At 40.3% G+C, this 144,179-nt stretch overlaps 1 protein-coding gene and 1 pseudogene across 1 annotated transcript; both read right to left on the reverse strand.

Moving 5' to 3' along the window:
* Positions 1-324: 324 nt before the first annotated feature.
* LOC122477562 lies at positions 325-1,142 on the reverse strand (annotated as a pseudogene).
* A 16,825-nt stretch (positions 1,143-17,967) lies between these two features.
* Positions 17,968-117,052, reverse strand: LOC122477048. Its single transcript, XM_043569974.1, is given in 5 exon segments — positions 17,968-18,480; positions 18,482-18,837; positions 26,977-27,167; positions 116,527-116,711; positions 116,874-117,052. Coding segments are annotated over 5 exon segments (1,194 nt in total). The 3' UTR covers positions 17,968-18,197.
* Between the last annotated feature and the right edge of the window lie 27,127 nt (positions 117,053-144,179).

Raw genomic sequence — 144,179 nt, forward strand, 5'->3', positions numbered from 1 at the left:
AGTGCAAAGATTAGAAAGAAAATCATAAAATCATCCAGGCAGGGGGAATAACAAGTTACCTATGATAAAATAATTTTAAAAGATCAGGTTGGAATCAGATCTTTTTTCTGTAATGCTAATTGTTAGAAGACACTGAAGCATCATCAACAAAATTTTGAGAGCCTACTTGAGCTGGAACAGAAAGTCACTTATAGCCATTCAAGAACTTAGAGAGTGTACCATCCACAAATAGCTGTGAGTAATATTTTCTTTTTTTTTCTTTTCTTTTCCTATCTTTTCTTTTCTTTCTTTCTTTCTTTCTTTCTTTCTTTCTTTCTTTCTTTCAGCACTTGTTAGCATTTAATGAACCTCCTTCCACATGGCTTCAGGCTACCAGGACACAGGACCCCCCCCTCTCCCCGCAAATACATCTGTAATATTTCCTCAGCTCTTCTACTGAAGAATTTCACCTTCACAATGCCAGGCTGTTTGGGGGGGCTTTTCCTTTCCCAAAATGTAAAAGAAAATTTTTTTAAATGTTTATTTACTTTTGAGAGAGAGAGAGACAGAGAGACCATGAGCAGGGCAGGGGCAGAGAGACAGGGAGACACAGAATCTGAAGCAAGCTGCAGGCTCTGAGCTGTCAGCACAGAGCCCAACATGGGGCTCAAACTCACGAACCTCGAGATCATGACCTGAGCTCAAGTGGGACGCTTAACCGACTGAACCACCCAGGTGCCCCTCTCAAAACTTTGTAGTAGCCCAATCATGCCACATCAATGATAGGTGCAGCTCCAGTTGTGTTTCTGGCAGCCATCCCCCTTGTCAGCTCACTGACCATGGTCGACAGTTTATCAAGGCTGACAGTTGGACAGAAGCTCTGGTTCCTCTTTAAGTGGTAATGCATCACCCCAACTTTTCCAAAGTAGCCTGGGTGACACTTGTCGAAGTTCATCCTGTGGTGATGCTGCCAGCATTTCCCTCACCTCCCCAGTTCTTCTGGTGTTTGCCAATGCGGCCATGGCCATGGCTCAAGCGAAGTTTCCGGGTCTTCCTCAGTCTGGATTGCATGTTGGCCGTCCAGATAAAAGAGAGTCTGAATTGTATTTTCAAGGAAAGGATAAGTTCCAACAAACCAAAACGTGTCATTGCAATAAATAATTTCAATAGAGAGAAAATAAGATTTAAAAACAATTGTACTGACTGCTTGAGATCACTAATATTTATGTTCAGTGTTGAAATAATTGTTAACATGGTTATAAAATGTGATAAACAACTTTTGAAAGAATAGACATACAATTATAAAATACACTAATCTAAGGGTGCCTCAGTCGGTTAAGTGTCCAACTCTTGATTTTGGCTCAGGGCATGATCTCATGGTTCCTGGATTCAAGCCCCACACTGGCCTCCGTGCTGACGGTGTGGAGCCTGCTTGGGATTCTGTTTCCCTCTCTCTCTCCCCTCCCCTGCTTTCTCTCTCTCTCTCTTTCTGTCTCTCTCTCTCTCAAAATAAATAAATAAACATTAAAAAAAATTTAAAAATTAACTAATCTAGCTTTAACATCCCAGGTTATTCTAACAAAAACTGCAAAGGAAGGGGGAAAGGATAAAAATAAAATATGCCAAAATTTCTTTATCCTTTCTGTTTCAATGGAAAAAAATGATTTTTCAGTCATTTCAAAGGAAAAAACAATTTTAATGTGTAGAGAATTACAAAATAACTTCAGTAATACTTCTAAATCACAAATGAAATGATCAAGTTAGAGTAAAAAGTCAGAAAGAATATGCAGTAAAATATTAATAACATGTTAGAAAACATAATTCAACCAACTAAGTTTGAAGATCTAATTGGCTTTATTAAGTGATTCAGGATTTGGACAGCATCCCACCTCGCAAATAAAGAGAGACGTGAAGAGTTGAACAAAATGGAAGTTTTTAGGGGCACTTGGGTGGCTCAGTCGGCTCAGGTCATGATCTCACAGTTCGTGAGTTCGAGCCCTGTGAGGGGCTCTGTGCTGACAGCTCAGAGCCTGGAGCCTGCTTCACATTGTGTCTTCCTCTCTCTCTGTCCCTCCCCCTCTCACACTCTGTCTCTCTCTCTCAAAAATAAATAAAACATTAAAAATAATTCAAAATGGAAGGTTTTATAGGCAGGAGGGTGGGGCAAGGAAGCTATTAGCAAAAGAAAAGATTGTTTCAGGCCAGGATGGGTGTTTTTGGGGGGGAAAGGGAACAGAAGGTTTTTTATCAAGCAGATTACCTCACTATAGAGCTAATAAGGAAAGTTCAGGTTGACTGTGATAGTCACAATTCTGTCAACAATTGTTTACTACATTTCATAACCATGTTAACAATTATTTCAGCACTTAACACTAAATATTACTGATCTCAAGTAGTCTGCACAATTGTTTTTAAATCATATTTCCTCTCTATTGAAATTATTGCGATAACAAGTTTTGGTTTGTTGGAATTTATCTTTGAAAATACAACTCAGACTCTGAGAGGTTAAATCTAAGTTTGGTTTGCTCTCGTGGGGAGCAAGCGACTCCAGTTTGGGCTTGTTGTTTCTTTTCCAACAAATGCTCACTCCTGAATTGTGAAGTCCTGGAGATTCTTACTTTTCGTTTTTTTGCTCATCTATATTTTGCATTTTTCCATAATGCATACGTATTTACTAATGCAAAATCAAACACATGCGAATTTCCATATCTTGCAAAATGAAATTAAGCTATCATGCTCTTAATTTCTTGAAATTTGCATATCTCCTGGGTTTTTTGTTTTGTTTTGCTTTTTTCAAAAATACTTGAGGCAGTTTAACAGATTTAAAGTGTAAGACACACACTGGGTCTGGATCAAGTTGAGCAAATTTTGTTGTTGGAGATTCCTGGGAACTTAAGAGGAAGGAGGAATCACAAGTAGGAGTAAACATACTGTCAACCTTAAGAATAAAATAGCCAGTTATTTGACTAGCAAAATGAGGTTATCCAGGAAGAGCAGAGGAATTGCAATTCAGGTCAAGGAAACTATGGCAACCATAGGCAAGTCCAAAGAGACGAAGGCAAGGTCAGCTTTCATTAGGTAGTAGGAGGAAATTGGGGAGGGTTCTTTTGAACAAAAGTTCACTAGAGAAGAACAAGGGTTGAAGGTTGTGGTGGTTTCTCATTGGCTGTAAGCAATGGTTAGTGCGATGTTGCTGGGGCAGGGAGGGATCTCCCTTTTTTTTTTTTTTCTTAAAAACAGGAGATGAAATATCTATGTGAAAAATGTCTCCCTGTTGTCGAGATAATTCTTATCTTCCTTCTTACCGCAGGTGATGCTGGCTGCAAGGAGTGGTTCATGCATGAGAGTGCCCCCTTCAGGGCTTCCTGACTGTATCTTATTTTTATTTATTTATTTTTTTAAGTCTATTTATTTATTTTGAGAGAAGAGAGAGAGAGAGAGAGAATCCCAAGCAGGCTCTGCACTGTTTGCACAGAGACCAATGTGGGTCTTGATTCCACAAACCGTGAGATCATGACCTAAGCTGAAATCAAGAGTTGGATACTCCACCAACTGAGCCACCCAAGCATGCTGCCCCACCCCCCGCTCCATTTCAAATGAGATTTCCTTTATTTGCTTTCATAATACTAATTAAGTAATATAATCATTTCAAAACTGTATGAGAACATGCTAGAAATAATTCAAATCAATAAAATGACTTCCAAAAATCAATAATCCCCAGGGTGCATGGGTGGCTCAGATGGTTAAGCCTCTGACTTCGGCTCAGGTCATGATCTTGCAGTTTGTGGGTTCAAGCCCCACGCCAGACTCTGTGCTGACAGCTCGGAGCCTGGAGCCTGCTTCATATTCTGTCTGTCTCTCTCTGTCTCTGCTCCTCCTGCGTTTTCTCTCTTTCTCTCAAAAATAAACATTAGGGGCGCCTGGGTGGCTCAGTCGGTTAAGCGTCCGACTTCAGCTCAGGTCACGATCTCGCAGTCCGCGAGTTCGAGCCCTGCGTCGGGCTCTGCGCTGATGGCTCAGAGCCTGGAGCCTGCTTCCGATTCTGTGTCTCTCTCTCTCTCTGCCCCTCCCCAGTTCATGCTGTGTCTCTCTCTGTCTCAAAAATAAATAAATGTTAAAAAAAAAATTAAAAAAATAAAATAAAATAAATAAACATTAAAAAAATTTAAAAACCAATAATCCCCAATGCTATTAACTTCTGAGAGTCCCATAGTGTATATCTTTTGGGTTTTCCCTAACTCCCCTTTTTCTAAGAAATTCCCTCCCCTCACACACATGGTGGCAGTGGGAGTGGCTATATGTCATGTTGGTACAGTGTGATTGTGCCTTATCACAGTTCACAGGACCACAGGGGACACCTGAACCAAGCGGGGATGCTAGACATGGGCTGAAGAGCACCAGGCCATTCTCTCTCTAGATGCTTTACTTGTTACACACATCCTTGGGACTGTTGCTACCATATTCCTCCTCGTGGACTGGGGAGCTGAGAAGCCAAAAAAGGCTGCCTCAATTTTGACCTCAAACTTTTTAGTTGGGTTCTTCTTTCTAGCTTGTCTCTTGGATTCTGTGGAAGACCTTGCGGGCAAAGCATCGCCTGATGGGAACCAAAACTACCCCTTCAAGCAACAAGGACTGCCCTGAGCCAGCAAGAGCCCATCCGTGATTGACCTCAAGACAGTGATCGATTTGATCACTAGTGATCACCTGCATGTACCCTGCCCACCTGCATGTACCCACCCGCCTTTGCCCCACATTTTCCTTATATAAACCTGCAAATATTTTTGGCATTTGCAGACACTAGTCCGCTGTCTGCCTGGTGTTGGCCTCCCCGAAATAAATTCCTTTCTTGTTTCACCTCCACTCATTTCTCTCTCTACCTTTGGGTTTTGTCAGTGGTGAGTGGCAGAACCTGGTCTGTTTGGGACCCTGGGAGCCAGATGCTCTTTGCACCACTGCAGGCAGCCTACAGAGCTGGTTTGCAGACACAGGGAAGAAGGAAGAGAGACACGGCAGGTGTGACAATGACTTGATCATATACTTGCTTCTTGTTCCAGTTCTTTCCTACACTCCAGCTCTGTTCCTGTCGGGATTCCAAAGCCACCTGAGGCAGTACCCTGCAGTAGTTCAGATCACAGGCTGTGACACTAGATTGCCTGGATTTGAATCTTCATTACTAGCTATGAGACCGTTTGCAAGTCCCATTATCATTTTAAGCCTTGGCTTCTTCATCTCTAAGATGGAAAGAATATTAGGCCCTATTTTATATCATTGGGGTGAATACGAAATGAATTGATACATTTTATTTATTTTGTTCTTTAAACATTTTTTTAAAGGTTAATTTATTTTGAGAGAGAGAGAAAGAAAGAGCTCGAGAAGGGGAGGGGCAGAGAGAGAGAGAGGGAGAGAGAGAATCCCAAGCAGGCTCCACACTGTCAGCACAGAGCCTGACGTGGGGCTCAAACTCATGACCCATGAGATCACAACCTGAGCCAAAATCAAGACTCGGATGCTTGACTGACTGAGCCACCCAGGCACTCTGAATTGATACATTTTAAATATTTGATATTAATTAAGTGCTAGATATTAACTATTAACTATATTAAAGACTGTATATTAACAAATTATGTTAATACTATATAATATTAAGTTATAATATCTATTAATTAACTACTAATACCCTTATAATACATTAAGATTTCTGCTTAAGTATATACTTTCAAGAGGCCATGCAGATCTGTGATTCCTTTCTAGAAGTATACCAGGAATGATTCAAAGGCTGGTGTTGGGGGGGAAGGTGGGGTCACAATCAAGGAAGAAGAAAGGGACATAGGCAAATAGTTAAAAGTGTGAGCTTTTCAGTCACTATGCACATTATGTCCTGTTTTTGCCTTTTACTAGTCATGGGGTCTTAAGAAAACTACCAAGCATGAAATTTCTTATTTGTAAAATGTGTGTAATAATAGATCTGACTCATAGAGAAGTTGTAAAATTTCTTCAATGAGAACATATACCAGTTATCTGTCACCTAGCAATGCTAAATAAATATTTTATTATTTTAATCATTATTACTAACTCCACATTTAGGTGACCAACACATCAAGTGGCCAAGTTGGAGAGGTAAGGGATCTAGACATAGTTTATACTTCTTTGTCAAGAGACATAAGACTCATCAGCATGCCTTTCTCCTAATTCATAATGTCCCAGCTACAGTTCGCTCTTCTTTCTTATTTTATTTAAAAAAATTTTGTTTAAATCTTTATTCACTTTTGAGAGACAGAGACAGAGCATGAGCAGGGGAGGGGCAGAGAGAGAGGGAGACACAAAATCTGAAGCAGGCTCCGGGCTGTCAGCACAGAGCCTGACTCAGGGCTCAAACCCACAAACTGTGAGATCGTGACCTGAGCCGAAGTCAGACGCTCACCCGACTGAGCCACCCAGGCGCCCCTGCAGTTTGCTCTTCTTATAGATGGATTACTTTAATTTCTTGAGATCTTAGATTGTTATTGTGTGTTAGTAATAAGATTTCTGCTTCAATGTCTTAAATCCAGCAGGGACTACTGAAGTTAATTTAGCCAATTGACAGGTGTTATGTATTTAAAGTAAGGACCTAAGATCCACAAGTAAATAAAAACCTAGAAATCTATCTTCTTGTTGAAAGTCCTTATAAGACAGGAGTTGAAGAGCTACTTGAATGTTTAAAAATAAAAGTTATAGGGGTGCCTGGGTGGCTCAGTCAGTTCAGCGTCCAACTCTTGGTTTCAGTTCAGGTCATGATCTCATGGCTTCTCGGGTTTGAGCCCCACATTGGCTCTGTGCTGACAGCACAGAGCCTGCTTGGAATTCTCTCTCTCTCTCTCTCTCTCTCTCTCTCTCTCTCCCTCTCTCTCTCTCTGTCCCTCCCCTACTCACGCTGTCTCTCTCTCGAAATAAATAGACTTAAAATTTTTTAATAAAAAAATAAAAGTTATGAAGCTTTATTTTGTTTTTCCACAAACAAACTTTTCCAGGCCCCTACTAAACCACTACTTTGCATGTTTGCAGAAATGAATGAATGAACATCTTATCAGAGCCAACCAAATCAATGAACGCGAGGTCAGTGAAGAAACCCCCCCAAGCACGGATTCTTAACTTGGGTGGACTACAGAATCACTCGGGAAGCCTTTTCGAAACATACATTTCCAGGCTCCATAGACAGCTCAACTGAACCAGCACTTCTGGGTAGTGCAACCAGGCAAACTGTATTTTCAAAAAGCCCTCCAAAGGATTCCAAGAAGCACCCAGGGCTAGGAATGTAATGATGCCTAGGCTGAAAGGCCTCAGAAATGCAAATTACTCCCAGGAGTTTAAGGTGCCCTGAATGGAACTGACTTGCACCTTTTGTTCTACTCTGAATTTATCTTTAAGGCTCTGTGCTCCTACTGGGGGCCTCTTGGAAGAAGGAATCAGAATGGCCCAAAGAAGCAGAGAAGTCTGTGGGAAGAGCTCCTGGTTGAATTCCCTTTCCGCATAAAATTGGAAAGCTGGCATTATTACAAGGTGTGATGTGGCCTCAATTCTATACCCTCTCTGTATATATGCCCCTTGCCCTGTATCTGTGAAATACCCTTCCACTCTGTGTAGGGTGTTTGCCCCTTCCTTGGCTCTGGGCATATGATTTGCTCAGGTTTGGGATTTTAGAAATGTGAACAGGCAGGGGCATGGAAAATGTCTTCATGTTCCTGCTAGCTCTCTCATGCTTAGGCCTTTGCCATGAGAATGCAGCCTTCTGGAGAATAAGGTATGTAGATCAAAGCTAGGTAGATAAATTGTCCTGACTGGGGCAACTGATCATCAGACAACCTCCGGAGCCTAGCCAAAAGATTTGAGCTCCGTAGCCAACATGCAGTTGACTATAGAGGCACAAGTGAGCCCAACTGAGACCAGAAAAACTGTCTCACCCACCCAAGGTTTCATGAGTTAATAAATCCTTATGGTTTTAAGCCTTTGAAGTGTGGTATGCTTTGCTACACAGCATTATTAGAACAAGAGATAACTGATATACAAGGAAATCTAGGTATTCATGGTTCCAGGAATCATGATCATAAGAATTATCTGAATTTGAAAATATTCTCAAGTATTTTTTGGAATCCAACTTCTTCTCTGTATCTTAATAGGTATTACAAAAAATTGCCTATTAGTGGTAGGGGCCTGGGGCTCCTGGGTGGCTCATTCGGTTAGGCATCCCACTCTTAGTTTTGGCTCAGGTCATGATCTCATGGTATCGTGGGTTTGAGCCCCACATCAGGCTCTGCGCTGGCAGCAGGGAGACTGCTTGGGATTCTCTCTCTTTCCCACTCTCTCTGTCCCTCCCCTGATCATGCCATTTCTGTCTCTCTCAAAATAAATAAATAAATAAATAAATAAAAATTGGTAGAGGCCTATGAGGGATAGAAGTAGGGACAAGTAAATACAAGCAGTGTAGGGGAGAGAAACATGATTCTTTTTCACTCTGTTCATCTTAGGTTCATTGACTGGGGCCCACAGATCTAACTGATAAAAGACAAATTAACAAGAGAACAAAAAAAGTCAGTGCCTTCTCCATTGCTAAGACTTGCTATTTATGGTAAGGAGAGGGAGAGATGTCTACAAATGGAAATTTCCTTTTTAAATGGAAATCTTTTTTATAAATGGAAATTTCATTTTCAAAAGGAAAACGTGTGCCCTGCTTTTAGTGCTTTTTCAGAGTCTGCTGGGTATAAATGGCCTCTAGCTCAAAATAATCTGTATGCCAAAGAGTCATGTTTTGGGGTGGCATATTCTTGTACCCTCCGTTGGAAAAAAGCTCTAAAGAGAAGAGGAAATTTGTGGTTAGAGAAAGGTGTGGGCTCTAGGGCAAGAAGGAAAAAAGAATGTAGACAGCAGAACAGAGCATAAAAAAGTGGTCCTAAAAAAGAACAGTTAAAGAATCTACAATGGAAACTGATTTTTCACTTTGCTTTTTAATCCTGTACTGATTCTTACTAGAAATGGTGCACTCAATCACTGCTATGATTCCACAGATTCTACCATGATCCCAGACTGAGATATTTAGCTGAACCTTTGGTTTGAGTCTGCCAAGAAAGACTATGCACTCTTGTTGGAAACAATAGTTGTGTGGGGATATAGACTGTTTCAGTCCATTTGAGCTAAGTCCCAGCACTTTCTTTTAAGGAATAACAGCAAGTTAAAATGAAGAAATGAAGGCATTTAAAAAAAATTTTTTTTAATGTTTACTTATTTTTGAGAGAGAGAGAGACAGAATGCGAGTGGGTTGGGGCAGAGAGAGAGGGAGGCACAGAATCTGAAGCAGGCTCCAGGCTCCGAGCCGTCAGCACATAGCCTGACGCGGGGCTCGAACTCACAAGCTGTGAGATCATGACTTGAGCTAAAGTCATACGCTCAACTGACTGAGCCACCCAGGCACCCCAGTCATTTTTTTAAAAGTAGGCTTCATGGCAAGCCCAGAGCCCAACATGGGGCTTGAACTCATGACCAAGAGCTGAGCTGAGATCAAGAGTGAGATGCTCAACTGACTGAGCCACTCAAGTGTCCCAAAAGGCATTTGTTTATTTTACTTTTTAAATATTAATTTATTCATTTTGAGAGAGAGAGAGAGAGAGAAGGGGAGGGGCACAGAGAGACAATCCCAAACAGGTTCCATACTCAGCATGGAGCCCAAACTAGGGCTCCATTTGACTACTGTGAGGTCACAACCTGAGCCAAAATTAAGAGTTGGATGCTTAATCAACTGAGTCACCCAGGTGCCCCAAAAGGCATTTGTTTTAAATGCCATAAAAAGTGCACTGGGATATACAGCCTTTCCAGAAACCTGCATTCTGATTCCTTACTTCCTTAGGATTCCTTATGATTTTAGTAAATATCATAAAAATAATTAGAAGATAGTATGGGTACGTGTAATATTGGGACATTATCCAATGGCAGAATCAATAAGGAAGAATATCAAGAGAGTAATAGATCTAATTAAATAAAAACTGAAAGTGATTGCATTAGAAAAATGAAATAAATCAAAATTAAAAGCAAATAACGAATTAAAAATTTATAATACATATGAGAGATAACGGTTTCATATCTTTAATATAGAAGAAACTCTTTTATAATAATGAGAAATGACAAATCGCTGTAGTAGAAAAATGGGCAAAACATATAAACTGTCATTTCACATAATAAGAAATATTATGGCCAACAAGCATATAAGATATTCAAACTCACTAGTAATAAAGAATGCAAATTCAGACTTTTGCTTCTGGCCAAGATGTGGTAACAGGGACTAGAATTACCTTTATACCTGAAACAACTAAATAAAAGAGAAACAAATATAAGAAATGACAGTTTTCAAGACACTGGATACCAAGCGATGAAGGACAATGGTACCTATGGGATGAGAAACAAATGAGGTGAATCCTGTCATTACTCAGGCTACTGACAGAGTTTCCAGGCTGAGGCGCATGGAGGTGCAACCCAGGCAGAAAACAAAAAACTCCCTGAGTTGAAGAGACAGAGCTAAGAGTTCAGGGAGACCAGGATGTCTAGAGTTCACAGGATAGGATACTGAAGAGGAGAGAAATTCAGAGAGAGAGAGAGAGAACTCCAGAGATCCAGAGATCTGTAGAGGGCCCTCCTTGAGTACTTGGCGGAGTACTAATCAGACCGTGGGTGTGACAGGAAACCATGCAAAGGCAGGAAAAGAACCATTTGGAAGGATTAAGGTACTACGCACTACTCATGCATGGCTGGGAGCAGCGCCTACTTCTATTAGCCAGATTGGAACACTCGGAATTCACGGGACATTGGGAAAACAAGTCAGAAAGATTTTGCCTTGGTACAAGGGAATAATTACATTTGATGCGGTTCAGGACACATTACTCCAAAATATGGCACGTTGACATAATGAAATTTTAAGCTGAAGGAATTTGAGGAATGGCAAGTATAGGAAAGACTTTCTAATCTCCTGAAGCAGATCATAACACTCTTGTGTGAAAGGTTGTGAAAGCTCCTTTTCCAGAGGAAAGGAGCTTTCTTATCTCCCACTGAGGGACATTCAGAAGAATCTGAAGGAACAGGTCTTGCTGTTTCTCCCACTTTACTACACTTAGCTCATACCCTTGTTGTCCTATCACATTTTCCCATAACTTTTCACTCCTCATCAACCCTAGCATAAAAAGTGCCCAGACTTGGGGCACCTGGGTGGCTCAGTTGGTTAAGCATTGGCTTCAGCTCAGGTCATGATCTCAGGGTTCATGAGTTTGAGCCCTGAGTCAGGCTCTGTGCTGACATCTCAGAGCCTGGAGCCTGCTTCAGATTCTGTGTCTCCATCTCCCTCTGCCCCTCCCCTGCTCATGCTCTCTCTCTCTCTCTCTCTGTCTCTCAAAAGTAAATAAAAACATTAAAAAAATTTTTTTTAAATGCTCAGACTTAACTGTTTCTTCAGGTCTTCATTTCTTTAGAAAGCTCCTGTGTCACAGAAAACTTATACTAAATAAATAAGTTGTTTTACTTTTTTTTTTTTTATTCATCTGTCTTTTCTTACAGGGGCCCAGCCAGAACTTTGAAAGGTAGAGGGAAAATTATTTTTTCCTCCTCTGCAGCCCTATCGCGCACATTGCTCCAGACCTAACAAATCATAAAATCAAGGAATGCTCCAGACCTAACAAATCATAAAATCAAGGAATGAGGGATTAAGTGTTTCCAAATGATGCAACCATATAGCAGTAAAAGAAGCTTTAAAACATTTATATAAATACAAAAAAATCCAGGAATCAAGTTAAAAGTCACAACGTTTCCATTTAAACAAACATTTCCAAGCATGCAAAGAAGCAGAAGAGTCCAATGAGAATTGACCCATATGAGAATAATCAATGGAAGATAACACAAAATTAACACAGCTGTTTAAAATTCACAGGTAAGAACATTAATGGTTATTATAAGTATATTCTGTGTGCTCAAAAAGTCAAGGAGCGACATGGAAAATATTAAAAAGTCTCCAACTGAATTTATAGAAATGAAAACTATAATATATGAGATGAAAAATAGACTAACTGGGATTAAGAAAATATTAAGTCATTGCAGAGGAAAAGTGAACATGAAGACACAGCAATAGAAACAATCCAAAATGAAATACAGAGAAAGAAACAATTGAAAAACCAAATAGTCTAGGGACACTTGGGTGGCACAGTTGGTTAAGCATCCAACTCTCAATCGGCTCAGGTCATGATCTCACAGTTTGTGAGTTCAAACCCCGCATCGGGCTCTGCTCTGATGGTGCAGAGCCTGCTTGGGATTCTGTCTCTCCTTCTCTCTGCCCCTCCCTTGCTTGTGCTGTCTCTCTCTTTCAAAATAAATAGACTTAGAAAAAAAATTATGCAAAAAAAATATATGCAAAAAAGAACATAGACATATACCTCACATTTCACTCAAAAATTAACTCAAAATGGATCGTAGTCCTAAACAAAACATAAACCTTTAAAAATTCTAGAAGAAAATAAAGCAAAAGTCTGTGTGATGTTAGGTTTAGTTTTGAGGAGCTTTTAGATACAAGACCAAAAGCATGATCCATACAAAAATTGGTAAGTTAGACTTTAGCAACATTAAAAACTTCACTTTGCAAAAGGCATTGCTAAGAATGAAAAAAAGACAAGCCACAGATCAGAAGAACATATCTGCAAATCAAATATTTGATCTAAAGGACTTATATTCAGAATATCTAAAAAACTCAAGAATAAGAAAAAAACCCAATTAAAAATGGGCAAACGATCTGAACAAACACATCAACGAATAGAATAGACACATGACAAATGAGCATATGAAGTGATGCTCAACATCACTGCTATCAGGAAAATGCAAACTGAAACCACAATGATGGGGCGCCTGGGTAGCTCAGTGTCCAACTTCAGCTCAGGTCATGATCTCATGGTTCGTGAGTTTGAGGCAGAGCCTGCTTGGGATTCTCTCTCTCTCTCACTTGCTGCCTCTTCGCACCCTGCTCTCTCTTTCTCTCTCTCAAAGTAAATAAATAAACTTAAAAAAGATAAAAAATAAAGCCGCAATGAGATACCACCATGCAAGTACTAGAAAGGCTAAAAGGAAAGTGGTACCTGACCATACCAAATGCTGATGAATATACAGAACAACTGGAGTTCTCATACATACCTGGTGGGAGGAGAAAATGGTACAGTCCCTCAGAAACATGGCTTGCTATTTTCTCATAACGTTAAATGTATACTTAGCGTATGACCCAGCAGTCCTACTAACTAGGCAGTTACCTGAGGGAAATAAAATCTCCAAATCAAGGAGAAACCTGTTCGTGGATGTTCTAGCCATAATTTCTAAAAAGTGGAAATAACGCAAATGTCCATCAGCAGTTTAAAAGATAACCCGGGGTATAGTCAATAGGACACCAATAGAATGCCACTCAGCTATAAAAAGGAACAAATTGTTGATGTGTGCCATTATGTGGATGAATGTCAAGGGCATTATACTGTGTGAAAAAAAGCCAAGCTCAAAAGATTATAGACTAGATGATTCCATTTACATGGCATCTGGCAAAGGCAAAATTATAGGGATAGAGAAGAGATCAGTGGATACCAGGTTGTAACTACACGGGGGGAGGTTTTTTTTGCGGTGATGAAACAGATCTATACCCTGATTATGGCAGTTGTTATACAAATCTATACACGTGGTTAACTTAAACTCACAGAATTGTATACATACACACATACACAACCCAATGAAATACACTACGAAACACTACACACGGGGCACCTGGGTGGCTCAGTCAGTTGAGTGTCAGACTTCAGCTCAGGTCATGATCTCGCGGTTTGTGGGTTCAAGCCCCGTGTGGGGCTCTGTGCTGACAGCTCCGAGCCTGGAGCCTGCTTCAGATCCTGTCTCCTTCGCTCTCTGCCCCTCCCCCACTCGTGCTCTTTCTCTCTCAAAAATAAACAAACATAAAAAAAAATGGAAACTTCTCAAATGTCCAGCAACAAAAAAACGATAATAATCTATAGTATATACATGTACTGAGATATCATATAGCAAAAAAATTCAGAAACTACCACTACAGGTAACACTATAGATGAAATCTCAGCAACATAATAATATTGAGCCAAACACAAAAAACCCAGACACACACGTATAAATGCCTACCATGTGATTTCTTTTTTAGAATGCTCAAAAAGAGACAGATCTAATGTATTATAGATCAGGATAGTGATTAACTGTGGGGAGGAAGCAGGATTTTTAGAGACTAAGGTGTGGGGACAACGACACAGGATCATCCCTGTGGTGTTGGTAATACTCTCTTTCTTTTTCCATCAGCTGGTGACTGTTAAAATAAAGAGTCACATAGTAGACTGTCAGATCTAAAGGTGCTAATGTTTATTTCTCCATGTTTTGGCCATTTGCTTTTATATTAAAGTCAATAAAATCCAACCATTTTAGTTTACAGGCACCAATAAAATTAAAACATAAATACTGCCTAGGAATAGGAATAATAAATATAGGACATAAGAACTGCTTTCTCCAGAGTAGTGGAACCTCCAGGTTTCAGGAGTCTTCACCCACTGCTGGGTTTCAGACATAGTGGTGGGTGGGCAGGGGGATCTCATGGAAAGAGCCTTCCAGGAATAACTTGCTTGCAGAAGAATTTCAAGCTTGAGCCAATGGGCACGAGTAATTTGAGAACCAAGAACAAGGACCTGTGTTGAGAGTTTCTTTCCATTACTGATCCATTTGTGGACTGGTGTCAAGGGAAAAAGTTTCTAAGTAGAAGCCGAGGGAGATGTTTTCTTGAGCATTCCCTACGTTTTCTCCACCCAAGTGTCCCGAAGCATTTGGTTTAATCGTTTGAAGATCTCTATGCCTTTGGGACAGTACTTCAAGCCTTCGTGTGTACATAGTTGCTTCTCCGGTCCCAATGCCTGTCACTGTCCATAGCATATAAGACAAATCTAATCAATCCAAATTTATTCCATGGAAGAAGGAAACTAAGATGGACAGGAGAAAGAAAGGGAGAGACATGTTTCACGGGAAGCCTAGAAGAATGGACAGAATGGTGGCTACTCCGTACTTGAAATGATAACGATTAAGAGTTTACAAAATAGGGGCACCTGGGTGGCTCAGTCAGTTGAGCTTCCAACTCGTGATTTCAGCTCAGGTCATGATCCCAGGGTCACGGGATCGATCCCTGTGTCAGGCTCCACACTGAGCACAGAGCCTGCTTAAGATTCTCTCCCTCCCTCTGGCCCCTAGCCTGCTCTCACTCTCAAATAAAAAATAAAGTAATTAAAAAAATTTTTTAAAGTTTCCAAAATTGAAAACAGGCATGCATATTCATATCATAAGGCATTCCAAAGAGCACACAAGATGAGTAAAAAGAAATTTCCTACAGGAGCCCCTGGGTGGCTCAGTCGGTGAAGTGTCTGACTCTTGGTTACAGCTCAGGTCATGATCTCATGTTTTGTGAGTTTGAGCCCCACATCAGGCTTTAGGCTGGCAGCATGGAGCCTGCTTGGGATTCTCTCTCTTCCTCTCTCTCTGCACCTACCTCACTCGCGCTGCCTCAGTCTCTCTCAAAATAAATAAATAAACTTAAAAAAAACCCAAATTTCCTAAAAATATCTTAGTGAAACTAGAGAAACCAAGGATAAAAATGAAAATCTTGAAAGCTACAATAGAGAAAAAGAGAAAGAGAAAGAGAAGACGAAAAGGGCACTTCTGTAAAAAAGGAATCCACTTGGGTCAAGATGGTATTGTAAGAACATATTTTTGGTTTTTAATTTTTATTTAAACTCTAGTTAGTTAAAATACAGTGCAATATTGGTTTCAGGATGTGAGAACATGCTTTGACCTTCAAGCACATTGAAGTGATGGATAAAATATTTTAAAAATTTTTTTTAACATTTATTTATTATTGAGAGACAGAGAGACACAGAGCATGAGCAGGGGAGGGGCCGAGAGATGGAGAGACACAGAATCTGAAGCAGGCTCCAGGCTCTGAGCTGTCAGCACAGAGCCCTACGCGGGGCTTGAACTCACAAACCGCGAAATCATGACCTGAGCCAAAGTCGGATGCTTAACCGACTGAGCCACTCAGGCGCCCCTGATGGATAAAATATTAAGAAGGGAAAGTAAAAAGATATAACCGGACTTAGAGGCAAGATAAGCATCTCAAAAACTAAACAATGAACGAAGAACTATGAGCAAAGTTAAAGCCACAAGCTAGCTGGAACTTAGGGTTGAAATCAGAGACGACCTGGTGTTTAGGGCAAAAAAAAACCCAAAAAAACAAAAAAAAGGAATTAAAATTTTCATTCAAGTAGGTGGCCAAAATTGAGGCCTCTCCCTGAAACCATCCTTCCTGAAAGGAGGCTGAAAATCTCTCTTCCCCTGGTTTATAACTAGAGCTTCAGCTCATGAAACACAACGGGCCTGGGGCACTGGAAGACAAAGATACAGGTACCGAATCAGCCATATCCCCAACGCCATCACAGGATAAGTACTGCCGATTGTCAAATGTGACCTAGTTCCAGATGGGGCAATGCGTAGCTTGAGTGGAGGGATAAGAGGAGAGAGACAGCGAGAGAAAAAGGAAAAAAACAAAAAACAAAAAAACAAAAAAAACAACGAAACAAACAAACGAAAAAACACAGCTTAAATAGGCCCATCGTGCTTGCGTGAGCCATGGCCATCATTGCCATTGCTGCCAATGAGCCAAATTACCTGGCTGCTTCCCCGAACATCAGTCCTGGCCAACAGAGGATAGCCTAATGTTGGTATTCTTCCTAACAGAGCACACCTGATGGCTTTAGTGAAATACTGCATTCTCTGTAGTCCTTCCCATGGAAGGAGTGATTTCACTTTTTTTTTTTATATTTATTTAGTTTTGGTGCAAGCAGAGGAGGCGCAGAGAGAGGGGGGACAGAGGATCCGAAGTGGGGTGTGCACTGACAGGCTGGCAACAGCAAGCCTGATGCGGGGCTCGAACTCACCAACCTCGAGATCATGACCTGAGCCGAAGTCGGATGCTCGACCGACTGGGCCACCCAGGTGCCCCAGGAGTGATTTCACTTTCAATCTTTCTGTAGGAAGCACTAGCGTCAAAAAGTGAGTGTTTTCCTATTTCTTGCGTTGTTTGACTTCCTGAGCAAAGAAAATGGCCACGCTAGAGAATGTCTCCTTTACCCCAGACCCGCTGGCTCCTCACATTCCCAGGGTATTAAACTAGGAGCTCCCATTCAGAGTGTAATAAAATTTCTCTTCCTTAGAGTCCTGGAAACATCCCATGCTGAGAGTGAAAAGCCCCCGTGGAAGCTTCCGGATTCTCTTTCACGGACAGGAAGTATGGAGGGCATGTGTTGATAGGACACAATCCCAAGTCAAAGCAGGCTGAATTGCTGAGGTAGTGTGGGGGGCAAAATTTGCCTTGGATGGTCTTCTAACCTACAGTGGACGTTGTGTGAATGAGAGATAAAATTTCTGTGCTAAGCCCCTGGGACTTAGGGGTTGTTTATAACCAAAGTCTAAGCCTAATACAACAATGTTATCCACTTTATTGACTTTTTCAAAGAATAAGCTGTTTGATTTATTTGTTAAATACAGAGGTTTTCTAGATCAACAATTTCTGCTTTTGCCTCATTTCCTTTCTGCTTCCCCTAGGTTTAATTTTGTGTTCGTTTCTAACCTACTGAGTTTGAGTAATTTATTTTTATTTCTTCTTGGCTATTCATGTAAGTATTTAGGGCTAAATTTTTTTTTCTCTGCCTAATGCTTTAATTTTTGTCTGATATACAGCATTTATGTAAGCGTACTTGTTTGTTTATTTATTTATTTTTTATGATTTTTTCCCCTCCTAGCTCAGTTGTTCAGGAAAGAAGTTGCTTTTACTTTAGAGGTGGTAATTTTTTTTCTCCTTTTAATTTTATTTATTTATTTATTTATTTATTTATTTATTTATTTTTTAGCTGATGTGACTTTTTATTGATGAAGATACAGCAGAACGAGTGCATTACATTTTGCTTTCCAAAAAATGCCCCAAATAGAATCCTTTTCTATTTGTCTCCTGGGACCAGCACACTGAGGGGACATCACCTGGACAGGGCCACCCTTCCACGGATTAGGAGTTCTACAAGGAGGAGCGGGGTGGGAGAAGGGGGCCCGAGCAACCCAGCCTGTCACAGGGTCCTCTACGCATCCTGGCAGCCGGACTTCACCAGGGATGTCTTGCCCATCCAGGGTACAGTGTATATCTGGAAAGAGCAGAGCGTTTTCCTCATCAGGTGTGGCCGGTCATGAAAGGGACAGGTGTCCAAGTTGGGTTGGGACTTGGTACATCTGGTTCGTCCAATCTCCACGTCCAGGAAGTAGTTCCACGCAGCCACGGCCTGCTTTCGGGCACACACCACCCGCATCGCGCGGCTGGGGTACGCGTCGTTGCTCCCCTTGCTGTACCCGCTGAGTTCAGCGCCTGCCCTCCTCGTTGACGTAGGCGTCCAACGGGGCGCCCGCCAGTGCAGACTTGTTTCTCCTGCCGGTCCCGGGACTCACGGCCAGGGCCAGAGTCAGGGCCACAGCGGCTAGCAGGCGCAGCGGGGTGCGCAGGGGCCTGGCCACCGTGTGCTCGTGATAGACAGCGCACAGGCTACGGAGGGGAGTGATCCAGCGGAGACGAGCCTCTACTTTTATTGTTAATTTCAACTTTTGTGTTATTGTGATCAGGAATATTTTCTGTTTCTTCTGTGCATGCCAAATTGGGTCAACTTCATGTGTCCTATTATACAAATCTCCTAGGGCTTTATGGTTTTTTTTTTTTTCTTCCTGCTTCTTCTAATTTGACACTTGTAGAATATTGACTCCAACAATTATAGACTGTGCATTCTTCACAAGGGGTCAGAAAACATTTACCAAAATTTAGCGTATGGTGAGCCATAGAACAAATTTCAAAGGAATGAAATCATTCAGAGTATGTGGAAGTAAGCCAGACATCATTAACAAAGAGATAACCAGAAAATCCCCTTTTGTTTGGAAATTTAACAATGTGAATTTCAGTAGACAATGAGTCAAAGAAGCAATTACAATAGAAATTAGAGAACATCCCAAACTACATAATAATTAAAATACGAGCTAACTTTTGAAATGCATCTAAAAGCTATGCATCTAAGGGAATTTATAATCTTAAATGCATATATTTCCTTTATTCCTAAGGATATGTGAGAAGGGGCTCAACCTTATTACTTTTCGAAAAATGCAAATTAAAACCACAATTAGATACCACTATATACCTACTGAATGGCTGAAATGAAGAATAAAAAATAGCAAGTATTGTAAGGATGTAGAGCAACTAGAATCCTTATGTATTGCTGGGACTACAATCAGTGTAAACTGATATCACCATTGTCGAAAACTGGAAGTTTTCACTATGTACCACATATCCCATAATCCAGTAAGTCAATTCCTAGATATATACCCAAAGAAATATATGTATCTGTGCATCAAAATTCATGTACAAGGATGTTCATTGCAGTATTATGGGAATAGCCAAATCCAGGAAACAGCTCAGATAGCCATCAGGAGGGTGGATAAATGAACTGAGCATATTTATACAAACCATAGCAATAAAAATTAATGAGCTACTGCTATGTGCAATGATACTGATGAATCACTCACATAAATACAATGTTGGGCAAAAAAAATCCAGACATAAAAGAGTACATAACGCCTCGTTCAATTTATATAAAATTCAAACACAGGCAAAATTAATCTTTGGGGCTGGATATTCAAACAGAGGTTACCTTTAGGGAGGAGAGTGGGGTTCACATCTGAGAGGGGATACAAAGATCACTTGGGGAGTCCTGAGAATGTTCTAGTTCTTGATCTGGATTGGTAGATATTATTGTGATTATTTCTTGAGCTAAAACCTGTGATTTGGGTTCTTTATTTTATGTATTTCTTATGTATTGTATTTCTTCAAAAGGTTAAACAGCGGAATTGGAAGTTACTGTTTTGTCGTTCACGTAACACAGGAACCGATAAGTACCAATCTGAACCAAATTTGACCTGCAGAGATAGACACAAGAGGACCATTCGGCAGAAAAACAGGAGTGGGTCACGTTTGCAAGCTCCTATTGCCTGTTGGAAACCTGAACCTACGCTCTGAACAAGGAATGACCAATTCGACTTTTCCTCCTGACACCAAATATTACGATGCCTCTTCCAACACCCCTTCTAGAACTCTCTAACACCAACTAGGTGTCCAACAATGGAATTCAATTCTGACACTAACTACCCATAGTTAGGGCAGACCCCCTGCCTTGAGGGCTCAGTCCTGTAAGACTGCCCCCACTTCAGACACCAGTTGCAAATACTGAGTCGCCCAGTTACCCACACTTCTGTCTCACTTGGCGACAAAGTGGGAGTTCCCGGGATCCCCCACCTCTGGTTCAGTAATTTGCCAGAACAACTCACAGAACTCAGGAAAGTGCTTTCTTTACTATTCCCAGTTTATTACAAAGGCTACAACTGGGGAACAGCCAGACAGAAGAGACACATAGAGCAAGGGGTGGCGGAAGGGGTGCGGAAGGATGAGGAACCAGTCATCTCATTAACATACAAAAGACACTTAACGCTCAGGAAATTCCGAGGGTTTTTAGGGAATCCTGTGCCAGGAAACAAGGACGAAAACCAAATAATATATTTTATTGTATTGCAGGCCTGTGAATAATAAGTGCCACCTGATTCTTTCCTGAAATAACTCAATGTTATTCACATTAAACATTTACTTTTTTTTTATTTAACGCCCTTCTCTAGTTTTACTTTTCATGATCCTGCTGATTTTTAGAAATGTCTAACTTCCTTAGCTTCTTTGCTTTCTTCTGCATCCCATAACTTGTTTGCTTTAGCCTCAAAGTGTATTTAGGATCAATCAACCATTTCTCATGCTTTGGTCGCTCTGCCTGGTCAAAGTCACCTCATCGTTCCCATGAAGAATTAAAATATATTCCTAACTGGTCTCTCTGCTTCTAACCCCTCTCCAGTGTCCACAAAGAAACGAGAGGGATCCCATTAAAGGTAAGTTAGATAAAATTACTCCCTTATTCAAAATACTCAATGGCTTCCCATTCACTGAAAGTCAAATTTGAAACCTTTACCCTAACTTACAAGACCCACCCTGCAAGATCTGACCCCTCTCTTACCCCTCTCCCCTACTAACTATTCCAGTCACACTGCTCTCCTATGTACTTCTGTCACGTGGTTAGCACTGTTCTACCTCAGGACCTTTGCACTTGATGTTACTTCAATCTGGAATTCTCTTTCCACAGATCTGAGACAGGAAAGTGCAAAGTGAGCATAAGAACATCTCACGGTACTAGAAAACTAGAAGATGCTCAAAGACTACTTGGCATCATGTCAAAAAGATGCAAGAGCTGGGGCAATTTTAACATCAAAAAAAATTTAAATAACAATGATTTATTTTAGCAAAATGAGTAACTAAAAATACAAGAGTGCATAATAATATGAAGAAAGAGAAAGAAAGGTGCTTCTTTGAAAAGTACCCCGGCTAGTAAATGGAAAAGGAATGAAAAAATTATAAGACCACCATTTTGCAATCTCCGATGTAATATATAATTCAGGAAGGATCATCGGTGGATATGAAGGCTATTAGATGAAAGTTATTAAGGAACAGAATATTTGCATGGTGCTAATCAATGTGTTAGCCCACAGATTACTTACACATTGCAAAGGGGAAAAATGTACTTTCACGATGGAGAAACTGATAATCCCCTACCATAACCAAGGGATCAAATCTGGCATCCACTAATAGTGGGACAACCCAGAATTAAGAGCTTCTCAATAGCACAAAATATGAAGTACACAGCATCATTAGCCAAGTCTCTAAGGGCACCTGGGTGGCTCGGTTGGTTGAGCAGCTGACTCTTAATTTCGGCTCAGGTCATGATCTCAGGGTCCTGAGATCAAGTCCCATGACACATTCTCTCTCTCTCTCCCTTTCTAACCCTTTCCCTGTTTGAGTGCTATCTCTCTCTAAAAAAAATGTTTAAGCAAGCCTCTAGATCAAATGTCTTATTTATATCACAGACTAGGAGAGGACGAGTTAAATTACACCATGAAGAAACAATCAGACAAGTGAAGCATGTGGGACATTCTGTAGGACAGCTGGCCTAGAATCTTTGTTAGAGGAGGTCATCAAGAGGACATGACTGCAGGTTGACTTGTGAGCTAGACCTGCACAATCAGGGGCTCTCACTCCCTCCCATGTCCTTGGAATATACGTTCTACCCACCATCCCCACACAAGGAGTTACTTCAAGAACAAAGCCTTGAGAGAGTAAGGTGTTACTGAGACCATCTGGAATGTATTTCCGACTAAACCCTGGCAAGGCTTCTATATAAAATTTTAAGATTCTGGCAGGCAGGTGCGGGGACCCACTCTTCTTGTAGCTGCCCTGGTAAGTCTCATATGTAAGTTCCCCTGCTTATTAAATTTGCCACCTACCAATCTGGAGTGGGTCGCCTCTTTCTTTAGTCTCTCCCTGCCCTCTTGTTTGCAAACCAACAATCTTCAATAACCAATGTCATAAAAACAAATGTGAGAAGAGGCATAACAGTGAAATTCAATGCATGAATTGTGCTGGGACCCTGGTTTGAAAACAAAACAAAAAAATGACCATAGAAGACATTATTGGGATAGTCGGAACAACCTTTTTAAGTTTATTTACTTATTTTGAGAGAGACAGAGACAGCACGAGTGGGAAAGGGGCAGAGAGATAAAGGGAGAGAGTGAGAATCCCAAGCAGGTTCTGTGCAGGAGCTCTGATGTGGGGCTTGAACTCATGAAACTGTGAGATCATGACCTGAGTCGAAACCAAGAGTCAGACGCTTAACCGACTGAGCCACCCAGGTGTCCCGGGATATTTGGAACTATCTTAATAGGACCTGGATATCAGATGAGATTATGAAATTATTGTTACTATCTGTGGGAAATTATTTAGTCAACACTAATAATCAAAACTCCAAATTTTAAAACTTAGACACAATGTATTCCCTATTTAGTTGGCAGTGATTCAAAAGAATTCTATAAATTCTAAATTCTAAAAAGAAACTTTAATTCTAAATTAAAAAGAATTTTGGTGGTTGGGCAAAATGGAGAGTGTGATGCAATGCGCCAGAGCGCGTGTGACTGATATCTGTCCTCTTACACCATTTCCAAGAAATTTATCTTTGAAAGATAGTCATGGACAGAAATACGGAAATAATCTTACGATAACCATTCCGTATTTACAGAATCATACTTAATGTCCACCAACAGGGTACTGGCTAAATAAGGGACTGTTGTGTCGCCACTAAAAATGATTAATAAAGGCATATAGTGCATAGAGTTTGAGCCCATTTATAAGTCTATGCTCAAGAATGGAGTAATATACAGAGAGTATATATCTGTCCTTGGCAGAACTGCATTTGGCTTATTTTTGCTTATCTGGATCTTTGAAATTTTCTTTTTTTGTTAATTAATTAATTTTGAGAGAGAGAGAGCACACGCAGGCAGGGGAGGGGCAGAGAGAGAGAGAGAGAGAGAGACAGAGAGACAGAGAGAGAATCCCAAGCAGACTCTGCACTGTCAGTATGGAGCCCAAGGAGGGGCTCAAACTCACAAACTGGGAGATCATGACCTGAGCAGAAAGCCAGAGTCAGACGCTCACCAAACCGAGCCACCCAGGCGCCCCTTGAAATTTTCAATGTAGCGAATGTTTTCACATAATGAAATTACTGAAGGCAATTTCTTTTTAAAAGCCATTATTTCGGTTTTTAAGCACATTACAATATTAATTACACTCGACTTCTTGTTCTCTACTAGACACCCATTAAGGTCGTTTTCAGAACTTTCTCCTCCAATATTAAGAATTCTACTGGATTATAAAGACAATGTAGCACTCAGGATATGCGGCAACAACTCTTGAATCCTAGATTCCTCAGAATAAGTTGATATGTGAGATTCCAGTTGCATACGGTGTTTGCCAGTTTGACCTGCTTTCACACTTACAGGCAGGGGCTCAGAACAAGAGATGGGGGGCTAGACTCCCAGAGACCAGCTTGGTCAGGGACGTGATTTGAGTTAAAAACATAGATGAGAATCAGATTCTGGACTCAGACATACTTAAACTGATGTTCTCTCAGGATTTAACATTTGTTTATTAGACGTGAGGGAGAAGTTGCTTTTCTACAGTTGAAATTGTATCCCTTTTTATACTAAAAATAAGGGATTTATTCAAGTTTACCTTATCTTCAACTGTGTTATTCTATACTGTTCTCACCATAAATGAGTATCATAAGCCAATCTCACGAAGGATGTAATAGGTGCACTCAATAATTGGGGCCTTTGTACTGGTTAACCCCTCCATCTGGTACCCTCTTCTCTCAGATACCTGCATCTAAACTTTCCCACTGCCTTCAAGTCTATGCACAAGTGTCACCTCCTCGTGATTTATTTTAAAATGTCTTGTTCGATACTTAAATGGTCTATTTGTCTGACTTCCATGTTGAAAAAAATCCCTCCATTTTTCTTTTAGGTTGTCCTCTCTGTTAGTTTTTCTTTTGTGATTTTTTTTTCCTCAACCAGACATCTTCTTGGGAGGGTTTAAAATTTAGATAATAAAATAAGTAATTTGTCCCCAGTGAACAAACAAAAACTATTCCCACTGTTATGTGTGCAGAATTTCATTTGATTCTGTCCTAGCATCACCATATGACTCAGCTGACCAGGAACAACTTACAACTTTTTGTCTCAAAAGTTTTTTTTACTGGTAAAAAAAAAAACCCCTAAAGATACACTGGCTTTGGCTCTGATAAGCAGTATTTCTGCTTATATCACTTCTCTATTGCTGCACAATGTAGGGGAGGAAAAACCTTTCATTCTACCCTCTTATGTTCAGTACCTGAGACCTGTGAATTAAACTAGCAAAAGACATATTAATAAGAGGGAAGAAAAGTTCATTTACATTTGCAATGCTGCATACCTGCAGGAGTACTCAGTGACGAGTAACTCAGTGACAAGTAACTCAAAGGGGTGGTTAGAATTGGGGCTTATATGCCATCTTAATAGATGATGAGAGGGGTACAAAAGGTACTTACGGTAAAAGGAACAACTTTTGGGGAAGACAAATGGGTCCTTAGGAGAATAGATGGGACACAGGTATGATAGTCTGTTTTTTGTTTTGTTTTGTTTTGTTTTTGCTGTTGTTGTTTTGAGAAACAGAGAGTGCAAGTGGGGAAGGGGCAGAGGAAGAAGGAGAGAGAAAATCTTAAGCACACTCCATGACCTGTGTGGAGCCCAACGCGGGGCTCAATCTCACAACTGTGAGATCATGACCTGGGTCAAAATCAAGAGTAGGATGTTCAACCAATTGAGCCACTCAGGTGCCCCAAGATATGATAGTCTTGTGACAAGGTTTGTTTGGGTGTGGTGCTGACTTCTTGTCTGCAGCTCCTGAGGAGGGAATTATGACAATCAAGTTCTTTGGGGGGGCTCTGCTTTTAGGTACATAAGTTCTGAAAGGCTTCTTTCTGGATCCGTTGATTCCCAATCGCCTTCAGTTCAAAATAATCCTTATTCCAAAGTAGCATATTTTGGGGTGGCATATTCTCATCCCCTTCAATAGCAAACCACCCCCAAATGTAGCGATTCGAAATAACAATAAAATATTATTTCTCACCGTTTTGTGAATTTGCAGAGGAGCCCCTCTGTTGGTTTCACCTGAGCTCACTCATACGCCTGCTGTCAGCTGGGGCACTGGCTGGACGACAAGGATCCCCACTCACATGGCTGGCAGTTGGTTCTGGTTATCGGCCAGGGCACCTTTGTTCTCATCCTCAGGCAGAGTAGATCAGCTTCCTTATGCGATAGCCTCACTGCAGCATTTTGACAGAGTCACCAGGGAAGCCGCAAGGTGCGACTGGCAAAGTGTCACTTCCATTGCATCCTGTTAGTCAAAGCAAGTCACAGGGTCAGTCCTGATTCAAGGGAAAGGGGAAAAGACTCCATCTTTTGATAGGAGAAGTGGAAAATTTACCTTGCAAAAGAGCATAAGAGGACATGTTGTGACCATCTTTGACAAGATACGTGACCACACTGTCTACTTTGGGGGAGACTGGACCATTTTTCATTTTCAGTTTACTGAATTAAATAAGAGTTCTTGGGTGCCTGGGTGGCTCAGTCGGTTAAGCATCTGACTCTTGGTTTCGGCTGAGGTCATGATCTCATGGTTCATGAGTTTGAGACCTGCATCAGGCTCTGTGTTGACAGTGCAAAGCCTATTTAGGATTCTCTCTCTCCCTCTCTCTCTGCCCCTCCCCTGCTTACACACACACTCTCTCTCTCTCTCTCTCTCTCTCAATAAATAAATTTAAAAATAAATAAATAGGGGCACCTGGGTGGCGCAGTCGGTTAAGCGTCCGACTTCAGCCAGGTCACGATCTCGCGGTCCGGGAGTTCGAGCCCCGCGTCAGGCTCTGGGCTGATGGCTCAGAGCCTGGAGTCTGTTTCCGATTCTGTGTCTCCCTCTCTCTCTGCCCTTCCCCCATTCGTGCTCTGTCTCTCTCTGTCCCAAAAATAAATAAACGTTGAAAAAAAATAAATAAATACGAGTTCTTGAGGGAACCTGAATTCAATGACATTTTCATTCTGATTTATTTCAGGTGTGTATTTGTACCCTTTAATACATGGTATAAACTACACCAACAGAGGCACCTGGGTGGCTCAGTTGCTTGAGCACCTGACTCTTGATCATGATCCCAGCGGTCGTGGGATCGAGCCACACATTGGGCTTGGAACTGAGTGTGGAGTCTGCTTAAGACTCTCTCTCCCTCTGTCCCGCTGTCTCTCTCCCTCAAATTAAATAAATAATTAAATAAATAAGCAACCAAACAAACTGCACTAACAAAGTCTGGTTACATTAAGGAATTTAGGGAAAAGGATATTATAAGCTCTCAGGAACTCTTGCTGAGGCTTGGAAACCCCGGCGTCAAGGATGATGCCCCAAATCATGTTCTGTGGGGGCACAGCACTGGCCACAGGGCTAGATGCCGACAGTACAACCGCCTCTGTACAGAGGAAACGGAGGCCACTGCTACTGTCACCATTTGCTGGGAAGGAGTCACACGACCCATCATTCAGCAAATGGGGCCAAAGAGCTTCTCTGGGCCAGACGTGGAGTGATATAGGTCCTGGGTCACAGATGGGACAAAAATAAAACTCCCAGTTCCCATGGACCTCGCACTCTAGTGGCAGGAAATAGATTATAAGCCACACACATAATAATACATGAGTAAATTATATGTTATGTTAGAAAAGGATGAATGGTATGGAGAAATATGAAAAATGTAGGTCAATGCAAGAGAGATTAGAAGTGGTGGGGATGGACCGTACACGGAATGACTTTTGAGCCAACACTTGGAGGGGATGAAGAGGTTCTCTATGCAAATATACACAGGAAGAACATGCCAGGAGTAGAGAACAGCCTAAGGTGTGCATGTACCTGACATAGCTGAGGATCACAGAGGAGGCCAGTGTGGCCCGAGCAGAATGAGTACGGGAGGGAAATAGGAGGGGCGCTCAGACAGGTAAGAGGGGAATAGCAATCACAAAGGACCATTGGTTTAATTTTTTTTGGTAACGTTTATTTATTATTGAACGACAGAGAGAGACAGAGCATGAACATGGGAGGGGCAGAGAGAGGTGGAGACAGAATCTTGAAGCAGGCTCCAGGCTCCTAGCTTTGAGCACAGAGCCTGACACGGGGCTCGAACTCACAAACCACATGATCATGATCTGAACTGAAGTCGGTGCTTAACCAACTGACCCACCCCAGGCGCCCCACAAAGGATCATTGGTTTTAAACCACTGATTGGACTTTGACTCTTACTCTAAAGTGGGGAGCCATTACCAGGTTTTGAACACAGAAATGACATGATCTGACTTACTGTTTCAACAGAATATGCTCTCTTTCTTCAGCACATTAGTTTATGACCAATCTGTGGAGTGACAATGATGTAAGAGTCGAAATAAAACTATCAAGTTAATTAGAAGCAACATAGAAGAATATCTCTGTTGCTTGTGGGAGGGTAGATAGAATAAACAAAACCTCCAAAACACATACCATGAAAGAAAAAACTAATGAATCTGGGGCACCTGGGTGGCTCAGTTGGTTAAATATCCGAGTCTGGCTCAGGTCATGATCTCAGGTTCATGAGTTTGAGCCCCGCTCAGACCCTCTGTCCCCTTCTCTCTCTGCCCCTCCCCCACTTGTGCACCTGTGAGCGTTCTCTGTCTCTGTCTCTGTCTCTCTCTCTCAAAAATAAATATTTTAAAAAACTAATGAATCTGATTACCTCAAAATTAAGTATTTCTCTTCAGTAAGCCACATCATAGTCGAAACCTTCCAGATTGTTTGCACGTAGAGAAATATGGTGGCAATGTCTAAAACCGAAGAGTGCTTCAGAGTGTACAAGGATCTCCCGCTAAACAACCAGAAAATAAACCTCAGTTTTTTAAATGAACAAATGATATGAGCAGACAATATACAGAACAAAGAAGCCTAAAGCCTTACAAATTAATAGATAAGTTCACAATCACAGGTAATCAGAGCAACGCCAATTATAACCACCAGGAGATACTACCTATGCCTTGGAAAGTTAAATGATATTGAATCCTGGCAGGGAGGTGGGAATATAGCACACTTCCTGCACCGCTGGTGGGGGTGTGCACTGCATCAGCAGTCTGGAGAGTGACCTGGCTATATGCAGTCAAATTACATACATACTGAACCTTATAACCCAGAAATTCTGTTCCAGGATATATATTCCAAAATTCTCATGTGGTATACAAGTGGGCATAGAAGAAAATGGAGCTGTTTCTTCAACTGAAAGTTAGCCCGAAATCCAAAATGTACTAGTAAACCCCCAGTGCTCTAGCTGAAGAGAAGAGGAGAGGGCTAGGGGCAAAGCCCCACTCGAGTGTCCTCTTGCCCCTCATCCGGCCCATGATAGATAATCATGAATGGGCTCCTTAGAAATACAACCAGAAAACTACGAGCAGCACATGGGCTTTGACAATCCTAAAGGAGGCTCCAAAACATAAGTAAGTAGATGTGATAAATTACATGTTATAAGACTGACATTAATACGAAGGAGGGGTTAAGTGGATGTTAAGATAAGAAGTGAGTCCTTAGAGTTGCGCCTCCACGGTAGCTGGGAGATGTTGCTCGATCCATCCACCTAACCTCTTGCCAAGAGGGAAATGCTCACGATTTGTCCTGCTTCAGTGATTCGCTCAGCCCTATTCTTCCCTCCTCCACTCCACAGCCTGTGCTTGTCAAGCAGTGCCATTTTCTCTTCCATGATGTAGTATCTCTTCCATGATAGAATTTCATTGTCTTCCTTCCTCAAACGCTACTGGTCTACCTCTGAGGATTGGCAGGAGACAGGGAGGGGAAATGTCATCAAGCCCTGCAACTCTTCCAAATTTTCAGGGCTTTGTTTTAGGCAACAATGCCAGGCAGAGGGATCAGAATTGCTCGTTTTAGTAGACAGCTTGTTTATTGCTGTGAGAGGCTTTCAAGAGGAAAGTGGACCTTGCTAGACTGTGTGAAAATCCAGTTCGCTGAGCTAACCGTGGATGCCCTCACTGGAGTGAAGTGACCTGACATTTACGCTCAACACCATTCCATGTCCTGGTCAGATGTTCCGCCCCTGATGGCCAGGTGTTCTCACTGCTAGCTCTCTTTCATCCTTTCTCCCTCCCTAACCCTCCATTCCTACCTCCTTCCTTCTTTGTTCTTTTCCCTCATCTCACAATGAGTCAACATGGCTTCTCTCAGCGCTTCTACAAGCAAAGGCATTAAGAGCCACTGTTATTAGTATTCACTGCACAGCCTGTGGACTCTAACTGCCGTCTAGCTGGGTCCCAGGTAGGAGAGGCACCGGTGAGAGAACTTTTACTCTAGTTGGCAACTTTGAATTACAGAAGTGGTCCAGAGAGAGCAGAAAATTGTTCCAACTCTTGAGATCTCGTTTGCTTGTTCGCCTGCCTTTGCTACGAGTGGAGACGCCTCTGGTGTTTTGCCATCAAATAAGATACTGGTTTTAAAACGATTTTTTCAATTTTTTAAAATTTTATTTTGAGAGCGAGCACACGAGCAGCGGAAGGGTAGAGAAAGAGGGACAGAGAGAGAATCCCAGGTGGGCTCTGTGCCGCCAGCTCACAGCCTGACTCCGGTCTCTATCCCACGAACCGGGAGATCATGACCTCAGCCGAGATCAAGAGCTGGACTCTCAACCAACTGAGCTACCCAAACATCCCATGGTTTTAGAACCAAAGGACGTATACCTTAGTTAAGAGACTAAGATTCTTTGGTTCTCAGATTCTTATTTTACTGAGAGGCTTTAGCATAAATGGTTGTTAGATTTTGTCAATGGCTTTTTCAGCATCTGTGGAGATGACTGGGTGGGGTTGTTTTTGTCAATATATTAATCTGGTGGAGAACACTAATTGGCTCCTTAATATTGACCCACATTCCTGGAATAAATCCCACTCAGTCATGGTATATTATTTTCTTACTGTAATGTTGGATTTTGTTTGCTAGTATCTTTTTTTTTTTTTCAACGTTTATTTATTTTTGGGACAGAGAGAGACAGAGCATGAATGGGGGAGGGTCAGAGAGAGAGGGAGACACAGAATCGGAAACAGGCTCCAGGCTCTGAGCCATCAGCCCAGAGCCTGACGCGGGGCTCGAACTCATGGACCACGAGATCGTGACCTGGCTGAAGTCGGACGCTTAACCGACTGCGCCACCCAGGCGCCCCTGTTTGCTAGTATCTTATCTATTTGTGTGGGGGTTTTTTTGTATTTGCATTCTTGACTGATATTGGCCTGTAATTTTCATTCTTTTAATGTCTTTATTAGGTTTTGCATCATGAATGGAGTTAGGACATTTCCTTTATTCTCCGTGTTCTGGAACAATACAGAGAGCACTAAAAGTATCATATCTTCAAGGGTTTTATAGAATCTCCCTGGGAAAAACATCTAGGCTTTGCTCTTTATTTGCGGGGTAGTGCCTTAATGATTTTCTCTATTTCTTTAATGGAAATTGGTCTTTCTAACTCAAATGGAGTAAATTTTGGTAATGTATATTTCTCTAGGAAATTATCCATTTGATCTTGATTTTCGAAGTCATTTCTATAGAGGTCTCTGAAGTAGTCTCAGGATATAAAACCTTTTTTCTTCTGTTTCAATGGTTAGTTGCTACCTGTATCATTTCTTATTTTATATATTTGTGCCTTATCTCTTTCTGTTTCTTAACAAGTTAGCTAGTCATGTGTCTGTTTTGTTATTTTTCTTTAAACAATGGGATTTTTGGTTTATTAATGACATCTATTGCTTTCTATTCTGAATCTCTGCTTTTAAGGCCATGTTTCCTGTTTGTAACCTCTACCTTCATCTTTACAGTTTCTTATGTTTTCTTTTGGTTTATTTTATTCCTTTGTTGCTTACTTTATTCTTTTCCTACTTTAAAAAAAATCTATGAATTTTCCTGTGATCGATGCTTTAAATATATCCCATAGATTCTGATGTGTGCTGTTTTCATTACCTCTTTTCTTTCTTTCTTTCTTTCTTTCTTTCTTTCTTTCTTTCTTTCTTTTTTTTTTTAGTGTTTATTTACTTTTGAGAGAGAGACCGAGCATGACCGGAGGAGGGGCAGAGAGGGACGGAGACACAGGATCCGAAGCAGGCTCCAGGCTCCGAGCTGTCAGCACAGAGCCCGACACGGGGCTCGAACTCACGAACCACGAGATCATGACCTGAGCTGAAGTCGGATGCTTAACCGAGTGAGTCGCCCAGGCGCCCCTCATTATCTCTTTTCTTCAAGATTCTGTAATTTCAGTCTGTTTCCCCTTCACCCAGGTGTTGTTTAATAGAAGACCTTTTCGTTTCCAGGTGAAAGAGCCAATTTGTTTTGTTTAGTTGCTTGCTTGTTTTGTTATTAATTTCCAGTTTTATTGAATTGTAATCAGATATGCTTACATACTGTAATATTTCTACTAAATGGAAATTACTGATGTTTTCTTTGTGACCTAAGACAGGATCAAATTTTATCAATGTCTCATGGATGCTTGAACACAATGTACATCAAGATATGCAGCTCTATATACATTCATAACATCTACCTTATTATGTTGTTCAGTTATTCTGTCTCCTTATATTTTTTTTCCGTGTGATCTGTCTTGTACTGAGAGTATCATAGTAGTGTCTTTTACTATCAGTGTGTGTCTACATATGTTTTCTTGCATATATGGTGGTTTTTGTTTCCTAAATGTGGTTTCTGTGTAATTTAGTGCACAAATGTTCATTTCTTTGTATCTTCATTTTGTATGATGGCTTTTAGCACACACACAAAAATGTCCTCAGTCACATCTGATGTTTTGGGGCTTGAGTTAAACTTTGCCTGATATCAGAATCTCTATACTTGCTCTCTTTTTGTTTCCATTTCCTTAGTATACCTTTCTTGTTCCTTCAGTTTGGGGCTTTCTGAATCACGTAGTTATAGGTATGTCTCATGTCCATGGCATATAGTTGGGCTGTGTTTTGTGAGAAATTTTAAAATATTTTCCTTTTGAGGCACCTGGGTGGCTCAGTCAGTTACGCATCTGACTCTTGGTTTCGACTCAGGTCATGCATGATCTTGCTGTTCGTGAATTCAAGCCCCACATCAGGCTCTGCACTGACAGTGCAGAGCTTGCTTGGGATTCTCTTTCTCCCTCGCTCCGTGCCTCCCCGGCTCATACTTTCTCTCTCTCTCAAGAATAAATAAACAGGGGCACCTGGGTGGTTTAGCTGGTTGAGCGTCCAACTTCAGCTCAGGTCATGATCTCGCAGTTGACGAGTTCAAGCCCCGCGTTGGGCTCTGTGCTGACAGCTTGGAGCCTGCTTCTGATTCTGTGTCTCCCTCTCTCTCTCTGCCTCTCCCCTGCTCATGCTCTGTCTCTCTCTGTCTCAAAAATAAAGATACACATTAAAAAAATTTTTTTAAAGAATAAATAAACTTTAAAATATTTTTCTTTTAATACATGAGTGTGTTAGTTACCTGTTGCTCAACAAACAAATAACTTCACAACTCAGGAGCTTAAAACAACCAACACTTATTATGCACAGTTTCTAGAAGCCTGGAATCAGAGGGTTGCTTAGCTGGGATCCTGTGTCTCATGGTTTCTCCCAAGGCTGCAATCAAGTTGCTGGCCAGGACTACAGTCACCTCAAGGTTCCACTGTGGGAAAATTTACTTCCGAGTTCTGGTAGTTGTTGTCAGGCCTCAGCTCCTTGTTGGTTAGAGGTTCCAGTTCCTTACCATGGGAGCCTCATTATAAGGCAGTTCACAGCACAGCGGTTGTCTTCTCTCAGAACAAGGGATAGAGAGTGAGTGAGACAGAGGCCACGATCTTTTTGTAAGTCAATCTTGGAAGTGACATCCCTTTATTTTTGTCGTATACTATTCATTAGAAGCTGGTTATAAGTTTAGCCTACACTCAAGGGGAGGGAATTACACAGGGGCTTGAATACCAGGAGGAAACAGGGATCTTTGGGAACATCTTAGAGGCTGCCTACCACGGTCTGCTCTCTGGCCCTCTATGGTTCATTTCCCTTTCATAGGCAAAAGACACTCCCCCCCTCTCAAGGTCTTCAAAATTTATAAACCTTTACTGTGTCAGCTCAAGTTTGAGAAGCTCATCATCTAAATCCAGTGCAGGTGTAGCTCCTTGGGTGCCGTTCCTCTTGTTCTATAGATTCGTAAATCTAAAAGAGACAGGTGCCTTCCCCCCAACACACCCAATGTATAATTGTGGGACAGGCATAGAATAAACACTGTTCATATTCCTATTTAAAAGGGAGGGATTGGAAACACAAAGGAGTCATATTGGTCTGTAGAATTCTGGAATCCAGCCAGCAAGTGTTTGATGTTTCTTGATTAGGCTTAGGCACTTGACTCCATTTGCCAGCTTTTGGGTTCACCCTCCGAGTCAGCATGTGCAGCTGAGTGATTTTCTCAGCCTGCTAGCTTCAAGTAGAATTTTAGGAATCCAAGAGCCTCTTTTCATTTTCTTTTCTCTCTGTCCTTTATAGTCCAAACTGGCAATGTTTTTGCTGATATAGTTTTCTCATTAACTCTATGGGTCTTCTGTAAATTTCAGTGGAATTCACTCCATTAGAGAAAAGCCACACGTACAGATCTGTTTGAGATAAATCCTTTCCTACCTTGTGCTATGGCAGACGGGGCTGTGGGACAGCACCCTTAAGGCTTTGATTTAAAGGATCTGTGAGGTATACCCTTAATCTCTTTAAAGGGTCTTATGTATGATTGAAATAACTCTAAGGATCTAAATGGAACCTTTGATATTTCTTGAGTATTAACAAGGGATTTTACAGCCATACCCTTGGCTTCATTTTTAGACAATGTTTTCCTGTGCTCTGGATTTGATCTTTGCTCAGAAGCCATTTCCTAATTGTAGCGTTATTTGCAATTGTAGGGGCTGAGGATTTTCCAAATCCTAAGTCCTGGCTGCTTTTCAAAAGCCGTCTTTCTCTCAATGTACTCCTCCACTCACATTTTATTATAAACAGCAAGAAGCACCCAGGTGGCACCTTCAATATTTTGCATAGGAATAGCCTTAGGTAGATGACCCTGATCATTAGGCACAATTTCTACTTTCCACGGAACTGCAAACAACAGCTACAATCTGACACCAAATCACAAGAATATCCTTTTTTCAAGTTGCCAGTAACATCTGCCTCACTTTCTCTTGAGCCCTCACCAGCATCTTCCTCAAAGTCCAAAATTTTACAGCATGTTCAAGGCATCTTAAACATTCACCACCACCCTCCTTAAAATGTGCTGTCCAGTTTCAGTGCCACGTGCATATTTTAGTTATTTGTTATGGCAGTACCAGACATCCAAGTACAAAAATCTGTACTCACTATCTACTGCTATATAGCAAATTACCCCCAAACTTAGTGCCACCTGGGTGCTTCTTGCTGTTTATAATAAAATGTGAGAGGAGGAGTACATTGAGAGAAAGACAGATTTTTTTAAGCCATAAAAAAATGGCTTAAAACCACAGACTTTTTTTTTTTTTTTTTAATCTGACAGTCTCTGTGAGACAGAAATCCTGGCATGAACAAGCTAGGTGCCTCTAGCTCAAAATCTCTCACAAGGCTCTAATCTGGCTGTGGATGGGTTTAACTCACTCTGGTAGGTAGCTTCTGATAATATGAAATTATTCTCACTTTTTCTGTCATTCATTTTCCGCACTTTCTCTCTGATCAGTTTTACTTCTTTCTTGATCTCCTGTTCCTCATCTCAGTTGTTTTCTTGTCTTTCTTCACTGCCCCTTATTGTATTTCACTTGAATCTCTTCTTGCTTGGGTATTACACCTGATTATTTCTGAGATAATTTTGTCTTTTCTTTAATTCTTTCTTGAATTAAGTCAACTCTACTCTCTTTTCTTATCTCTTGGTTTTTTTGACTATTTCCTTTCTTAGTTTTTAAATTTCTTTTTTTAATTTTTTATGTTTATTTTTTTATTTTTGAGAGAGAGAGAGAGAGAGAGAGAGAGAGAGAGAGCATGAGCAGGGGAGGAGCAGAGAGAGAGAGGGAGACACAGAATCCAAAGCAGGCTCCAGGCTCTGAGCTGTCAGCAAACAGCCCAATGCGGGGCTTGAACCCACAAATCGTGAGATCCTGACCTGAGCTGAAGTCGGACGTTTAACCAACTGAGCTGCCCAGGCACCCCTAGTTTTTACATTTCTTACAAGGTAGTTTTTCACATCCTTAATGCATGCTTGATTATATTTAATTCTTACTGTTCTCTTCTGCTGTATGGTTATTTTTCTTATGGGAACTTAACGAAATGTGTGTGAAATTTTGTTTTCTGAGTTTTTAAAACAGCCCTTTGTGGATTTGTTGATTTTCTCTTTGTTCACTTTTTATGGTATTGGAGTATTTCACAAGACTGCCAGCTTAGTGAAATCTTTTCTTTCACCATAACAAAGTCCAGCACTTTAGGCAGATTTGTTTGTTTGTTTGTTTGTGTAGGGGTGAGACATGTCCTCTGGTTTTATGTTTCTCTTCTGTTCTGTAAGACCCTACATATCCCCTTTTAGCTCTTTTCCTTTTCACCACCTAATTGCCAAGTGGAGTTTCTCTTTCTTTTATTGACTTTTTTTTTCACTTCTAGAAGCTCTGTGTTTCAAAGACTGCCCCCCTTAAACCATAAGCACTTTTGGATCCCTTTCTTTGTAATCCATGCTCTGAACTATTGCTTTCTTAGAGCATTCTGACTAAAGTGGACTGAATCTTTCCGAGGCTGATGTTAAATCAGTGCCACTGCCTTAGCCTTTTTCTGTCTTTCCCACAGTTTTTCTCCTGCTTTAGTGGCTGCCACATGGGGATTCGGTGACTTATTTCTTTTAACCTACATTTACTTTGAAGTTTTGGCCTTCTATGTCTTCAAGTTACACTGAAGACTTGGTTCTTGTGTAAGTTTGTATTTCCCCTCTTGTTTAGGGAAGATATCGTGGCAGACTGATAGCTTTGTGGCCACCATTGCCTTCAGCTGCCTAAAAGTTCTTTTATTTTTTTTTTAACACTTCCAATTACTTTTTTGGAGTGTGCCTTCTTTGTTAAATTGGAAGCTTCAAGAAGGCAGGGGCCATATCTATCTTGTTCTGTGTCTCCCTTGTGCCTAGTATGCGTACAATTGCTGTAGAGTCTAAAGAGCACTGGACTTGAGTCTAAAGTAATGAATGCTAGACTAAGAAGATTTGTGTTTGAAGACTTAGCCTATGTAGGCCTTGGATTTTTAATCCATAACCAACAATCTCACAGTGTTGTGGAACAAGTTCAAGTATGAAAGTGCCTGGCAATACTCATTATCTTGTCCATGCTTAGCTAACGTCTAACACACACACACACACACACACACACACACACACACACAAACACATGAAACTCTGCATTAATAACCTACCCAACTTTCTTTCTCATCTCATACAATCCTAAGCATTTGGTAATTACACTAAATGTTTTTATGTATAATTTTTTTCTACTTAATCTATTATCTTTTCCTATAAATAGAAGTGTCTCGTGTCCATTTTCTAAGATCTAGCTTTAGAAAACTCCATTTGTGTCTTATTCCTTTCATAAAAAATGTAGAACACAAATTAAAGTGGTAGTACATATCTTATTTTTCATACAGGTAGGCAGCCTATGTTCATAGCTTTTGTTAATGTCAAAAAAGCTAGTATACTGAAAACCTACTTTTGTCTTGAACTTTAGAAATTATAATCCTATTAGTGATAGTCATAATGACAGTAACAACACATACTGAGAGTTTACTATATGCCCATGACCATTTTGTTTTTATTTTTATTTAAAAAATTTTTAAGTTTATTTATTTTTGAGAGGGAAAGTGACAACATGAGCAGGGGAAGGGTAGAGATAGAGGGAGAGAGACAGAATCGCAAGAGGGCTCCACGCTGTCAGCACAGACCCTGACGTGGGGCCTGAACTCACCAAACTGTGAGGTCGTGACCTGCGCCGAAACCAAGAGTCCGACACTTAACCAAATTGAGGCACCCAGACGCCCTGCCCATTACCATTTTAAATACTTTTAAGCCTATCAACTCATTAAAACTCTATTAGGCAGGTATGATTATTATCCTCATGATATAAATAAGCACAGTAAGTTAAGTAACTTGCTGAAGGTCACCCAGCTGGCAAATAGTGTTACCAGCATTTGAACCCAATGAAAAACATGCCATGAGTTAAGTAAGCAAATGGTAAAATACTACTTGTTTTCGCAGGCTCTTCTTCTTGACTTTGGCTCTTCTTCTTCAGGCTAAAAATGTCTAAGAAAAAGTAAATCCCAAGCAGATAAGACTATTTTAAAGCACTCACAGGAGAGGGGCACCTGGGTGGCTCAGTCGGTTAAGTGTCCAACTCTGGATTTTGGCTCAGGTCATGATCTCACAGTTCGTGGGTTTGAGCCCTGCACTGGGTTCTGAGATGACTGCGCTGAGCCTGCTTGGGATTCTCTCTCTGTCCCTCTCTCTCTGTTCCTCCCTGCTTGTGCTCTTTCTTTCTCAGAATAAACAAATACGCTTAAAAATAAAATAAAATAAAATAAAATACTCAGAAGAGAGGCCTGAAACCTTCAACTCCCAGGAAAAAGTAGGATTCTGAACTGCAAAGATGCAATGCCCAAAGGCAGAAGACTGGAGGAGAGAAGAATAGGGTAGACCTGAGCACAGACTGGGGGAACACCAACCTTAGATAATAGTTGAAATTTCATATCCATCTATCCTCCAGAGAGAGCTCAGTCCCAGTCTGTGATGTCTGAAATGCATAGCTTCAAGGCAGTCAATTTCGATCTCGTATTTTTCACAGCCATTCTCTTTGGGATCCTTTGCCTTGGCAAACAAATGAAGCAAAATGAAGTTAATGACTCTTTCAAGTCCTTCCATCAAAGACTCCCAAATTATATCCATTGTATCAGCGAAACATACCCCAGTAGAAAAATCCATTGCTCTGGGACACAGTGATGGAAGAAGGAAGGAATAAGAACCTCAGTCAAGTGGAATCCTAAAGATGGTACCAAGTTGCTGGCTGCGGCCACAGAGAATGAAGGGGCTGGTGCTGGGAGGTAATATAACCATTTAAATGCCAACCTCCATCTCACACTGCCCTCCTTAGAGGCCAGATGTGAGCGTGCACAGCAGCAAGCACAACACTGATATTAGGAAATCAGTGTTCCATCCTTATTATTGTATTAAGGAAAAAAAAAAAACTATGAGAGTGTTGGGCATCCATTAGAACCCCAGCCATACCCAACTTTTGTGTTATTGGGTACAGTTAGCAGTCAAATCCTTGGCTTTTCCTCTGTTCTTACCCCAAGAGGTTCACCTGATGATTTTCTCAAAAATCATCACTTAGGTCCAACATCCCAGACTGAGCTGAGAACATGGTTACGAAGGAAAAATAAAACTCAAGCAGATTAAGTCACTTCAAAATACACACAAGAGGCTTGAAATCTTTGATTCCGAGGAAGAAAGTAGGACATGCACTGCCTTGGTCAACTAAAGGTTAATCGAGACGTGTAAAATGTATCCTTTGACCTCAGCTAAAGTTACTGTCCTGACTGTGAAATGCGTTGGCTATACTAGAATCATCTCAGCCATTGAAAAATCATAAAGATATGTTATTAAGAAGTTAAACTGAGTATCATCAAAATCTTAGAAAAATGAACAGAACATGAAACACGTTTTATGCATTAGAACAAGAACTTGGAAAATAGATGCCTTTTCCTAGGTATGCTGAACACATTTCAGAGGTGGTCAGGGAGAAGAGGGAGGGAAAGGGTTTGTGGAAATTATTCCAGAAGAGGCAAATAGAGAGGGGAGACATGACCATCTTTTGACATGTCTCAGAATGGTGAAAGGGAAGGCAGTTTTTTTTCCTTTTGTCATTTCCATTCCATAACATTTTTTTCTTAATGGTTATTTAGTTTTGAGAGAGAGAGACTGCGGGGGGCAGAGAGAGAGGATGACACAGAATCTGAAGCAGGCTCCAGGCTCCATGTTGTCAGCAGAGAGCCCAACGCGGGGCTTGAACTGATGAACGTGGAGATCACAAACTGAAGCGAAGTCAGATGCTCAACCAACTAAGCCACCCAGGTGCCCCTCCACCCTGTAACATTAATTGAATTCTGTAATTTTGGAGTTAAAGCCTTTTTTTAAATTTTTTTTTCAACGTTTTTATTTATTTTTGGGACAGAGAGAGACAGAGCATGAACGGGGGAGGGGCAGAGAGAGAGGGAGACACAGAATCGGAAACAGGCTCCAGGCTCCGAGCCATCAGCCCAGAGCCTGACGCGGGGCTCGAACTCACGGACCGCGAGATCGTGACCTGGCTGAAGTCGGACGCTTAACCGACTGCACCACCCAGGCGCCCCAGGAGTTAAAGCCTTTCATTAACTACAGATCAGTCACATCTCACTTCCTATGCACACTTAAAACTACCTGTAAATAACACACCTTCATGATGGCAACAGGGAGCCATAGTAAACACCTCCTACTCCCACTTTATCATCAAAAGTATGGTAATTTGTTAAAGCTTCAGTAGTCATCAGATTTATGAAGGTCTTGCTAACCCAGCATGCCCTCCAGGTGCCCCAAATCTGGAAAAGGCAAGAAGGAAGAAAAGGTTTGAATAGCTCGTAAGATACATCTTTAATCTGGTAAACAAGATTAATTTGATTTAGGGGGTTAAAATCCCCCAAAATGAACAAGAACAAGATTGGAAAACAGTGATCACTTTACAGATGCCATATTGTAGTCCCGTTTGGAATGATTCTTTTTCAGGAGTTCTGGGACAACTGGATATCTGACTTACTACTTCTGTCCTTTTGTTCTGATTTTTAGGAGATTTGTTTATAGCCAAACTCAAAAGAACATAACACAGTACAGACACAAGACCCATTTCTGTGCAACATCTCTGCGTGGAAAACTTAAATCCCCCTGTCATAAAATAAGCATACACCGAGGGATGGATATTGCAAAAAAGAAGTGATGAGAAAGTCCATCCATACTCAGAGTTCAGTGAAGGTCACTCTATGATGATGATGGGGGGAAATGAAGCCATGTATTAGGGAGCCAAGTTAAAAACTTTTTTATGTTTATTTATTTTTGAGAGACAGAGGAGCCAGAATGTGAGTGGTGGAGGAGCAGGGGGAGGAGACACAGAATCCAAAGAAGGCTCCAGGCTCCAAGCTGTCAGCACAGAGCCCAATGTGGAGCACGAACCCACCAACTGCAAGATCATGAAGTCAGCTGCTCAACTGACTGAGCCACCCAGGTGGCCCTATAGGTACATTTAAAAAAATTTTTTTAATGTTTATTTATTTTTGAGAGAGAGAGAGAATGAGCAGGGGAAGGGCAGAGATAGAGGGAGACACAGAATCCGAAGCAGGTTCCAGGCTCTGAGCTGTCAGCACAGAGCCTCATCCTGATGCAGGGCTCGAACTCACGAACTGCGAGATCATGACCTGAGCCAAAGTCGGATGCTTAACTGACTGAGCCACCCAGGCGCCCCTACAGGTACATCTTTTAATTCCCCTTAGGGAACCGAATATGTGAATCTGGAAAGCATGCAGGCTGACCACGAGAGGAAGGCATATCTTTCTTTCAACCAAATAATAGTTTATCACTCCCCTCAGAAGGACTGCATCTCCAAGTGCTGACTCCAAGGAAGCCTGCTCCCGGGTGGCTTGTCCCTGACAGGTATAAATGTTACCTTTTATCATCTATTGTCCACTGATGACAAAAGGAAACCAATTAAGCATAATTTCCAGGCTTTCAGAGTTAAGGTCCCCTCAGTGGCCTGAGAATTACTTGCAAGGTTTGGAACGGTGCCAGCTGTATGCCGGATCTGGGCAATGATCCTGCACTCGTATAAATTCTAGAGTTAATGGTGAAATAATAGAGTCACAATGTGTGGGAAGCATATTTTTCTGTCCAGAAGAATGAAGTCCCTGCAGATGCGTAGTGAATGCATCAGTGTTTACTGCTCTTGTAAATTCTCCTAAAGCCTCCTCCTAAATCCGCAAAGTCTCCCAAAGCGTTTCAAGTTGGTGGCATTTTCTATTATTCTTAAATGCGGTCTTTTCATGGCTTATTTACTGAAAGCCTCATTGTACATTTGTGAAGAAATTTCTTGGCATGGTGTTGCAGTGATATCACAGCAGCCACATGCAAACATCCCCACTGTCCATCACCCTGAATGGAAAAGCGACTTTGTTTATTTTATTTACAGCATTTCTACGCTTACCATTCTGGAGAGGTCTTCCAGCTAAACAACTAGGATTGGACAATAACTTATTTACTCTCATTTGCTTACTGTATAAAGCATACATTGTTGTTTCGCGGCCTGCGCTGGTGGGGCCTTTACTCTTGATCCCATTGGGTGCCCATGAGCAGTACCTGCTACAGAGCAGATGCCCAGTTCAAATGTACTAGAAGAAATTCATGAATGGATTCATGTCATGTATACACAGCTTGTCTTATTGCTTGGATCTCAGTCTTGTGTCTACATGCAGCGGCAGGGCAATTTCCACAATTGTTCCAACGAATACCTTTGGGAAACTTGTCTTGTTCCAACTTTACCAGGGCATAGATGACTTGCCGATTTAGTCACTGGGCATGCAGACGGAGCTGTAGAAACTAAATCTGATACTTGCTGTGTGAGCTCACAGCTGAGATGTGACCCCTGAAATTCCATACTGTACTGATGAACGTAAGCAAGAGCTGTCATCATCGCTTCCCCCAGGACCCTGATACTTTACCTCATTCCTATACGTAAGGAGACTATTAAAAAGTGCATATTTGCCGTGCACATGCTAAAGAGCTCACTTTGGCAGTGCATATACTAAAGAGCGTGAATTTGTAGGACACTTTGCTGTAACTGTGTTCCTTTACAGACAGGTAGTTTCTCTAGAACTACTGCATGTGCGTAATCCTCTTTATGAATTACAAACAATTACTGGTTTCCATGCTTGAACGGTTTTATCTGCTTTGGCCCAATTAACTTTGGCAGGATAAATATTTGAGAGGGAGAGGTGTGTGGTTTTATAGGTAAATCTGTGAACACTGCTTCTTACTGAGCTTCACTGTGTACAAACTGCTTTTCACATTAACAGCACTCAAAATGCTTCCTTGAACCTTCAGCAAATGGGTTCGATGACACTCCTTGTATCAAGACTTGTAGCATCTTTTTTTGGAAGTTTGCTGCCTGATTGTTTCTAAATAATACGTTTAACACAAGAAGATAACTGTGTTGACTTCCTCAAAGACTATCACATATTTAGATACAGTCAACCAAAAAGCCCCGTATTCAGAAGACTATACTTAGATACTAGATGTTTGTTTTGATTTCTGATTCAGAGTTATTCACTGAATAGCTTTTTGCAACAGGAGATGGAAGAGGATTTTGTTCACTTATATATGATCGGTATACTAGGCTTTCTCGTACTTTGCAATGAGAAAGTTAGATTAATTCCTTTTAATGATGATGAGATTTTTTTTTAACTACACTCAGCTGATTTTACCTTTTTTTCTGCTCATAAAATGAGCATTATTTATCAGGTATTACAAAGGCCTAATATTATATTTGAATATCATGAAATGGGATATTTTTGAAACATTTCCATGTGGTTGCACATTCTACAATGAGGCTCTTGAAATTCCCTGCCATTTGGAGCACCGGACATGCAGTGTTTCGGGGGAAGGGTAGATATACCCACCAGGAAAGGTATCATTTCTCAGGATGGTCAGTTAAAAAATTTTTTTTTATTCTAGAGAGCACACACATGCAAGCAGGGGAGGGGGCAAAGGGAAAGGGAGAGAGAGAGAGAGAGAGAGAGAGAGTCTTAAGCAGGCTCTGTGCTCAGCATGGATCCGGATGTGGGGCTTGATCCCATGACCCTGCAATCATGACCTGAACTGAAAGCAAGAGTCGAACACTTAAATGACTGAGCCACCCAGATGTCCCCAAATTAAATTTGTATTTGCATTCCTAGGAAAACAATAAGCTTGAAAATCAGGCTTTGGGGAGAGGAAGACATTTTCATAAATTTCCTTAGCATATCAAAGATCAAACATGAAAAACCCCTGGTCGATATTTCCAGTGTTCACCAATATCCTACTGAGCTCCTTGAAGTTAGTGAGGCCATGCATTTACAATTGGCAAATGGACCATGAGCAGAAGTAATAAGTTGTCTCATAAAACTCAACACCCAGGGGGAGGGGACAAGATGGAAGAAGAGCACGGAATTTTTTTTGTGTCTCTTGTCCCTGAAATGCAGCCCGATCAACACTAAACCATCTTGCACACCTAGAAAACTGATTTGAGGATTAACACGACTATCTGCACAACCTGAACCACAGAACTCAGCAAGTATGTAGTGCGGAGAGGTGAATGCGGGGAGAGAGGAGCCGTGGAGGGCAAGGAGCTGTCTTTGCTTATAGAGAGGGGATGGACATGGGGGAGAATACAGGAAAGCACCTGCCCTCCAAAAGCAGCTGGAGAGTAAAGGAAGAGTACACAAGGGACTGAACAAAAAAGAAAGGAAAGAAAAAAGAGAGGGTTTTAATTCCACTGAGACTCTATAAACAGGGGGAGCACAGGGTCTGAAACTCCGCAGATCAATAACTGGTGGTGCTCTGGTGGGAAGGGCAAATCCCTGGGAGCAGAGAGCGAGGTCCGTGGGGTCCTCGAGCCACATGGGGAGAGGCTGGTCCCCTGCCGGGAGGACACTTGGTAAAGGCTGTGCAACCTCCCCACAGGCAAAGGCCCCAGCGGAACCTGGAGAACAACCACATTCGTTGGTACTGGAACAAGGACATTAAGTGGGAAGTCTGGTGCCAGATGTGTATTGTGATTTTCCATAATCCCTAAAACACTGCTGCTACAAGATCGCGTGAACTTTTTCGAAGGCAGTCTGCTGCCTGGCCGCAGTCTCTGGGCATTGGCAGCAGGAAGTCCTGTGAACGTTCCTGGGGGTGGGCTGGCACCCAGCCATTGCTCGGTGAGATGTACCCCCAGAGGGTCAGAACAGGCCAAAGCCGCAGTCCCTCAGAAGTGAGGGGTTGGGAAACACAGCCGCATCTGAGATAAAACTCAGGAGGGAGGTGTTGCCTGGCAGTCTGATGGCTTGATCACGGACAGTGTAAAAGCCGGGAGTGGATGCAAGCTGAGACAAAGGAGGGGTGCTTGATTGCCTGTCGGGGAGAGCACAGAGTTCTGATACTAGAGACTGGGTAGCTGGGTGATGTCATTTTCATCCCTCTCACGCATGCACATACACTCCTACAAGAGCCACAACAATCCACCCCAGTAAGCTAAGCAGCGCCATCTAATGGAGAACAGAGCCACTACACTAAACCCCGCCCAACTGGGTCAACTGTGCTCTTGACAAACATCAGAAGTCTCTCCACCTGCTTAGTTTATGTACTATAAAGTACTTCATAGTTTGACTTCTAGGGGAAACCAATGTAATTTCAATCGTATTTCAGTCTGTTTACTGGTCCATCTATTCAATTTTTTCTTTTTCTTTTCCTGAATATAGAAAGAAAAAAGTTTTAATTTTCTATTTTTATTAAAAATTTTTTTCTTTCATTTTTACTACTATATTTTTTAATTTTTTGTAAATTTTTTAAGTTCTATTTTACTTCCATCATTTCATTTTATTAAGTTTTATTGTATTCATTTTTTTAAATGTTGAAACTTTTTCCTTTTTTTCTTTTCGTATCTTTCCCTTTTTTCTCTAATCTATCAAGCTCCGTTCAACAATACACCTAGAATCTAGCATCCTTTATTCGATTTTTTATGTTCTTTTAAATTTAAACATTTTTCCCCTATTAATTCCTTTTCTTCCTTCAAAATGATGAAATGAAGGAATTCAGGCCACAAGAAAGAACAGGAAGAAAAGAAAGCCGGGGACTTAATCTACACAGATACAAGTAAGATGTCTGAACCAGAATTTAGAATCACGGTAATAAGAATACAAGCTGGGGTTGAAAATAGATTAGAATCCCTTTCTGCAGAGATAAATGAAGTAAAAAACTAGTCAGGATGGAAAAAAATGCTATAGCTAAGCTGCAATCTTGAATGGATGGCACGGGGGAAAGGCTGCATAAAGCAGAGCAGCGAATCAACAATACAGAGGACAAACTTATGGGGAACTATGAAGCATAAAAAAGGGAGACTAAAGCAAAAGAGCATGATTTAAGATTTAGAGAAATCAGTGACTCATTAAAAAGGAATAACATCAGAATCATAAGACTCCCAGGAGATGAAGAGAGAGAAAAAAGGGGTAGAAGGTTTATGTGAGCAAATCATAGCAGAAAATTTTCCTAACTTGGGGAAAAACACAGACATCAAAATCGAGGAAGCACAGATGACTCCAATTAGATTCAACAAAAACCGACCATCAACAAGGCATATCATAGTCAAATTCACAAAATAGTCAAGCAAGGAAAGAATCATGAAAGAAGCAAGGGGAAAAAAAAGTCCTTAACCTACAAGGGTTGACAGATCAGGTTAGCAGCACACCTATCCACAGAAAGTTGCAGGCCAGAAAGCAGTGGCAGAATATATTCAAGATGCTGAATTGGAAAAATATGCAGCCAAGAATTCTTTATCTGGCAAGGCTGACATTCAAAATAGAAGGAGAGATAAAAATTTTCTCAGACAAAGATTAAAGGAGTTTGAGATCACTAAACCAGGCCTGCAAGAAATTTTAAGGGGGACTCTCTGAGGGAAAAAAAGACAAGAAAAAAAAAAAAGGCCAAAAGCAACAAAGACTAGAAAGCACCAGAGAGCACCACCAGAAACTCCGACTCCGCAGGCAACATAATGGCAATAAATTCATATCTCTCAGTCCTCACTCTAAACATCAATGGACTAAATGCTCCAATCAAAAGACATAGGGTAACAGAACGGATAAAAAAGATCCATCCATACGCTGTTTACAAGAGACCCATTTTAGACCTAAAGATACCTTCAGATTGAAAGTAAGGGGATGCAGAACCATCTATCATGCTAATGGTCACCAAAAGAAAGCCAGAGTAACCATACTTCTATCAGACAATCTAGACTTTAAAATAAAGACTGTAACAAGAGATGAAGAAGGGCATTATATCATAATTAAGGAGTCTATCCACCAAGAAGACCTAACAATTATAAACATTTATGCTCCAAACTTGAAAACACCCAAATACATAAATGAATTTAGCACAAACATAAAGAAACTCATTGATAATAAGACCATAATAGTAGGGGACTTCAACACCACACTCACAGCAATGGACAGATCATCTAATCAAAAAATCAATAAGGAAACAATGGCTTTGAATGACGCACTGGACCAGATGGACTTAACAGTTATATTCAGAACATTTCATCCTAAAGCAGCGGAATACACATTCTTCTCCAGTGCACAAGGAACATTCCCCAGAATAGATCACATACTGGGACATAAATCAGCCCTCAACAAGTACAAAAAGATCAAAATCATAATGTGCATATTGTTAGACCACAACACTATGAAACTCTTAATCAACCATAAGAAAAAACATGGAAAGATAACAAATACTTGGAGACTAAAGCACATCCTACTAAAGAATGAATGGGCTAACCCAGAAGTTAAAGAGGAAATTAAAAAGTACATGGAAGCCAATGAAAATGGCTCCCAACCCCAGCCCCAAACCTCTGGGACACAGCAACGGTGGTCATAAGAGGAAAGTATATAGCAATCCAGGACTTCCAAAAGAAGGAAGAAAGGGTTCAGATATACAACCTAACCTTACACCCTAAAAAGCTGGGAAAAGAACAGCAAATAAAACCCCAAACCAGCAGAAGACAGGAAATAATAAAGATTAGAGAAGAAGTCAATGCTATCAAAACAAAACAAAAAACAGTAGAACAGATCAACGAAACCAGAAGCTGGTTGTTTGAAAGAATTAACAAAATTGATAACCCCCTAGTCAGTTTAATCAGAAAGAAAAAGGAAAGGACCCAAATAAATAAAATCAAAAATTAAAGAGGAGAGATCACCACCAACACAGCAGAAATACAAACAATAATAAGAGAATATTATGAGCAATTATATGTCAATAAAATGGACAATCTGGAAGAAATGGACAAATTCCTAGAAACATATAAACTACCAAAACTGAAAAATGAAGACATAGGAAATTTGACCCATAACCAGTAAAGAAATCGAATTAGTAATCAAAAATCTCCCAAAAAACAAGAGACCAGGGCCGGACAGCTTTCTAGGGGAATTCTACCAAACGTGTAAGGAAGAGTTAACACCTATTTTCTTGAAGCTGCTTCAAAAACTAGAAATGGAAGGAAAACTTCCAAACTCTTTATATGAAGCCAGCATTACCTTGATTCCAAAACCAGACACAGACCCCACTAAAATGGGAATTATAGACCAATTTCCCTGATGAACATGGTTGCAAACATCCTCAACAAGATATTAGCCAACTGGATCCAACAATACATTAAAATTATTATTCACCATGACCAAGTGGGATTTATACTTGGGATGCAGGGCTGGTTCAATATCTGGAAAACAATAAATGTGATTCATCACATAAATAAAAGGAAGTACAAGAACCACATGATCCTCTCAATAGATGCAGAGAAAGCCATTTGACAAAATACAGCTTCCTTTCTTGGTAAAACCCACAAGAAAGTAGGGAAAGAAAGCAGGGATAGAAGGATCATACCTTGAGATCATAAAAGCCTTATATGAAAGACCCAACACTGATATCATCCTCCATGGGGAAAAACTGAGAGCTTCCCCTAAGGTCAGGAACAAGACAGGGATGTCCACTCTCACCATTGTTATTCAACATAGCATTGGAAGTCTTAGCCTCAGCAATCAGACAACACAAAGGAATAAAAGACATCCAAATCGGCCAGAAGGAAGTCAAACTTTCACTCTTTGCAGATGACATGATACTCTGTGGAAAACCCAAAAGATTCCACCAAAAAACTGCCAGAACTGATCCATGAATTCAGCAAAGTCGCAGGATATAAAATCAATGCACAAAAATCGGTTGCATTCCTATACACCAACAATGAAGCAACTAAAAGAGAAATAAAGGAATTGATCCCATTTACAATTGCACCAAAAACCATAAAATACCTAGGAATAAATCCAACCAAAGAGGTAAAAAATCTATACACTGAAAACTATAGACAGCTTATGAAAGAAGTTAAAGACACACAAAAAGGAAAAATATTCCATGCTCTTGGATTAGAAGAACAAATATGGTTAAAATGTCAATACTACCCAAAGCATCTAGATATTCAATGCAATCCCTATCAAAATAACACCAGCATTCTTCACATAGCTAGAAAAAACAATCCTAAAATTTTTATGGAACCAGAAAAGACCCCAAATAGCCAAAGCAATCCTGAAAAAGAAAGCCAAAGCTGGAGGCATCACAATCCCAGACTTCAAGATGTATTACAAAGCTGTAATCATCAAGACAGTATGGTACTGGCACAAAAACAGACACTCAGATCAATGGAATAGAATACAGAACCCAGAAATGGACAGACACACTTTATTCCAACGGAATAAAGACAGTCTCTTCAAACCCATAACCAGTAAATAAAGTGATGCTGGGAAAACTGGACAGCAACATGCAGAAAAATGAACCTGGGCCACTTTCTTATACCATACCCCAAAATAAACTCAAAATGGATGAAAGACCTAAATGTAAGACAGGAAGCCATCAAAATCCTCGAGGAGAAAGCAGGCAAATACCTCTTTGACCTTGGCTGCAACAACTTCTTACTCAACACGTCTCTGGAGGCAAGGGAAACCAAAGCAAAAATAAACTATTGGGACCTCATCAAAATAAAAAGCTTCTTCACAGCAAAGGAAACAATCAGTAAAACTAAAAGGCACCCGACAGAGTGAGAGAAGATTTTGCAAAGGACTTATCAGATAAAGAGTTAGTATCCAAAATCTATAAAGAACTTATCAAATGCAACACCCAAAAAACAAATAATCCAGTGAAGAAACGGGCAAAAGACATGAATAGACACTTCTCCAAAGAAGACATTCAGATGGCCAACCAACATATGAAAAAATGCTCAACATCACTCATCATCAGGGAAATACAAATCAAGACCACATCAAGATACCACCTCCCACCTGTCCGAATGGCTAACATGAACAACCCAGGCAACAACAGATGTTGGGGAGGATGCAGAGAAAGAGGATCTCTTTTGCACTGCTGGTGCATGTGCATTGGGAATGCAAACTGGTGCAGCCACTCTGGAAAACAGTATGGAGGTTCCCCAAAAAAATTAAAAATAGAACTACCTTATGATCCAGCAATTGCACTGCTAGGTATTTATCCAAGGGATACAGGTGTGCCTTTCCAAAGGGGCACATGCACCCCAATGTTTATAGCAGTGCTATTGACAAAAGCCAAATTATGGAAAGAGCTCACATGTCCATCAATGGATGCATGGATAAAGAAGATGTGGTATATATATATATATATATATATATATATATATATATATAATGGAGTATTACTTGGCAATCAAAAAGAATGAAATCTTGCATTTGCAACTATGTGGATGGAACTAGAGGGTATTATGCTAAGCGAAATTTGTGAGCTAGAGAAATACAAATACCATATGACTTCACTCATATGAGGAATTTAAGATACCAAACAGACAACATAGGGAAGGGAAGCAAAAATAATATAAAAACAGGGAAGGAGACAAAACATAAGAGACTCTTAAATATGGAGAACAAACAGGGTTACTAGAGGGGTTGTGGGAGGGGGGATGGGCTAAATGGGGAAGGGGCATTAAGGAATCTACTCCTGAAATCATTGTTGCCCGATATGCTAACTCGGATGTTAAAAAAAAAAAAAAAAGATTAGTATAGTAGGATCTGATGTATGATTGGAAAACAAAGGACAGTTAAAGGCAGGCATTGCAAGCTAAAAGACGAAACAAAGTAGAGTACTATTGTTACTTGATAGAACTCATAAATTCTTACAGGAGACATAGAGATGAAAGTCAGCCTGAAATTGTAATACTCCTCTATCAAATATGCATATACACTCCAGCATTTACCTTGGAATAGTCAGATGTAGGAAAAAGACTGAAAGGCCAAACCTAAAGAGAATGAAGCCACACGTGTTAAAAAGAAAGACAATAAATGCAGTTAACACTATGCTGATATCCAAACACTGGGTTGCAAGAAAGAGAAAAATAATTCCCTGTTACACTCAAAAGTAAACCTGGATAAAGCAAAAGATGCAGAGAAATATATACAAGTATGCTTTATCTCTCATCAAATCCTACAAAGGTCATTTTATCTAAACAAAAGGAACCCAAGATGAATAAAATCTTTGATATATTAAAACAAAATAAAACTCAACACCCAAAAAACAAATAATCCAGTTAAAAAATGGGCAGAAGACATGAATAGACAATTTTCCAAAAAAGACATCCAGATGGCCAACAGACACATGAGAAGATGCTCAACATCACTCATCATCAGGGACATATAAATCAAAACCATAATGAGAGATGACCTCACACCTGTCAGAATGGCTAAAATTAACAACACAAGAAACAACAGGTGTTGGCAAGGATGCAGAGAAAGGGGAACCCTCTTACACTGCTGGTGGGAATGCAAACTGGTGCGGCCACACTGGAAAACAGTATGGAGATTCCTCAAAAAGTTAAAAATAGAACTATCCTACGACCTAGTAAATGCACTACTAGGTATTTATTCAAAAGATACAAAAATACTGATTCGAAGAAGCACATGTACCCCAATGTTTATGAAAGCACTATCAACAACAGCCAAATTATGGAAAGAGTCCAAATATGCATGGACACAAAACTATACACACATATACATACAATGGAATATATACATATGTATACATATATATACAATGGAATATTAGTATGGAGACAGTAAAAAGATCAGCGGGTTGCCTGGGGACAGGAGAGGTTGGGGCGGGTGGGGGGGGGAGGTGAGGTAGTGAGGTAGATAAATAGAACACAGAATTTTTTTAGGGCAGTGAAACTATTCTGTATGATACCACAATACATACAATGGAATATATGCATATGTATACATATATATACAATGGAATATTACTCAGCTATAAAAAAGAATGAAATCTTGCCATTTGCAACAACATGAATGGAGCTAAAGAGTATTATGCTACGGAAAGTAAGTCAGAGAAAGAAAAATACCATATGGTTTCACTCATGTGTGGAATTTAAGAAACAAAACAAACAAATATAGGGGGAAGAAAAAAAGAGGAAACCCAAGAAACAGACTCTTAACTTCAGAGAACAAACTGATGGTTATCAGAGGGGAGGTGGGTGAGAAGAGGGGTTAAATAGGTGATGGGGATTAAGGAGTGCCCTTGCTGTGATGAGCACCAGATGTCATATATAAGTGTGGAATCACTATATTATACACCTGAAACTAACATTACACTGTATGTTAACTAACTGGAATTTATTACTTTAATCTTAAGTCTATTTACTTTCAGAGGGGGAGAAGGGCAGAGAGAGAGAGAGAGAGAGAGAATCCCAGGCAGAATCCACACTGTCAGCATGCAGCCTTATGTGGGGCTTGAATTCATGAACCTTGAGATTACTACCTGAGCCAAAATCAAGAGTCAGACACTTAGCTGACTGAGCCACCCAGGTGCCCCTTTAATTTTTATTATTTTAGAGATAGAGAAAGTGTGAGTGTAGAGGAAGAGAGAGATAATCTTGAGCAGGCTCCATGCCCAGTGCAGAGCCTGACTAGGAGCTTGATCCCATGACTGGGATATCATGACCTGAGCTGAAATCAAGAGTCGGATGCTTAAACTGATGGGGCCACCGAGACACCCCTTAACTAACTGGAATGTAAATGGAAACTTGGAGGAAAAAAGAAGTGATAAGTTGTCTCTTCTGGACTGCAGTGAAATACCTCTGTTCAACCTTCCCTTTCAATGATGAGCCTGGAGTGGTACATGGAAATGGCAGAGCTGGAAGATTGAAGCACCCTGCATTGCTGGGTCATCTCATGAAAGACAGTTGCACTGGTGGGTCGCCTGACCTACAACAGACTTTATGTGTGGAAGAAATAAACTTCATGTGTTAATCTACTGAAACTTGAGGATTGCTTATTACTGCATCATAACTCAATCCTATTTTTTATTACAACAGGCTAGGATGATTGTATTTTCTTCCACGAGGTTGAGAAAATGCTTCTTGTGCTGCATGAAGGCCAGGCTAGGAGTTTCACTGCTCCAGAACAAAAGGAAGGAAAGGCACTGAGCCATCTCTTCTGAATGGACGGATTATAAGACAAAAAAGGGGACAAAGATCAAGAAATGCAGGCACGGATGAAGGCTTTTGCTTCATCATCTCTTAGTGTCGGTGGTTTCAGAGTAGGAGTATGAATGTTTAGATTCTTCCAAAGCCCTCTTTGTCAATTTCACTTCTTTCTCATCATATGTGTAAAATTTGATCATTCATTGATTTGAGTTTACTGCTCCCTGGCTCTGGAGTTTTCACTGTTGCCCTTACAGTCCTGTTTAATCCCCCTTGCAGTCTTTATGGTTGCAAACGCTCATTGGTATTCGTTTTAGATTCAGGATTCAGTGGCATAGAAACACTGCCTTCCCAAACGGGCTTCAAAAGATGGTTTATTTGGATAAAGCACAGTCAGTGTATGTCCAAACTCTCTGATTACTGACATCAGTCATTCTACTTTCTTTGTGAGCTTCAGTGTCTCTGACCAAGAAAACAATTTCTAATTTTCTTGCATCTGAATGCATTTGCAAAATTTTCTACTAACCAGCACATCCCATTGCATTCTTTTTTTTTCATTTTTATTTATTTCTGAGAGACAGAGCATGAGTGGGGGAGGGGCAGAGAGACAGGGAGACACAGAACCTGAAACAGGCTCCAGGCTCTGAGCTGTCAGCACAGATCTCACCACGGGGCTCAAACTCACAAACCATGAGATCATGACCTGAACTGAAGTCGGACACTCAACCGACTGAGCCACCCAGACGCCCCTTGCATTCTTAATGTTCCCCATGTTTCTTGGACAAGATTTGTTCCTCTGTTATTATGACGCTCTCCCCAAATGTCTTCCATGTGTTATTTTCTAAGAAGCATTTGATTTGGCCTTGACTACTTGGCTAATGCATTTACAAGCACATGCTTACAGGTTGCTCGCTGTTGGTATCTAAGCTAAGTTCTGATTAAGCCTGCTGTTCCCATCTACATCTTACAGATGCCAAGCTTTTCTTCTTCCAATTATAGGTTCAGTTGTTTAACCATTTGTCATACATCTTCTTTACTTATCACCAACCAGGCTTGTACTAAATTTGTTGGTAATTACTGTAGCTTGCATTGCCATAACAAACCCTTTGATCTCATTTAATACCTTTTATTTTAGCTATAAATTACATATGGCTTTAATATAATCTTGTACAAATCAGTGCAGAGAAATATTGTTTTGGATTTGTTTCTCCCTGCTCTCATTCTCAGAAGGTAATTTTATTTCTAATAATTAATGAGATTAAACACCTGTTGACATTAATTAAGATATGGTTGATGTGGACGTGGCTGGGAAGATTTGGAAAAACACTCAAGTCCAGATGACCAGGGCATCTCTTCATGGGGGCAAGACTGGAGTGTTTTTTGCAACTCAGAAAGTTGAATTCTAACCAACTACATTGTATCCTATCTGAATAGATGGGGGAAAGTGGACCTAGACAGGAGGCATTAAAGAGAGCGAGAGAGAGAAAGAGAAAGAGAGATGTCCAAAGGGAGAGACACTCTGGACTGGAGGGACATGTTTATATTACAGTCAACAAATTGGGGTGCCTGGGTGGCTCAGTCCATTGAGCATTTGACTTCAGCTCAGGTCACAATCTCATGGTTCGTGGGTTCATGCCACGCTGACAAATAAGAGCCTCTTTGGATTCTGTCTCCCTCTCTCTCTGTCCCTCCCCTGCTTGCACTCTCCCTCCCTCTCTGTCTCTCTCTCAAAAATAAATAAACATGAAAAAAGTAAAATATATTTACATTATAACCAACAAATAGATTCTGATGCACTATGCATGTCTGCCTGCCTCACTACAATAGATTTATCCATGGCTGGAACTATCTAACCCCCTTGGCTCTAAGTTCATGCTGATCACACAACTTTTAAATTATTATTTTGGTTTCCCAGAGACCTTGACACAAAGTAGGAGATGCACTGGACCACGGAGATGAGTGTTTGAGTTATGGATAAAGTGACCATATGTCCTGTTTTGTCCTGAACAGCCACAGTTTATACCTCTTGTCCCAGCCTAATTGTTGAATAGTTCTCCTTTTCGATCTTAAAAGTGTCACAGTTTAGACAATAAACTATGTGGTCACTCTAGTTTATGGGTAATCCTTTAGCAATGAAGTTATTTGAATTCAATTTATACACCAGCTTCTTATAAGTCTGCTTAGTTGTATTGTAGTCTGTCCCTGAGACCCTGATCAGCACAGAGCAGACTGACAAATTAATTTGCTTAGATCTGTAAATACGAGGAGCAGACTCCAGACTTTGGGATTCTGCCAAGATGGTGCCACCCTGTGAAATCTTGTATGATCTCTCCTTGGACATCTCTACGTCTCAGTTTCCTGTGTGTGAGATTATGGTGGCCTTGCTTATAGATTCTTCTGCTAGGTTACACTTGACTTTCTGGGCAATTACCAGCTTTTAAATAGTCATAAGAGATGTTAAGATGCAAAAAAGTTCTTAAAATTAATTGCAGCTCTTGTGAAGGGTCTCAAGGATGTTTGGAGTTGCTCGGCCCAGGATGCCAAGTTAGTGTAAGATGCTTGGGGAATGAAGACCATTGGAATTTCAACTCACAGAAGTGTCACGTAGTGGATGGCAGCAATGAAAATAGAATGTGCAGGTGGCAAAAACTATGTCACAGCCGAGAAAGATGTCAATACCATAAAAATAGTTGTCCCATAATTGTCCCAACTTTGGTTGCCAAAGGTATAGACTGTTGTCCTGACGATACTTAGGAACTATCCTGGTAGAATTCATAATGATTCATGTATCCAGGAATTCCCAAGTGTAAGCAGGACCAAAACCCAAGTGGGAGCTGTGGCCTGATGATCCTGTGGTATATCTGTTATCTGTTTCAGCCGATGGTTGTGATAGTCCTTGCCTCATGGATAGATATGAAGGCCAAACTAATATTTCTGGTTATTAGTGTGTGGAGGTCTTCTTGAGGGGCTTGTCACAATCAGTCATAATACTGAATAACATCAGACTGCTATAAATCTACCCCTGAAGATCTGTAATATTCAAACCACGATCTCGTGGTAGAAGGTATTTTGAAAGTTGTGACTGTCTATTCTCAGGGAATTGAGTAGGGCAAAGGTGACAGAGATATGATTCTGTATATTAGGAATTATTGTCTCAGATGTCTTTCAGTTCATAAAAAGAGTAGCCACTGTCTTTTTCTGTGTGGCTGGAATCTAAAAAAACAAAACACATGAATAAACAAACAACAAAATAGACTCTCAACTACAGAGAACATATTGGTGGTTACCAGAGGGGAGGCAAGTGGGGGGATGGGCAAAATGGATGAAGGGGATTAAGAGATGCAAATTTCAGTTATAAAATAAGTAAGTCATGGAGATGAAAAGCACAGCAAAGGAAATATAGTTAATAATATTGTAATAAAGTTACACTGGTAATAGATACTATACTTATTGTGATGAGCACTGAGTGATATACAGAATTGCCAAATCTCTATGTTGTACACCTGAAACTAATATAACATTGCATGTCAATTATACTTTAAAAATAAAAAAAATAATAGCCAACATTTGTTTATAGGTGAGCTGGAGTTATTCTTTTAATTGTTAACATTTTTTGTTTTGTATGTCTGTTTTCCCCAGAATTACTTAAATAACATAAATATGTATAAAGCTATGAGAGAAAATGTATAAAAATATGTATAAAAATATGAGAGAAAGCTAGAGAGCCCACGTGAGTGGGGAAGAGGGGCCGAGGGAGGGAGAGAGAGAGAATCTCAAGCAAGCTCCATGGTCAGTGCAGAGCCCAACTTGGGGCTCAATCCCACGACCCTGGGATCATGACCTGAGCCGAAAACAAGAGGTGGATGCCCAACCCACCGAGCCACCCAGGTGCCCCGAGACTATATATTTAAAGTAAACCCATTAAATTCAAAGCTACAAAGGCTTTTCTTCATATTATTCTCAAATATAAACTGAATACTTCTTTCCTTCTTTAATTGCAGTGTGAGAAAGCATGATGATCATGATGGCGACCAGTGATTTTAGATAATGGGGGGTGGGGTGGGAAATGGCTTGTTTATCCCAACTGCTCAGTCATTTATGCAGAGATAAAATAAGTCTGAATCTCCTTTTCATTCCTCCAGTAAACCTGCTGACTTGACTCTACTTGATAGTAACAGACTGGACTTCTAATCCCACGCCTACTGTCATACTATTATGACACGCTATTAATCATGAAGAATCAGGCAATGAATGGCAATATAAACTTAGGGTGTTCTCCTGTAGGTGTGATCATTACATCTATTTCATATGACCTAGATTTCATGAATTTGTATCATCTGTTTCCCTTTGTTCTGTTCCTTTTATCTACTTCATTTTTATTTGACCAAAAGCACCATTCCTGAAATCCGGAACACTGACTCTACATAATATAAGCAGAATCAGTACGTTAACTCAATAATGGCACCTGTTGGTGCCAGAGATCCTATTTATTTGGAAGTTCAACTCTTGTGTTAACCCTTGGAGTCATTTTTTTTTTCTGAAAAAGCAAATGATTTTTATTTTAAGCATGAATCAACTTTAAAACTAGCTTTCTTGTGAAATACTTTTTATTTCCGACTAAAAAGTAATACAGTCCTATGGTAAAATATTAAAACATGAAAAAAATCTATGATTAAGAAAGTGAAACTACTTATGCAACAACCATATAGTATTGTAGTTGGTTAGTTCCTATACCCAGAAATCTCAAGAGACTTTAAAATTGCCAAAATGAGGGGCGCCTGGGTGGCACAGTCAGTTAAGCGTCCGACTTCAGTTCAAGTCATGATCTCGAGGTTTGTGAGTTTTAGCCCGGTGTCGGGCTCTGTGTTGACAGCTCAGAGCCTGGAGCCTGCCTCGGATTCTGTGTCTCCCCCTCTCTCTGTCCCTTCCCTGCTCATGTTCTGTCTCTCAATAATAAATAAACGTTAAAATAAATAAATGAAGGAAGGAATGAATAAATAAATAAAATTGCCAAAATGAATTTAAAATAATTGGCAAAAGCCTAGATAAAAAATTATCAATACCTTTTACGTGTTGGCAGTAACCATTTTCATATGGAATTAGTTTAGTAATACATTTAATTAGAAAGATATAGAAACTACATGAAGAAATCTATAAAATCATACTAAAGATGGGGCGCCTGGGTGGCTCAGTCGGTTAAGCGGCCGACTTCGGCTCAGGTCACGATCTCGCGGTCCGTGAGTTCGAGCCCCGCGTCGGGCTCTGTGCTGACAGCTCAGAGCCTGGAGCCTGTTTCAGATTCTGTGTCTCCCTCTCTCTGACCCTCCCCCATTCATGCTCTGTCTCTCTCTGTCTCAAAAATAAATAAATGTTAAAAAAATTTAAAAAAATAAATAAATAAAAAATAAAATAAAATCATACTAAAGAATGTAAAACAACATAGAGAGGGAAGACAAAATGTATTCATATGATATGAAAACGTAAATAATCTCTTAATGATGAGTATTATTGAAATTCTAATTAGCGTCCTTTTTATGTGAACAGGATAAAAAAATATTTTACGGGGCGCCTGGGTGGCTCAGTCAGTTAAGCGTCCGACTTCGGCTCGGGTCATGATCTCGCAGTTCACAAGTTCGAGCCCCGTGTCAGGCTCTGTACAGACAGCTCAGAGCCTGGAGCCTGCTTCAGATTCTGTGTCTTCCTCTCTCTCTGCCCCTCCCCTGCTTGTGCTCTGCCTCTCTGTCTCTCAAAAGTAAATAATTGTTTAAAAAAATATTTTACAAGTTATATGGAAGAATAATAGACAAAGATTGCTCAAGCAAATTATGAGAAGTACAAATAGTGGCTGGGGGGATGGTATATGGCTGGTTCAGCTGATAGAGCATGCGACTCTTGATCTCAGGGTTGTGAGTTTGAGCCCCATGTTGGGTGTAGAGACTGTTTAAAAATAAATCTTTAAAAGATAGTGGATAAGGAAGTCACCTTATCTGATATCTATAAAGCTACTATACTCAAAGTCATGTTGAAATGACACAGGAATAAACAAACAGATCAGTGAAATAGAAAAGTTTAGGGATGGAACCAAATGAATATTAAGGCTTTATATGTGTTCAAGGTTTTATTCCAACTTAGTAGAATACGGAGGATTTATTTTAGTAAAGGTGCTTGCACAACTGACTTTCCATCTGGAGTGAAAAGCCTAGATCTTTACCTCACACCATATATAGAAATTAATTCCAGATGAATTCAGAATTTAAATTTAAAGAATAAAAATGTTAAAATGGGAAGAACCTTTGTATAAACTTATAGTGGAAAAGAATTATCATCCTAAGGAAGACAGGACTTTAGAAATCATAATGGAAAAAAAACCCAGGAATTTAAAAACATAAAACAAAAAGCAAAAAGTATGGCAAAAGACACTATAAATGCAACCTAAAAAATGCAAATGAAACCCAAAATTAAATCTAATTTCACTCATCAGAATGACAAACAACAACGATTTAGGTCTTTAAATATAAAATAGTGTCTTATGGATGTGTGAATTACTACAACAGTTTTGGAAACAATCTGTCAATATCTATTTCAGTTTTTTGTAATGTTCGTATCCCTGACTTAGCAATCCTAAAGTTTTAGAAATTTTTCTATGGAAGTAAAGCAAAAGTTTGCTTTACACACACACACACACACACACACACACACACACATTAATACACACACACATATGTTTATGGTTTCCTGCACTAAACTTGTGGTAGTGAAAAACCTAGGAAGGATTGGAACGTTCATAATATGTGAACAGTTAAATGAATTGTAGTCGTATATCCATGCTGTGATGGTTAATTTTCTGTCAACTTGATTGGGTCATACAGTCCTCAGATATTTGCTCAAATATTCTGGGTATGTCTGTGAGGATGTTTCTGAATGAGATGAACATTAAAGTCAATAAACTGACTAAAGCAGACTGCCCTTCCTAATGTGGATGAACCTCATCCAATTGTTGAAGGCCTGAATAGAAGAAAAAAGCTGAGGAAGAGGGAACTCTTCCTGCCTGACTGGCTTTGAGCTGGGACATAGATTCTTTCCTGTCTTTGAGCCATCCTGAAACATTGGCTCTTCCTGTGTCTCAAGCCTGCCACCACTCACCACTCAGACTGGAACCTGGAGCTCTCCTGGCGCTCAGGCCTCAGGACATAGACCAGAACCACACTATTGGCTCTCCTGGGTCTCCAGCTTGCCAAACGCAGACCCTGGGACATGTCAGCATCCATAAGTGTTTGAGTCAATTCCTCATAATAAAATGTCTTGACACACACACACACATACACACACACACATCCTACTGGGTCTGTTTCTCTGGAGAACCCCGATTAACACACACACTAGGGGATATCATGTAGCTGTCAAAAAAGAATGAGATGGATCCATACTGATCGACTTGAAGGATGTCCATGAGCTACAATATAATGCACATGGTATGATCCCACCAGTTTTACAACAAATAGTATGATTAAAACTATGTGTTTGTGCATATACATGTACACTTGTGCATGCTTATGTTTGCACGAACAGGATGAAAAAGTGTGAGTGGACTCACAACAGGCTGTGTGCATTAGTTTCCAGGCTCAAGAATCCGGAGGATGAGGGGCGCCTGGGTGGCTCAGTCAGTTAGGCGTCTGACTTTGGCCCAGGTCACGATCTCCCGGTTTGTGAGTTCGAGCCCCACATCAGGCTCTGTGCTGACAGCTCAGAGCCTGGAGCCTGCTTTGGATTCTGTGTCTCCCTCTCTCTCTGTCCCTCCCCTGCTCATGCACTCTCGCTCTCTCTCTCAAAAATAAACAAACATTAAAAAAATTAAAAAAAAAAAAGAATCTGGAGGATGAGGTGGAGTGGCCAGATTATTAAATTTTTACTTGAATATTTGTAGTATTTCACTGATGTGGTATGTTATGCTAATTTTGCGATTTTAAAAATTTTTTTTGAGATAAAATTCACTTAACATAAAACTCACCATTTTAACTATTTAAAAATGTACAGTTCAGGGGCACCTGGGTGGCTCAGTTGGTTAAGCGTCTGACTTCAGCTCAGATCATGATGTCAGTTTGTGAGTTTGAGCCCCACATCGGGCTCACTGCTGTCAGCACGGAGCCCACTTCGGATCCTCTGTCCCCCTCTCTCCCTGCCCCTCCCAAGCTCACACTCTCTCTAAAAAAAACTAAACATTAAAAAAAATAATGTATAGGGGCACCTGGGTGGCTCAGTCAGTTGAGCATCCAACTTCAGCTCAGGTCATGATCTCACAGTCCGTGAGTTTGAGCCCCACATCGGGCTCTGTGCTGACAGCTCAGAGCCTGGAGCCTGTTTCAGATTCTGTGTCTCCATCTCTCTGCCCCTTCCCCGCTCATGCTCTGTCTCTGTCTCTCAAAAATGAATAAACGTTTAAAAAAATGTATAAAAATGTACAATTCGGTGATTTTTAGCATATTCACAATTTTGTGCAACTATCACCAGTATCTAATTCCAAAACATTTATAGCACCACCAAATAAAATAAGATGCCTGCCAATTCCACACACCCCCCCCCATCCCCTGGAAACCACTGATCTACTTTCTCTCTCAATGGATTTGCCTATTCCAGACATTTAATGTGAATGGACTACAATATTTGGCTTTTTGTGCCTGGCTTTTTTCACTTAGCCTAATGTTTCAAGGTCTATCCACATCGGAACATGTTTCAGTGCATCATTTTTACTTATGATCAAGTAATATTCCATTGTATGGAGTTATCAGATTTTGTTCATGTAGTCATCAGCTGATGGGCACTTTGGTTGTTTTCTCTTTTTGGCTTAAAACAATTTTTTTAATGTTTATTTTGAGAGAAAGAGAGAGACAGAGTGTGAGTGGGGGAGGGACAAAGAGAGAGAGAGACACAGAATACGAAGCAGGCTCCAGGCTCTGAGCTGTGAGCACAGAGCCCAACACGGGGCTTGAACCCACGAACCATGAGATTGTGACCTGAGCTGAAGTCGGATGCTTAACCGACTGAGCCATCCAGGCGCCCCTTCTTTTTGGCTTTTATGAATATTACTGCTATGAACATTCTTGTACATGTGTGTTTATATACCTATACACACATGTGCGTATACATATATGACTACATACTCACATATGTGTATATGCATGCACAAATATTTTTACAAGTGTGAAGATAAAGAATGCTTTAGACATTTAAGGAGTTAGAAAGTTTGCAGTTCACAGAAACTTTGTTAAAGAGATATACTCTATCTCTACCTTTTCTTGAGATCAATATGTTCCTTGGCTGAGATTTATTTTTCATTTTGCCAAGCACAGTAGCAAAACTTTTACTCCTGCTTAAATATTTGCTGATGCATTATGTCACAAAATTTAATATTAGTCTAGATTGAAAAGTCCAAAGAATCTCAAATGAATATGAGAAGTGTGTGTGTGTGTGTGTGTGTGTGTGTGTGTTGGAGGGGTATATGGAGTGGAAAAAGTGAAAGCATGCTAAGATTTTTCCATACATAGATAGATGTCATAGTTAATGATTAACTCTGAATTTTTACATTTAACTATACAGCAATATGTGTAAAATTAAATTTATATATATTTATGTTCATTAACATTTCACTTGATCTATAGAAACTGGATGCATTGGTGGGGGAACAATGAACAGAGAAATTAACAATTCAACAAAATGCAGGTAAGACAATCAATTAAAAGCCAAAATATGCTAAATACAAATTAACACAAACGTTGGGAAATGGAGAATATAAACAGATTGCAAAAACACGTGCAAACATATAAATCCTCATACCCAATGTGGACAGACTTATTTCCCCAATAAATGAACAGAGGCTCTCTGACTGTGGACAATGAAAAAGTTTTTTTTTTTATTTTTATGTTTTGGCAATTGAGTTCTTGTTTTCTGAATGCTTATTACTTTGTAACACAATTCTACAACTTTATTAACTAAACCACATAATCCTCCACATTTATATATGCCAAGAATAAATTCAATAAACATAGGGGTACATATATCTTTTTGAATTCCTGTTTTCATTTTTTGGGGAGGGGGTTAAAATACCCGGTAGCAGAATTCTATGTTTACTTTTCTGAGGAACCTGCATACTGTTTTCCACAGTGGCTGCGCCAGTTTGCGTTACGACCAACAATGTATGAAGGTTTCTTTTTTTCCACACTATCCTCACCAACACTTGATACTTGTGTTTTTGATTTTGGCCATTCTGACAGGCGTAAAGTGATATCTCATTGTGGTTTTAATTTGCATTTCCCTGATGATTCGTGATGTCGAGCATCATATCATGTGTCTGTTGTCCATCTGCATGTCTTCTTTGGAAAAAAGTCTATTCACATCCTCTGCCCATTGTTAATTGGATTATTTGCGGTTTTTGGTGTTGTATAGGTTGTATAGTTGTATAGGTTCTTTCTGTGCCTTGGATATCAACCCCATATTGGATATAACAATTGCAGATATCTTCTGTCATTCAGTAGGTTGCCTTTTTGTTTTGTTGATGATTTCCTTTGCTGTGCAAACACTTTTTATTTTGGTGTAGCCCTAATAGTTTAATTTAGCTTCTGTTTCCCTTGCCTGAGGAGACATATCTACAAAAATGTTTCTATGGCCAATGTCAGAGAAATTACTGCCTCTGATTTCTTCCAGGAATTTTATAGTTTCAGGTCTCATATTTAGGTCCTCTGTGTTTATTTATTTTTATTTTTATTTTTTAAAAATTTTTTAGAACTAGAAATGTGTTTTATTTTGGAAATTTCAGATTGGACTGTCTGGGTATTTTTCTGATTTGAAACTTATTCTTTGTTTAATTATGTTCATTTAATTTTTTTTTAACTTTTAAAATTTTATTTTTTTAATTAATTATTTTTAAATATGAAATTTATTGTCAAATTGGTTTCCATACAACTCGGTCCTCTGTGTTTAAACTGCAGCATAATTTACAATAGCCAGGATATGGAAGCAACCTCAGGGTCCATCAACTGATGAATGGACAAGGAAGAGGTGGTGTATATATACAATGGAATATTACTCAGCCATTAAAAAGAATGAAATCTTGCCATTTGCAACGACATGGATGGAGGTATAGGGTATTACGCGAAGGGAAGTCAGTCAGAGAAAGACAAATACCATATGAGTTCACTCATATATGGACTCTAAGAAACAAAACAAATGAACAAAGATAAAAGAAACCAACAAGAAAGCGGGCTCTTAAACACAGAGAACAAACTGGTGGTTGCCAGAAGGGAGGTGGGTGGGGGGATGGGTAAAAACATCACGATAGCACTAAGAAATGGACAGAATTGTCAAATCACTGTACGCTTGAAACTAACATAACACTGCATGCTAATTATCCTTAAATTTAAAAAGATTGGAAAACAATAAATTTGAGATGGATAAAGAAAGCTAAACCTAAGAAACCAAGGTCTAAAGGTAAATGTGTGTTTCTATAGTTTTTAAGTGGGAAAGGTATAGATGTAAAAAACCAAAAGAATACTGTTTTTATCACAGGAAAATTAAAGTTCCATATTCCCCTCCAAAACAAATACTTGGAAGAAAATAGCTGTTACATATAATGGATTAATATCAAGAAAAATAAAGATACTGTATAAAATAACATGAAAAGCACAATATGCAAAAGTAAAAGATAAAGAAATAGAAATATTGTACTAGCATACTAGGAATTCCATACACTCAAATGAATAGAAGCTAGAAATATGATTTAGCCATCAGGTAAAAGCTAAGGATGACTCATGTCAAGAGTTAGCACACATTTGGGAAGTCAGACTTTCTCATATACTACTGACAGTTGTGTGGATTGGCGAAACAATCTTGGTGGATAATTCAGCAGTACGTAAACACATTTAGATGCTTCAAAGAAGCATTTAGACAGAGATTAATCGCAGCAGTTTTGGTGAACAATAATTGTGAAAAATTAGAAACAACCCAAATGATCATCAATAAGGGAATGATCAAATAGATTTTGGAATAGTCATGCCATTGTCTACATGTAGCAGTTAAAAAGAATGAAATACATCTGTTTGTATTGGCACAGAGCTTTCACCATGACAGACTGCTTTGGCCAAAACAAGTAGAAATGATTCAGATAGCTAACATCCCAAATTAAATATCGAAATCTCATGTGTGTGAATTAATGGACTACAAAAATGGAAAAATATCCACCCAACTGTTCTAAGTGGTTATTGTTGAGGAGTAGAGTAGGAATTCGGGAAGGCTTTGCTCTGTTTCCTTCTGCATTGTTTTAATTTTTTTGCAATGATATTTACTAAATACTCGTATATATTAAAAATACAAACTACAATCTAAGTAACCTTGAAAAACTATATTCTCAATATTCTTTTTTTTTAATTTTAACGTTTTTATTTTTTTTATTTTTGAGACAGAGAGAGTCAGCATGAACGGGGGAGGGTCAGAGAGAGAGGGAGACACAGAATCTGAAACAGGCTCCAGGCTCCGAGCTGTCAGCACAGAGCCCGACGCGGGGCTCGAACTCACGGACCGTGACATCGTGACCTGAGCTGAAGTCGGACGCTTAACCGACTGAGCCACCCAGGCGCCCCTATTCTCAATATTCTTTATTGTCTCATTTATTTGCATCGATAGTGACTTTGCAAGTTAAATCATGTCTATATCAAAGACATATGAGGGCACCCGGGTGGCTCAGTCAGTTGAGCTTCTGGCTTCAGCTCAGGCCATGATCTCAGAGTTTGTGAGTTCGAGCCCCGTGGGCTCACTGCTGCCAGCGTAGAGCCCACTTCAGATCCTCTGTCCCCCCCCTCTCTCTGTCCCTCCCCCACTCACGCTCTCTTTCAAAAATAAATAAATGTTAAAAAAGACACATGAAAAGAAATAACAAACAGAAAATAATTCAAAATCTAAATAATTTTTAAATGCAATAAAGTGCATAATTATTCCTAATTTTACTTAAGATTTATGTTTTTTATACATAGCTTGGCACAATTCACATGTTCTGTCCATAATATTCATTCAAAGTACCAGACTGGCCTAGGAATCAAGAGGCCTGGATTCTAGTCTACATCCACCAGTGTGCTTAACTCTGGCAAGATGTCTACTCACCTGCTCAGATGTCATCATTCTATCATTTAAAGGGGATGGACTAGGTCATCTAAAGGCCTAACAACCTATCATTCTGTAACAATCTGGAAATTGAACAAATGTGGTTGGAGGCATCTGTTATGAGTTTCATGCCCAGAGATTCCACATTTTTAGGAACCTTTCAAATTCAAGTGGTTTGCCCCATTGTTTTCCAAGAGAATATGGTCACACTATCCATATTTGGGGGGAAACTATTACCTTGATATGATCATCTTCAACAAAAACAGCTTGAGAAATGGCTTCCCCAGCATAAGATACTGGTAGATAATGCAGGCAGCAAAGTATAGTGGGAAATAGTATAATTTAGGAATCAAGGAGGTGTATGTTGTCTGGAACACCTCGAAAAAGCTATACAAGGGGCCTGAGCCTCGTTATCCACATTTATAAAGTGAAGCTAATACTATCTACCATTATATGCCACTATTTATAGTAATAGCCACCATTTGCTAAGCCCACACTATATTTCTGGCAATGTATCAAGCATTTTCCACAATACCTAATTGAATTTTCCCAATAAATCTTAGCTGCCGAGCAAAGCTGAGTTACTCCGGGACTCACTGCCGGAGAATTGCTCATCAACTGCAAAGAAGAACACGTCTCTTATGGATAATGCAAGACTTCACTTTTGTTACCATGCACTTCCCTGTGATGTCTGAATACAGAGTTTATTGAAGCAGATCAGTGCTAGTAGCATAATAATGTTCCCGTAGTGCCAAATAATGTTCCTTCAGGGCTCTAGCTCATTACTCCCATTTTTATTTTGGAAACTCCCAATTAAGGAATCACTACAAATAGTGGGAAATTTAATGCCACGTCATCTCCTGGCTCTATACTTTTGCTGATATATATGTATTATAATTCCATTCTTCTTGACATTCCCACTGATTTTAAATGCTACAACCACTTGATCCTTGTCATTCCCCCTCACCCCGCCCCCCCACAGGTTCTTACTTTACAGGTAGATTCATCAATCTGCAGAGGAAATGCTTTTACCTAGTGCTTCCAAAACTATATGCAATTTCCAATTCTTCCAGCATTAATTTGTAAGTGCAATGCCATTCCTATCAAGATACTTACAGGAATTTAAGAAAACAGAATGAGGCAAGCTAATTCTCAAGTTATCCAGAAGACAAACGCATAAGTTCAGCCAAGCGGTTTTTGGAAAAAGATTGGCGAGGAGAAAAAACAAACAGGAAGTAGCATATGAGTTGTGATTTGGACTGAAATTTCATGAGGGAGCCTTCATGGGTTAGAAGCATACCGGCAACTATGCTCGCTGTAATTATAATTATAGCAGTGTTCACTGGATTAGCTACAATGAGGTCATGGTTGACAACATTTTCCTTTTGCATATGGTAGACGGGGATGGCTTATATTTTCTTCAAATACGGCATTACAATTAAGGCATATGCCAATGGCTGCTCACCCACAAAGCAATTTCACCTTTCTCGCTAAGGAAGCCCTGCTTCAGGTAACAATATGGCCCACTCCAGAAGAAACAGCAAGCTTGAGGATGAAAGCCACCATCCTGTTAACAACAGAAAGGTGGAAAGAACTTGGGTCCCCAGAACATCCTCCGAGTCTACTCACCTCAAGACTTTTAATTAAATAAACAAAACTTTGCAAGTGTTTTAAGCCGTTTTAGTCAAGTTATCTATTATCTGCAGCTAAAAAACACTTGGGGGTGGGGATAAAAATAAGCATTCGAAAATACTCTTTACTTATGAGTGAATAAGCAAATATACAAAAATCTGTTGGTCCACATGAAGTAAACAATGTCTTTATTTAAAAACCACTGAAATTCCAAATGCACATGTGGAGATAAAATGGAGAGAGCCAAGAGGTTGAGAACAGGAATTAGAAGCAGAAAATTACTCAACGAGGGGCACCTGGGTGGCTCAGTTGTTTAAGCATCTGACTTCGGCTCAGGTCATGATCTCACGGTTCATGGTTTGAGCCGCGCATCGGGCTCTGTGCTGAGAGCTCAGAGCTTGGAGCCTGCTTTGGATTCTGTGTCTCCCTCTCTCTCTCTCTGTCTGTTCCTCCCCAACTCATGCTCTGCCTCTTTCTGTCTTTCAAAAAAAAAAAATAAATGTCAAAAAAATTTTTTTTCATTATTCAATGATACATTGATTTTCCTGTTTTTTTCATCAAGGTGGATTTAATGCTGTGAAATGACTGAAAGCTTCTTCTGAATATTTGCATGGCTCTATTCAATCGTTTGTAATATATATATTTAAAACACACACACACATTTGCACACACTGCACAGATCTCTGGTGTTTAATGAGTTTTGACAATTGTATATATCTGTATAATTAAAACTCCAAACTAGATACAGAACATTTTTATCACCTGTGAAAGTTCTCCCACTAGACAACCATTAATCTGGTTTATATCACCATAGATTAGTTTTAACTGTTCTAGAACTTCACAGAAGAGGAATAATATAATGTGCACTCTTTGTGGTCTAGATTCTTTTGCTCGCCATATACATAAGATCCATTCATGTTGTTGTGTTTATTAGCAGTTTCTTCATTTTCACTGCTGAGTAGTATTTCATCAGATGAATACACCAGTGTGCTTGTCCATTCTTCTGTTGATGGATTTTGGGTTGCTTCCAGTTGCTGGCTACTAATAATATTTTTTCTCAGCTAGTGGTGTAAAACCTGAATCTTGAGGACTAAAAATAAATGTCCCTTTTGTCTTGCTAATAGCATGAGGGCAGCAATAAAGTAAAAACTTTTCCAGTCTTTCCAAACTTTTCTGAAACAGTAACTTTTGAGGTAGGGAACAGTAATGAGTTCCAAGATACACAAGGATTGCCATGAGTTGCTGGAAGCAAAATATATTTAGAAAAGTAATTCAACTTCTCTAAGCCTCAGTTTCTCATCTGTAAAACATCTTTAAGGATCTTTTTAATTTTAACATCCTATTCCATTACTTTTATTTCAAAGAGTAACTGGGATGTTTTGGGACAGGGGTTCGTTATATTGGTATTGGCTTTGGATGTCATAGACCACACGTGGGTATGGTATGATGTTTCCATTCAAGTTTACTACCCAAGAATAATTACTTATTTTGTTTGTTGTTGTTGTTGTTTGCTCGTTTTACCAGAGGCTCTTTATTTAATTTTTGCAAAGGTGACTGGGATATTATGATTTATAAGGAATATATATTTGGTTATTTCATGACCAAATTATGTCTCTCAGATGTATTTGGTCTTCCTCCATGGTTCTTGGCTTACAGTTCAAGAATATTTACTTTTACTTTAGTTTTATAGATTCGAGATGAGGATTCCTTATACAATTTTACTTTTCTGAGCATGTCCATCGAGAATTCTTTGTTAAAAGAACTCTGGAAACTGTTAAACCTAACCATTGTCAAATATTCTAACTTAGCCTTTGATTTTGCCCTGGGGGAGAGCAGTTATATGGAGTTAATGGAGGTTTTCACCTCCACTGGGTCCAGACGCTACTTGTCCCTGGGACTATAAAGGTTGGCCCTCAGTCACTAAGGGCTTCCCAAGGGAACCCAGTCACTGAAAGTTCCCAATAGCATGTACTTCTGCCTCTACTTCAGTAAGGACAGAAAGTATGACTCTGCTACCACTCCTGAATTGCTTTCTGTGCTTGACATTGGCCCTCAAGGGAAATGCTTGTGACAGAGTACCTATCCAGAAAGAAAGAATGCGGGGGGGGGAGGGGGCTGGAGGTTCAGCCGGTTAAGCATCTGACTTCAGGTCAAGTCATGATCTCACTGTTCGTGAGTTCGAGCCCCGCTTCGGGTTCTGTGCTGACATCTCAGACCCTGGAGCCTGCTTTGGATTCTGTGTCTCCCTCTCTCTCTGCCCCTCCCCTCCTTGTGCTCTGCCTCTCTCTCAAAAATAAATAAACATTAAAAATTTTTTTTAAAAAGAGAGAGAAACAAAGAATGTAATTAGAGTTCTGGAGAAGAAGGTGTAGGATCTGAGGTCCACTTTTTCTTTCTTTTTTACTACATGTAGTAACTCAGCTAAAGATGTTGGGATTCACAGTTACAGTCAGAGGCAGAAAATAAGCAGATTTCAGAAGATGGTACAGAGACCTGAAAATTACTAAAAACTAGTGTGGCAGGACGGTCTATGAGATTTCAATGTCTGCCTTGCTCTTGCTGCAGTGGGAGACAGGAATGATAGTAAAGTACGTTTTAGCTCTATGTCCCCTTATGGGAACAACAGCCAAAACTGTTTGAAGACCCAGGATCTTCCAAGCCCCACCTCTGGGGCAGGAAATAGCTAGCCTGTGCTTTAGATGGCCCTGAGAGACACTTTTGGCCAGGCCCGTGCAGGGAATGTTAATTCCTGTAGAGGAATTCAACGTGAGCTTTGCTGTAGGGGAGGAGATGTAGAGAGGCTGAAGCTCAGACAGGAAGTGGTAAGTAGTCCCTTACCCACATCTTCTGAAGTTCATAACTAAATCTCTTATCCAAGGTCATACCTGTCAGCGTATGCTAGAGCCTGCACATACTGTTAGGGACCATCGTATACACATACTCCCCATACCATGTACAGTGACATCAGGTTGAGAGCTTGAAATAGGCATGGATGGGAACATTTACATTATGTAAATCAGCCAACACTACAGATCAGTCATTTGTTCCCCTGAGAGAGCTAGCTATTAAATATTTACCCACTTCCGAAGACTATGTGGAAAGGCCTGATATTTGACCCAACTTGAGTCAACTCTGTGGGACCATCCTACTGCTAGAGCCCCTCAAGAGAATGGTGGAACCTGCTGTTGGGTTTGCATTGCGAGTAGACCTCTTTTTGTTCATTCCTGCCTCTGTTGCTTTCCTTCTACAGATGTTGATCTCAAGCTCCTCCTAAATAAACATCCTATACCCTAAATTCCATCTCTTTCCAGGGAATCTAATCTTCCAGAGAGGTCAAATAACTTAATCAAGGTCACTCAGACAGTAAGGGACAGAACCAGAACTCAATCATCTGCCTAATCCTAAAGTTCTTGTTCTTAATGATCAGGCAGCCTGTTTCTAGATGTCAATAAGAAATTCCTGGATAGCAATCACTTTCTACTTTCCAACTACTTCTGGTTCTACACAGCCATTTTAAGAACAGGAACCATTCAGGGTGGCTACCTCCAAAAGACTAATCTAATGTGCCCTGCACCCAACAAATTATTAACATTGAGGCAGTAATAAGATATCTGTACAAAGACAGAAAAAGACAAAATACAATTTCCTACCGGGAGTCACTCACATAGGATCAACATGGGAAGTGGGCCTGGAAAAATTAGGGAGGTAAGCAAAATATGCCTTGGTTTTCTCCTCTTTTCTATGCAATGCAATCGACCCAATTTAACACATTTATCATTACCTACAGCGTATAAAACGCTATGATGGGTACTGTGGGGAATACAAGATAAGAAGTGTTTTCTACACGCTCTGTCTTTCTCTCTCTCTCACAAATAAACATTAAAAAAAGTGTTTTCTAAACATTCTCCACATAATAGGCAGGCGAATTACGAAAGGCAGAAATGTAAAACAAAGCAGAGTGGCACATCGGTGCCAATGAAATGCCAAGGGACTGTTAAGACTGACAATGCTAATTTTGCTGATGATCTTGGAATAGGTGGAATTGGAACTTGGTCTTGAAGAATGAGACTTTGACAGAAAGTTATTAAGTGTGGGGAGGAAAACTTGGCGGGAGAGAACAGCTGGAGCAATTCTTTTGAGGCAAGCAAGTTCAGAGTGTGAAAGGGAAAAAAAAAACCTGGTGTATCTTGAATGCTTATGCCATTTACCTGGAATAACCTGATGTCCTTATTTTATTAAAGTTCTTTATAAATCTTAGTCTTCTAGAAGGATCCAGAAAGAACGAGGTTTGGGATATTCTTTTGACCTTAACTCCGCTCAGGAGGTTGAAGCTTTTTATTTTTCTTTTTTTTAAGTGTTTATTTATTTTTGAGAGAGAGAGAGAGAGAGAGAGAGAGAGAGAGAGAGAGAGCAAGCAGGGGAGGGGCATAGAGAGAGGGAGACACAGAATCCGAAGCAGGCTCCAGGCTCTGAGCTGACAGTACAGAGCCCGACACAGGACTCGCACTCACAAACAGTGAGATCATGATCTGAGCTGAAGTTGGATGCTCAACCGACTGAGCCACCCAGGCGCCCCTCTAAGAGACTGAAGTTTTAATTTTGCCCTGAGGGTGCACAGTTAGAGTGAAATGTGAAATGCTCTGGTCTTTTCTTATACTTATTTAGGCAGTAATAGTCATCAGTGGTAAGAAATATTTCCAGGGAAATCCTGGTTGGAGATGAAAGACGGGGTGTGGGGTTGGGAGGGGGAGGGTATGGCAGGAAATAGAGCTGGGAAAGTTAGGAATTTAAATTGTGGGGAGGCATTTTAATCCTAGATTTCAGCATTTGAACCATACTAATTTGGCATTGGAGTAAGAGAAAGACATGAGCAGATTCGTTTTTCAAGAAGACAAAGGGAAGACTGTGGAGAGGGGTTAAAATGGAAGGAATGTAAGAGGCTGGGATCCGGAAGCTATAGGAAAAAGCCTGGTGAATGATAAGGATTTTCTGGAGAGTAGGATCAGCAATGGGGAAAATGATACAGTAGAAAAATACTTATAAGGTAGAATTAATAGAAGGTTGATTATATGGGGAGTAAAATATAGGGTAAAGTTTAAAGTAATCAAAGATTTATTAGGATGGGGGGAACATTGCCAGTTTATAGTTCTACCAAAGAAAGAGGTTTATTCCCAGTTTAGTCTAGTTCTCTCCACACCCCTCAGCAGGGTATTTTCTGTGTTCCCTGGTAGAAAGCATTTTGTTATCACAAAAGCCTCTTCTGCTTATTCATTCTCATGTCCAGAGAATGTTTCCCACTCCCAGTGTAGAAAACACCAGCTGGCAAGAATGGATAAGGGCTTCAGATAACCTTACCCATTTTTTCTGTATCTGTCTGCTGACTGGAGTGGCCTAGGAGAAATTCAGGATTAATCCCTATGTTTTTTGTTTCACTTGGTTGTCAGATCACAAAGGCTAGGAATCCAGTACGATAGCAACATCCACACACGTTTCTAATATTTGTATCTGTATTTTCAATTGAAGCCAGACTTACCAGAGGCAAACAATTATTCAGTTCCCTTTGAAGGACTCGATAGTATCTTAGAAGGATCTGTTAAATTCCTCTTACAGTAATTACTAGAATCACAAATAGCTTCCTGGTGTCCTGAGGCATTTGGCAGTCATTTGTGATAATGATCCGCATCCAGTTTTATTTTAGTTTTTCCCCAAACTAAAGGACCTTTGTCTCTTTATATGGATAACTCCAAAGTTAAACACATCCATAGTCATATAGACATGTTCCTACTTTGAAAAGAAAGGTAAATTACAACCTTCTCTAACCCATTAACCTTCTCTGGAGTGAAGTGTTAAATGTTCTGAAAGAAAGTTCATCAATGAAATGTCATTCACCAATCCTCTAGAGAAAGGTAAGCTCTCCTAGAAAATGAGAAAGAGAAAATCACCAACAAAGGCTATTATTGATTAGCTAGGTCAAGTCAAATCCCCCAACTGCCATAGTCCTAAGAATGTGAAGAAGAAACGCTCTTGACTTCATGTGCGTGCAAGAGTCATCAAAATATGCAAAAATAATCATGACTCCTTTAACCTAATAGCCTTGGTCAACATCCTTGCTTTATGGTATGGCAAGATATTTCAAGCTTAATCTCACATTTTTTTTGCCCCAGAGCTAAAATTAGACATTTTCCCAAAGAACCCTTATTCCTTTGACTGAGAAATGATATTTAGAGGCCACAATTCCACTAGCAGAAACACTCACTGCTATTATATTGGACATTCTTTCTGTCCTTTTTGGACAAAGGAGGGGGAACCATATGAACCATGTGGTTTTGGACCCTAAGAAAGTGCATTTTCTATAAATCCAAAATGATAGAATATCAGCAGTTTCATGTAGGTCGACCTAACATTTTAAAGATAAAATGGATTTTAAGTTCATCGCATTCAAATTGGATTTTATGGGGCTTTTATTTCAGGGAAGGGAAACGGATAGAAATATAGATGAAATAAGGTTGTCCATATATTGATAATTGTTGGAGCCAGGTAATAGGTACATGAAAGGTTACAAGCTTCTTTTTTGAATATGTTGGAAAACTTCCATAATGTGGTTTCTGTGTGTGTGTGTGTGTGTATGTATTTTCTTTGTTTTTATTTTATTTTTTTTATAATATAATTTATGGTAAATAGGTTTCCATACAATACCCAGTGCTCCATAATGCAGTTTCAAAGAAGATTTAATGATAAGAAGAGTAATGTTAGTGATGTCGAAGATGCATAGAAAGGGTTTGAATAAAAGTGTCTCACGAAATGGGAGGACAAAATTGTAAAGAAAGCGTTATATTTATATATAATGTTAGTTAATATGTGCATATGTATCAAAATTAATACATTGAGTATTATAGAATTTTGAAAATTACCTCTACATGATAGATGATAGATACAAAGATAGATAGATAGATAGATACATATAATGACCACAAATCTTTTAAGTAGAACCTTTCACTTAAGGCTCCCAAAGTCTTCTATTAGGTAGTCACTGCTTACGGCATTCAGAAGACTATTTGTGACTTTAAGTGGAACAAGATTCAACAGGTATTTATGGAGCAGTTTTGAGGCATACAACTGTGTGCTGAGCTCATTGGACGCGATATTAATTCATTGATTTATATTTATTTAAAAGGTTTATAAAATCAGGTAAGATTACATAAGATGGACAGAGGTGAGAAGGAGAAGGGAGAAAAAAGGGCAAAAATAATTTTGGAAAATGGATCCAGGACGAGCCTAATGGAAAATTACATATTACAAATTCCTAAGCTGCTGCTCTATGTGGCTTTCAATTAAAAAACAATGACATATCGGACAAAGGGCTAGTATCCAAAATCTATAAAGAGCTCACCAAACTCCACACCCGAGAAACAAATAATCCAGTGAAGAAATGGGCAGAGAACATGAATAGACACTTCTCTAAAGAAGACATCCGGATGGCCACCAGGCACATGAAAAGATGCTCAACGTCGCTCCTCATCATGGAAATACAAATCAAAACCACACTCAGATATCACCTCACGCCAGTCAGAGTGGCTAAAATGAACAAATCAACAGACTATAGATGCTGGCGAGGATGTGGAGAAACGGGAACTCTCTTGCACTGTTGGTGGGAATGCAAACTGGTGCAGCTGCTCTGGAAAACAGTGAGGAGGTTCCTCAAAAAATTAAAAATAGACCTACCCTATGACCCAGCAATAGCACTGCTAGGAATTTACCCAAGGGATACAAGAGAGCTGATGCATAGGGGCACTTGTACCCCAATGTTCATAGCAGCACTCTCAACAATAGCCAAATTATGGAAAGAGCCTAAATGTCCATCAACTGATGAATGGATCAAGAAATTGTGGTTTATATATACAATGGAATACTACGTGGCAATGAGACAGAATGAAATCTGGCCTTTTGTAGCAACGTGGATGAAACTGGGGAGTGTGATGCTAAGTGAAGTAAGTCATACAAAGGAAGACAGATACCATATGGTTTCACTCTCATGCGGATCCTGAGAAACTTAATAGAAGACCATGGGTGAGGGGAAGAAAAAAAAAGTTAGAAAGGGAGGGAGCCAAACCATAAGAGACTCTTAAAAACTGAGAACAAACTGAGGGTTGATGGGGGGTGGGAGGGAGAGGAAAGTGGCTGATGGGCATCGAGGAGGGCACCTGTTGGGATGAGCACTGGGTGTTGTATGGAAACCAATTTGACAATAAATTTCATATTAAAAAAACACAACTTTTTATTTGAATACAGTCGACCCATAATGTTACATTTGTTTCAGGTGCACAACATAATGATTCAACTTCTCTATGTGGGTTTCAAATTTATTTTTAAGCTTTCTAGTCATGAAAATGAAAAAGTCAAGCTTGATCAGTTTCACAGCTCAAGGTCGACCACAAAATAAAGCTAAGCCAAATTCCATAGAGAAGTACAGCAATTTCTGGCATTAAAAAAAGATTCTGGGGTGCCTCAGTGGCTCAGTTGGCTGAGTGTCTGACTCTCGATTTTGGCTCAGGTCATGATCTCATGGTTCATAGGTTCGAGCTCCACCTCAGGCTCCAAGCTATCAGCACTGAGCCTACTTGGGATTCTCTCTCTCCCCACCCACCCCCACCCCTCCTCTGCCACTCCCCTGCTTGTGCTCTCTCTCTCTCTCTCTCAAAATAAACAAATAAACTTAAAAAAAAGATTCTGAAGATACAATTCTTCTTATGCAAAGCTAAAAATTTTCAGGCTTATCAAAGGAGGTCTGCAAAGAGTAAGAAGGTGGTATTTTCATTTGTCGTCATATTCTAGATTAGAAAACCAAGAGGCGAAGGGCACCTTGGTGGCTCAGTTTGCTGAGTGTTGAACTCCCAGTTTCGGTTCTAGTCATGATCCCAGAGTCATGGGATTGAGCCCTCATCGGGCTCTATGCTGAGTGTCGAGCCTGCTTAAGATTCTCTCTTTCTCCCTCTGCCCGTCCCCCACTCACACTCTCTCTCTAAAATGAAAACAAACAAAAATAAATAAATGAATAAATAAATAAATAAAAAGAAAACCAAGAGGTGATATCTACCTATACTACGTTGCAAGCCTCTTTGGTTGGAAGCAAAAGAAAACAATTTGCCATTGGTAAAGTTAAACCTGAGGGGATGGAACATTATAACTATATAGAAATACTAAGGAGGGAAAAGACTGCCACATCTCAGGGGAACCGCTGCAAGGAACTGAGAATCTGAGAGAATGACTCTTTTCCATGTCATTGGGAAACAAGATTGTTTTGTCCCTGAAAAACTGAATTGGTTCTGTCTCTTAGGCCCCCTTGGTGAATCTGCAGTTCTCTCCTTTCTGAAACCAGAAGTTTCTGCTTCAGGTTTCTCCTTCCTTCAGGGCTTTGGCTTTACCGGGGGTTCTAGCAAGCTGGTTCACTCTAGGTGGATCAAATAAGTGGGGGAGGGAGAGGGGCGTGGGAGTGGAGGTGTGGCTTCTAGAGACGCTGGCACGTGCTCCAGAACTTTCCAATGATGCCTCACCATTCCAAAATTATATATGTTTAAAATTCTGACTCCCAGGGATGCGTGGGTGGCTCAGTCGGTTGAGCATCCAACTCTTGATTTCAGCTCAGGTCACAATCTCATGGTTCGTCGGTGCAAAGCCTACCTGGGATTCTCTCTCTCTCTCTCTCTCTCTCTCTCCCCACCTCCTCTGCTTGCACACTCTCTCTCTCTTTCTCAAAATAAATAAAATTAAAAAAAAAATCTGACCTCCAACTGAAATCCAACTCCAGAGTTTGTGTGTAATCCAGGGACACCAGAAACTAATTTAGAGGGCCAGAATAAACTGGGGAGTATGAGCAGAAGGAAGAACAATATTTCTTCTGAGTTTTGGCTTGCTGGCATAGCAAACACATTTGTTGGTAAAAGACATTTTTCAATAAAATGCCAAAAGTAATAAATGGAAAACTCTTCCCAGTGAATCTATTAAGTAACTTTAGCAGTCAAGGGCAGGCAATTTAAGGAATATTTCTCATGAGACCTAAACCTCAAAAAAACAAAACCCCCTGCTTTATATAAGGTCAGTATATAAAAGCAGAGCGAGGCAGCTGGTGGGGGCAGGGGGAAGCCATGTCCTTTAATGAATATGCTGATCGTGTTATAGAAGGAATTTCCTTCTATGAAAGCTTCACCTTTAATTATTCCCCCAACAATTACATTTTATTTGAATTGAGAAATGCTTCCTTGTATAAGACCATGTGAAAGGTGCATTTGTTCCAAAACGGAGGCCAATATGTAGCACTATGGTTATATGATATGGTTAATATCCACTAACTGGTTAGTTCAGTTAATGACAAGAACAATTTGAGCCCAATCAAAACAATGATCTATTTCACCGATGGCCATTTTCTTCAGCCTGGGACCAAAGCACATGAAATGAATATCTCAACAACCAACAATTAACTTTGGGAAAACGGGAAACATAAAGGTTAGAAGCAGACCTATGCACCTCCTGATGTTATACAATAAAAAGTTTATAGCACACATATGGTGAATTCTTGCAACAAAATATTCAACTTGAAAATAATCAGACCTATAGATCTTATTTCCAGTTTGCATGAAATACAGAGGATAGGAAAACAAATTAATCAAACCACCATGACAAAACAGATACTTCCAGAAGGTGGGACATTCTAACGATAAGTGGCTTGGTATTTTTTTTTTACGTTGTCACGGAAAAAAAAGAGTGTGACAGCTGTTGTAGATTAAAAGACTTCAGCGATCTCACAAATAAATAGAATGTGTAATCCTTGTTGAAACAAACCAGCTGTAGGAGACATTTTGGGGACAACTGGAAAAAAAATGTGACCAGAGACCAGGTATTAGTTGATATTAGGAAATAATAGTTAATTTGGTTAAGCGTGATAATGATATTGTGGTTATGGAGGAGTATGTCATCTTTAGAGATGTAAACAAGCTTTTTGGAATGAAATATCATGAAGTCTCTAATTTGTTTTTAAATGTTTCAGTCAAAAGGAGGTGAAGAAATATGGCAAAGTATTCATTATTAACTAGATTTTGGATATATGTGTTCATTATACCATTTTCTCGAAGTTGGAAAGTTTTCATAATAAACGACTTTTTAAAAAAACATCCAGAATTTCATCAGCTATTAAATCCTAGGGAGAAAATCAGGATCAGATAAACAAGAAAAAATGGAGACTCTCAGGCTGCATTTTGACTCTCTCTAACAACAAACCCATAAGCTTCCACATTGTTGAGCAAGCTCAAAAGAACATAACGTGTAGCTCTGGGATTGTATTCTTTCTTCATCAACTTTTGTTACCTTCTTACTCAAGAGGGAAAACATTCTGTTGGCTTCCATTTCCATTACCTTCAACCTCACAAAAATGGAAGGTGAAACATGACAGATAGCCTAAAATTCTTTGCAAAAGTTAATGTGCTGTAAACATAAAAATGTTATTCTTCTGTTTACCGAAACATCTGAGCATGCCATGGGTGGTTTTACAATCTGGAAACAAGTGAGCATTTTTGAGAGAAATTCTGGTTGAATTAATGAGGCAAGAAGTTTCCCGACACTTGAGTTCAAGGTTTTTATATCCTGTTATGGTCCTGGATTTCAGGTCAGGGGCTTTGTTCACCTGATGGCAGTTTGACTGAATTGCTCACTTTGTGACACTGGTACCATTTGGTCCATGTAATTTAAAAGGAGGTCATTTGGATACTGTCTTGTGGGATATGACCTTGATTCAACAGCATCCTCCATGTAGGCTCCTCCGGAGGCCACAGAACAGAAGGGCTCATGGACCAAAATCTGAAAGAGCACAATGAGAAGCAAGGGGAAAGAGGTGGGGTAGGGTCACATACTTAGAACAGGGGATCTGTGGCAGAAGGATCACACTGCCTGAATCTTGGGGTAGGCAATGGTCCTGTCTCTGTCTCTGTCTCTCTCTCTCTACTGTACCTGTGTTCCCCACCGATAGTGTGGTTATGAGCCCAGAGTCGAAGTCCAAGCAAGGAAGACCATAGACAGAAGGGGACAGCCCAGGTTAAAGGCATATACTTATTCTGTCAGAGAGACATGGGGTAAAGTCTGCCTGGCCGCAGCTGTAGTTATCCAGTAAGTCTGCTGAAGAGTCATGAGTTTTACCTGCATTTGCTGGATTATCTCCATTTTCTGGCAGGGCCAGAATGGAACTATACTCACTAATGGATGGTTGACTGAGGAAAATGACAGAGCTGTCAGCTATTTGTAATGATTATGACTTGGTCTTTCCATCCCTTTCTATCTCACAGTAGACTTTTATTTTTTAAGAGAGAGAGCACACCAGCGGGGTAGAAGGGGAGAAAGAGAGAGTGAGAGAATCTTAAGCAGGCTCCATGGTCAGTGCGGAGTCTGACACGGGGCTCAGTCCCACAACCCTGGGATCAGGAGCTGAGCCAAAATCAAGAGGTGGACGCTCAACCGACCGAGCCACCAGGCACCCCATCTCTCAGTAGACTCTTAATGTTTTCCATCATACACTGAATTTATTCTATCTTTAACATATATTACTGGTTACTAAATTACTATATATTTAACACATCTTCAGAATTCTTTCAAGCTATTTACTTTTTCATTATCTGTACGTAACCATAAGCATAGCCATGAGTTTTGCTGCCATCTTGAAGCTGCTAGCTTTATTTGAACAAAGTAATCGTGAGGAAAATGCAAATTAAAACCACAATGAGATAGCACTTGACACATGTCAGAATGGCTAAAATCAGAACCACAAGAAACAAGTGTTGGCGAGGATGTGGAGAAAAAGAAACCCTTGTGCACTGTTGGTGGAAATGCACATTGGTGCAGCTACTGCGGAAAATAGCATGGAGGGTCCTCAAAACACTTTTAAAAGAATTACCGTACGATGCAGTAATTCCACTACAGGGCATTTACCGAAGAATACAGAACCACAAACTTGAAAAGACATATGCATCCCTATGTGTATTGCATCATTGTTTAAACAGGCAAGATATGGAAGCAACCCCCGTGTCCATCGATAGATGAGTGGAAAAAGAAGATGTGGTGTATATATACAATGGAATATTACTCAGCCATAAAAAAATGAAATCTTGCCATTGCAACAGCACAGATCTATCTAAAGAGTATAAGGCTAAGTGACATAAGTCACTCAGAGAAAGACAAATACCATATTTCACTCATATGTGAAATTTAAGAAACAAAACAAATGAACAAAGAAAAAGGAGACCAAAAATCTGGAGTCTTAAATACAGGGAACAAACTGGTGTTGCCAGAGGGGAGGTGGGTTGGGGGAGGGGTAAGATAGAGAAAGGCTATTAAGAGTACACTTATCTTGATGAGCAGTGAGAAACATGTAGAGTTGTTGAATCATTATATTGTGTGCCTGAAACTAATATAATAATGTATGTTAATTATACTTGAATAACAATAGTTAAAAAAATTCATGCTTGACACTTCTAATCAATTTCAGCTCTCTTATATGTTGTACTGTGGACGCCTAGTGGACGACTGAACCCATCTAGACTTAATTTGACACATCTATAAAACGAAATGGAAGAAGGAGATCCCGGAGATTCGAACCTCTGTCAACTATCCACCTTGTGTGATTCTCAGGAGGTTTAATAGTCTAGAGTGTATAAAAACGAAACAACTTAAAAAAGTAAGCGGCTGGAGGCACCTGGCGGCGCAGTCGGTTAACGGTCCAACTCTTCACCTAAGCTCAGGTCATGATCTCACAGTATGAGTTCAAGCCCCGCATCGGGCTCTGCGCGGACAGCGCGGAGCCTGCTTGGGATTGTCTCTCCTTCTCTCTGCTCCTCCCCTGCTTGCTCTCTGTCTCTCTCTCTCTCTCAAAATAAATCAACAAACTTAAAAAAAAGTAAGCTTCTGTTTACCATATTGGTGAACGGGTTGTGTGTGTTGAGGGTGTTACATTTATCGTTTTGTTGAGTAATATTTGTTATCTTACACTGATGACAATGATGGCAATGATATCCTACCTTGAACCGAACTGTACTGTTAAGGTGCTTTGAGTTAATTACATCTGCTGATGCTCAAAGTAACCACGTAAGGTAAACTGCATAAGTTACTGATGCCATTTTACACAAGGACATAATCAGGGGAAGCGAAATAATATGTGCTCATTTCACGACCCTGAATGGACCACATCCTTACAAATAATTTTCTTTATTACAAAGGGAGCTAACTCACAGCTGTCTCTGTTTTCCTTTAACACATTCATTTTCTGGCTCCGATTCCACATTTACCAAACAAAGGTCCAATCTAGAACATTATTTTCCGTTTGAGTGCTCAGTGTAGGCAGATCATTACTACACAGATGCCTGATAAACTATAAGTTCAATGGATACAGGAATCATATCTGTTGGATTAATATTTTATTCTCAGTGCCTCACACATGCTTGGTACATAGTATTAAAAGGGCACTTTGTTGAATGAATGAATGAATGAATGGATGATCTAATGAGCAAAAAAGATGAAACCTGAGGTGGAAGGTTGGATTTCCTACTTTTAAATGTTATCTAGCAAACCAACATAGAAACTAATTTAGAAATTAAGCTATTCCATAGTGAGATGTCTAATATTTTTTTTCTCCTTGTGCTCTGGCTCCCTTTTCACTACCTGCTGGATTGGGGAGCATCACTTGTAGCTGTCCTGGTACCCAGAGGTGGCTATTTCTGTCCAGGACTGACATGTCCTGCCATGACCCGGTGGGCCAAGGGATGAAGTGATACCTGGTGTCATAAATATAAAGAAGGTCCTGAGACTAAGTGCACCAAAGACCCAAAGTGCTCCATGCCAAAGGAAAGAAAACATCTTGGTCTCTCTTTGGAATCCTAACCTTTCTGCGTAGCTACCAAAGCCGTCTGAATATACCCCAATGACATAAAAAATTCAGAGATAATGCTTATTCGCTTTTCCACAATCCCCAGGACACACGCCATGGCTGGACCAGGATACAAACTTGCTTTTTAAAAAATGCCATGCTGTCCTCAAAATCCCTGCACAGACAAAGCTTGTCAGAGATCTGACTCTTCTCTTTGGAAAAAAATTCTCTCCCAAGAGTCTCCAAATTTTCTCATATAAATGGATTTCAGGCACGTGTTCCTACAGTTCTTTTACTCCTTCCTCTCCTCTCTCCCACCCCCAAACACCTCACTCAGAACAATGATTTGGGAACTTCGTTCATGCTTTTGATTAGTGATCGATAGCAAAAGACTGCAGGCCCTCCCCTCCACCCCCGCCAAACTGTTGGCAGGACTGTAAATTATTACAACTGCTTTGGAAAACTGTCTGGCAGGTGTCTCTTAAAGAGCAACATTGGTAGGGCGCCTGGGTGGCGCAGTCGGTTAAGCGTCCGACCACAGCTCAGGTCACCATCTCAGGGTCCGTTGAGTTTGAGCCCTGCGTCGGACTCTGGGCTGACAGCTCGGGGCCTGGACCCTGCTTCCGGTTCTGTGTCTCCCTCTCTCTCTGCCCCTCCCCCGTTCATGCTCTGTCTCTCTCTGTCTCAAAAATAAATACACGTTAAAAAAAATTAAGAAAAAAAAAAAAAGAGCAACATTGGCATGCTCTATGACCCAGCAACTCCACTCAGAGGTATATGCAGAAAAGAAATGCATATACATTTTTATTAGAAGACATATGTGCGAATATTATAGTGCTGTTTGTAATCTCTCCAAAGAGGAAACTACCCAAATGTCCTTCAACCGTAAAATAGAAAACTAAACTGTGGTATGTTCAAATGACAGAATGCCATGTAGCAATGAGAAGGAATAATTTACAACGAGGCACAAAAATAGGGATGATTCTCACAAAATGTTGAGCGACAAAAGCCAGACACAAAAAGGGTACACAGTGTATTATTCCATTTATACAATAATCAAAAAGAGACAAAACTAATCAATGTGGTTAGAAGTTAGGATAGTGGGTACCCTCGTGGGGAGGGTAGTGACTGATGGCAATACTTGCAGTCCCTTGGAGGCTTTTGGAATTCTGGTAATATTCTATGTCTTCATCTAGGCACTTTTATGCGGGTGTGTTTAGTTTGCACAAATATTCGATGTACATTACAATTTATGTACTTCTTGTGTATATAATGTACTTCAAAAAGTTTGAAAAGTTAGAAGGAAGCCAAAACAAAAAGAAAATTTATTCTTAAAAAAAATTTTTTTTTTTGTTTATTTTTTAGACAGAGAGAGACAGAGCGCGAGTGGGGGAGAAACAGAGAGAGACCGAGACACAGAATCGGAAGCAAGCTCCAGGCTCCGAGCTTGTCTCCATGGCACAGAACCTGATGCGGGGCTCGAACTCAAGAAATGCGAGATCATGACCTGAGCCGAAGTCGGACGCTTAACCGGCTGAGCCACCCAGGCGCCCCGAAAGGAAATTTCATTATGAATGAGAAAATATGGCAGTGGCTACACCATAGGGTCAACAATAAATAACACTGAAATGGATGGAAGTGAAAACAGTGACAGCCATAACTTTTTATATTTAAATATGAGGTGCAATATCTTCTACATTGATAAACAACAAAAGACCTTGCCCACCCCTCCTTATTCTTATCCCCCTCTCGATTTATATTGGGTGGGCATTTTGTATCAATCATATGAGAATTTATGTATTTTCATCAACATTGCTCTGAACAAGAGATGCTAATGGTTGGTTTTCAAATACTCATACACATAAAGCACAAAGCAAAGGAAAATAGACAAAATCAAGGTTCTACTGTAACTGCCTGTGTGTTAATTACTAGATTTTTTTTTTCCAATAGAAAAAGAAATGGCAACTGTCAAGCCTCCTTGAGCATCTATCTGTCCCCTTTCTAGAAGGGAAGAATTGAAATGCTAAATCACTCTATGGATAAGACATCAGTGTTCTCATAAGGGGAGGAAATCCTACATGAAGTGGGATGACATTTTCTTTCTTGGTGTTTACTTTGCTGCTTTGCCTGATTAATTTCCTAATAAGAAGAGGAAGGGGAAGCAAGGGGCACGGCTAACGGAGAAAGGATTAATGAGCCCCAGAATGCTCAAGATTCCAGTGTGCTCAAGCTTAGTATACCATCTTACGAAGGATAAGTCAATTCTGCCAAGATCCCTGCATGGAAGATTAGAATACCCAAGTGTAACCCAAAGAAGTCAAAGATATGGCTGATGCAGCTGAAAGGATTTTCTTAGAGTCTCCCAGTATTGACAAAACTGCAAACACTTAATCTTGAAAGGACCTTAGAAGAAACTGTCCAGTGGCCACATTATACTGTACAAGAAACCAAAGTTTTCTTCAGTGCTGAAATCTGCTTTCGGGAGAAGGGGCCACCTATAAAATACCATGTCAAAATCTTTGTGCAAACTTTACCTATGTGGCATATAGATCCCTGCAAACTTTCCAAAATCAATGATATATTATTACTCTATTTGTCTTAAGCAAATATCAGCACTTACAGCCCACAGACTAAAATAGACTACTTTATTAGCCTGACCCAAACCAAAAATAAAGTCAGCTGCCTAGAGATAAAATGTAGACACAACGAAGCATGGTACAGCGTCCTAACCCCTATCTTGTGGAGGTTTCCAGATGACTGAAGGAAGAAAGATGGTAAATGTACGTTTGCTTCCAGGGAACATGGCCAGCTGCTAGGATTTCGTTGGTCTTGTTGAATGGGTTAGCTGAATGACACAGTATTTCTCCTCAAAAGACTTTCCCCCCCAAAAGCATTTCTTTCCTTTTAGAAAAGTTGGGAGATTTCAGTATGCCTCACTGGACAAACCACTCTGGTGGATCTATCGAATGCAATTCTTTCCAGCTGGAGCTGTGCCTTTGGCAGTTGACTCTTCCGATGGGCCTCATTTTTAGTCTCAACCTTAAATGTGGGCCACTGTTCTCTGCCTTTGTTGACAAAGGCAGAAGCCACCATCAAAATCAATTACGGGTTTGGCACATCACGTACTGACTACTGTTTATTTAGAAGCCAGCCAACTTATCTTTTGTGAGGTGAAACAACATGGGGCAGAATGTGTGGGACTTGAAGTCAGAGGATGGAGTTTGAAGAATGTTAGAACTACCAACAGCAGAAAGAGTGTAAGAATTCAGTTACAACCGTACAGAGAACTTGGTAAATATGAAATAGAAGATACAGATAGAGTGGGGCACCTGGGTGGTTCAGTCAGTTGAGCGTTGGACTTCGGCTCAGGTCATGATCTCGGGGATCGTGAGTTCGAGCCCAGCATCGGGACCGCTGCTGTCAGTGCAGAGCCCACTTTGGATCCTCCGTACCCCCTCCCACCTCTCTGCCCCTCCCCCACTCGTGCTGTCTGTCTCTTTCTCTCTCAAAAATAAACATGCTTTTTAAAGATATAGATAAAGTGGTTGAGTAGATGCTTTCGTTTCCCTGCCCTATAGATCCCTTCAACTCACACCTCACAGTGCTCCTGAGCACGGCCCCATCTCAAGCACCTGAGGCTCCCTGCTTCTGTGCCTCAGAGCACCATGGGAGTCTGTGCAGGTAGATATGGATACAACTGGGAGTTGCAGGAAATTAACGATGCTCAGGGAAACCCTCAACCAACCTACTGGTAGTAGGAGTCAGTAGAGAAATGCCCCAGCCTCTGCCTCCCTCTGTGGGAACATTCTAGAGTGTGTTTTCTTTGGTTTCCCAGAGGGTTCCAAATAGGATTGAGCCCCAGTTGCCCACTGCGGTAACCTGCTCTTGAACAACCCCTTCTACTGGCCTTTCTCCTGCCTTGTCTCAAGTTTTCCACTTTCTCACTTATGTGACCTTGGATCACCTCCCAGTTAAATACACAAACCAGGCCTTTAGCTCAGGATCTGTTTTTGGTGTGGGATAAGGCAAATTAAGAGAGTGGTGGTGGTTCTTGAGTGTGCCTGAGTGAATTAACTCCTCCATACCCCCGCTCACAACCTCTCCCAGACAAAAGGAATATCGTTTCCAGGGAGCCTCAGGTGCTTGTGATGGACCCATGCTTTTCTCTTATGGGGGTGAAGGGTACACTGCTGCTCGGGATACTTTGAAGGCTCAAAGGGTATAGTTTGAGGGATCAAGGCCCTGCTTCGGCACAGGAGGTGATGACAGTATCCGTCTTTTGGCCACAGCAAGTCTTTTTTTAATTAATTTAATTAATTTATTTTTTATAAAGTAGTTTTTTAAAGTTCATTTATTTTGAGAGAAAGAGAGAGAGAGTGAGCACACAAGCAGGGGAGGGGCAGAGAGAGAAAGGGAGAGGGAGAATCCCAAACTGGCTCCACACCGTCTGCCCAGAGCCTGATGTGGGGCTTCAACTCACAAACGGTGAGATCACGACCCAAGGCTGAAATCAAGAGTCAGACGCTCAACCGACTGAGCCACCCAGGTGTCCCCTGAAACAAGTCTTGAGACCAACTGCAAAAATTCACAACTGAAGGATGAGATTTACTGGTGATCCTTATTCCATATGTTTTAAATGTGCTTTTTTTGGGCAGATTATTCATAAATTGTCCTAATTTTATATTTGTGCTAATTAATGACTCATGCATTCAATTGTTATAGAAGGTTGCCTAAGCATCAGACACAACGCCAGGCACTGATGATACACTGATACGCACAGCACACATGGACCATGCTCTCATACTCTCATGGAACGTAGATTCTCTTAGGGCAGATGGACAATAAGCTACCAGTCAGATAATCTACTTCGTAACTGTAATCGCGGTAAGTGCCATGAAAGAGAATATATACATTTGACTGGGCTTCTGAACTTCTAGACACCAAACACTAAGCAAACCAACAAAATACAGAATTACTGCTACATTCATAGCCTTCTTGAAGTGGTTACCGTACCCTTTTCCTATATAGTTTTATTTCCCACTTTGTGTCACAGCGGAAGAATACAGCACTGCGTGTTTCTGGTTTGTTACTCTCAACAGCACAATGACCGTCAATGCTATTAACTGGCTCCACAGAAGCTTTTACTGCTGCCTATGGTGGCGGAATGAATTATTGACAGGGTTAATCTTCCCCCAAATAATTTAGCCCTTTTGCAATTTACAGCAGTAAGTTTCACCAGTGTGTATTTACTACAAAAACCTCCCCTTTCAGCTTTCATAAAAGCTGTAGGAGACATTCGTTACCTTGCCCTGTCACCCTATGTAGTGTTAAATATAATAGCAGTGGTTTAATGTCATAAAACACAGTGAGGAAGACTGCTGAGACTTGAATATAATCAATTTACTGCAATTCTAGTTTAGGAGAAAATTTATTGCTAAATCGCCTTTTTGAGAGCGGCTTTGGTTATTTAATATTGATCTCAAAATGATTAAGAAGTGGAACGCTATTGATCTTTAAAAGAAAAAAAAAGTCCTCATTATGAGAGTAAGAACCGGACTGCAAAAATTTTAGGTTATAGAAGTAGATTTTAATGGTCTCCATTAGCTCCCGGAGTTGAATTTGCAAGCTTTATCGTTCTTTTGCTTAGGTTGGAAATTCTAACAAGGTGAAAAGTCCAGTGTGCTAACTGTGCAATGAAAGACATGCATACAGATGGTGATATCTTTAAAAAAGCATGTAATAGGACCACCAACAACCGAGATCGAAAATTACTAACTCATCACTAAATCTTAGAAAACTACTTGGGTGGGGCGAGGGTAGGGGAGGTATAACATACAATGACTCTTCTTAGTTCATGCTTCCTGAATTATTTTCTGGTCCTGTCTGTGCCCTGTTATTCCTTGAGCTAGAGTCAACCATGACTAGTCCTTCTTGATGCTTTAAAGCCATTTCATATTACTTGGGGGGAAATATCAAAGAAGAATTCATGGTGTTTTGTTGATTCATGTCAAAAAAAATAAATTTTCTAGGGGCGCCTGGATGGCTCAGTCAGTTAAGCGTCCTACTCTTGGTTGTGGCTCAAGTCACGATCTCGCAGCTTCTTGGGATAGAGCCCCACGGCAGTGCGGAGCCTGCTTGGGATTGTCTTTTGCCCTCTCTCTCTCTGCCCCCTCCCACATGAGCTCACTCTCTCTCTCTCCCTCTCCCTCTCTCAGAAATAAATAAATAAACATTAAAAAAATAAAATTGTTAGATAACTGAAATGTATTCCATTAATAAAGCAGTTAATCTGTTTTAGATGAAAACCTTTCGAAAAATGATTTTGCCTTTCTCTCCCCAAAGTCGTAGGTCTTTCAGGACCATTTCTGGCTCTTCTACTGTTTTTCAAATAAAGGTCCTGTTTATAAAGAGCATGTTAGTACAACAGGTACAAACACCTATACTTGTCCATTTCCCCTATAAAAGCCTCTTCATTCCATGACTAAGGATTTTTGAATGGGCTATTGTGTTTTATTTTTATTTTTATCTTGTATAAATGTTGGGTTCACTCTTTGGGAACTAGCATGTGAATTTTCTTTCTTCTTCATTCTTACCCACAATCATCCATTCTTCTAGCTGTCGTTCAGGGTCTTTTTTTTTTTCTTTTTTTTTTTTAACATCCCAGTGCTAGCCAAGTACACAAATTCTTATCCTTGACTGGACCTTTAACTCATAACAAATTCCACACTGCCCTGGCAGTGAAAATAAAGAAACTTAACACAAAAACCAGTTGCGTCATTTTATAATTCAATTCCCATTCCTTCGCATGATCTCTGTACCACCTTCTGAATTCCAGAAATAATGTTTTGCAAAACAGCCATTGATTTATTTATATTTTAAATGTTTATTTATTTGGGGGGCGGGGAGAAGAGTGCACGCAGGGGAAGGGCAGAGAGAGAAAGAGAGAGGGAGACAGAGAATTCCAAGCAGGGTCACGCTGTCAGTGCGGAGCCCGTGGCGGGGCTCAAATCCATGAACCGTACGATCATGACCTGCGCCGAAATCAAGAGTCGGATGTTTAACCAACTGAGCCACCCAGGTGCCGCAAAGCAGTCACTGACTTAAAACAATCTGTAATTAAAGTTGTTCTATGCCTAGTTTAACAGAAACCCCTGAAAGAAATACTTGCTTATAGGAAAAGTGGGTATAAAAACATTTTCTAAATATTATATAATACCTTTCCATTGGCTATGCATACATTATATTTTTTATTTTTATTTTTTTAAAAAAAATTTTTTTAATGTTTATTTATTTTTGAGACAGAGAGAGACAGAGCATGAACGGGTGAGGGTCAGAGAGAGGGAGACACAGAATCTGAAACAGGCTCCAAGCTCTGAGCTGTCAGCCCAGAGCCCGACGCGGGGCTCGAACTCACGGACCGCGAGATCATGACCTGAGCCGAAGTCGGCCGCCCAACCGATTGAGCCACCCAGGCACCCCTACATTATATTTTTTAAAAAAGTATCATCTTATGTTGGGGCCCCTGGGTGGCTCAGTCAGTTAAACGTCTGACTTAGCTCAGGTTATGATCTTACAGTTTGTGGGTTTGAGCCCCGTGTTGGGCTCTGTGCTGACAGCTCAGAGCCTGGAGCCTGCTTCGGAGTCAGTGTCTCCCTCTCTTTCTGCCCCTCCCCTGCTCACGCTCTATCTTTCTCTCTCTCAAAAATAAATAAACATTAAAATTTTTTTAAAAAAAAGAGTTTAGAGCAGGCAGGGAAGGTTAGTGTACAAGAGACTTTGTTTCCTCTCTGCAGAGGACTTGGTAATAAAATTGGCCATACTCAGTGTTCTAGTTTCAAAGGACATCTGCACTTGCTAATTAACATTTCATCACTAGGTGCTAACATCCTGGCCATCCATCCTTTACCAATTCAAAAGGTGTGCTTTCTAAAGGACTGGATTCTTAAATTAGAAAGCAAAGTACATTTGGCTTTATTCAAAAATATTTGAAGCGTACTTTATTATTTGAGGACGCATACCTTATTGTTATCTCTCTTTCTGTTATTTATACTTATTAGCAAATTCCTGCCGCTCTAAATCCCAACTGTATTTATATGCTTAATATAATTTCGTTCACATTATGCTCAATAAATATCAGTTTAAAATGACAACAACAATAACGATGAAGACAATTGACTGCCAATCTGATGGCAAGCATGTGACGTCTTTAATATTCCCTTCTTCAGATCTCTTTTTTCAGTACCATATGCTACAGTATGGACTCTCTCAAACCTTTCCAAGTTAGCATGGCATTACACATTTTATTAAGTGGATTCTGATTTAAAGGACATCCTGATAAAGATTGCAGATGAGAGGAATCATTCACAAAAACAGGAGATTATTTAAATGAATGTTATGATTAGAAAGTACATTGATAAGGACATCAGAATTTGGGAGAGAGGAGAATTAACAAAATGTACTGAATAAATGTCATCCATTTACAGAGCAGGAAGTTTTGTTTTGATTTTAGTGATTTCTATAGGGTAAGAATCTAAAAGAGTTGGAAGAGAATAAACCTAAGAAATCTTCATCCTACTGCTTCTCAGGGGCAGGAGAAATCAGTGGTAGCTGAGGCCTGGGGCGGGAGGAGGCAACGTTCATCATTGTTGAATCTGCCGTTCCCAAGACCAGTTAACCAGCGGGCCTGCGAGTCAGCCGACCTCTCTGAGGTGGGCATCACTAAAACCCTCACCAGAAGGTTTTGCTCCAGATCACGCTCACTCTTGCTGACGGTGCCCACCTCTTTCCTGTGGAACCATTCTCTTTTGCTTAAATAAAATGGTTTCCTCCACAGGAAGACATACTGCCCAGGACTCATCATCCATGGGAATGGCAGTGATGTCCTTGCCTTGGAAACTCAGGTAGATGGTCTGAATTCCTGAGAATAATATCCCCCTCTTCGTGTGTGGGTGTGTGTGTGTGCGTGCACGTGTGTGAAACCACAAAGACCTCAGGACAGATGGGAGGTGGGCTGCTAGAATGTGGGAGAGGAGAGGAGAGGAGTGAGGCAACAAAGTTCCTCAAGTAGATGCTGCTGATGCCCCCACTTATATTTAGTGCTGAGTTTCCAATCGTCAGCCCCTGAATTCCTTTGCCTGAGAAAGTTCTCGGGTCTTCATGGCCTGCTTTGTCCACCTTTGGGACAAGCGTGAAGTGCCCTGGAGTACCCCGCCCATCATCATCACATGCTACATGGGATACCTCTGGGCTATCTAGTTTACACTGTCTCCTGGAGTTTCCTAGTGGGCTTATGCTCCAGTTTTATGAAAGTGTTGGTCAATAAGCACAATAAGTTATACCACCAAAATGGGGTGCCTGGGTGGTTCATTCAGTCAAGCACCTGACTTCAGCTAAGGTCATGATCTCACAGTTCGAGACTTCGAGCCCCGCGTTGGGCTCTGTGCTCTCAGCACAGAGCCTTCTTTGGATACCCTGGCCCCCTCTCTGTCTGCTCCTCTCCTGTACTCTCTCTCTTATGATAAAATAAAAACTTAAAAATAAAAGATATACCACCAAAATAACAGGCAAAACTTTCAGAAAGGAAGGGAAAAACTATTATCTGCAGATACAGGCCTTAGCTAAGAAAGTCGACTGAAAACCTTTTGAATTAAAGAGTTCCAGAAAATGTCAGGATAAAGATAAATACACAGAAATAAATCGCTTGCATACATGCCAAAAAATACTTTTGAAGTTAAAAAATTAAATCAATAACAGTATCAAATATCATAAAATCCAAAAGGCACAGCTCTAAAATGAAAATGCATCTCTATGAATAAGACTGAACAAGAGAAAATATTTGAATAAAAAAGAGCAACACACCATACTGCTGAATGAGAAAACAAAATGCTTTAGAGATTGCATTTCTTACCAAATTCACTTAAAGGTTTAACTTAGTCTCAATCAAATTTCACATATTTGTAAACTGATACAGTTGTTTTAAATGTTTATTTTTATTTTCATTTTCGACAGAGAGAGAATCCCAAGCAGGCTCTTGGCTAACAACACAAACACGGGGCTCGATCTCACGAACTATGAGATCATGACCCAAGCCAAAATCAAGAGTAGGACGCTTAACTGACTGAGCCACCCAGGCGCCCTGACACAGTTGTTTTAAAATGTGACCGGAAGAATAAATAGTCAGGAAGAAATGAAAAATATAAGAAAATCTAAAAATTTCAAAACTTACCCTAAAGCTGCCATAACGGAGACGATATGATATTGGCAAAAGGTTAGACACATACATCAGTGGAATAGAATGGGAAGCCCAGAAGAAGACCACAGAGATATAGTCAACTGATTGTTCAACTGAAAGTTTTATGGAAGTAATTGTAGATCCACGTGCAGTTATAGGAAATAATACAAAGAGATCCCAGTTTCTCCCAATGGGAACATTTTACAAAATTATAACAAAATATCACAAGACTGTCGATATTAATATGATCTATCAATCTTATTCAGATTTCCCCAGTTTTACTTGTATTCATGTGTGTGTGTGTGTGTGTGTGTGTGAGATGTGTATTTAGTTCTACACAATTTAATCACTTCTGTACGTTCATATATCCTCTATCAGTCAAGATATAGAATAGTTCAGGGATGCCTGGCTGTCTCAGTTGGTACAGCATGTGATTCTTGGTCATGAGTTCATGCCCCCATCAGGTGTACAGATACTTAAAAAAAAGATATAGTTCAATCACCAAAGAATCCACAAAAGTTGCCCTTCTATAACCACAGCAGCCTCTCTGTTGTTGCCACTCTTTATCTTATTCCTAAATCCTGGCAGCCATCTGTCACCATACAACGTTATTACAGTATTGTTGACTGTATCCCTATGTTGTACTTTTCATCTCTGTGACTTACTTATTTTATAACTGGAAGCTTGTACCTCTTAATCCCCTTCATCTATTTCCCCTATGCCCCATCTGCCTACTGGCAATCAGGAAGCTGGTGCCCTAGCCTGGGTGTGACCATTAGTTATGACTCTTCAGTTGATATACCAGATTGGGTGCATAGAAAAAGTGGCCATTCTAGTGCATGGGAGGGAATGGGAGGGAAGACATATTGCCAAGGATGCCAGATTGCCCTTGAAATACAGTGACTTAGTGAATGCAGTAACAGCATGCTCTGTGTTCTAAACAATGCCCAACGCAACTGCCAAAGTGGTCTGGGGCCATCCACTGGAATTTCCAACCAGTCAGGGATTGGCAAATTATTTATACTTGCCCTCTCCTTCTGCATGAGGGTTCCCAACATGTCTTGGTTTGTGTGGACACTGCGTGTCTGGCCTAACCCAATTATTTCCCCTATTGCTGCACAAACCAGGCCACCACCATCAGGGGATTAGAGAAGCTGAGTACCATGTACAGATACTCCCACCAAATAGACAGTGACCAAGGGTCATATTTTAAAGGTCATAATATGCAAGCCTGGGCAAAAGAATGTGACAATGAGCGGAGATTCCATCTCCCTTATAAGCAGCAAGTTTAATAGAAAGCAGCAGCAGATTAAACTACTAATAAGTAAAATCACTTTGGCCTGGTGGACTAAAGTACTGTCCCAGGCTTTAATAATAACTTTGAATGATCAGTAAGTAAAGCCTATTGTCACATGTGCCAGACTGGGGACCCTGCCAAGATATCCAGTGCTGTAAAGGTATGACAGTCTCAGAAATAGCCATTGCCCAGTCAACATGGATCAATATGCTATGTTGCTAAAAACAGCAAGCCCCACCATGCCTAGGAAAGGCGTTATCTACTGGAATTTGCAATGGATGTCCTGCTGGGATGGCCAGATAGCTGCCAAACGAGCCACTTTTATGCTGGTGAAAGTCCTTGCTGACCACTCAGAACACATGTAGAAGAGGGGAAAATATAAGATTTAAGAGCTGGTCATGAGGGATGGAGTGTTGGAGGTAATTGAGAAGACTTGACTGCCAGTTGACTCTCAAGTTGGACCTGGACAATCAAAGGCTCCTTACCTCCTCCCCTGTCTTTGGAATATATAGTTCGTCTACCATTCCCACCACGGGAGTTATTCCAAGGACACAGCCTTGAGAGAATCAGGTGTTGGGCCGATCACCTGGATGGTGTACATGACCAAGCTCAGTTAAGGCCTCTATAAACTTTAAGATTCTGGACAACAGGTGCAGAGATCCACTTGCTCCCTAAGACAAGCCACATAAGTAAGTTCCCCTGCTCAATAAAATTTCCACCTACCAATCTGAACTGGCTTGCTGCTTCCTTCAGTCTCTTCCTGCCCTAGGTGTACAGGGGGCAGTTTGTGAACCAAAAACAACACAGAGAATGAGCTTCAATGTTGGAAGGCAGGCGGTGATAAATTAATATAACAATACTACAAACATACGGCATAATCTCACTAAAGGGGCTAGGAAAAAAGGAACCGACCTAAATAACTTTGGAAAAAAGGAACCGACCTAAATAACTTTGGAAAACAATATTCTGGCTGGAAACTGTAAGGTTAAAGACAAAAGGAACTTTATGGAACCACTGTACTGTCGTTGGTTAATTTGTTTCTCACAAGGGTATGGGTTTACAATTCTCAAAGCACTTCACATGCATATTGGAGTTGAACAAGTAAAGAAATGGATAGTGGATGGTGGGAGTCAAGTTCTTCACTGCTGGCAGGAGAAGTGACTGATAGGCAACAGCAGAAAGCCAGAATAATTCCTAGAGTAGTGGAATAAAGTTGGAGACAGATATGCATTCTTGTTTAGCTTAATACAGATACAGGTGGATAGAGACAAACATTTATAGTTGTGTGTATACACATAGGTGAGCATGTATGCATATCTTTTCTAGCTCTGTCTGCTGAGAGGGCCTAGAAGCAATGGTTACCCAGTAGCAACAAGCAAATCGAGAGCCCCTATTTTTGTTTCTAAAGACCATTTTCCAATAAAAGGAACCAGGACTACTTGTAAAAATAGCTGATACTACCAGAGCTATGGAAGGGAAGTACAAAATCAACTTGGAGCATTTTACAGTACCAGAAAGTAAGGAAGCATTCAAAAAGCAGAAGAATGAAAGCATGCCAACGGGATACAGGAATCAATCTGAAAGAGCTTCCAATGGCCACAGCTGGAACAATTAAGCAACAATATCAATAACCTAGTATAACTACAAAATAAATATATGGGTCTGTGCTGATATAAATAAGCAATTGAATAAACACATAAGTGGCAAAACAAAACAAAACAAAACAAAACAAAGAATCTTCCTTACAGAAGAACTCCAGATATTATTATATAGATACTCTCCACTCTCGGAGGTGATTAATGCTTACTACCTCCCTCTCCCCTCACCACTGAGTGTGGCCTGGTCTTACTGACTCGCTTCTAAAAAACAGCATGGAAAAGGGAAAAACAGTAATTCTATGGCAACACTACCTTAAACAAGTGAACTAAAGTAACATGATTGGTTATTAGTCATATTGTCATATCAGAGAGCACATAATATTAACATGATGGGAACAGCACTTCATGTCTGAGATTTTTTTTTTCTCCAAACCTAGAACCTCAGTCTCATCAAGGGGCAGAACATGGGGAAAACCCAAATTCAGAGACGGTCTGCAAAATAGCTGACCACTACTCCTTAAAACTCTCAAGGTCATAGGGGCGCCTGGGTGGCTCAGTCGGTTAAGCATCCGACTTCAGCTCAGGTCATGATCTTACAGCTTGTGAGTTCGAGCCCTGTGTCAGGCTCTGTGCTGATAGCTCAGAGCCCGGAGCCTGCTTCTGACTCTGTCTCCCTCTCTCTCTGCTCCTCCCCTGTTCACTCTCTCTCTCTCAAAAATGAATAAACATTAAAAAAAAAATTTTTTAACTCTCAAGGTCATAACAAATGAGAAAAGACTAAAACCATCATAGATGAGAGGAAACTAAGGAGACATGACAATTATATAAAACATAGTATCCTGGATTGGATTCCATGACAGAGATAGAACATTCATGAAAAAACTGATGAGATCTGGGTAAAATCTAGAAAAAAATCATGAAAGTACTAGGTCATAAAATATGCCCTTTATCAGCAATAAGAACTACCAGTAACTTAGCCTCAGTGGATTTTAATTTAATGTTATGAGCTCTATTATCGAATATTTACCAATGAAAACTTCGTAATTAGTGTTCTTAAAGGACTTCATATATCAAAATTATTAACCCAAAATACTACAATTTATATTGCTTGCACTAAATGGAATATTTCCACTGATTCCAAAGGAAAATATTCACCTTGCTCTCAAATTGGTATCTCAGCTCTATTTCTCATTTTCTCTCTCTCTGGGGGTGTTTCTTATTTTCTTTTCATATACCTCTTGTTTTCTCCTTTTCCTGTTGTGTTTGCTCCCTTGGACACTCTCTTCTGCCTTGTAACCTCATTTTATTTATTATATGGGTGACTGCCTCTAGAATTATATAAATAGCATAATCACCAAAGATTTTTCAGCCTCTCGTTTGTTGCTGTGAATCCAGAATCACATTATTGAGGACTGCTGAGCACAACGGATGTTATTATCTGCAGGGAAAGCAAAGAGAACCTTTGAAATCACACAGTCGTGTATATATATATATATATATATATATATATATATTTGTTGGGTTTGTTTTTTTTTTTTTTGCATTCCAGGCACTTACAAGGAATGCAAATGGCTGTCTGAAAAATGGAAAAATAGATTCGCCATATGTTTAAATTTATTTGTTAGCCGCCTGGTCAAGGGAGTAGATGAAACCTTTTCCTACTTGCTTATTGTCTGCTGTGATCATCTCTGTTCTATTTTTTTTTTCTTCTGTGAAATAAGCAGTGAGGTGATTTTGACAAAGCACCTCTGTTTCTCATCGACACCTGGTAAGGATGTTTCATACAGTGGTTTCCAGACTCCTGTCTATTGTTCCTTAGACATATTCTTAGGGGGACAGAGAGTAAGAATTGTTTTTCAACCAATTGAAAATTTCAATCCAATTGCAGTCAAAAAATATATAAAGAAAGTTAATCTTGATCATCTGGATGACTACTTCATCACCCAGTATAGCCAAAGAGTTCCAGGAACCAAAATTGTTTATCATTATGTTCACAGGGACAACTATATTAGTACCTGCTGCATGGAGGGCTTTTTACAGGGGTTCAATGGAGAACGGAGTCGTCAAATAGCTCTCAGGGTAGAAGTCGCATCAAACAAAAGAAATAAGAGCCATTGCAAGCAGGATTATTTCACCATGTCAGTGAATTCATTGTGCAATCCTTTCTTTCTTTCTTTCTTCTTCTTTTTTTAATAGAAGAAAAAGACAAAAATAGTAAGTAGTAAACCTGCAGTAACTGGTTTTAATTTTTCAGTTTTGGATTTTGGAGTGCAGTATTAAATTGATTATACCCTCAAAGTAAAGGATGGGTGATTTAAAATTAGATCAGCGTTAAAACTGAAAAATCGCATTAGTAAAAATAGCAATGAGACACACGATGGTCCATCATTCTCCATATAGAAAGAATCAATTAAACAAAAATAATGAAACATGCAAATATATCTGCCTACTTTTATCAAAACCAACACGATCAATTTAGTTTTAGGGAAACGTCCTTGATCATCCTAAGTTAATATTTTGAGTTTTATTTATTTTACTTTGTGGTTTTGTTTGCGTTGGTAATTCATTATCAATTAACAAGCCAAAGGGTTTCTATGTAGCTTTATGGCTACACAAATTGTAGAAGCATTTCCAGTAATGTGAGGATGAGTATATTTTAGGACCCCAGGGAAATTAAGGAGCAAGATTGGCATGAGCAGTGATTTCAGGTGAGAGAGAGCATTCAAGACTAGATAGAGGAGACTGAATTTCACAGAGTAAGAAATAAGAAACCAGTGACAGAAAATTAATCCATCGTCATTATACAGAGAGGGGTGATTGGAGAGAGCACAGAACCAGGGAAGAATGATGTTACAGAAATTTGGACACAAGGTGATAAACATCTGACCTAGGATAATGACAAAAATAATAGAGAGAAAGACATTTTGAAATAAAATAGAATATAACAGAGTGATTGCACCACGATGCTACCTGGAATATAAACAGAATTACTCTGGATCTTTGGGTTTTTTTCTTTTCCGAAGGGTAATGGGTAGTCATCCTGGAGCCAAAGCAAGACCGTAGTAGTAAAAGCCCAGGGATTTGGTGGTGGGTCTGATACATACTTACAGGCATTCATATACTCTTTGTGATCTCAATTATCTTTTCTTTTAACGTTTACTTATTTTTGAGAGAGAGAAAGAGCGTGAGCAGGGGAGGGGCAGAGAGAGAGACACACACAGAATGGGAAGCAGGCTCCAGGCTCTGAGCTGTCAGCACAGAGCCGGACCCAGGGCTCAAACTCATGAACCGTGAGATCATGACCTGAGCCAAAGTCAGAAACTTAACCGACTGAGCCACCCAGGAGCCCCTCAATTATCTTATCTATAAACAAAATGGATTAGCTGGAAGGGTGGATTTCAAATACCATCCCACTTACCACTCTTCCCCCACCCCCGCTGAAAACTTTTATTCTAAGATACCTGGCATCTTACATAAAACTCAAAAACTTAAGAAAGATAAAAGCAGCCCAGAAGTTCATAAAAACATCCACATACATCTACCATATGATCCAGCCATTTCACTGTTAGATATTTGTCCAAGAAAAATGAAAGCAGATGTTAGTACAAAGACTCGTGTAAGAATTTTACAGCAGTTTCATTTGTAAGATCCAAAAACTAGAGACAATGAAAATGTCCACCAACAAATGAATAGATTAATAAATTGTGATCTGCCCATACAATGGGATACTATTCAGCAATAAAAATGAATTTTCTGGGGCACCTGAGTGGCTCAGTCGGTTGAGCGTCTGACTTTGGCTCAGGTCATGATCTCACAGTTCATGAGTTCAAGCCCCACATCAGGCTCACTGCTGTCAGCCTGTCAGTGCAGAGCCCACTTTGGATCCTGTTCCTCTCTCTCTGCCCCTCCCCCGATTATGCTCTCCCCAAAATAAATAAATATTAAAAAGTAAATAAATAAATAAATAAATAAATAAATAGGAATTTTCTATCGATGCACATAACAACATGAGTGAATCGCAAATAACTATTCTTAGTGAACACAAGAGAGTACATATTATATAATTTGGGAAACTGCAGAAAATGCAAAATCTTCGACAGTGACAAAAATTAGAACAGTGGTTGCTTTAGGATGGATGGAGAGATAAGGGAGGGAGAATTATAAAGGGGCACCAAGAAACTTTTGGGGATAATAGATGTACTCAATCTCTTGATTGTGGTGATGGTTTCAAGGATGTATCTATGTCAAAATATATCAAATTTTACACTTTCAATATATGTAGTTTGTTAATTACATCTCAATAAAGCTGTTCTTTTTTTATAAAAACAATTTTTTTAATGTTTATTTATTTTTGAAAGAGAGAGATAGAGCATGAGTGGGGGTGGGGCAGAGGGAGAGGGAGACACAGAATCCGAAGCAGGCTCCAGGGTCTGAACTGTCAGCACAGAGCCCAACTTGGGGCTCAAACTCATGAACAGTGAGATCATGACCTGAGCCAAACTCGGACGCTTAACCAACTGAGCCACCCAGGTGTCCCTCAATAAAGCTGCTCTAAAAAAATATAAGGAAATCCTGACCGTCAACATCTGGTAGCTGGTTTCATTACTTCCAGTTAAGGCAAGGCATTCTTTTGCTGGAAAAAAACAATATCACAGGATATCGACCTCAGACAAGGACTCCCCACAACTCTGATGGGACAAAATAATTGAAACACCACTTCATACTTCATAATGATGCCTGAACGGACATATTAACAGAGACATTAGGCAATCACAGAATGACCAAACACTACCACACCACCTTCTTGGTCACCATGAGTGACAGCTGCTTCTTTAGTGAATATTCTAGCCCCATTCCTTTCCTCCCACCTCTTAGACAAAAAAGAAGATACCCAATCATCTAATTGCCCCAGATTCTGGACAGCAGTCAATTCAAAAACAGACCCTTGCTTCCTGAACCTTCCCACCAACCCCCCCCCCAAACAAAAACAAATAAACAAACAAACAAACAACGTAACACAAACCTCAATGCTGTGGTAAGCAACCCCCTTCCCCTTGCCCATTTCTTCTTTCAGAGAATCTCCAATGTTTCTCCACAGTGTGCAGCACCTCTCCCACCCCAACCTTGCTGCAATGATAACAAACCCACGTTTATTAACTAAATAATAATGGCTGGTGAGCATAACAAAGAAACACTTGACAGTCGAATTCTCTCAACCGTGGGATGTGGGAAACCTCTCTCTTATGTCTACCATTCTCCCTGCCTGTGAGGAGCACTTTGGAAGCCCCTGAGGCAGAAAATCCTAAAGGCTACTAAAATCCCTATTTTTGTGGTGTTGATGATGATAATCTCAGTCCCTAGAGATAACGACGGTCTTCACTCAACTTTTTAATTGAGACAGTCTCTTGAGAAGACCTGGAATGTCCGTTTTGACATCAGTATTGTGTCTGAGGATGGTGACCAGCACAGTTAACACAGAGGCTGTTATTTATATAGAGAAATCATTCTGACGTCTCTTTAAAAGTTTAAACTATGCTTGGTCTGTGGCAGTGGGGAGAGAAATTCCATTTCTGCTGACTTAAAAGAGATTGATCCATGAATGTACTTTCCTTCGTTTCCTGCTGATAAATGCTTTTCCTCTGCTATTTTCCTGAGTTATTTCTGTCCCTGGATTCTCATCTTGAATAAGCAGACAGGGAATTGAGATGAAGAACAGACTTGAATATTTGGGATGTTTTCCAGAATGCACTGGCCAATGATGGAAAACTGTGATAGGGCAAAGAAAATTTGCTTCATGCGAGGTATTTTTAGACCTTTAAATATACCCAAATGCCAAACTTACTTTTTTTCAAAGGCGAGAGTATGTATGTAGAAACTTCTTTTTCTGTTCTACTAAAATCCTAAAAGAAATTTACTATCTGCCGTCTAACCTATGCGGTCACTTTAAAGAGTTCTAGAAGGGGGTGCCTGGGGTGGATCAGTCAGTTAAACATCCGACTTCAACTCAGGTCATGGTCTTGTGGTTTGTGAGTTCAAGAGTCAGGTCAGGCTCTGTCCTGACAGCTTGAAGCCTGGAGCCTGCTTCAGATTCTGTGTCTCCCACTTCCTCTGCCCCTCCCCAGCTCGCACTTGCATTCTCTCTCTCTCTCTCTCTCTCTCTCTCTCAAATAAATAAATGTTAAAAAAAATGTTTAACAATAAAAAAATAAAAAGGTCTAGCAGGGAAATTTTACATCGCTTTTTGTTGTTCAAATATGTGTAACAGGTAGCACAGTGATAGATGCCAAAACTGACAGAATATTAAAGCTGAGAAAGTAGCTTTTGATTTGTGGTTACAATTCTTTGCTTTTAGGATAAAGGGGGAGGGAAACACAGAAATGCTGAGAACAAAATAGAAAAACCATCTTCTCACATTATATTCATAGGTCCAAGCATGGCAATTTGATGCCACCACCTATATTTTGGGACTGAGGCTCAGTTGGGGATAGACGCTACATAAGGCTGGAAAAACCATAAAATGCCAATGGAGTTAGAAACCAAGGCCCTGGAGACAGGAAGCTAAGATTCTCATCTTAGCAAAGGCACTTGCCAACTACACCAACTTTGGATAATTTACAAAACCTCTCTAACCCTTAATGTCATTTTCTGAAAAGTGGTACCTGCTTCAAATGGGGCCTATCAGGAGTACACAAAATAATGGATAAAAAACTCTTAGCATAGACCCTGCCACACTGTAGGCCCTATATAAAGATTAGCTACTACAATTACTACAACTACTATTTGCTAGAAAGAACTGTAATTATATTCTAGCACTTTTTTTAATTTATATCACGGTAATGTGCATATCTGCAAACATAAAATATTACCAAGAGTTTCTAATTAAACAGCCCAACCGTTTCTTTCCACATGTGATTCTCCCTCCTTAGATGGAACAACTCAATTCTTCTAGCCGCGATTTTTTTAGATATATTTTCATATTTCAAAACAACATACAACATTGCTATTTGTTAATTTTTCCATTTCAAACACTGTGTATTAATTCTGGTGATAAAACCTTAGAACTTTGTATTCTTACACAACCCCACACCAACTTTCCCTTCTGTGCCTCTCCCTATTCTAACAGAGCAATATCCCATTTTTGACAAATTGAATAATCAGAGTTTATATTATCACAAGTAAATATGTGTGATTCAAAGTTAAACCACTTGTATATGAAAATTACATTTCCTTTCTTTTACACCTTTTTGTTTTCTTGGAAATTAGTGTAATTGCCACATTTATTCCTTTGTTTAGCTTCTTTTTAAAAAATTTTTTAGTGTTTATTTTTGAGAGAGAGAGGGAGCAGGGTAAGGGCAGAGAGAGAGGAGACACAGAATGCAAAGCAGGCTCCAGGTTGTCAGCACAAAGCCCGACACAGGGCTAGAACCCAAGAACTGTGGGATCATGACCTGCGCCGAAGTAGGACACTTAACCAACTGAGCCACCCAGGTGCCCCTGTTTAGCTTTTTTTTCTTCCTCTTACCTTTCTACTTACTCCTCAATAATTCTTGGCACACTCACCAATGAAAACAAAATTCCTCCCAATTCAATGAAGTGAATCAGTTCATTTCTCAGACAAGGTAGTGGAAGGGGCATTACTTGAAGACCTTGACCTTTTCATTTGTGGGGAATAAGCTTAAGAATTCCTCAGGCTTATACCAATGGGTTAACAAGGCATAAAGAAGTACAAAGCCATAGGATGCTCATAGCTGAGTTTGGGTAAACAAGATTCGCACCCCAAGAATAAGGAGGTGCAAAGACACCAAGAATAGAGAGGTGCAAAGGCACCAAGAGAGGGGGTGCAAAGGCACCCAGAATAGAGAGGGAGGGGCAAAGGTCCCAGAATATAGAGGGGAGCAAAGGCACCAATACAAAAGTATATGAGGTAAGCAAGAGTAGGCGTTCAGGGCAGAAGCACCCCTCAATTTAGTACTATAGCAGACACCTGCTTTCATAGGAGGGAAGGACCAAGTTAGGTAAATAGGTAAATTGAGCTATAGACTGCTGCAATGCAGGTGAAGCAGCCCAGAGTGGAGACGGTTAACAAAAGAAAAGGTGCCTTGTTAACCCTGAGGTTATTCCCCCTATCTGTCTCATCCCTTAGGCTGGCTAAAATAAACAGGCACGGTGCCACCTGTCTGCTGTTAGCAACCATCTGCCCATCTGCTCAGTGCCAGGATTTTGTTTTATATTGACCCAAAGCCCAAACACTGTATATCTTCAAAACCCCCTTTTCCCTACTGTTCCCAAGTTAATGTTACCAGTTTCTTTGTCTCCTTGTGCACGCCCATTATGTTTGTAAGCCTTATGATCTTAATAAATATGGGGCAAGGACCCTTATTTGGGGCTCTTGTCTTTTCCCGGACATTAGCCATCTCTCACTTTTCATCATGCATCCCACTCTTTTGCTGGCCAAGAGCGAACTTCAGACTTAGAGTCTACAACATTCATTAAATCCTCTGTTGTGTGCTACATTGCTGACATCATTAATACGCCCTCTTTCCATATTCCTGAGAAGTTCTTTTGTCTCTGCTATGCTAACTCCTCTGCTACAGAGACCCCAATTTTTTTCTCTTCTTGCCTTATTTCTTCATTTGGTTTAGGCATACTTTCTAAGAGCTTTCTTAGAAAGAGGCACAGGAACAATCCTGGAGACCTTCGGTGTCCAAAATAGTATGCATTTTATCATTCATTTTGATTGATAATTTGGCTGAAACTCCAAGAACCAAGGACCCAACTTGGAAATCATTGTTTCTCAGAATTTCAAGCAAATTGCTTAATGGCTTTGAGTTTCCATTTTTACCCTCCAGAAATCTAATGCTGTTTGCATCCCAGTCCTTTAGGTTAGCATACAACCTATTTTTTTCCCCTCTGGAAGTTTTAAAGGTAGTCTTTGTGCCCATAACGTTGTGATAATTATGACAGGTATGACAGGTATTTTTCTACTATAAGCATTTTTTGAGAGAGAGAGAGAGAGAGAGAGAGAGAGAGAGAGAGAGAGAGATAGCACAAGCAGAGAAGGGGCAGAAGTAGAGGGAGAAAGAGAATCTTAAGCAGGCTCCAGCCCAGCGTGGAGCCTGACACACAGCTAGATCTCACGACCATGAGATCATGATCTGAGCCTAAATCTAGAGTCAGAAGCACTACCGACTGAGCCACCCGGGTGCTCCTCTAATATAAGCATTTAATGGCAAAAATTTTCCTGTAAGCACAGCTTTAGCCATGTCCCATAAATTCTGTTACATTGTATTTTCATATTCATTCAAGTCAAAATATTTTTAAATTTCCCTGAGACTTACTCTTGGATTCCTGGATTATTTAGAAGTGTGTTGTTGAATTTCTGTTAACTTTCTATTATTAATTTTTAATTTAATTCCATTGTGGACAAAGATCATACCTGGAAGGATTTCCATTCTTTGATATTTGTTAAGGTTGGTTTTATGCCCAGGACATGATCTAACTTCATGAATATTCCATGTGCAAATGCGTATTACGTTGTCGTCAAGTGGCGGGTTCTCCAAATGCCAGTTAGATCCAGTTTGTGGACTGTATTGTCCAATATCTTTGCTGATTTTCTGTTGACTACTTCCATAGAATACTGAGGAATGTTGACTTTTTCTCTCAGTTCTATAGATTTTCACTTCATGTATTTTTCAGTTTTGTTTTTTAAATAAATACATGATTAGAATGGTGTCTTCCTTGCCAATCTATGCTTTCATCAATATATAATCTTTATTTATTTCTGGAATCTTCTTTGTGCTAAACTCTGCTTTATTTGATATTCATATAGTCACTCCAGGGTTTTCTTTCAACTAATGTCTGCATGATATATTTTTGTCCAGCCCTTAACTTTTAATCTATTATATTATTATATTTGAACTGACTTTCTTCTGGACAGCATATGGGTCATTTCTTTAAAAATCCATTTCTAAAACCTCTTTTAATGAACATGTTTAGATCTTTTACACTTTACCTCATTATCAATGTTTGGATTTAATGCTACCATTTTATAATATTTTTTTTCTGTTTGTTCCCTCTGTTTCCTCTTTATCTGCTTGCCTTTTTAATTGTTTTAATTATTTAACCAATTTTTAGTATTCCATTGCAGTGTATTAATTGTGATTTTGACTACATCTCTCTGTATAGTTTGTTTAGTCACTGCTCTAGGGACTACTATATATATACTTAACTTTTCACAATCTACTTAGAATCAATGTTTTACAACTTTATTTTTTTAATGTTTATTTTTGTTTTTGAGAGAGATATAGAGAGAGAGAGCATAAGGGGAGGAGGGCCAGGGAGAGGGGGACAGAGGATCTGAAGTGGGCTCTGAGCTGACAGCAGCGAGCCCACTGTGGGGCTCGAGCTCATAAGCCATGAGATCATGACCTGAGCCGAAGTTGGATACTCAACAGATTGAGCTACCCAGATGCCTCAATGTTTTACAACTTTAACAGAAATGATAGAGACTTTACTTCCACGTAGGTCTTTTTATCCTTCTCCCTGCATACTACAGTATATATATTACACCTACATACATTGACAACTACATCAGACAATGTTATAGTTTTTGCTAACAACCATTGAACAAGTAAAGAAGTAAAGACAGTACTATATTCACCCAAATATTTACCATTTATGTTGCCCTTCCATCATTCTTGATGTTCCAAGTTTCCTTCAATTCTGTCTGTAGAATTTCCTTTAGAAATGATTTCTGGGTAGATCTGTACACATTCTCTTAATTTTCCTTCATTTGAGAATATTTTCCTTTCACTCTCATTCCTATAGAGTATTGTTACTGGATGTAGAATTTTAGGTTGGCAGAGTGCTTGAAAACGACATTGTACCACTTCTTCCTTCTATGGTTTCAGACGAGAAATCCACAGATTTTTTTTTATTATTACTATTTTTTTTCTCCTATAAGTAACATGTCTTTTACTTCTGCCTGTTTTTTTTTTTTTTTTGAAGATTTTCTTAAAGACTTGTCTTTAGCTGTCATCACTTTTATTACACTAATTTTGGACATGGATTTCATTGGGCTTATTCTATTTTAGGTTCTCTCAGCTTCTCGAATGTTCCATCTTTGGAAATTTTCAGTCATCATGTATTTCAAGAATTTTATTTCAGTACCTCACTCTTTTTCTTAATAGCAGTCACATAAAGGTTAGATCTTTTGTTATTGTCCCCACAGTCTCTGTGGCTCTGTTAGTTATTTTCTATCTTTTTTGTCTCTACTGTCTAAATTAGGTCATTTCTACTGATCTACCTTCAAGTTCATGAGTCTTCCCTCTGTCATTTCCATTCTACTATTGAGTCTGCCCAGTGAGGTTTTTTTGCTTCAGTTCTATTTTTCCATCCGAAATTTCCATTTTGTTATTTGTATCTTCTTTTTCTTGGCTGATACTTCACATTTTAACTTTTGTTTCAAGAGGATCCATGATTACTCATTCAAACATTTTTAGAATAGATTCTTTCAAGTCTTTGTCAGATCATACCAATATCTATGTCACCTTGGTATTGGCATCTGTTGACCATATTTTCTCATGTGAGTTGAGATTTTAGTGATTCTTTTTATGTCACATAAGTTTGGAATGTACCCTGGCCATTTTGAATATTAGGTCATGAGCCTCTGGTTTTGTTTATAGTCTATGGAGAATATATATATTTGTTTTAGGAGGCACTTTGTCCTGCTTAGATTTAAGCTGCAATTTCTAATCCATCTTCCATTGACTCTGGTTTCAGATCAGTTCAGTTTTCAAAGACTTTGTAGTGCTATTTAGAAGTGTCCTGTATGTGCACCACTCGGTGGTCGGTCTGGGAACCAGGCAGAAGTCTGTCTGTTAGCTCACTTCTCATGTTTTTGGTGTATGAAATGTAATGAGATCTATTCATGCACAGGTGAGTGGTGGATAAGCAAGAAGTTTAGAAACAGTTTTATGGGGTTGATTCAATATCGTGGGAGACAGAAGCTTGATCTGGAAGTTGAGTGACAGAGGGGCTGAGGAAGACACGTTTTATATTTATTAACAAACACATCAATAGAGAAAACAATAATGGGCGAATTACATGAACAGAAAACTTACTGAAGAGTAAAAAAGATGACAAAAATTAAGAGATGCTCAACTTCACGTCACAGAATGTGCATATTAACATCATAATGAGATACCATTCACTCCAGTACGATTGAAAAGAAATTAAAAGTCCGATAATATCAAAGGTTAATATTAATGGAAAACAACAGAGACTGGTGAAAGTGTCATGATACCACCACCTGTGGAAAATAACTTGGTAATAACCAGTAAGGTTGAAAACAAATACACACGATGATGCAACATATACACCCTTAGTTATTTGCCCTGGAAGAGCCTAGTTCATTTGTAAAAGGAGAAGTGTACAAAATGTTCTTAGCAGAAATATTTGTAATTACTGAAAAGTGGGAAACAACCTAAATGCTGACTGAATACACAAAATATGTTCTATTTATATAATAGAATATTATACAACAATGAGAATAATGAATTGGATCTACAAATATGAACATGGAAGAATAAAACAAAATACAAATGAGAAAAGGAAATTTCAGAATTATAAATACAACATATAGCCATCCCATGAAATCATTTTCATCAAGTTTAAAAATATGTAAGTAATATCATATATTACTTATATACGTATAAACAATTAATATAGAGCTATAATTACTTATATATGTATATAAAGAAGAAAGAGTTTATATATGTGTACGTGTGTGTGTGTATACACTTCAGTTGTATCATATAATATCATATATTACTTATATACGTATAAACAATTAATATAGAGCTATAATTACTTATATATGTATATAAAGAAGAAAGAGTTTATATATGTGTACGTGTGTGTGTGTGTATACACTTCAGTTGTATCATATAATATCATATATTACTTATATACGTATAAACAATTAATATAGAGCTATAATTACTTATATATGTATATAAAGAAGAAAGAGTTTATATATGTGTACGTGTGTGTGTGTGTGTATACACTTCAGTTGTATTAATAATGTATAATTTTTTTGAGAGAGAGAGCGAGAGACTGAGCATGAGCTGGGGAGGGGCAGAGGGAAAGGGAGAGAGAGAATCTTAATCAAGCTCCATGCCCAGCCCCAAGCCTGATGCAGGGTTAGATCTCATGACCACGAGATATGACCTGAGCTGAAACCAAGAGTTAGATGCTTAGCTGACTGAGCCACCCAGGCACCCCAATGATGTTTAATTTCTTAGGTTGAATGGTGGGTACACTGTTATTGGTTTCATTACCCTTTATACATTAAAAAAAATGTGGCAAAGGCATAGAGCTTGAAATTTACATGTGTCTTGTCATTTCATTGAATCTGTCTATGATGTAAGGACCAACCAAAGCAGCCCCAGCCATCGTTTACTGTGGCCCCCTCCTACCCTTTCTTTCCACCATGTATACTACAGCCATCCACACTGTCATTCCAGGTATTATTCAAATATATCTTAGATTTTACCACATTTCTACCTTTTCTAGGATTTTCCTTCTGTCTAGAATGCCTCTCTCTATACATATACCAGAATATTATCTTTTCTTCAAGATATACCTCAGTCCAACTACAAAGCTGTCCCCAACACAGTGGTGTTCTGGAGCTACCTTGTACCAGCTTGCAAAAGCCACCTGTTGTATTTTCAGAAATTTTTGAGCCAACTGACATAATGTTGGTGGTTTGAAATTGGCCATGGTGAAAATACTTATACCATGAAAAGTGGCTAATGGTACAAATCAGGGCTTTTATCTCCAGAAGGTCAGTTGTTAAACATTTACCAGTATACCACTGCCAATGCTTCCTGATAGAATTTATCTTTCCTTCCCTTACACTCTCGTGGCATTCTGGGGGCACTCATTACTGTTTATCTTGCATTTTTGTGTTTAATGAATGCATCTATCTTCCCATGTCATTGTTAGCTACTCTAGGGCAGAGAAGAAACCTCACTCATCCTTCCATCTCCCACAACACCTAGCAGAGTCTCTTCAATATGACAGGTACTCAATAATTTGATGAGTTGAATGTTCAAAAACACAAAGAAATGTACAGTGTTCCCACAGGAGATTTAGCAAGTCATATGGCAATGAGTAGAGTTAGATAATACACTTAACAGGGAAGGAAGAAAAACAATTTTTAAAAATAATACAGCATATAATACTCCCACTACTTACACTTTTTCTTAATCTTAATCATTGAATTTCAATTATCAGGGGAACATTTCTTTATTCTTACAAAATGTACTTTTCTACCTGTACAGATCAAATATAAGACTTAGATACTTTTTAAGGCTTTACAGTTTGAAACAACGGAAATTGCTAACCATTTTTACAAAGTTGCTTGAAAGAAATAAAGCTTTAAAAAAAACTAAAAACAAAATAGTTATAATTGAGGTAGTTTGAGGATGAAAACATGTGAAAATCACTTTCCAACACAGCAGTATAGCAGGTTACATACCTTAAAAAAAAAACTATCTCACTAAATATAACTAAAAACCCTGTTTCAAGAAAGATCTAATTATTTTTCATGTATCAACGAGCCTTCAAATTAGTAACCATCGCTCAGAGCTGAAAATTAAATTAAAGCAGAAACTCAGAGAGGTGAAGGAAGCATTAATCTAGCTTTGATCTTGAGAATGTTTGCCAAACCAAGTGAACTTGAGCTTCAGATATCCTGGCCTCATAGGCATGGGGGATAGGTTACAAAGCTCTGAGCCTACCCAGAGGGGAAGAGTCTGACAGAAGATCACTCTTTTTTTATTTTAAGTTTTTATTTATGAATTTGAAAGAGACAGACAGCATGAGTGGGGAGTGGAAGATGGGAGAATCCCAAGCAGATTCTGCACTGCCAACAAAAAGCCTGATGTGGGGTTTGAACTCACGAACCATGAGATCAGGACTGAGCCGAAATCGAGAGTTGGACCCTTAACCGACTGCACCACCCAGGTGCCCCTGACAGAAGATCACTCTTATGCCTGTATACGTGCATAATGCTGGAACTCAGTAGGCTAACCTTCAAAATAAAAGTGAATTGAATACTTCTTCCTACAAAAACACTAAAAGAATGCGCTTATATTAAAATTTGGTAATGAATGGGGGGGGAGGATGAATCTCCCTTGAGAATATATGTAGTAACAGCTTATTTCTCATGTAGATTGCAGCTGCAATTCGCACACTTGGGGTGATCCACTAAAACCTAAGGAGACTTAGTTAAAGCGGTCCTGGGCTAAACATGCCCCATGTACTTGACAGAATGCAAAATCTCCTTTGAACAAACTTGAGTTTCGACCCTTAGATCAAAGAACTCTCTTAGATCAAGTTCTTAAAAATAAGAATCATGGTCAAAAGGAGTACAACAGCAAACATGGTGAGTACAAAGCAGCAAAAACAATACAGCACAGAATCAGACCCAGAATGATGCAGATATTGAATTATTAGAAACACCACTGGTTTTCTAAATCAGCTCAATATGTTTAAAGATACAAAAGAAGGTGATAAAATATGAATAAAGAAGAACACACTCGGCAAACACACAGCAGATTTTTTTTAAAAAATTAAAGCATTTCTAAGTGTCAGAAGTTGAAGTGAAAATTTACAACTCAATGAATGGGCCTAACAGCAGATGAGAAATAACTGAGAAGAAAAATATGAACCAGAATATAGATGTGATGAAATTATTAATATCTCATTAACACTAACCCAGGGAGAAACTGAAAAACTAAACGGTCCTATACTCATTTAACACTTTAAAAAATTTTCTTCAATGTTTATTTTTGAGAGAGAGAGTGACAGAGTGCAAGCAGGAGAGAGGCAGAGAGAGAGGGAGACACAGAATCCGAAGCAGGCTCCAGGCTCTGAGCTGTCAGCACAGAGCCCGACGTGGGGCTCGAACTCACGAGCCGTGAGATCATGACCTGAGCTGAAGCTGGACTCTCAACTGACTGAGCCACCCAGGTGCCCCATTAAATACTTTAATTAAGTAGCAAAAAGTTTTATCACAACTTTTTGGTCAGGGTTAAATTCTTTACAAGGTCAATTTCAAACATATATGTGATATACCCTTTTTTTTTTAACCATGTACTGACACATAAAGCAAGTCTCAATAAATTCCCAAAGATTTCATAGACTATCTTCTCTGACCACAAAACAATTAAGTTAGAAATCAATGTCATAAAGATAGTTTTAAAAATCCCAGTGTTACAGACTTAGGAAATACTAAATATCACACAGGTCAAAGAAGAAATATTAATAGAAATGAGAAAATATTTACCTCGGAATTATAATGACAGACCTTTACATAAAATTATGTGGAATGCAACTACTGCAGAACATACAGGGAGATTTTAAGCTTTAGAAACTGAAATTGATCTACAGACGCAATTAAATTGCAATCAAATGCCAAAATGATTTCTTTATAAACTTGACAAACTTATCCTAAAATATACATGGAATTTTATATTGCCAAGAATACCCAAGACTTAAGAAGCTGAAAGCCTTGCCTTACCTGAAATCAAGAGTTATTGTAAGGCTATATTAATAAGACAACAAAGTATTAGCCTAGAGATAGACAAATTGACCACTGGACTAAAAAGAAGTCCCAGAAAGCATTATATATATATATATATATATATATACACACACACACACACACATATATGTGTGTGTGTGTGTGTGTGTGTGTGTATCTATATATGTATGACAGGTTTTACGGAAAATCTGTGCAGAAGAGAGGAATAGTTCAATAAATAGTGATGTGGCATTTGCCTATCAAAATGGAAAAAAAATTATATAGGGTCTCTGTCTCCTAGAAAGCACAACAATCAATTAAGTGAGACTGAGGACTTTACTTTTGTTTTTTTAATGTTTATTTGTTTTTGAGAGAGAGAGAGAGAGAGAGAGAGGGAGGGAGGGAGAGAGAACACAGCAGAGGAGGGACAGAAAGAGAGGGAGACACAGAATCTGAAGCAGGCTTCAGGCTCCGAGCTGTCAGCACAGAGACCAATGGGGGGCTAGAGCTCACGAACTGTGAGATCATGACCCAATCTGAAGTCGGATACTTAACTGACTAAGCCACTCAAGTGCCCCTGCTTTTTTTGTTTTTAAATTTATTTATTGTTTTGAGAGAAAGCCCCAGTGGGGGAAGAGCAGAGAGAGAGGGAGAGAATCCCAAGCAGGCTCCCGCACTGTCCGCCTTGGGGTTCAAACTCACAAACTATGAGATCATGACCTGAGCTGAAATCAAGAGTCAGATGCTTAACCTGAGCCACCCAGGTGCCCCATAGGACTTAATTTGGAATAATGGCTAATAATACTTTTAGAAGGAAATATAAGAGACTGTACATTTTAGCACTGTTAAGAAATTTCTTAATATAATATATAAATATAAATATATAAATAATATAAATAATAAAGGTAAATATTGATAAATTTGACTATGTTATGTTTGAGACCTTTTAGAGATAGTTCAAAATAATTAAAGTCACAAATGGGGAGACGAGGCTTGAGACAAATATGAGTGACCTAGAATTCATATCCAGACCATATAAAGAACTCTTACAAATCAATAATGAAAAAACAAATCTCCCAATTTTATTTTTTTTTAATTTTTTTTAATGTTTTATTTATTTTTGAGACAGGGAGAGACAGAGCATGAACAGGGGAGGGTCAGAGAGAGGGAGACACAGAATCCAAAACAGGGTCCAGGCTCTGAGCTGTCAGCACAGAGCCCGACGCGGGGCTCAAACTCACGGACCGTGAGATCATGACCTGAGCCGAAGTGGGCCGCCTAACAGACTGAGCCACCCAGGCGCCCCCAAATCTCCCAATTTTAAAAAGAGAGAGGAGAGAGAAATCCTAAAGACGCACTTCATAGAAGAGGACATATAAGGGACAATTAATTACATGAAACAGCAATTAATCTTATTAGTAACCAGGGAAAAACTAATTCAAACTACAAAGAGATGAGTACTATTATATACTGACCACCTGGCAAAAATAAAAAATGTGGACAATATCATGCACTGGCTGGTGCAAAGGCGTGGGGAGGGGAAATGTAATACATTTTTACAATCACTTTAGAAAGAAATTTATCAGTAATTGAAGAAGTAAAATGAGCATACCCCGTGGGCCAGAAATTGATTGCTTTAAGTGTACGTCCTAGAGAAATCAGGCACATACATCTTAGGATGCATTTACAAAAATGCTCATGTTTGTACTGAGCGTGGTTTCTAACATGATAAAACTGGAACCCTCCCACACACGTAGAGATCAGCAGCAGGGTGGAAAAATAACATTGAGGCATACCCGTGCTGTGAAGTAGGGCTCAGCAGAATAAAGGGATGCAATGCAGTTGCACGGAACAGTGTGTGTGAATCTCTGGAACATCATGCTCCTCCCCCACCCCCCAAAAAGCGGAAAAGGACGTGTCCACTTCGTTCAAAGCATAACGTTAAAAAAGGTACGGAAAATGTTACGGTTGTACTTTCAGGACTATAAACGTATGCGATGGAAGATTTAAAAAAGAAAAATCAAGGAGATGGGCAAAACGGGTTGAAGGGGAGAGGGAGGTACAGGCTTCCAGTTGTGGAATGAATAACTCAAGGGGATGAAAGGGTGCGGCAGAGGGAATACAGTCGATGATACTGTAATAGTGATGTATGGTGACAGATGGTGGCTACACTTGTGGTCAGCATAACGTCATGTATAGACTTGTGAATCGCTATGCTGTACACCTGAAACTAATGTAACGTGTGTGTCAACTATATTTCAGTTAAAAAGAGGGGCGCCTGGGTGGCTCAGTCGGTTAAGCGTCCCACTTCGGCTCAGGTCATGATCTCGCAGTCCTTAAGTTGTAAGCACACAGAAGCACTACCATCCAGATAATGGAATTCCAAGAAAATAGGAAAAAAAAAAGGGGAGGAGATATTTGAAGAAATAAGAATAAAAGATGAGGGGCGCCTGGGTGGGGTTCTGTGCGGACAGCTCGGAGCCCGGAGCCTGCTTCGGATTCTGTGTCTCCCTCTCTCTCTGCCCCTGCACTGCTCGTGCTCTGTCTCTCTCTCTTTCTACGATAAATCAACATTAAAATTTTAAAAAACTAAAGAAAAATGAAGAAGTTGCCTTCGAAGAGGGAGGCGATGGAGTTGAGATCACGACGTTTGTCACAGAGGGTCTCATAGATATCAATCACCCTTGTTCTGAAGCTGGTTGAAGCGGGTACATGGGTATTCCTTGTATTACTGTTCGACCTTATACATATTTTATAAACTTTCTTCTACATCCGCTCAATATTTAATAAGAGCGATTTTGCAACACAGAGGGCATGAGCAGGGGTGTGCATTTCTGTTGTTTACCTGAGAAAATGGCTACAGTCAACCTTATAGGTAGAGTGTGGAGTATTATTTGGGTAAATTACAGCAAGTTCTTCTCAGTGGGCTGTGCCAAGATCTCAAACTTAAGAATAATATCTTTACTCAAGCATTACTTTCTCTGTGTTTACTTTAGAAAATGCAAAAGGCCACAGGGTAGGTAAATTCTGGACTCTTATTCACAAAGTCAAAACGACTCAAAGAAATCAGCATGCATTCAACCCTAATTTTTGTTCCTTGAATCATAGATCAGTGGCCAGTAACTAGAAATTGGTATGTTACTAAGGTTCTACAGCCTTGGAAAAGAAAGTGCTGAAGGTCTAAAAATGGAACAGCATGGTTTGTTTTTGCTTTTTTTTTTTTTTGGTTGAAAATGTATGAACTATTGAAATGGTTCTCCTCCTCAAACAGCTACTTTTGTCTCATTTCAGTAGTTTATTCTTATTGTTACTGAATTTCTCATTTTTCTTGTAATCTAACACAATATGCTCCTGAAAAAAAAATGTTGAGAAAGGAACCAATTTGCCTGAATGTTGACAGTATTAAGCTCAGTAAGAAAAATAGGAATGTATGGATTTGGATTTGAATAATTAGTATTTACAAATCCCCTTCTCTATTTTTGTACTATGTCTTGATATGAAATTCAATTCTTTGCTGCCAAAACTGGCTGTAGAGAGGGAAAAAAAAATGTTATGTTAAATTCATTCCAAATATTGAGACAGAATAGTGCTACTTCTGCCAAATTGAGGTATAATCTGAAGGTTTGGGTTCTTAAATATTAACACATTCTTAAAGTACATATTGAAATATAACATATACTCTATTCAGATTCTGAATCAATATTGACAATTTCAAGTATTTATCAGGTTTATGAATACTCAGGAAAATAAAGAAGAGTTACCGTAAATAACAACAAAGCTTAGTTGTTATTCTTTTACATGCCAGTTCCACAAGGGATGGAGAGGGGGGTCGGGGGGGGGCTGTTTACTGGTAGCAAATAGGGGGAAATGCTCCATGGAAGAAGAATCTGCTGGAAATTGAGACTCCACAAATTCAATTCTAGATTTAGTTGGGTTGTGCAGCTACAGCGACAGGCCCTTGCCAGAAACAGTCAATGAGTGGCTCTATAGTCACCCACTTTTGCCCGACAGGAAAAGGGAGGAGAGGAAAATAATTAGTTTTTAAAACTCAAGGCAGAATTCAAGACCCCTGAATGAGCCTCAGGGAAATGATAACTAGACTTACCCGTGACTCCAGTGCTGATAGCCCTCCGCGGAGGCTCAATCCCAGGCTGTAGGTGGCTCCAGCTCTGGGGCCTTGCCATTTCCATGTGGCGACTCTGCCCCATGCTGGCTCTGAACTTGACGGCACATGGCTCTGTGCCACTGCGATGAGCCTGCGTCGTGTCCCATCCACACCACTGGTGAGGACTGGAAGCAAAATAAAAGACACTTGTCACACTTAAAGAAAAAGACTGACTGGGAATTTTGTTCTCCTAATAGCTGTGCTTCCTAGGACTTCCTTAGAAGGTACAAACTAAGAAAAGGCAAATGACACTGTTGGGAAAAGACACAGCTGTCGCTCTTCCTGACGTTGGCGTGGCCTTGGTCCTGTAGAGCCCCATTAAACATTTGCAGTCATCCTGGGCAGTGGCTGTTATCACCCCCATTTTACAGATGGGGAAACACAGCAGGTTGAGGGACTTGTTCAAGTGTACCCAGCTAGCGCTTAGCTGAGCTGTAACCAGGTGTCGCAAACACTGCTGGGTCATCCCCGGATGGGGGCCTGTTAGACTTGTATTATTAACTAACAGTGAAACGGTACTGTTTCCTCACAGTAAGATGCTGCTCTTAAGCGGGGACACCTCGTGTAATATAATTAATTGCCCAGTACTTACTGTATATTTACTGGGTTTTGTTAAGCCTTGGGCTCAGTGGATTACATACACTATCTCACCCGATCCTTAAAAGAATCCAACAAGGTAGGTGAGCTGTCAATATCATGCAGACGACGAGAAAACAATCGGAGGGTATAAGGCAGCCATTTACTTTGGGACGGAAGCGGGAGTGGTGGCAACCTATGTCATGAACATGCATTTGCTCTGTTAGCACATGTTGTTACTTAAGACTGTTGATCACAGATGAATGAAAATATCAAAGTTCCCCAAAGATGCTTCTGTTCATTCATATTTTACAAAAGACCCAGGGAACATACATTTTGCAGTTCCAATATTATTTGCTTTGTGGTGTCACTTTCTGGGATTGCGGGAGAAAAGCTTTCCCTCACTCCTTGGCACTGCTATTGGCTTCAGAACTGGGCTTCAAGGACCAGGCAGTCTGCATCGCTATGCCTTCTGTCCCCTGGCCTGCAAATATCTAGTCTTTCAAATACTATAGCTTAGGGGCACCTGGGTGGCTCAGTGGGTTGAGCAATCCGACTCTTGATTTCGGCTCAGGTCATGATCTCAGGGTCATGGGATCGAGCCCCACATGGGCCTGCTTGAGACTCTCTCTCTCTCCCTCTCTCTGTTTCTCTCTCCCTCCCTTTGCCTCTCTCCCCAGCTGGCATGCTCTCTCTCCAAACTTAAAAAAAATAAAGACAACAATAACAATAAATCCTAAATACTGTAAGCTTAAAGGACCTGCGATGCACAAAGGAAGTCGAGGAAAACGAGAACTGATTTTCCACAGCATTGTCTTATGCTTTAGTTATCTATAGCTGCAAAATAAGTCACCTATACTTAGCTGCATTAAAAACCAACAGCATTTAGGGGTGCCTGGGTGGCTCAGTCGGTTAAGCGTCTGAGTTCGGCTCAGGTCATGATCTCACCGTTCATGAGTTTGAGCCCCGCATCAGGCTCTGTGCTGACAGCTCAGAGCCTGGAGCCTGCTTTGGATTCTGTGTCTCCCTCTCTCTCTGCCCCTCTCCTGCTCATGCTCTGTCTCTCTGTCTCTAAAAAATACATAAACACTGAAAAACAATTTTTTTAACCAGTGTTTATTATTATTATCATTCTTATCTTTCCCAGCCCTGGGGATTGACTGGGCTCAACTAGGTGGCTCTCACTTGGGGTATTTCTTGTGGTTACAATCAGATGGCGGCTGGAGCTGGTGTTATCTGGAAGGCTTCCTTACTCAGCTTTCTGCTTGGTGATTTTTACTGTCAGCCAAGACCTTCATTTGGGGCTGTCGGCCACATGTGTACATGGCGCAAGTCTGTGTGGCCTGAGCTTTCTCAAAGCGAGGCGCTTGGGTTCCAAGAGCAAAGCTCTCAAGAGAAGCAGACAGCCAAGTGAAAGACTTTTATGATTTAGTCTGGGAAGTCCCATACAGCGACACTTTTGTCACATTCTACCCCTTAGCAGCAAGTCACTTCTTAACAGAAAGAGTATCAAAAAATTGGCAAGTAAGATTCCAAACCGCTACTCTGCTCTCACCCGTGAAGACAGGAAATCGTGTGGTGATCTGACCAAAAGGGTTTTTTTTTTTTTTAATTTTTTTTTTCAACGTTTATTTTATTTTTGGGACAGAGAGAGACAGAGCATGAACGGGGGAGGGGCAGAGAGAGAGGGAGACACAGAATCGGAAACAGGCTCCAGGCTCTGAGCCATCAGCCCAGAGCCCGACGCGGGGCTCGAACTCACGGACCGCGAGATCGTGACCTGAGCTGAAGTCGGACGCTTAACCGACTGCGCCACCCAGGCACCCCTGACCAACAGGGTTCTAAGGGATTAAAGAAAATATATACCAACAAAGCAAACGTAAGTCTGTTGTGCAATGATTGTTTCATTCAACTATGCAAAGGTAGTTCACTGGATAATCAAGATGGTTCTCCTAACCTTTGCATGAGAACAACTGTTTCTCCTCTGTCCATGACCCCAGCTACCAAAACCATCAGCTGGCCAATGTTGCCATCTTTCCTGGGGGGCAGCCTTTATTCAACCCCCGCCTTTCTCCCATTGCCATAAAAGTCCCTTGCTGGTAGACATGTCACACGCAGCTGTGGCCTCTGGCTATTCACTGGAGATGGCGCAAGGCACACTCTCCTACCTTCTCCCTGAGATCTTAGAACTCAACAGGACACAAGGTTTGCATGATTCAAAGTTTAGCCCTTTGATGCATACGCTCATCTAATGGGGCTCAGGGTATCTGATGTGCAGGATATTGTGTTTCCTCTGTGCCTTAACTGCCTCTTGATGCTATTCATAATTGTTACACTTTATTTTATTTTATTTATTTGTTTTAGACATGGACAGACAGAGAGCGAGAGCTGGAGAGTGGGGTGGAGGGAGAGAGAGAGAGAGAGAGAGAGAGAGAGAGAGAATCCTAAGCAGGCTCTATGCTCAGCGTGGGGCTCAACAGGAAGCTCGATCCCACCACCCTGGGATCATGACCTGAGCCAAAATCAAGAGTCAGATGCTTACCCGACTGAGCCCTCCAGGTGCCCCTACACACTTATTTTTTTTTTTCAACGTTTATTTATTTTTGGGACAGAGAGAGACAGAGCATGAACGGGGGAGGGACAGAGAGAGAGGGAGACACAGAATCGGAAACAGGCTCCAGGCTCTGAGCCATCAGCCCAGAGCCCGACGCGGGGCTCGAACTCACGGACCGCAAGATCGTGACCTGGCTGAAGTCGGACGCTTAACCGACTGCGCCACCCAGGCGCCCCTTATTTTTTTTTTTAATTAATGTTTTATTTTTATTTTTGAGACAGAGAGAGGGAGAACACGAGACAGAGAGACAGAGAGAGAGACAGAGGATCTGAAGCAGGCTCTGCATAGACAATACAGAGACCAATGCAGGGTTCAAACTCAGAACCATGAGATCAGGACCTGAGCTTCACCGACTGAGCCACCCAGGCGCCCCTACACATTTATTTTTAAATGTTGAGCAATGTACTATAAAAGCACATCGTAAAAATATTCAACAAAATTACCATAAAAATGTCAGTATAGGTCCCCACTTTTCCTGGGGTTTCATGAGCTCCAGAGCAGCCAAATTCTCAAATGTTATAGTGGAAGCTACAATTGTTCAGTGTTAGGGTGACTTTCGTGTCATGTGAACCTTACACTACATTGTTCCCAAGGACAGCAACTAGAACAAACCACTGTGACAGAGCCACTGGCCCAAGTTCATGGCCTCCTACACACATTAAAACACATTTTACAGCCCCTTGAGAGGTTAGGTAGAGTCCACAGGACTGAGTTCTGAGACCAATGGAACATGTACAGAATGGAGCAGGCTACTTCTGGGCTTGGCCATGAAACTCCCTTTCTATCCCACTCTCCTTCCCTTCGCAGGAAGTCTTGGAGGCCAAATACTGAATATGATGGAAACACAAGGAAGCATTAAAAGATGGAGGAAACCTACATTCATGAATTGTCATGTCAAGAAAACTTGTCCCCTTACTGACTGTATTAGACTACGACACAGAGAGATAGGATTTAATTAAGCCTTTGAGATTTGAAAGATTATCTGTGATCACATCACATTTACTGACTACCATCTCTCCTAGTTATTTTGGTACAGTAGGAGTCCAGTAGAATCTGGTGCATGTGGAGTTGAGGTACAGGTATTCTCCCAAAACCCAGGAATAGCCAGCTGGATGAAGTAAAGAGGAGAGAAATAAACACTAACACTTCTAGTGATGATCTTTAAGTAAGAAATATAAAACTGTTTAGGAAAGTGTATTACCATTCTGAAGGTGAAGAAAAGCAAGAGAGGGGTGCCTGGGTGACTGAGTCGGTTAAGCATCCGACCACGGCTCAGGTCATGATCTCGTGGTTCGGGAGTTCGAGCCCTGAGTCAGACTCTGTGCTGATGCCTCGGAGCCTGGAGCCTGCTTCAGATTCTGTGTCTCCCTACCCCTCCGCCCCCTTCTCTCTCTTGCACTCAAAAATAAACATTTAAAAAAATTTTAAAAAAAGAAAAAAAAAGCAAGAGAGAGAAAAGAAAGGCTGTAAGTGTCCTGTTAAGACCCAGAGCAGAGTTTCTATAACTACTCCCCTGCCAGTTTGCTGGGAATAGAGGAGGAAGATGCTCTGTGGATCTGTTGCCAGACCACCACATGTCCAAAGTGGAAGGAGAAAGAGACAGTCCCCTGCAGTCTCCACCTCAGGAAATGTCCTTGACTTCCTTGTCGGTATAGTGAAATGCATGTATATTTCAAAGGTGAAAAATGGAGGAGAAAACTGAGCTCCACGAGAGATCAAAAATTGAAGAAAACTCAGTTTCCTTTGTCCCTTCCCAAATTATACCATGTCAGGGGGCCCCTACTCTGTCATTTTATCATCCTGTGGAAGAGAATACCAAGAGATACCAAGAAACCAAACACAGACCAAGTAGTTCTGTCCATTTGAGTTGTGAACTCCAATCAAATTCTTCATAAAGATTCTGCTCTTCTGAGAACACGCATTTCTTATGTGTTGAACATTTACAGCATTATAATATACATCTTCATAACATACATTATAAAGAGAAATAGAGATAGAGATAGAAAGGAAGAAAGAAAAAGAAAGAAAGAAAGAAAGAAAAAGAAAGAAAGAAAAAAGAAAGGAGGGAAGGAAGGAAGGAAGGAAGGGAAGGAAAGAAAGAAGGGGAGGGGAGAGGATGGGAGGGAAGGGAAGGGAAGGGAAGGGAAGGGAAGGGACAGGAAGGGAAAGGAAGGGAAGGGAAAGAGGAAGGAAAAAAGGAAGGAAAGAAGGAAGGAAGGAAGGAAGGAAGGAAGGAAGGAAGGAAGGAAGGAAATAGATACAGATCTTGAACACCTAATCAAAAGCAAGAATGGCTACTCTGTTCAACCTTGGAAAGTGCTAGTGCATCCCTTGCAGAATGTTTCTGCCAGTTTCTAGTAGCAGCACTTTCCCAACAGGATAAAGGGCCTAGTAAGACGGATAAATTCTAAATTAAGTTGCTTTGCAGTTCTTCTCTGGTTTTCAAGTGAAAGAGTACTTCCTACTACTTTCTGATGATCAGGATAGAATTCCAGTACTCAACAAGCACTTAGTCTACAATGTATTCTTAGAGTAATGTAATATGGGATTAATGGACCAGAGTCCATAGCTCAGTCATCTAATTTATTTCTTTATTTCCAATGTTTATTTTATAAATATCTTTTTTTAATATTTTTTTCATGATTCTGAGAGAGAACAGGCACAAGCGGGGTAGGGGCAGAGAGAGAAGGAGACAGAGGATCTGAAGCAGGCTCTGCACTGCCAGCAGTGAGCCTGGCGCCGGTGGGGTTCAAACTCACAAACCATGAGATCATGACCTGAGCCAAAGTCAGATGCTCAACTGACTGAGCCACCCAGTTGCCCCTTCCAATGTTTAATTTAATTTAATTTAATTTTAAAATTTTGGGGGTGCCTGGGTGGCTCCGTCAGTTAAGTGTCTGACTTTGGCTCAGGTCATGATCTCGCAGTTCGTGGGTTCGAGTCCTGCATCGGGCTCTGTGCTGACGGCTCAGAGCCTGGAGCCTGCTTGGGATTCTGTGTCTCCCTCTCTCTCTGCCCCTCCCCCACTCACACACACTCTCTCTCTCTCTCTCTGTCTCAAAAATAAATAAACATTAAAAAAAATTTTTTTTTAATTTTTAATGTTTATTTATTTTTGAGAGAGAGACAGAGCACGAGCAGGGGAGGGGCAGAGAGAGAGGGAGACACAGAATCCGAAGCAGGCTCCAGGCTCCGAGCTGTCAGCACAGAGCCCGACGCGGGGCTTGAACCCATGAATCATGAGATCATGACCTGAGCCGAAGTCAGATGCTCAACCATCTGAGCCACCCAGGTGCCCCTCCAATGTTTATTTTAATCTTTGGAGAAGAAAAAAATACAAACATTCACAACAAAAGACTGCAATCAGAAAGCACTTAGTCTTTATATTTGATGAGGCACAAAATCATACGGGAAGTTTGGCCTGGCAGCAATGTAGTTGCTTATGTCAACTACAAATCACAGACCATCCACTGGCTTATCCTATATAGTCTACCGGTCCCCTTCCCATTACCTGACTCCTGTAACTCAGTAAGCTTAAATTCCATCATTCCTATAAAATTTTTGAACAGTTCATTCAAATTCTAGACTTGGGGTCATGTGAGACCTGTGCTATATGGTTCCAAGAAGAGGAACTAGAAAGGATCATTGTGACAGAGCTACCCGTCTATGTACATGTCCTTCTACACACAGATAAACTACATTTCCCAGGTCCTTTTGAGGTTAGGTAGAACCCACATGACCAAGTTCTGCGACTGATGAAAAACGTGAAGAGGGCAGCAGGCTCTTTCCAGGCTTTCCAGAGAGAAGCAGTCTTCCCTATCTATTCCACCTGAAAGTTCACAACCCTAGCTGAGATCTGGAGATGTGGACACTGTGTAGTAAAAAATTAAGCTTACTCGAAGGGAGGTCTGGCCTTTGCCTCCAGCTCCTGGGAAGGGATCTCTGAGCTCTTGCAATGTCTTGCCTGATAAAGGCGTCTTCGTTTCCCTGGTGGGCCTTATCATCTAACAATATGACTGGCATCTAACAATTACTGGCAAATTCAGCGTGATCACAGCCTCACAGAAACATCATGAAACTACCTTTCAGAAGAAATAATGGCTCAAAGTTTTGTTTCTCAACGGTCTTCACCCTGTAATTCGAGCCGGATTCCTACAAAGAACAATGGCCACGGGATAGAATTAAATTGCCCTTAATGGTGCAGCCAGGGACAAATGCAGTATGACAGCTATTAGCTAATGGCATACTATTTGTCCTCCTATGCTTTTTGTCCATTGAAATACTCATAAAGAAACACTATGGAGAGGTATGTAAGGTTGCAACAGCACTGGACATTCAGAACTCCCAGACTCTAGAAGTGATTTTCAGGAAACGAAAGTAGCAGTTTGGGAAATTGAATGCGTTCACCAGGGGTAAGTCAAGAAAAGAGAAACCTCTCAAGGTTTTCCAAAACGAGAGATTTAATCAAGGGAATTGGTCATGGAGTCGATGGAAAGACAGCAAAACAAAATACAAGAGTGAGGCAACTTAGAAGCTGGCAAGAGCAAGAAGCTGCTTCCATTCTTTGGAAAGGGCCATCGGGGGAGGGCTAGAATCGGAAAGGGATCCGCCAGGTGAAAATGGACGGAGCCGTCTGTTGAAAGCTGGGACTTTGAAGGGGCTGCGGTGCTGAAGGAGCCACAGACCCTGCCAGAGGCAAGGCCTGAGACAGAAAAAGAAATGTGTGGTTTCTCATTTCCTCCCATAATTTCAATCTGCCATTAGTGCGTCTCTTTGGCAAAACCCAGCCAGAAGCCAGCTGACGTGGAAGTGTGGGAAACAACCTGTAAGGGTCTGTCCCCTGTAATAAAGAGCAGGACAAGGGAAAATGAGGAACCAGAGCTTAAAGAGAAGGGTCAAATGACGAACATACTACTGGAGGCCCAGGAACACACTTACTTGTGGATCTAAACGCTAAAAATGTAAAGCAGAAAGAAAAAATGTCTGCCAACTGCGACTAAGTATTCCCCATCGTATCTCAGAGACATGGGACCGACCCCAAACAGGAAACAAGGTAGCAGGCAATATGGATACGGACACAGGGTGCCTACTGCTGTATTTCTACCCCTATGTAGTGCCTCTTTAAAAAAAAATCTTTCTGGGGTAGCTGGGTGACTCGGTCAACTAAGCGGCTGACTTCGGCTCAGGTCATGATCTCGCAGTTCATGGGTTCGGACCCGCGTCGGGCTCTGTGCAGACAGCTCAGAGCCTGGAGCCTGCTTCGGGTTCTGTGTCCCCTCTCTCTGCCCCTCCCCTGCTCGCGCTCTGTCTCTCTCTCTCTGTCTCAAGAATAAACATTAAAAAATTTTAAAACAAAAAAAATCTTGCAAAGAGTTTAAGTCTCTAGAAAGGCAACAGAACCATCGCTCAAATCCCAAGATGGTGAATCGTCTTCTGAACTCTTAAGCTGGAAGAGATGCAACATGGTCATGGATGCTAGAATCTATGGGGTTTTACATGATATTTTAGTGAAATAAATAAATAAAGTAAATAAATACGCGCATTTAAAAAAGAACCACAAAATCCTAGAATGCCTCTACTTATCCAGGAATCAATTCGTCCTTATAACGTAAATTCAAAGGAGCAGGAGAAAATCCCTTCTTGGTTAGGAGCTGTGCATATCAATTGTCATTCAGCCAGATATCACGAAGGGGGATGCTTGTAGCACTCCGCTGGACAGGAGAGCAAATAAGAGGAATCTACATCGAGCCTGGATTGAACCTTACCATTTAGTGATGAATAGAAATTGACCAAACTAAAAAGTAGGTCCTGGGGAGCCTGGATGGTTCAGTGGATCCGATGTCTGACTCCTGACTGCAGCTCAAGTCATGACCTCAAAGCCGTGAGATTGAGCTCCGAGCTGGGTTCCAAACTGAGCATGGAATCTGCCTAAGATTCTCTCTCCCTCTCCCTCTGCTCCTCCCTCACGTGCCCTTGAGTGTGTGTGTATGTGTGTGTGTGTGTGTGTGTGTGTGTGCGCGGTCTCTCTCAAAAAAATTAAATGTTTAAAAAGTGGGTCTTAACAAAAAATTTTGATTATATCAGGTAAAGGAAATACTAGCTTGAAGGTGCAGGAGATAATCATACCACCTTGAATCTGTGCTTGAACATATTATAAAGACAACTTTTATAAAGAAAGCATTGTTGTTCTCAAGGAAAGTAAAGATTGTAACTACAAGGAAAACGGCGAAACGGAAGCACAATCAGCGGAGATGACAAAAAACTGCAAGAGATACAGGCTCCGATGAAGAGGGACATAGCTGAGCAAGACAAAGACATCAGGAGATATAGAAATGTAATAATAAAATTTAAATTCACAGCCCAACGAGGAAAGAACAGATTTAACACTGCAGGAAAGTAAATCAGCGATGAGGAGAACAGATTTGTGAAGCATTCACTGAAGACAGAAAAAATAGACAAAAGATGATATCAAAGAAAAAGAAGGTAGCTATGAGGACAAGAGTACGGAAACTTACTTTCACAAAGAAAATCGGTGTTCCTGAAGAAGAAACAAAAGACATAGTGCAGTAATTGGTCGTACAACAGAAGACAACGGTTTTCAATTGCTGACTACAAAGCATGATTAATGAATAGACACACTCATGTCTGACATATTCCGGCGCACGTTTTGAATGTTGAGGAAAAAGGAAAAGTATGGGTGGATGGACAAAACAAGTTATCTAGAAAAGAATGAGAATCTGACCAGCCTCGTATTTCTTCCTGCACCATGAAATTCCAGAAAGCAAATAATACCATCCATGCAATTTGAGGGGAAAAAAGTTAGGGAATTAAAAATTCTATTTTGAGGGGGGTGAGGATGGGCAAAATGGGTGAAGGGAGTGGGAGGTACAGGCTTCCAGTCGTGGAATGAATAAATCGTGGGAATAAAAGGCACAGCAGAGGGAACATAGCCAATGATAATGTAAAAGCGTTGTACGGTGACAGATGGCAGCTACACTGGTGGCAAGTATGACATAATGTATAAAGAAGTTGAATCGTTATGTGGTACACCTGCACCTAACGTAACATTGTGTGTCAACTGCACTGAAATAAAAGTTAAAAAAAAATAGGCAGTCTTTGGGGTGCCTGGGTGGCTCAGTCGGGTAAGCATCTGACTCTTGATTTTGGCTCTGGTCATGATCTCATGGTTCGTGGGATTGAGCCCGCAATGGAGTCCACCCTGACGGCATTGAGCCTGCTTAGGATTCTTTCTCTCTCTGCCCCTCCCCAGCTTGTGTATGTGTTCTCTCTCTCTCTCTCTCTCTCTCTCTCTCTCTCTCTCTCAAAAATAAATAAACCTAAAAAAATTGACAGTTTTTGGACTCAGAAATTTTTAAAAATTGTATTTCAGGTGAAGTTGCTATTCGTAGTAGAGGCTGTAAATCCCCTACTTTGGGAAAGAGATACTCATTCTCCGAACTTCTAGAAGTGCTGGCTGCTGAGGGCTCATAGCTGAGTCCCTCTCTACAAACTGTCTTCAGTAGATGGGAACCCAAGATTACACCTGTCCATCAGGAAGACCACATACAATCACTGCTCCATTTGAAGTACAAAGGTCCAGCCCCTTTGTTCCAAAATTTGGGGGCAGCTGTGAAGGAGCATCCCGTCTCCACAGCTTTCCGTGGATTTGGCTGAAACCTTATGTTGCAACTACCTGATAGTTCTTCCCCTGCCCATCCTGCTTCCTTCATTCCCCTACAACTGTTATTCCCAAGATCACACTCCCCAGTCAATTTCCAGCATGTATTTCTCTGTCTCAGGCTCTATTTCTAGGGAACCTGCCCTAAGCCAATATTCATTTAGCAAAATGGAAAGACCTATTCGAGTACCAACTGAAGGATGAAAATAAATAGCTTAAGTTAGAAAAATAGTGATATAATACTCTGAATTTCAGCACTAGTTAATCATACAGTTATTGCTGGAAGTAGGCTTACAAAAGAGAATGAAAATATAAAAGATAATTTTTGAAAGAGAGGAGATATAAGTTAAATATATATTTAGTAACAATCATCTGGCTCTAACATTCCAGATTACATGTTCTAAGATTAGGAAGTACAGAAGGAAAGGCTAGGGAAACAAAAGAGTTCTACATTTCTTTTTTTTTTTTTTTTTTTTTTTTAGAGAGAGAGACTGTGAGTGGGGGAAAAGAGCAGAAGGAGAGAAAATCCTAAGCAGGCTCCACACTAAGCATAAAGTCTGACATAAGGCTCAATCCCATGACCCTGGGATTACAACCTGATTCAAAATCAAGAGTCAGATGCTCAACCGACTGAGCCACCCAGGCGCCCATACATTTATTATTTCACATAAACACATAAGGTTGAAGGAGTCAGAAGATACTATATATTCAGAAGATACAATATATACTATATATTGCTTGAACTGAATTAGTAGACAACTACAAGACCACTATAAAGTCACATATGACTCAGGCATACTTAGAAGCACAAAAGTTACACAAATTAAACTATCTAGCTTTGTTGAAGATGATGAAACATATTTATTATCGTGCACATATTATCAAGAGAAATACATATTGATAGAGACTATTTGGAGATATATACATTTCACTTCCAGTTATGTGGAAATCTGTCTATGTAAATACTTACTCTGGAGTATAAAGACGCATGTAAAATTATTTTATCCAAGTGAAAAATTGGAAATAACATAAAACCTATTGGTATGAAAGCTGTGAACTGAATTATTATTTCTACAATGAGATACTATGAAGCTATTAAAAAACAATCAGCTCTATTTAAATGCACTATTAAGGGGCACCTAGGCGGCTCAGTCAGTTAGGCGTCCCACTCTGGATTTTGGCTCAGGTCACAATCTCACAGTTCATGGGTTCGAGCCCCGCGTTGGGCGATGTGCTGACAACATGAAGCCTGCTTGGGATTCTTCCCCCCCCCCCCCCCCCCCCGCTCATGCAAGCTCGCTCTCTCTCTCTCTCTCACAAAATAAATAACCATAAAAATAAATAAATAAAGGCACTACTATAGATGGATCACCATAAGCAGTGAATAAAAAAAAAGTTACGGTACAATATATACTGTACGAATGCATTTATGTATAAACCCCTCATATAACAAAACTATATATTTGACATGTTCATATATGCACCTAAATGCATAGAAAGAAATTGGAAGGATAAGCAGTGAACTGATAAAATTTTCTCTGAGGGAAAAAATTGAAATTGACAAGCCATGTGAAACTAAATGGGGCAATCTGTTTTATTTACAGCCTTGGAATTTTTCCACAATTCACAATTCATGTATTACTTATATATTTCAAAACGTATAAAATGAACAAAATTTTCCTCATAATCAGAAAAAGCTTGATTATTCAATAAGTAATGTTAATAATATTGGTTAAATACTGTGGAATAATGTACAGAAAATGTAAAATACATTCTTGATGGATTAAAGAGTTAACTCCAAATGTAATCCAACCATGAAAAAATACAGTTTATTTTATTATTTAAAAAAAATTTTTTAATGTTTTTATTTATTTTTGAGACAGAGAGAGACAGAGCATGAGCAGGGGAGGGGTAGAGAGAGAGGGAGACACAGAATCTGAAGCAGGCTCCAGGCTCCGAGCTGTCAGCACAGAGTCCGAGGCGGGGCTCGAACTCACAGACTGAGATCATGACCTGAGCTGAAGTCGGACGCCCAACCGACTGATCCATCCAGGCGCCCCCAAAAAATACAATTTTAAAACAAATTACAAAAATATGTGTAACTGTAAAAAAAAAAAAAAAAGAGAGAGAGAGAGAGAGAGTAGAATTTAGCAAGAAAAAAATCAGGAAAAAAAAACCCCAGCCTTCAAAATAAATGCCTATCTTAAGAGAAACAAACCTATCTGTCCACTTACAATTACTAAGAACAAGACAACTTTTGTAATTGCATCACAACTTTGGCTTTGGGCACCCTAGCGGCCAAAACAAGCAATGGAAAACAGAATAACAGCAGCAACAAAAACAACAAAACAATGGAATAGGTTTTAGAGTTCCCATTCCTGATGAGAAAAAAAAAAAAAAAAAGCCAACAGTACCTCAGGAGAAGTGAAACATTTACTCTAAAATATATTTCTGAGATAGGGGTGCCTGGGTGGCTCAGTTGGTTAAGCGACTGACTCTTGATTTTGGCTCAGGTCATGATCTCACGGTCCTGGGATTGAGCCCTGGCGCTGAGCTTGGAGCCCTCTTAAAATTTCACTTTCTCCCTCTGCCCCTCTCCCCTGCTCATACTCTCTCTCTCTTGAAAAAAAATTACATTTATATTTATATTTGTATTTATAATTTATATTTATATTTCTGAGACAGGAGACACTGGGAGATCTTGACAGGAAGACGTCTCTCTCAATGAGGAATAGACTCTTATCACATCACTCATTGAAATCTGAGGATGTAACACCAAGACACAACTCAGTGTAGACAGCTTCACAGCGGAAGGCAAGAGAGTTCAGTACAACTGTATAGCCCTAATGGTGTAACTTGAACCAGGCAGAAGTTTTAGGCTATTTTAGCAGAAGAGATGGCCTGATTGTCCTCCACAAAGATCAGTTCTCTCAACTGGGCTTTTGATAAAATTTGTGAAGTGGCTCTTTATATCATACTCTATTTGGGAACATAAACCATACAGGTAAGTATCGTGTGAGTAGAGCTAATAATCAGAAAAAGTAGTTCAAAGGAGGGAGAAGTCACTTTCCATTGCAGTAACAGGAGTAAACTATATGCAGGAGCTTATGCTTTGAGTTAGACTTCAAATAATTAGGAAGGTTTCCAGGGTTTGAGTTTGGGAAATGGGAGTGATTGATGCATGTCTAAAAGTGGAACAGCTACATTGAAAAGTACACTACACTTGAAGTTAAAGAGATCTGAGTGCTAAACTGACCTTCTATGATAGGCATGAATGGAAATAACTGAGCTGAGAAAGTAGAAGGAAAGTTTGGTGGAACACCAAAGGTGGTTCCCTAAATGGAAACAGAGAATTTGTAAAGGAGACAACACGAGTTGAGAACGGGATGGTTTAGACCAACAGGTGATAATAATCAATACGCTATTTTTCCAGATTCCACTCAACGTTCCTGAGAAATGGGCGATAATAGCAGATTCTTTGTAAATAAGCTTTAAAGAAGCTTCAAGATCATTTAGTCAACTCCTGGTTTTCATGGAAGAAGAATCTGAGGTCCACAGAAGTAAAGCACATCACTCGAGTTGACGACATTGAAGGCAAAGCCAGAATTAGAATCCAGCAGTCCTAATTATTTCTTAATCGTATGTTCTTGATAAGTCTTGTATATTGAGGATTTTCCTCTTGGAATGTTTCCTTTTTTGAAGCCAGAACCATGCTGCAGAGATGCTAGACTACTGGCTGATGAGCGACATCCTGGATGTTCCGGATCCAGCTAAGCTCTTGAGCAGAAATCATCATAACTTTTGGTCATTAAGTTTGGAGGGTTTTTATTAAATGGAGTGAAATGCCTAGCATTTTCTCTAGGCTTCTTTTCTAGCAAGAACCTGTTTCCATCCCATCCCTCTCTCTCGGCTTATCCTGGTAAGCTTCCCCCCCACCCCCGCCCCCGAAGAGACTGAGTGTCCCATTTCTGCTTGCTCTCACAGAGCATTTTCTACATCTCTACCCCACTATCTCCTCTGCACATAACTACCCCCTCCTCACCTAGGCAACACGTTGTGCAAAAATGGAAACATGACAAGTAGATGCTATCTCTCACTAATAAGAGCACAGCAGGAAGAAGATTGGCCCTGCTCCATCTCATTACCACAATCATTAGCTAGCACACAGGTGAGTAATTACCATTTGCTGGATATTCTTCAGGTTTCTCTTCCCAGAACGTAAGGAGAGGATGCTCAGCCATGGGTCACTGGCGGTCTTTGGCAAGTGATCCTTCTGATCTTTCCTCTTCTGCCTCCCTCCTTATCTCTCTCCTCCCATCCGTGGTGGGCTGTGAGGCTAGAGCCTTGATGACACCAAATGCTTCAGGCAGAACTACTGCTCACACTGCCATTCATCACTTCATTAGATCATCACTTCACCCTAGAAGAATCTGTCAAAGGTTCCTTCAGGGTCACATCCCGGGTGGATTTGGAGGAAAGAGGATGGGAAGGCAGAAGAGTTCACATGTCCTTCTACTTCATGAGTGCGAATTCCTCTACAAATAAAATGTCTGAAGACGGCAATCCCACAGTTTGGTTCCCCAAAGCCCCCAAAGAACTGAACAAAGAAAGGCAAATTTTGGAGGGAAATCAGTCTTTCCCAGAGCGCCGCCCATGGTGCCATGCGTCCTGGGGTGACCCACCTTGAACAAGGGTTCAACCTGAACAGAGGGATATCGTCTCGCAGAGATCAGTTTATGACTTACTCTCCTTGACCTGAGATGGCTTTGGATCGTTAATTTTTCTTTTCTGAAAAGCTGGTTCTATAAGATAGCAACAGGTTAAAATACTATTATCTCACAGACAATATCAACTCAACAAGAGCAGCAGCGTCTCTGGTTACATACTCGCAAGAATCTGCAAGAAGTTTACAGCGAAACTGTACTGAGTGAGCACTGTTAGGTGGTATTTGTCCACAGCGAAACTGTACTGAGCACTGTTAGGTGGTATTTGACTATCGTTGTTTATTCCTAGGGAACTTAAATCATTCAAAGGTAGAACTTAATGCGAAGAGCATCTGAGATCCTGAGTTAACTTTATAGACAAATCGAAATAACAGACTTAGGAACAAATTGGTTACATCCCATCAGCAACAAAATCCCCTTTGTTGTCAATAGAGTGTGTTTAATGTTGACGATCCACAATACCCTGTAACAAGCATTAGCTACCTTCGTTACCACCTTTGTGCTTCATATATGAACGCTGACTTGAGGAAATAGGATTTTGCCTTGGATGGTTTTGGTAAGGTGTTCATATAATTTATCATACAAACTGGGGTAATTTGGGGAGTGAAAGTAGTTTCCTCTAATAATTACTCCAGGATCACAGCATAAAATGAGATCACCCTGGGCAAACCTGGATCCCAGTCTCCTGGAATTTGGGGAATATAAGAAAGGTATCTGTACTAAAAAAACATCCCCACAATCTACTGTCACACAGTTCACGGGAACCCCTTTTAATGTGCAGCATCTTCAAGGAGAACAGCACTTGTTTTTATCAGTCACTCCTTAATGTAAATAAGAATATGAATCTCTTCCTTTGTGACAAGTGAGAAAAATCAACGCACTGAACAGAGAAGAATTTTAAAAAGGGAAGGAAGGGGCGCCTGGGTGGTGCAGTCAGTTAAGCGTCCGACTTCAGCCAGGTCATGATCTCGCGGTCCGTGAGTTCGAGCCCCGCGTCGGGCTCTGGGCTGATGGCTCAGAGCCTGGAGCCCGTTTCCGATTCTGTGTCTCCCTCTCTCTCTGCCCCTCCCCCGTTCATGCTCTGTCTCTCTCCGTCCCAAAAATAAATTAAAAAAAAAAAAGTTGAAAAAAAAATAAAAATAAAAAGGGAAGGAAAAGAGGTGGAACAACATCACTGGATCCTACTTTAAGGGGACTTGACCAGTGGGGTACCCTTTTTGGGAAATCACAAGAGGGCTAGGTTTCCGACTCCAATCAGAGAATCTAAAAAGGGATCTGAGAGGTATAGAAAGAAAACTCCATTTAGGGTGCGAACTTTTCTCAAGCTATCCCAGATCATCTTTCCTACATACATTAAGGTCTATCTGCCCTGTGTTCAGTGCTGACAGACAAAAGAGTCTTGAAATCAAAGACCTAGGGTAAAAGCAACGGAAGTTTATTGGATTTGATAGTTTACTTGCACTGGATAGAACAGACCGAGAAAAGGTGAAACATTAAAAAAAAATGATACAAATGAAAATAATTAAATTCATAGGGTCAGAGGTGAAAATCTAGTAAATTAACCTGCAGTGATACCAACTTCTTAAAGGGGTCCTCTCAAGTGGTATTTCTTTGAGTTAATATGGCTGCTCAGTTCTGAAGGCGTCAGGGGAGAAGGTGGGGGGAAAGAGGGGGAAGGAGAAGAGTGTCCTGGAACTTAACTGTAGAAGCTACATTAACCAGTTCCATTACCACACATATGCCAACCTCAGTTATGGAAAAATGATGCAGATTGGTTTATAATTCAACAAATTGGATTCAGATGGGGTAATTCAATAGATATTTACATATAGGCAAAGGTCTGGTGTCCATATTGTGTTTCTACCCTCTTCCTCCAGGGAACTGGTACAGCGTGGTTTGAATTGGCTTTTTTCCATTAAATAAACAATTTATTTTGAAATACTTTTAAATTTATAGAAAATTGCAAAAAACAGTGCAGAGGCTTCCTATGTGCCCCACGTCCTGTTTCCCTTATTATTAACATCTCATATTACTGTGGTACATTTGTCACAATTAAAGAACCAATATTTGTACAGTATTTACTAAAGTCCATACTGTATTCAAATTTCCTTTTTTTTTTTAACCTAATATCCCTTTTCTGTTCCAAGATCCCATCCAAGGTACCCTGTGACTCCTCTTGGCTGTAACAATCCCTCAGACTTTCCTTATTTCTGATGACCTTGACAGTTTTGAGGGGTACTGGTCAGGTATTTTGTGGAATGTCTCTCAATTGGGATTTGTCTGATGTTTTTCTCCTCATTGGACTGCAGTTATGGGTCTTGGAGAGGAAGACCACAGAGGTGAAGTGCCATTCTTGTCACATTATATGACATCAAGGGCTTATACTACCAACATGACGGATCACTGTTGATGTTGACCTTGATCATCCGGCTGATATCTGTTTGTCAGGTTTCTCCACTGTAAAGCTACTGTTTTTCCTCCTCCCTTTCCACACTATGGTCTTTGGAAGCAAGGCACTAGATGTAGCCTGTACTTAAAAAGTTCAGAGTTATATTCCATCTCCTTCAGGTGAAAGAGCTACATAAATTATTTGGAATTCTTCTGCAGAGGAGATTTGTCTCATTTCCCTCGTTTATTTATTTTTGTGTTCCTTCAGTCATCTATATCAGTATGGACTCATGGATATTTACTTTATATGCTGGGCTATAATGTAACACTTCTTTATTTTGTTGCCTCAATTGTTTCAGCTTTGACCCTTGGGAACTGTTTCAGCTCATTCCTGTGCTCCTCCGACAAACCCCATCACTGTGATTAGTTCTGTTTGTTTGAGTGCTTCTCCCGGTTCATCTTGTATATTTCCAGCCCCAGTCCTAGAAAATATCTTTTCCCTAAGAAGCCCTAGTTCCTTTTATTGGGAAACAGTACTGGAAACCAAGATCTGAATTCCCAAGTTTGTTTTGAACAAAATTTTAAATCATCTTTTCAAGTTGACATGTTACTAGCAGCGTCTACATTGCCTGGATGCTTTTATATTTATTAAAGAAATACATTTTTAGGATGAGTGGGGAAGTTGGAAAATAATTCTCTGGATGCTAAGAAGTAAACTGTTGCTGAAGACTTTTAAGTAAAGTCTTAATTTCATTTTAATATATCCAAATAAGAATTTGAGAAGTGGAATGATATTTGAGAAACAGCATGCAGGTGTATTATTGATCGACTGATTGATTTTACTAATGCTTTGTTGGTCTGAAGTATTTGAAAGACTGAAACACATTTCTTTCTTATTTTTAAGTAGGCTCCATACCCAGCATGGAGCCCAAGGTGGGGCCCAAACTTACAACGCAGAGATCAAGACCAGAGCTGAGATCAAGAATTGAACAGTTAACTGAATGAACCACCCAAGCGCCCCTGAAATGCATTTCTTTAAGATTTTTTTCTCTAGACCCAACGTGGGGCTTGAACTCACAACCCCGAGATGAAGAGTTGCACTTTCCACCTACTAAGCCAGCCAGGTGCCCGGAAACACATTTCTTCAGTTAAAGGTAAATCCTGAACCTCCCGTAGGGTAAGGAAGTGATGTTTCAATTCCTAAATTCACGTGTTTCAATGGCAGGACAGGATTTTTATAGGTTAGACAGAACAGTCCGAAACTGGATGCAAAAGGGCTAGGAGACATTTCTTTGCTTGATAAGACATTCACTTATGTTTATCATATATGTGACCAGGGGACTTATGAGTCAGCTTAGCCCTTTTACTGGTTATATGACCATAGACAGTTACTTGGTCGCTCTAGACTCATGTCCTCATCTGCCGAAATGTAGGAACAATAGTATCTACCTCTGTGAGGATTACAAGACAAAATAAAATGCATCAAAATCTTACCAAAACCCATAGCATAAAATAAATGCCAACAGGAGCATTTTGTTATCTTTCAATGAAAGAAGAAAGGCCTTTGGGCCCACTGGCCTCCAAGTATACCAGAGCATCATAGTAACTACTATTGTCCTTGAGCATCATTGGTACATTTCAGCATAGGTGAGATGAACCCCCCCCCCCTCCCTGATTTTTATCCATTAATGCAGTTCCTTTTAGATGGCAGGAGAGGGGGGCTAAGGGAAATGCATCTTAGAAAAATCACATTCCATAGTGTGGTCAAAGCATTTATAAAATCAGGAGTCTGACTTAAAGGTCTGAGTATTAACTTAGTGCCCTTTTTTCTTCCCCTTCAGAGGTAGAACAGATTCCCAAGATAAGTTTATTGCTTTCACTTGCCTAATACAATATCCCTAGAGACACATTTTCACAGTCTGGAAGCAGACCCATTTACTGCACTGCAGTGGGGGTGGGTAGGGGTGGAAGGAAGGAAGGAGGTTCTTTGTCACTAACTGCCTGATTGATTCCAAATGACCGTGGTGCACTGCTGTTAGGGTCCGAGGGTGTGTTCATTTAGAAGACGATTATGTTCTTTATGACAAAGGTAATTTTAGTTTGAATTTTACAATAAAGCATTTACACAATCCCATCCCTCCTCAAAACCACCTTAGCTGAGAAGTCTTACTGAGTTAAGAACCACAAGACTGGCAAAGAAACAAGGTCTTTAATATTTAATAATAGGCAGACTGTAGCTTTTAAGCACACGCTGTCATCCTCTCTACACGCAGGCACTATAACCCAGGAGACCAAATAACACATGGCTGTCAGTTTCTCTCCTTTTATTTGTAAAGTATTTCTGTAAAAGTGTCCCCATCATAAGCCTCTTAAGACACTGCCCAGAAACAAGGTGAAGCAGAGGGAACACGGTCTGGGAGTAATAGAGCTAATCTATATTCTGCTGATACCCTAACTTTGCAGTTTGGGTGAATTTACTTCTCTTGAGATGGTTTTCTAATTTCCAAAGGCTATCCTCAGGACTAGAACCCCCAAACGAGTAACCGCTAATTCCCAAGCCACACCTGTGTTCAACATACAACCCTCCCACTATTTTGAAACTATTTAAATTTCTTGCTTCTTCCCCCCAAACGCTGCATTTTTCCCCCTCCGTTAGAGTTCTCGTCACGCACACAAAACAGTAGAGTTATTCACGTATGACGAGGACCTTCTTTACTTGCCCTGATATTTCTACCATCTTGCACAGTACATTGTAAGTGGGCAATTTTTGCTTCTTGGATTGATGGCCTTTATGCTTTTAACTTGGTTCTCACTTTTTTCACATTTGTGTTTCCTCTCAGCAAGAATGTAGTACGCATCGTGGTTCTCTGTACACATTTTCCACGCTTGACTCTCAATCGCTAATCCTCAACCATTTGGGCAACATTAATACCTGAGTAACCTTTGTTTCTCCGGGTCATGGCCTGGGAATTCAGGGAGGACATGTAGTCATGTGCATTAGAATAGCAATTATAATGACAATACTCACTGGGTTACAGTACTTCCCTAGAAGGGCTGCTTGGATCTCAAGCCATCCTCTCTCCAAACCCCCTCTATTCCCCTGACTGAATCAGGCTAGGCTCATGACTTCTTGTTGGCCTTTATAATTTCCCAGACGTATCTGTTGGTATCATATCTTTCTGGCTTCATGGGGCTTTAACGATCAGATACTGCACTAGGGTTTCTCATCATCTTCTCCGCCAGTATGGAACAGTGTTACTGGGCCCTTTGCTGCTGTGTGCCCTCCATCTTAACACACCGATACACACAAACACACACACACACACACACACACACACACAGCCTGACAGTGTGCTCAACTGGGAAGACACTCTACCACCAATATTATGGCTCTTTTCATTAAAAGCTTACTTTCCCAGGGGCGCTTGGGTGGCTCAGTTGGTTAAGCATCTGACTTCGGCTCAGATCATGATCTCGCAGTTTGTAAGTTTGAGCCCCACGATGGGCTCTGTGCTGACAGCTCGGAGCCTGGAGCCTGTTTCAGATTCTGTGTCTCCCTCTCTCTCTGTCCCTCCCCTGCTGCATTCTCTCTCTCTCAAAAGTAAATAAACATTAAAAATTAAAAAAAAAAAGAACTTACTTTCCCAACTTTATGCACACTTCAACTTCCTATAAACACATAGGTCAGCTCTCTTAGGACAAGTCAGCAGCTCTGTGGATGCCATCTGAGACTTCACCCAAAACTGGCATCCCTTGCCGGTAACCAAGCATGGAACCTGGGTACATCCGTTATTCCCTACTTCAAAGTGTGTTAACTGCCTTCCTCAGCACCGTCACGTATCCAGAGGATGGAAGCAATGTTTGCTCCATTCGTGTTTGAGGCTTAAATCCAAGGTCTGAGGATGAGGCCGTCAGTGTTGCAGTTTTTTCCCTGCAGCTGGTCAGGGTCTTACCCAAAAGGACTCCTGTTGCTCTGCTTAAGCACTAGCAAATTCTAAAAATGGTTTTAATGTTGATTTATTTATTTTGAAAGAGAGAAAACAAGAGCACAAGTGGTGGAGAGGCAGAGAGGGAGAGAGAGATTCCCAAGCAGGGTCCAGACTGTCAGCACAGAGCCCCATGTGGGGCTTGAACCCACGAACCATGAGATCATGACGTGAGCCAAAATCAAGACTCGGACACTTAACTGACTGAGCCACCCAGGTGCCCTTAAGCATGAGCAAATTCTAGAGCTAGGGGTACATATTTGTTCCTGAACCCCACACTCTCCAAGACCTTCTCCACGAGTTTTTCACCTTCCCTAAATCACCTAACAAAAGAACCGCACGATATACATTTTCAAAACTCAAGCTCAGATTTGCACAGTTACGTTTTCTTCAGAGAATATTTTAAAAGGTTTAAGCTCTTTAGATGCAACCTGAATTGCCAACATTTCTTCCATGCTTTTAAAAAATACTTACAATTTTCATCTCAATTCTAAAATCAGAATCTTTGTGCTGGGTAACGTTAAAGATATACAGGCTATTTCTGCCATTTTCTCTGAAGCAAATCCCTCTCCTCTTTCTACCCTCTAACCGTCAGTCCTTGACCTCAGTCCCTTCATTTTTTTTTTTTATTTATTTGAGAGAGAGAGAGAGAGAGACAGAAAGGAAGAAAGGAAGAAAGAAGGAAGGAAGGAAGGAAGGAAGGAAGGAAGGAAGGAAGGAAGGAAAGATGGGGCAGGGGCAGAAGGAGACGTAGAGAGAGAATTATAAGGAGGCTCCACACTGAGTGTGGAGCCCAACATGGGGATCAATACCATGACCCTGGGGATCATGACTGGAGCCGAAATCAAGATGTCCAACCGACTGAGCCACCCAGGCACCCCTAGTGCCTTCATGTTTCAGTTGGAGATTCAATGACCTTCTTCCAAGTGTCAGAGCAACCACTGAGAAGTCAAAGAAATCTGAATGGGGAACATGTAACATGTCACCACGATTAAGGCTTCCTGCTAACGCTGGAGGAAAACCTCAGTAAGCCCGATATGAAAAACTAGTCAGTTAAGTAGAGGTCCCATTACTGGCCTCACTATGGTCTTACAAGCACACTTTGGGAATGTCTTCTAACTGCATTCTATTCCTCTCCCTCTATTTTCAATGACACACAAATGCATAGGTCTTGACCCTGACCAATAGCTCTGTACACCAAATACAGCAGTCTCTATTTCTGCCTCACTAGGCATGAAGAAGGGAAGAGATGGCTGATAAAGCAAATGGCTTGTCAAATGGCATGCTGAACCACTTCCCTAAAGGAGGAGGGTGGGAAATTAATATGGGGACTAGACCTTTAACTATACACAAGTATTTATGACCGTGACAGACATCTCTGGCACCACAGTGCTCCTGGAAAGCAAACCCACTCCTTCCCAAGATGCTGAGTGTAATGTTTTCTTTTTTTTTCTTTAATTTTCTTTAATGTTTATTTACTTAAAAAAAATTTTTTTAATGTTTACTTATTTTTGAGGTAGAAAGAAAGAATGTGAGCAGTGGAAGGGCAGAGAGAGAGGGAGACACAGAATCTGAAGCAGGCTCCAGGCTCTGAGCCATCAGCACAGAGCCCAATGTGGGGCTCAAACTCGCGAACCATGAGATACGACCGGTGCCAAAGTCGGACACTTAACCGACTGAGCGACTCAAGCGCCCCTAATGTTTATTTACTTTTGAGAGAGAGAGAGACAGACAGGCAGAGAGAGGGAGACACAGAATCCAAACCAGGCTCTGAGCTGTCAGCACAGAGCCCTACTTGGCCCTCGAACTCATGAACCATGAGATCATGACATGAGCCGAAGTCAGACACTTAACTGACTGAGCCAGCCAGGCGCCCCTGGTCACAACATTTTTGTCAACTGATGAATACATAACCCTGTTTTCTGTGTGATTAGTTTAAAGACACCTAATTTCATATATATTGTGGATCCATTAGCATTGAGCTTATGGCCAGCAGCACTATAACTTATAACTCATGTCTAAGCAAAGCTTATCTAACATGCATATCTTCTCTGTAAGATACATCACAGCTTTCTTACACTTAGGAACATGAAACAGCACTGAAGCACTATGCTTGGGGGCCATTTTAAAAAGCAAAACCACCGAGACACTTGGCTGGCTCAGTCAGTAGAGGGTGCAACTCTTGATCTCAGGGTCGTGAGTTTGAGCCCTACTTCACTGAGTGGGTGTAGAGTTTACTAAAAAAAAAAATATAGATATAGATATAGATATAGATATAGATAGATATATATATGAAGAATATGACCCTCAACAAACTGTGAAAAGAAGACTTGTTTACAGTCTGAGAGCTGAAACGAGAAGGCAGAGAGTCACTTTGTTTGAACTCAGCTGAGAACTTGAGTTTCAGGCAGCTCAGATTGTTCACCGCCATGTACATGTCCACGAATGACCATGAAAGTGTTGCAAGTATCAGTTTGGGGGTTACAAATAAATTTTAGTGAGTAGGCAAACTTGCAAATATGGAATCTGTGAATCAGGAGGATTAACTCTATATGAATTTCATTAAGTGTGAGCTTACAATTTTCCAACCGAGTACATCCAAGGATGCAATATCTTTTGCAATGCTCCTTGAAGCAGAGCGAATGTGAGCAAACAAAAGCCAGCTAGTTCACGAGAACACACTGAGAGTTTTCTTGCTATCAATAGTGAAGGAAGAGAAATCCAGACCTACAGTGGTTAATAGTAAAGGTTTGTATTTAAATTCAAACCTCACACACTGAAAACCTAGCTTATTCATTAATTTTCTCCACTCTGCAAAATATGGGTGAACTAAAGCGACCATTGAAAGACGAGTGGTCTGTAATATATCATAATAATGATAATATTTATCATTTAATGGTTGCTTATTATATGCCAAGAATTATTATGTTAATCACTGTAATCCTTAGAGACCTACAAAAATTTTATGAGCCCATATCGTTAGTAAAAACTGTCCAGGATTCAAACCGAGGTGTCTCTGGTTCCAAAAACCGTGTTCTCAAAGTCAGCATCATCTGGGAACATGTTAGAAATGCAAACTATAAGGTACAACTCTGAACCTACTGAATTAGAAACTTTGGGGGTGAGGCCCAGAAATCCGTGTTTTTCAAAGCCCACAAGGAGATTCCAACTGGTTTAGAGAACCAATATTTTTAACCACTATTTAATTATATATTGAATTATGCTAATTACCTAAATTAACATATGTCGTTAAAATTAAGTTGAGACTATAAAATAAGAATAGGTATAATACATTTTAACAGATCTATTGAAATGTTATTAGCGTATGAGCATATTAGCATGTTTAACGGGCATAATTTTTAAAGTTTTGACATGCATATAATAGCCATGAAAATACTACCACAGTTGGAGCACCTGGGTGGCTCAGTTGGTTAAGTGTCCAACTCTTGATTTTGGCTCAGGTCAGGATCTCAGGGCTCATGAGTTCAAGCCCCACATCCGGCTCCGCACTTACAGTGTGCAGTCCGCTTGGGATTCTCCTCTCTTCCTCTCTCTCTCTGCCCTTCCCCGGCTCATGCTCTCTTTCAAAATAAATAAATAAACTGGAAAAAATACTACCACAATCCGGACTGAATTTATCTATCATTCACAAAGTTTCCTCATGCTTCTTGGTATTCTCACCTTCCAGGATACTCCACCTCCCTCTTCCCAAGCAACCAATAACCTGCTTTCTGTCCTCAAAGGTTAGTTTGCATTAGTATGCAAATGCAAATGTTTTATTCCTTTTATTGGAAGGTAATATTTTATTCCACAATTTGTTTCTCTATTCACCTATTGATGAACATCTTGGTCGTCTCCACTTTTTGGCTACTACCAGTAACGCTGCTATAAATATCTGTGTACAAGTCTATGTATGAATGTGTGCTTTCCTTTCCTCTTGGCTGGATCGCATGGTAGGTGTATGGTTAACTTTTCAAGAAACTGCCAAACTGCTTTCAGGAACGGTAGTACTATATCGCATTCTTACCAGCAATTATGAGAATTCCTGTTGCTCTACATTCTTACCAACACTCAATATGGTTCATTTTTGTTTTTTTTTTTTTTCAACGTTTATTTATTTTTGGGACAGAGAGAGACAGAGCATGAACGGGCGAGGGGCAGAGAGAGAGGGAGACACAGAATCGGAAACAGGCTCCAGGCTCTGAGCCATCAGCCCAGAGCCTGACGCGGGGCTCCAACTCCCGGACCGCGAGATCGTGACCTGGCTGAAGTCGGACGCTCAACCGACTGCGCCACCCAGGCGCCCCCATTTTTGTTTTTTAATCTTAGCCATTCTAGGGGCACCTGGGTGGCTCAGTTGGTTAACCGTCTGACTTGGACTCAATCAGGTCACGGTCTCAAGGTTTGTGAGTTTGAGCCCCACATCGAGCTCTGTGCTGACAGCTCAGAGCCTGGAGCCTGCTTCAGATTTTGTGTTTTCCTCTCTCTCTGCCCCTCCCCAGCTTGTGCTGTGTCTCTCTCTCTCTCTCTCAAATATAAACATTAAAAAAAATTTAGCCATTCTAATATGTTTGTCCCAGTATCTCGTTGTAGTATTATATCACACTTCCATAATGAATAATGATAATGATCCTTGGATTATTTGTCACTGGTATATTTTCTTTGGTGAAATGTCAGTTCAAAATTGTGCTCATTTTTAGAAAGCTTTTTGTCTTGAAATAAGTTAAGCAGTGGGGGAGAGGGAAAAATGGGTGATGGGCCTTGAGGAGGGCACTTGTTGGGATGAGTACTGAGTGTCATATATAAGTGATGAATCATGGGAATCTACTCCCGAATCCAAGAGCACACTGTATAGATAAAAATTTAAAAAAAAAAAAAGAAAGAAAAAGAAAGAAGTTTAGATTTACAGAAGAGTTGTAAAGATAGTACAGAGTCCTTATATAGCTTTCACTCAGCTTTCCCTAATGTTAGCCTCTTATATAACCATAACACATTTATCAAAACTTACATATTTAATATACTATTAACCAAATGGTTGACTTTATTCAGGTTTCACTAGTTCTTCCACTAACGCCCTGTTGCTTTTCCAGAATCCAATCCAAGATACCTCACTGCAGTTAGTTGGCATTACATCCTTAGTCTCCTCCAACCAGTGGCTGTTCTCAATCTTACCTGGACTTTCATGACCACGGCACTTTTGAAGAAGATGGGTCAGGTATTTTATAGAATGTTCCTTGCTTGGGGGTTTTCTGATATTTTTCCTTTTTTTCCTAATTTTTTAAAGTGTTTATTTATTTTTGAGAGAAGGAGAGCACAAGCAGGGGCAGGGGCAGAGAGAGAGGGAGACACAGATACGGGGCTCGAACCCACGAGCCGTGAGATCATGACCTGAGCTGAAGTCGGAGGCTCAAGCGACTGAGCCCCCCAGGTGCCCCTGATATTTTTTCATTATTAGATGAGGGTTACAGGTTTGGTGAAAGAATACTAGAGATATCGAGCATCATTCTATCATATCACATCAATACACATCACTGGCGTTGGTAACCTAGACCATTTGACTAAGGTGTTGTCTTCAGGCTTCCTCCTCTGTCAAATCACTACTCTTTCTTTCCTCTTTCATGCTCTGT

This window comes from Prionailurus bengalensis, chromosome X, assembly GCF_016509475.1.
Source record: "Prionailurus bengalensis isolate Pbe53 chromosome X, Fcat_Pben_1.1_paternal_pri, whole genome shotgun sequence".
NCBI classification, from domain to species: Eukaryota; Metazoa; Chordata; class Mammalia; order Carnivora; family Felidae; genus Prionailurus; species Prionailurus bengalensis.